The 144,179-nt window shown below is 36.4% G+C and overlaps 1 protein-coding gene and 2 long non-coding RNA genes across 7 annotated transcripts; 2 read left to right on the forward strand and 1 right to left on the reverse strand.

The window, feature by feature from the left end:
- Nucleotides 1-9,672: 9,672 nt before the first annotated feature.
- LOC103102690 (uncharacterized) lies at nucleotides 9,673-30,404 on the forward strand. 2 transcript variants are annotated; one of them, XR_469023.2, is made up of 3 exons: nucleotides 22,997-28,958; nucleotides 29,531-29,566; nucleotides 29,868-30,404. It is a non-coding gene; the product is annotated as an uncharacterized LOC103102690 (long non-coding RNA). The 2 variants fall into 2 exon arrangements; XR_008912859.1 differs by lacking the exons at nucleotides 22,997-28,958; nucleotides 29,531-29,566 and adding an exon at nucleotides 9,673-9,924.
- LOC103102917 (uncharacterized) lies at nucleotides 11,706-53,128 on the reverse strand. The gene is made up of 3 exons (XR_001623001.2): nucleotides 52,990-53,128; nucleotides 15,771-16,096; nucleotides 11,706-11,835 (listed from the first exon to the last, which is right to left on the reverse strand). It is a non-coding gene; the product is annotated as an uncharacterized LOC103102917 (long non-coding RNA).
- N4BP2 (NEDD4 binding protein 2) lies at nucleotides 52,750-117,620 on the forward strand. Of its 4 annotated transcripts, XM_056802553.1 has the most exons (19): nucleotides 52,750-53,044; nucleotides 59,891-60,050; nucleotides 60,222-60,316; nucleotides 70,983-71,313; nucleotides 73,981-75,178; nucleotides 84,465-84,589; nucleotides 86,801-86,889; nucleotides 88,408-88,484; nucleotides 89,667-89,822; nucleotides 94,003-96,383; nucleotides 97,292-97,377; nucleotides 97,990-98,035; nucleotides 99,149-99,345; nucleotides 103,915-104,033; nucleotides 105,298-105,436; nucleotides 107,608-107,796; nucleotides 110,516-110,684; nucleotides 112,712-112,835; nucleotides 114,070-117,620. In XM_056802553.1, exons 4-19 carry the CDS (start codon nucleotides 71,091-71,093, stop codon nucleotides 114,113-114,115), a joined length of 5,364 nt encoding a protein of 1,787 aa, XP_056658531.1. In that variant the 5' UTR covers nucleotides 52,750-53,044; nucleotides 59,891-60,050; nucleotides 60,222-60,316; nucleotides 70,983-71,090; the 3' UTR covers nucleotides 114,116-117,620. The 4 variants fall into 4 exon arrangements, with proteins under 4 accessions (XP_056658531.1, XP_007496604.1, XP_056658532.1 ...); XM_007496542.3 differs by lacking the exon at nucleotides 59,891-60,050; XM_056802554.1 differs by lacking the exon at nucleotides 59,891-60,050 and having other exon boundaries at nucleotides 60,226-60,316.
- Nucleotides 117,621-144,179: the final 26,559 nt, after the last annotated feature.

The following is a 144,179-nucleotide window of genomic DNA, read 5'->3' on the forward strand; positions in this document are numbered from 1 at the left end:
TCTGAAGGTTTATATACTTGTAAGAGAATTTTGTCTTCTGCTTGGTGTGAATCTTAAAATTTCTCAGACTTGTGAATGTTAAAAATTCTCAGACCCTACCTTAGAACATTTGCTTAAGACCATTCCCCATTTTAAAACAATCAAGGGACTTTGGTCAGGAATATAAGAACTCTAAAATTACTCCACCCATACTTTAGGGGACAATAAAGTTGTGAACTCCTTACTGAACAATGAAAAAGTACTTAACCCATACTTAAAGAAAGGCTAAAACCCTTAAGCTGGATCTATTTTTAGATCTAATACAAAAAGGGTGCTAAGTACCTATAAAGGTCAAATTAATCACTAAAAGGTCAGGCAACTTGCAAACTTGCAAGAGACAAGCTTAACAAAAGAGGTGTGAAGTTTTAATCTACCCAGAGAAGTTGAGAACTAAAGAAGGTGTGAATTAAGAATGGTCAGTTCTGTGAAAACATCTACTGTGATTGGTAGATGTGAAAACTTAGGGGAGGTGACATAGGAGAAAATTCTCTTTAAAAGGAGGTCAGAAAGGACTCTGAGGGTTCAGCTTACCAAAACTGAATTGGAGGGCTTGGTGGCTGAACTTAGTGGAGCTGAGGAGCTAAACTGGAGGGTCTCTCTGAACACTAGAATCTTGCTGGGGACAAATCTTGTGGTGAGTGGATTAAAGATTGACTGGTCTCTCTTAAGGCTTAAGCCTAAACTGGCCTAGGCTGGCCTAGCCCTTTTCTTATTATTTCCTCTTACTCTCTCTCTCCCTTTCATTAATTCCTTAATTTGTATTAATTAAAATCTCCATGAAAACCCAGCTGACTTGGGTATATTTGATATTTGGGAATTTTCCCATGGCGACCACTGTATTTTTAATTTGAAACCATATTTCCACAGTCACAGTTTAAGGCAACCACTCTTTTGTCTGTGACATTGGTTAGAGAAATAGCAACTTCTTATGTATAATTCTATCTACAAGGTTAGGGTTCTTATTAGATCTTTTTTATAACCTACAGAAATATTGTATAATTTCTACTGTTTTCATCCATAATTTGCTTTATCAATAAGTCTTGGTTATTTAGCGATAAATCATTGCAATTTCTGTGGTAATGACTTGTTACTGAATTAGCATCATAAATCCTTCCATTTCCATTTGACTCATTTGTTTGACATTTTATGGACCTACTGTTGCCTGAATTCATGTGGATGTTATCAATGGTTGATTCTACTTTTATTTTATTTCATATATATATCATATATATATAAACCCTTACCTTCTGTCTTGGAATCAATACTAGGTATTGGCTCCAAAGCAGAAGAGTGGTAAGGGCTAGGCAATGGGGGTTAAGTGACTTGCCCAGGGTCACACAGCTGGGAAGTGTCTGAGGCCAGATTTGAACCTAGGTCCTTCCATCTGTAGGCCTGACTCTCAATCCACTGAGCCTCCCAGCTGCCCCCTGGATTCCATTTTTAAATTTTGGCTGTTTCATAGATTCTATCTAGAGGTAAACCACTTTTGCTTACATTGGACAAAATCCTAAACCTCTATAAAATGATCAGGTTATATTAGGAGATTTCTTAAATTGCTTGTGGTTAGAACACTATATAGTTGATGTTTTGTTTGAACCAAGAAATAATAATAGCTCATAGTATACAGTATTTTATGTTTTGCCAAGTATGTTTCCTCATAACCCACCCCAAGTTAAGTAGTTCAAGTTTTATCCATCCCTATTTAACTTATGAGGAAACAGGTTCAGGAAGATTAAAGTAGTCTCTTTCCACTCATGGATAGAATAGATATAATTTTTAAAATGTCTAAATCAGCAACATCAAAAAAGTATTTTGGTCTTTGACAGAGTCAGGAGAGAATGATGTTTTCCTGTTTTGTCTGGGAAAAAAATTGATGATCTCAATTTTTCTATATACTCTAGTCCCAGGTAATCAAGGATTGGGAATCTCCATCATCTAAGGGATTTAGAAATTCATTCTGTCTTTCTTCATGCCATTTTCTCCAATCTCTTTTCTCAGTGCTATTAGACAATAGAAGACTCACTTGATTTTAGAAATCTGGACCTCCAACAATAACTTATTCACACATTTGTTACTTCCTGTTGAGCAGCAGGTATAACTGAAGCAAATCCTACATTTGCTAGTACTATTTGCTGCTTAATGTCAGCTATTATGCCCATAGGTATCTGTATAACACCAATGCAACCTTAGCTGTCTTTGTGTGCATTAGAAGTATCACTTCTAACTCTCTGACTCACCTCTGGAAAGGGAAAAAATTGTTTTTTTTTGTTTTTTAGGTATAAATAAAGGATTGGAAAATAGCCCTTTAAAAGAACTTCTTTTAACACTAGAATACAAATTTCCTTTGTTGGGAGAATTCCCAAGTCATTTGTTTTTCTCATTCTTGCCACCCTTTTTTTCTTTTTTGATTTACATCTGGGTTGGACCAGATGTTCCTCTGAAGTCACTTCTGAATGACTTTGGTGATTCTGTTACATTCTTTATTTGGTTCCTTTAGTTTTAATCATTACAAGTTGACATCAGAAGACTACTCACTCTACACATAACCACATTTCTTATTCATTTATCCTCTTTGATTATTCTTGACTCCTTTTCTTCAAAGGGAGATTCCTGCTGCTCTTAGCAGGACTCCTTCCACCCTTTTTTTCCTTGCCTGCTAATCCCCACCAGTCCTGATGCATGAACAACAATCAGAAAACATATGAGTCAATCACCTACAAGTTAGAAATATGTGAAGTCTTACACTTTCTAAGAAAGTCAAGTAAACTTAAGATTTTGCATTATTCTTCTCTTTGATGGATAGAACATTAAGAAAATAATGGTTGGAGTGGTCTTTAATCATCATCTAGTTTTGAAAACTAACAAACTAGTCAGTCATTTAGAAAGTAGCTTTTAACTAAATGTATTACTTACTTAATAAGGGAGTATCCAATGAAAGCCAGGTCCTTAGAAATACATTTACTACACGTACTTCTTGGTTCCAATCCACATAGAGGCTTGGTGAGTATGTTCATGAGCATGTGTAATATACTAATATACTAGCCTTTCCTTTCAAATTTAGAGCTTTCTCGGTATTCTGTGACCTTTTCCTATAATTTTTGTGAGTGGTAATAAGGAATTTCTGAACTGATTTTCAAAAAAAAGGTCTAAAGACATGATTAGAACTGAGTTGCATACAGAAACATTGAAATGCTAATACTTCCATATTTTTGGATTCTCTCTTCCTTTTGTAAGAATTTAAATTTAGGTTTTATGCTAAATATGAGAATTCTAAAGTAATATTGTGGTCATTGATTTAAAATATTACAGCTTAAGTGAAAATCACTTTTAGCAGCTTTATTTGCAAAGAGGTGGAAAGAGTGAAAGTAGTTAACCCAGTTAACAGTTACAGATTAACAGAGTTAATTAGTTAGTTAATTAATTAGTTAGTTAATCAAGTTAACAGACCAAGCCTATGGAGGCAGTCTCCCAGGCTCTTCACTCCAGTCAAGGTGAGTTTCTTCTTCAGGCAGATCAACCTATTGTTATATAGATCAGGCAATGCTAGAAATAACTTTCAGCCATGACAGAAGGTAAAATCATTGAATAGGCTTCTTCACAGGAACAAGGATATGCTCAGAGGAGACCAAGAAAGTCCAAGAACTCCATCCTCAAGCTTGCTTTCTCTGTTCTCCCCCGCCCAGCTCTCCTTGTGTTCCAAAGTCCAGCTGTCAGCTTCTCATCCAGCCCTCTCTCCAAAATTCCATTCCTAGATTCTACTTGATTCTCTGACTCTTCATTCCATGAACACTTCTGTATCCTTACTCTATCCCTTTCACATATTACCCAAATTTCCCCCCTTTCAACAGGAACCAATTGCAGTCTTTCAATTTGCTTAGTGTTATGGGGAATATTGACCCTGATGTTGACTGGTATCAATAGTTGTCAATAGTTGTTGATAGTTATGGATAGGCTATTGTAAAAAATAGACTCGAATACAGGACTACAATCCCCACGAGCCTTTGCTTCCCCAGAATGCCTTGTAATCTCACCTGGGCCGAGATCGAGAAGGTATTTAAGCTGATTCAAAGGCTTTTGAGTGGCTCTCTCTCTCTCTTGGCTCTTTTTGGACTTCTGTTTTGGAGCAGGCGGTCTCTTGCGTGATGTGAGGTTATTTTGTCTAGGCCTCTGGCCTAGGCACATGTTTCTTACTTGTATATTCTTTCATCTTTAACCTTTAATAAACCTCTAAAAAATATAATACTCCTTGCAGAGAGAAACTAATTTCTACCTGCCTCAGTCTCCCCATCTCCCCTAAATTTTAATCTTTACACTATTTACTTTAAGGAGATTCCGTTACTGGCAGTTGAAGGAATCAACTGGAGACTGGCTATAAAAAAACAACAACAACCCTATTTATTTAATTATAAGATGCAGGTAAAAGAAAGTTTTGAAATATGTTGATTATTATATTATATTTCCCTAAACTCCAAAAGCCCCAAATAAACTTTTGCAAGGAGTTTCTTCTGCCTGGGAAACCAGGCCTACTCTAAACTCCTTAATCTCTCTAAAATATATTGTTAACTATCTAATCTAATTTATTTATTAATTTCTTTTAATTAATTTCCATCTTCAAATAATCAATTCAGACTTCTCTCTCTCTGACTCTGTCTGTCTGTCTGTCTGTCTGTCTGTCTGTCTCTCATCTCCAAGCTCCAGCGTCTGGCAGGATCACAGATACTGCAGGTTTCACAGAAATGATGCTCTCTTCTGCCCCCTCCTGGTAAATTGGGGAATAGAGTTACATCCACTCTGTCTTTGAATCCTTCAGTCTTTCTCAAATACAAGATATTATTCCCAGCCCGCTATCTCCAAAATCCTCAAGGAATATCAGAGGAAAACCACCAATCATCCACCCTTTGAGCATCAGACCCAGAGTGACTAATAATTCCTAACTGCCCCTCCAAGGGCAAACTGGGAATTCACTTCCCATGATCTCTTGAGGATTCCACTGTCTGAATTAAAGGATTCCTGTACCACTCACAAACATCTTATCCAACCCCATTACTTATTCCTAATGAACAAATCACTTGTTACACTAGCACTGCCCAAGGAGGGGGCAGTGACCCTTGGAGGTGTGAGCTTACTCTAGTAAGTGACTCATGAACTCTCTTACTTAGTGTCAAGTAGGATTACTTTAAGTTCTTGATTTGTTTAGCTAAAAATAGACAAGGGGAGAGTTAATCCTATCTTCACACCTGAAATTAAATTGAATATAAGGTTAAAATAGTCATTTACCACTACATATTGATTTGTCTAATCTATTCCATTGATCCACTGCTCTATTTCTTAGCCAGTACCAGATTGTTTGTCACTTTCAATATCTGGTCCAACCAGGCCCCCTTCATTCATGTATTTTTTTTTCACATCAATTCTCTTAATATTCTTGGCCTTTTGTTCTCCCAGATGAATTTTGTTATTACTTTTTCTAGCTCTATGAAATAATTTTTGGGTAGTTTTATTTGTGTGGCACTAAATAAATAAATAAATTTAGGTAGAATTGTTGTTTTTATTATGTTGGTTTAGCCTACCCATTATTAATGTTTTCCCAATTGTTCAGCTCTGACTTTGTGTGAAAAGGCTTTTGTAGTTGTATTCATATAGTTCCTGGGTTTGTCTTAGATGCATCTTTCAAAACAAAAGAACAAATGCTAAATCAGACAAAAGACCAAGGCATTCATTCCTCTTTTAATTTTTTTTTTGTAGTGTTAGTAAAGGTATCAAATCAAGGAAAAAGATCTTCTGACAGAGAAATGAGAATGCCTGAGGTTCTGGTTGACATGTTCCTTTCTGAGCTACCCCAGTTCTAGCTCTACAACTGCTGCTAATCAAAGTGATGGCTGCCTACCATATGGTTAGCAGACCAGAAGAGTTATCGAATATTTATGAATGAATGTTCCATGGTTTCTCCAAGGCCCTTGTGTTAGACAACATCGTAATTCCTTTAAGCATAATTCCTTCTAGCCTCTTCCATGTGGGTAGTTGCATAAGTGGCACTCTGATTGTCCTTATTTCTTCATATATACATATATGTATGTATATGGTTATGGAAATATTGATATAAACAACATTTATATTGTATCATTAATTTATTCCAAAATATATCATGCTATGTGTTATATTAACACATAACATAATTATACATTAATGTGTTTATTGAATTGATTTTAATATATTATTAATTTATTATATATGAATATATAAACAGAGACTATCACAATGTCACTAATGTAGCTCCCCACTTGGAACAGGCTAGGCAGCAAATTTATACATATATATTCCTCATCTCTACAAAATCTTTTTAAGAATAATTTATAGTCACAACTAGGGCATCCTTGATGAAGCTATAAGAAGGGAATCTGCAGGATTTTGCTAATGATATTCAATAATATCATATCTTTATTGAAAGGTACATATCTGGGAAAGGAAATGGCAAACCACTCCAGTATCTTTGCCAAAAAAAAAGCCCAGATAGGGTCATGAGGGGTCAGATACAACTGAACAACAACAAAATTGAATACAGGAACCTGCTGTGTTTATTGTTTCTTGACTATAAATATTGTTTCAATAGAGCAAGCTGTCTCCTTAAAGCTACCCTCCAACAAAGTGTCTTTACTGCACATAGTGAAATCATAGAAGATTCCTTGAAAAATTCAATAACAGATTAGGCAATCCTCTGATTACAAGTATAAAGTAAGGCATAAAACAGAGATGTCTGCCTATCAAAGGTTTCCAGCACGGGGTCCAAATGGAAGAGAGATTCCATAGAAGTGTTAAGGTCATCCAAATATCCCTATTTGTGATGATATTGTGATTATTACAAGAAACTCTGAAACATTTTAGATCTATAATGATTGCTATAATCTTAAATGAGAAAAATAATCATTCAAATCATTCTACAGTAAAGGCCAAGTGGATAAAGAATGGTTATTGTTCTGTTTACGATATGCAGTTGATTGGACAACACAGAGTTGTTCTACCTATATATGTCTCTTGGACAGACACTATGGATAAACAATGAACCCAACTCAGGATTCAATGGGAAGATAATTATGTCCTGACTTACATTGTTTGCCCAGCACTTTAATATAATGCCAACCTCTTCTCTAAAACAAAAACTCAATGTCCTACAACTATAACATTCAAGGAGAACTGACATTTGCTCAGTATTCTTTCTATACGGTTTAGGTTCCTTTGAAACCAGGACAATACAGTTTACAGGCCCACTAAAAAAAAGAAACCTCTATACTTGAATGCCAATTTTTTTCCCAATGAGAGGCAGCACAATGCACAGGATAGAGATTTAGCATTGGAGCCAAGAAAACTGGGATTCATTTCCTGCTTTCGACACATGCTTCTCATGTGATATTTAGGAAGCCACTTAACCTGTTAGTGGCTCTAAGCAATTCTCTCTTTGTTACAGAAAGATTGCTAATCTATTCTGGGAGAGGGAGATTCCTCACCAGAGTTTCCTACCCAGGTGAAATTATGGGTCAGGATAAAAGAAAATGATGTTGGATGACTGTGAATCAGAAAATACTGCAAGCTCCTAAAATTGTAGGTCACCTAGAGGGCTACAGAACGATGCATGATAGAATAAATAAGCTGCAATGTGTTGCCAGTGATAAAATATGTACAAGAAACCATGCAAAAGATATAATCAAAGAGATATATGACAGGAAAAATGGGCAGGCCAGTTATGTACCATGAGCTAGGCATAACAGATGGACAACAGCTCACACACTGAAGTACATAATTTCACACTTAATAGTTTAGAAGAAAGAATATTGCTCACATCAAACTTTTTTTCCCACCAAAATCCTATTAACAGCATCTAGGAAATGCTATAGTAGACCAGGGTGCCTACCTATTTTATAGTGTTTGATCATCTCTGAAAAAAAAGTACAGTAGTGGGAGATTAGCCACAATCATTGTTGATTACTGTACTATTGAAACTTAATACTCCAGTGTAATTGGGGTTTCTTAATGAGAAAACAAAATATTCCCATTCCATTTTGTAATTGATTCTATTCTGTAGCACCCCTAGTATGTCATAAAATCACTTAAGCTGCATTTCTTTGTCTCTGAGTTAAATTCAGGTTAGGCTTGCCTTTCTGAGCTAAGTTGCCATATAAATCACCTTATTTCAAAGAAATATATTGTCTCTCCACTTCTTGCTGCCCTTGTACAATTAAGGGAGATTTGTTATCTCACTAACGAGCCTTACAAGGTGCAGGTAGGTGCCAGGAAGTCTGTTATCTCTGCAATGTTGGCTGTCCTTCAAGAAAGTCTGGACTCTTTTCCATGCAGGTAGATACCACCAATGAACTTTCCATAGCAACAAGATGGAAGGAGGAGCTGTTGCTGATTCTGCATTCCTGGTTTATATCCAGTTATATTGTTTCCCTTCATTTGTAATTCTTTAGACTTTGTAACCAATCATAGGTTTATGCTTTCTGTACTTTGTTTTCTTGTACTTCCCAAAACTGTTGAAGGCTAGTAAGCCCTACTTTATGGATATTTGACGAGTCAAGAGACCCCTTTTATCGGTAATTGCTAGCCTTACCAATAAATTGAATTTGAATGTGATTAGAACTTTATGCCTCTTTTCCTTAATGTCAATCACAACATGATCCAATATAATCTAACAAGAATTTGTTAAGTGCTACAATTTGTAAGACATTGAGAGAAGTTTAATAAATTAAAAAAAAAAAAGATAGAGATCAGGTAATGTTTCAAGGTACAGAGAGTCTTTACCAGAGGAAGGTATTAGAGATTAAGGAGGAATAGGTAAAGAAAAATTCCAGAGTGTGGCAGCATCTTGAGTTTAGGGAACTAATTTGAAGATTCCCCCTCCCCCCTCCAAAGTTGCATGTATCATAAAATCATAGGTCTTTTGATACTCAATATCTTCTTAACTCCCTCTATTGCATTTCCTTTCAGACTGGAGGGCTAAAAGGTAGAGCAATAAACTTATCTCATAGCCTTCCTTTAAAAGAGGATCAGAGCTTTCCAGGTAACTCTCCATTTTCAATAAGTGGCTCTGCTTGGTTTCTAATCCAGGACATCATGTTCCCTCACCAAACATCCCCTCTTTCCCCTTTGTTATTCACAATTGTTTGTACATAGAGGTCCTTCATATTTTTTTAAGTTCTCTTTGGGGTACAAACCTAGTAATGGTATTGCTAGGTCAAAGGGTATGTACTGTTTTATAGCCCTTTGGCAGAGGTTCAAATTGCTCTCCAACAATGCATTCCTGTCCCAGCTTTCCCATATTCCCACCAAAGTTTGTCATTTTCCTTTTCTATATTAATAGACAATCTGATAGGTGTGGGGTGGTAGGTATTTCAGAGTTGTTTTAATTTGCATTTCTCTAAATAATAGTGATTTGGAGCATTTTTTTGCCTAACTATGGAGAGCTTTAATTGTTTTATCTAAGAACTGTCTATTCATATCCTTTGTCCATTTATCAATTGGGGAATGATTTGTATTCTTATACATTCAACTCATTTCTCTCTATATTTGAGAAATGTAACAAGAGTTTGAGTGACAGCCTAGAACTCTCCAAGAGCTGGCTGGGTCAAAGTTCTAAGCTGTTGAAGGAGGAGGTTTCCAACAGTCAGTTGGAGCTGGAGGTGAAAACTAAAGCTGTGGATTTGAGACTCCCCTGGAAAAACCATCTATCAAGTAGCCTGCCTGTGAAGATCAATTAGAAGAGGTGGAGAGGACATCTCCAGTCATCCTGGTAAACAGATTGACTGGGGAAAAGAATCTCTACCTTGCCTGGATCATCTAAGGACACCATAACTTGGATTCCTGCTCCCTGACCCACCAAAGAACTCTTAAGTGAGAAATTGGTCTCCCTGTTAAGACTTAACTTTAGTAACCTTTGGTAATCTTTAGTTTAGCTTACAAAAGGATTAATCTTGGAAATTAACTATAGTGGGTTGGGGTAAATAGTCAGATGCAAACCTTTCCCCTTATCCTCCCCTATCTTGTCCCTTCTCTGTTAACAAACTCTTTTATTTACATGTGATTTTCCCTTTGTATAAACCCTTCCCCTTTCCTAAATTATTATAACAGAAATGATTTTTCCTGACTTAGCTTTTGTACATCCTTTTGCATTTGGCCAATTTTATTATGTAAAAAGTTCTATTCTTCAGTGAATTTTTGTACCCCTTTTTCCAAAGGGCCAATTTTGTCTTTCAAAAAGTTTTTTCTCTTCAGTACATTTTTGCAAATCTTTTTCCATTTGGCCAATTGTTTTTTAAAAAGTTTTCTTCTTTTGGTTTTTGGGCCTCTCTTGCCAATTGATCTTTTCTGTTTTTGAAGGTATTAATTTCTTCAGTATTTTTTGTGCCTCCTTTACCAAACTTTGGACTCTCTTTTCATGAATTTCCTGTATCACTAATTTATTTTCCCAATTTTTCTTCTATCTCTTTTATTTGATTTTTAAAATCCTTTCTGAGCCCACTATTAATTCTTTTCAGACTTGAGAGCAGTTCATATTTTCTTGGAGGCTTTCGATAATGCAATGTTGCCTTTTTTGTCTTCTTCTGAGTTTCAGTTTATGCTTTTAGCAAAATAAGTTTCTACATTGTTTCTTTTTTGTTGTTTACTCATTTTCCTGCCTTTTTCTTTTCTTTATTAAAAAAAAAAAACAACTTTTAAAAGTTGGGCTCTCAGAGCAGCTAGCTGGTTTGGTGGATTGAATGTTAGACCTAGACATGGAAACATTGGTCTCTGTAACTATGGTGAAGGGAGCACTGTTCCAAGCTTTAAGTTTTTTGTACAGCTACACTGGAGATCTATCTGCTTTTAATTTTTCCATTGTGGTATGATGTAAGGAGAGATGTGTTTAATACTCTCCTAGCCTATGCTCTGGATTGAACAATCCCAAGAATTCTTTTACCTCTTTGAACTGTGTCCAGGGTCCCCTGCTCCCCTGTGACTACAAGTGCTGGTATATGCTGGTGCTCCACTTCACTTTGTGACTATGCCCCAGGAGTACAATCTGATTCTGCATATGGACAATCAGCAAGAGTCTTGACCCGGAGTCAGCAAAGAGACACCTGTAATCTCCTTCGAAGCAGTTGTTCACCCCACCCCTACCATCTGTAGCTAAGAGTTTTGGAAGCCTTGGCTGCTGCTTTAGGCACACCTAAGTCTTTTTTCCTTGATGGTACCTGCCCTTGGGTACTGAACTCTACCTCTACTCTGGTGCTCTAAATCCCTTGTGTAGACTTTCTAACCTGTTTTGGGCTGAAAAATAACTTTACCTTGTCTTTTTATGGGTTATGCTTGCTGCTCCAGAATTTGTTTTGAGGTTCTATATCAAAGATTTTTGGAGGGTAAGTAGGTAGAAATCAGATGAGTCCCTGTACCTTCTCCATCATCTTGGCTCTTCCCACTGCTGAATTAGTACTATTTTGGTAAAAAAGTGACTAAATGTCTAGACCTTCAGATCCAAAGATTAAACCGCTCGACATCTATTCTAAGGAGGTCCTTGACAAAAAGAAAGTCTCCTAAAATAAAATATTTATACTTTTTTTGCAGTAGCAAAGAACTGGAAATAAAGTATATGCTTAATTAGGGATGGCTATACAAATTGGGACACATGAATATAATGGAATATTACTGTTTTATAAGAAGCATTTTGTTTAGCCATTTCCAATCAAAGAAGCCAAGGTCATCCACCGCATCTTGAATCACCATCAGTCATCTTGACTTTTTCCTTTCCAGTAGACTTTGATGACTCTGAAAGAGAGAGTGAAGCTGATCATTTTGTGCAACTCTGCCTCACTTAAATCCAATTTATGTATTCATCAATTTTACTACATTCTTACTTACCTTTTTACTTTTTTAACTTTTTTTTACCATTTTACTATCTTATTATTTTATTCCTACCTCAAAAGTCCTGTGATGAGAGCAATGAAGGCAATGTTTGGCATAAAGTGCTGAACCCATCATAGACTCATCCTCTCCAAGGTAAACATTTGCATTCAATAAAAGTAGAGGCCACCAAAGCAAGACAACCAACAGAAAACTTAGTGTCAACAGATTAGAGTACTTCTCAGTGGTGAACAGCTTGTTGCTGACTTGAAGGGAAAGTTGAGCCAACACACCATTGGCAATAGTGGAGTAGAACAGGAGGGGGCAGCTATCAGAGATTTGATGTATATCATTGCATTTATTCATCTGGCCCAGAATATTTACAAATATCAGGATTGGTGTGATGAAAATGATGGGGAGGTTTGGAAGCTAGTAAATGAAAAATGAGAACTCCACAGGGTTTACCAGCAGGATAGCTCCTCCATCTTTAAGAAGGCAGCATTTAACTCCATCAAAAGTAAAGTGCAAATAAAGCTTAGAGAGATTCAGAATTCTAGGCTCATTAAGAAGACAGATAAAAAATGCTATACATCTCTAGAGAGAGAGAGAGAGAGAACTGATATACTCAGTGTGCAGAATGAAGCATATATTTTTTTCTTTCTTGGAACATGATTAATGTAGAAATTTGTTATAGATGTCTATAAACATATACAATAGGTTTAATTTATTTTGCCTCCTTAATGCATAGGGGAAGGAGGAAGGAGAGTATTTTAAACAGAAAATAAAATATAATTGAATTTTTTAAAAAGGGGAAAAAAGTTTTCCCTTTCTTGTTCTAGGGGTACAAAGTCAAAATGAAAATGGCCTCTTGTACCTGTTGGCAGAATCTGACCAGAGGAGACAGTGTGTAGGAATAGATAGCTATAGATTTAGATATGTAGATATATAGTACATGAACAGAAGATGGACAGGGAATGAGCCCAGAATTAAGTAGGAAGAACAGAGGAGGATGGAGTACATTTTGGAACCTGTATTGAGTTTTCAATGATTCTAAGATACTCCTTTGATTTAAAGGAAAAAAAACAACAACCCTTTTAAACACAAAAGTCTAAATGATTATAGAAGTTTGCAAATTTTGGGACATGGTAAACTCCAAAAAATCAAACTTGAGCCTGACTCAAAGAACATTGGGAACAGTTGGTTGCAATAGATTTCCAATGATGATTAAGAAACAGTATGATGTCATAGGTACAGTCCTGCCCTTGGAATCAGAAAGATCTGGGTTTGAATAAAACATGATATACTTGGTGACCCCTAGGCAAAACATTTAACCTTGCTGGGTGGGGCTCAGTTACTTCATCTAGAAAATGATGGGGTTGGAATCAATGACATTTCAGATTTCTTCCAGTTTTAAATCTGTGATTTTATCCTATGATCATATGAACAAAAAGGAGAATTGCCCATTCATGGTGTCTTCTCTAAACAGTTCACTTTCTGGATTCAGAGAGGTAGCATCTTCCTTAATCTAAAATTCTTCTTAAAAGGAATTTAAACGTTGCAATTTAAAATAATAATATTTTTTATATTTCCCTGTAAAGAGGGTGATTGAAAACACAGGATCACTTAGGGATGCATGGCTGAGTTATGAGGTATATGAATCAACTGGCAAGAGAAATTAAAAAGACATCAGAAAACTCCAAAAAAAAAAATTCTGGATGAAAATATAGACTATCAAAGTCTTATGTGTAAAAATTCCAAGTAAGGAAAAATAAATCTATAACAGGTCCTTGAATCAGGGTCCAATTAAAATGATCTAAGCAATGATGCATTTACCCAGTTAGTAGCCAGGACTACAGAAAGTTTGCCACACTATGAAAGACAGAAAAGGGACCAGATTATAGGAGCCAAGTAGGAGCCAAGTTTGGGCATACTCATCTGTATTTTCAGAGTGAGTATGGACACAAGGAAGGTCTATGTCTTAACAAATGTTAAACATCGCAACCTGGAGGATTCACACTAGATTCAAGACCTTTGTATTGTCTTAGAAGAGCATCAATCCGTCCTGGATTGGCTTATCTTTGGCCCTATGCAAATGCTCTTTTGTGTATATCTTGTCCTGGAATCAGACAGAATCATTAAGCAAAGTCCCATAAATTTTTGTTTTAAACAATTAGTGGCATCATTTTTATAGTCTCGAGCTTTTAGGGCATGCATTGACATTATAGCAAATATATTTTAAACATATTACTGCTAAAACAAAAAAGTTAAAGAAAATCTTAATACTGGTGACATGTGTTCCAAATATAAAAAGGAGAGAAAAAATAAACTAAAATAGTATATTGTACATGCAAGAAAAATATAATAATAAAAGAGTTTTAAAAATTCAAAAATATAGCTTATAATCATTGACACACTGTGTCAGCTAAGAAAATATAGAATGCAAGGCTTTCTCACAAAAAATGAGATCCATTTCCTCTTCATACCTGGCCATGATCCACTGTGAATATGAGCAAATGAATGTTACAAGTTTTTTTTAAATAAAGAACATTATTACAAATATGTAGATACCAATATCCCCCAAATTCTCAATAGTCCAGTTAATTACAATACCCACTATCATACTTCACACAAGTTGCTGTATAGCATCTTTTTAAGCCTATGAACTGAAGGATATTTGTCACAATTTTTTACAATCATAGCGAATCTTTGGTAAACATATTTTTAAACAAAGTAAAACTTATTTTGGGTTTAGAACATCATTAAGAAATCTAGAGATCATTCTGGTAGAAGTAAAATGAGCAGAAGAGTATAAATGAAAGATGCTCCTCTTTTTTTTTTCCTTTTGGGAGGCTTCTAGGAGTACATGCCTTGGGATTAGCTGCCCAGCTTCCATTTGCATTTTTTTTTTAAATGTGGGAGGTGGAGGTTATAAATGTATTTCACTTCAGCTATTAAAATGGGCCCTACCTCATGTTAGGGGCAGGCAAAAATGACCAGAGATTGTTAAGAAAATTTCTAAAAATCATGTCTAAAGAACCCTTAAAATCAGTTTGAGATAATTAGCTCTTCAAATTTTCCAAAGGTGGTTATAGCAATTTTCTGATGGAGTCCATCTATCCTCTATGTGACAATTTACAAAGTCAAAAATAGAAAAGCTGTTTTTTATATAGTCCTACTCAATGTTTGTTCAGTATGGTTATAGGGGAAAAGCAACAGAATATAACAGTAGTTAAAACCTAGTACATTAAAATGATTCAGTGTAACAGAATAGTACAGAATGCAGTAATATATGAACTTAAAATCACAAAGTTAAGCCTTAAACAAAACAATCAGCAAAATGCAATAGAATACAGAAATTTTTTTTTTTATAAAACACAGAGTCTGAAATGCCCTAAAAATATAAACTTCAGTGACTTTAAAGTTCCTTGGCTTTTTTTTATCCATTTAGATGCCTATTGTCAGAAGGCAGGAGATTGGTAATGGGTAGGCAATGGGGGTTAAATGATCTGTCCAAGGCCACACCACCAGGAAGTGTCTCAGGCCAGATTTCAACCAAAGACCTGTCTCTAGGCCTGGCTCTCAATTCATTGAGCTGCTGAGTTTCCTCCCCATAGTAAAAGTGGATTTTAGGAATTTCAAATTAAGATAAAGAGTTGCAGGGAGCTGAATTTTTCCCCTGGATCACATGTGACATAAATAAAAGGATCAATGCAGTTAAAAGATATCCTCTTAAAGTAGCCATGCTTTTAGTGCCTGTTTGGAAAAGCCTCTATCTTCTTTCCCTTTCTTTCTCCCCTCCTGTTATCCCCTACCCCCAGTACACATGGAAGTTAATCGTAGCCTAAGGAAAAATTCATCACCTGTTTTTACCAGCCAGTGAAAGTGTGTCCTGGGCCTGGGACAATGAGTCAGAATTGCTGGGCCAGGCAGTTCATCTGGATCTGGATTTCAGGCAGCAGGACAGGTAGGCTGGGGCTGGGCCTGGGGTGATGAGCGGTCTTCTCTGAGGCTAGAGTTTGCTGGCAGGCAGGTAGTGACCAGGTGAGTAAGATCTGGGTTAAACAGGTCTGGATTGCAGGCAGGCAGAAGCAGGCAGAAGTCAAGCTGAGCCGAGCCGGGCCGGCGGGAAGGGCTCAAGAAAGTCCAAAGTGGATGGCTGCAGGCCAGAGCTGATCAAGTTGGTTTTCTAAAAAAAGCATTTTGGAGAAACGTGGCTTAAAAAAAACAAACAAACTAGGCACTAGCTATTAAAGGCTGAACTTAGTTACAGTAGACAAAAATCAGAAGATTGAGTGTATTTTGTTTTTTTGAAGTGGTTAGCCAACACTGTAACAGTTAAAATTAGTTTCTTTGCTAAAAGTATTACATTTTTATAAAGTTTTATTAAAGATTAAGAATTAAAGAAAATACAAAATAAGAAAGCACGTGCCTAGGCCCAGAGAGCCCATTCACAATCACTCACTCCACCTCTTGCATGGTAGAGCCACCTGAGCCCAGTCTTGGAAGCCAAGAGAGCGAGCAGTAGGCGGAATCCCTTTAAATAATAATTTGTGATCACACACTCAGGGAGATTCAGGGAGATTAGAGGGCAATTTGGGAATTCGCAAGGACTTCTGGGGATTGAATCTCCATTTTTACATCTGCAAAGTAGGGATAATAACTGCTCCAATATTTTGCACTATCAGTGCCTAGAATATAGTGTGTACTTAATAAATGCTTGTTGACTTGACTCAGTTGGCAGAGCAATTAGCAAGTGAGAAGTAGCAGGATTAATACAGAGGCAGCTAGGTAGCACAGTGGATAGAGAGCCAGGCCTAGAGTCAGGAGAACCTGGGTTCAAATCTGGCCTCAGACATTTTCTAGCTATGTGAATCTGAGCAAGTTATTTACCCCAACTGCCTAGCCCTTACCCCTCTTCTGCCTTAGAATCTACATTTTATCCTTTTATACTCTAAGATAGAATGTAAAGTTTTAAAATAACTGTATATAGAAGTTTTGAAAAGAAGCATGGTATAACTAAAAGCATGCTGACTATGGAGTCAGAGGGGATGGTTTCCAATCTTAGGAGTCTTACTTCGTATCTAAATGACCTTGGGAAAGTCACTGTACTTTTCAATGCCTCACATCTCTCATCTGTAAAATGAGGGTTGGACTAGCTAACCTCTTGGTTCCTTTCTAGCACTAAATCTATAATCCTGTTTTTCTCATTGTTTTGAAGCTTAAATTCTACTCTATTCTCTATGTGTTGGGAAATTGCTGTGGGGATCAGATTTATGAAGTTGACCTCAAAGTTCACTGTGATATCTGTCTGTGTATGTTAGTGTATTTTGTACATGTTTGCATGTTTATATATTTTCTTTTCAAATCTTCTTTTATAATTTTGTACTTACAAAATACCAAAAGAAGGAGCAAATCCGTACATACAGCAGAACACAAAAAGAGCACTGTGAACATGAAGCCATGGATATCACATTTCTGCTTTTTAAAAGTACAAAGTAAATGCTACATGTTATTTCCCAAATTGTCCCACTTGTTTATGCTTCCTCCAGAATTTCCTTTTATCATCTTCCACACATTAAAAAACTTTTCAATGGTCCTTTTAAAATTCTTATATCAATATTGCTAATTCCCTTGTTCCTAGTTAGAAGTTGAGAAAGGAAAGAATAACTTGTAACAAATAAGCACAGTCAAGCAAAAGAGATCTACAAAAGTGATAGTGTACAAAATTGTATAATTTCTTCTTTTTTTAAAACCCTTTTTTCATCTTCTGCACATTAAAAAGCATTTCAATGGTCCTTTTTTATTTTTACAACAATATTGGTAATTCCCCTCTTCCCAGTTAAAAGAAATTGAGAAAGGAAAGAATAACTTGTAACAAATAAGCAGTCAAGGAAAACAGATCTACACAAGTGATAGTGTACAAAATTGAGTATTTAAAAAAAAAAACCCTATCTTTTGTCTTAAAATTGATATTAAATATTTCTTCTAAGGTAGAGGAGTGATAAGGGCTAGGCCACTGGGGTTAAGTGACTTATCCAGGGTCACATACCTAGGAAATAGCTTATGTTAGATTTGTCAGGGCCTCTTGTTTCTAGGCTAAGCGTCCTCTCTCCTGAGCCACCTCACTGCCCCTAAATTACATATTTCTTTATATAGCATGTGCCCATCAACTTTTAGAAAACAGATAAGGGGTTCATCATTGTTTCTCTAGAGCGGTGATGGCAAATCTTTTAGAGACCAAGTGCCCAAACTGCAACAACCCTTACACCTCATGTGACCCTTAACCCAGATAGGGGAAGGAAGAAGCACTCTCATTGGGTTGCTGGGCAGAGGGATGGGTCAAATGAGAAATGTCCTCAGGTGGGTATGGAGAGGGGGAGGGGTGCAGCTTGGGCCCGCCTCACTCTGGATTTCAAATAATGAATTCTGGTGAACTTTGTGCTGCCACAATGGCAGACAGGTGTCCCACAGAGAGGTCTCTGTGTGCTGTCTGTGCATCCATGCCATAGGTTTGCCACCATAGCTCAAGAGGTATGATTAGTTATCCCATTCATCAGAATCCTTGAATTTTTCCAAGTTGGTTTTCATTACATTATTGTTCTTATATTGTTTTCCTAGTTCTACTTCATTCTACATGATCTCATATTACCCAGGAGTTTTATCAATCATCTCTTGTCATTTTTTATTGTATTAATTAGAATCTTGAACCCTTGGACTTCATCCTGCAGAAGTCCCTCAGTATTTCTCAGAATTCCTATCCTCTCTCTACCATGTTTGTGTGATCACGTTTGTATATAGTTCAGTATGAGCCACACCCTCTCTTTTTTCTGTGACCAGGCTGGGTTCAGGTAGTTCTTTTACTTTAGTTATTTTTAATAAAACTTTAAAAATATAATACTTAGTTGTTGAATATTAATTTAAAACTCATATTATGGCTTACCACAAAGAGATAAAATTCTCAATTTTTTTTTAATTTGGTCAATTTCAAATATTATTCCTTGGTTACAAAAATCATTTTCTGTTCCTCCCTTCCCTCCCACCTCCCCTCTCCTACCATAGCCACGGCGCAATTCCACCGGGTATTACATGTGTCCTGCATCAGAATCCATTTCCAGATTGTTGGTATTTGCACTAGAATGTTCATTTAGAGACTATATCCCCAATCATATCCCCCTTGACCCATGTAATCAAGCAGTTCTTTTTCTTTGGTGTTTTTACTCCCACAGTTTTTTCCTCTGAATGTGGATAGTGTTTTTTCTCCTATATCCCTCTGGGTTGTTCAGGACCACTGCATTGCCACTAATGTAGAAGTCCATTACATTTGATTGTACCACAGTGTTTCAGTCTCTGTGTACAATGTTCTCCTGGTTCTGCTCCTTTTGCTCTGAATCACTTCCTGGTGGTTGTTCCAGTCTCCATGGAATTCCTCCAGTTTATTATTCCTTTGAGCACAATAGTATTCCATCACCAATATATACCATAACTTGTTCAGCCATTCCCCAATTGAAGGGCATCCCCTCATTTTCCAATTTTTTTGCCACCACAAAGAGCGCAGCTATGAATATTTTTGTAAATGTCTTTTTCCTTATTATCTCTTTGGGGTACAAACCCAACAGTGACTATGGCTGGATCAAAGCACAGACAGTCTTTTAGCGCCCTTTGGGCATAGTTCCAAATTGTCCTCCAGAATGGTTGGATCAATTCACAACTCCACCAGCAATGCATTAATGTCCCAACTATGCCACATCCCCTCCAACATTCATTACTTTACATTGCTGTCATGTTAGCCAATCTGCTAGGTGTGAGGTGATAACTCAGAGTTGTTTTGATTTGCATCTTTCTGAGTATCAGAGATTTAGAACACTTCTTCATGTGCTTATTAATGGTTTTGATTTCCTTGACTAAAAATTGCCCATTCATGTCCCTTGCCCATTTATCAATTGGGAAATGGCTTGATTTTTTGTACAATTGATTTAGCTCTTTGTAAATTTGAGTAATTAGATCTTTGTCAGAGGTGTTTGTTATGAAGATTGTTTCCCAGTTTGTTATTTCCCTTCTGATTTGGTTACATTGGTTTTGTTTTACAAAACCTTTTTAATTTGATATAGTCAAAATAATTTATTTTACATTTTGTGACTCTTTCTAAGTCTTGCTTGGTTTTAAAATCTTTCCCTTCCCAATGGTCTGACATGTATACTATTCTGTGTTCACATAATTTACTTATAGTTTTTTTATGTTCAAGTCATTCACCCATTCTGAGTTTATCTTGGTGTAGGGTGTGAAGTGTTGATCCAAACCTAATCTCTTCCATACTGTCTTCCAATTTTCCCAGCAGTTTTTATCAAATAGTGGATTTTTGTCCCAAAAGCTGGGATCTTTGGGTTTGTCGTATACTGTCTTGCTGAGGTCATTTACCCCAAGTCTATTCCACTGATCCTCCTTTCTGTCTCTTAGCCAGTACCAAATTGTTTTGATGACCACTACTTTAAAATATAGTTTGAGATCTGGTACTGCAAGACCACATTCCTTTCTATTTTTTTTTTTCATTATTTCCCTGGATATCCTTGATCTTTTGTTCTTCCAAATGAACTTTGTTATGGTTTTTTTTTTTTAATTCAGTAAAAAAGTTTTTTGGAAGTTTGATGGGTATGGCACTAAATAAATAGATAAGTTTGGATAGGATGGTCATTTTTATTATGTTATCTCATCCTGCCCATGAGCAATTAATGTTTTTCCAATTGCGCAGATCTAGTTTTAGTTGTGTGGAAAGTGTTTTGTAGTTGTGTTCATATAGTTCCTGTGTTTGTCTCAGCAGATAGATTTCCAAGTATTTTATATTGTCTAGGGTGGTTGTTTTTTTTAACCCTTACCTTCCATCTTAGAGTCAATACTGTGTATTGGCTCCAAGGCAGAAGAGTGATAAGGGCTAGGCAATGGGGGTCAAGTGACTTGCCCAGGGTCACACAGCTGGGAAGTGTCTGAGGCCAGATTTGAACCTAGGACTTCCCGTCTCTAGACCTGGCTCTCAATCCACTGAGCTACCCAGTTGCCCCCTGTCTAGGGTGTTTTTGAATGGAATTTGTCTTTCTAATTCCTGCTACTAAGATGTGTTGGAGATAAATAGAAATGCTGATGACTTATGTGGGTTTATTTTGTATCTTGCAACTTTGCTAAAATTGTTGATTATTTCCACTAGCTTTTTAGTTGATTCTCTAGGATTCTTTAAGTAGATCATCATATCATCCACAAAGAGTGATAGCTTGGTCTCCTCATTGCCAATTTTAATACCTTCAATTTCTTTTTCTTCTCTAATTGCTACTGCTAGTATTTCTAGTACAATGTTAAATAATAAAGGTGATAATGGGCATCCTTGTTTCACTCTTGATCTTATTGGGAAAGCATCGATTTATCCCCATTGCAGATGATGTTGGCTGATGGTTTTAGATAGATACTGTTTATTATTTTTAGGAAAGACTGTTCTATTCCTATTCTTTCTAGTGTTTTCAATAGGAATGGGTGTTGTATTTCTTCAAAGGCTTTTTCTGCATCTATTGAGATAATCATGTGATTTTTGTTGGATTTCTTGTTGATATGGTCAATTATGTGGATGGTTTTTCCTGATATTGAACCATCCTTGCATTCCTGATATAAATCCCACCTGATCATAGTGAATAACACTTGTGATGACTTGCTGGAGTCTTTTTGCTAGTATCCTATTTAAGATTTTTGCATCTATGTTCATTTAGGAGATTGGTCTGTAGTTTTCTTTCTCCATTTTTGACCTGCCTGGCTTTGGAATCAGTACCATATTAGTGTCATAAAAGGAATTTGGTAGAACTCCCTCTTTGCTTATTATTTCAAATAGTTTTTATAGTATTGGGATTAGCTGTTCTTTGAATGTTTGATAGAATTCACTTGTGAATTCATCAGGCCCTGGGGATTTTTTCTTAGGGAGTTCTTTGATGGCCTGTTCAATTTCTTTTTCTGATATGGGATTATTTAAGAATTCTATTTCTTCTTCTGTTAATCTAGGTAATTTATATTTTTGTAAACATTCATCCATATCACCTATATTGTCATATTTATTACCATATAATTGGGCAAAATATTTTTAATGATTGCTTTAATTTCCTCTTCATTGCAAGTGAGTTCTCCTTTTCATCTATGATACTGTTAATTTGGTTTTCTTCTTTCCTTTTTATATTAGATTGACCAGTACTTTGTCTATTTTGTTTGTTTTTCAAAATACCAGCTTCTAGTCTTATTTATTAGTTCAATAGTTCTATCACTTTCAATTTTATTAATTTCTCCCTTTATTTTTAGGATCTCTAATTTGGTTTTCTTCTGGGGATTTTTAATTTTTTCACTTTCAAGTTTTTTGATTTGCATGTCCAAATCATTGACTTCTACCCTCCCTAATTTGTTAATATTTGAACTCAAGGATACAAATTTTCCCTGAGTAATGTTTTGGCTGCATCCCATAGAGTTTGAAAGGATGTCTCATCATTGTCATTTTCTTCAATGAGATTATTAATTGTTTCTATGATTTCTTCTCTAACTGATTTTGGAGAATCATATTGTTTAATTTCCAATTAATTTTTAATTTGGCTCTCCATGTACCCTTACTGATCATTATTTTTATTGCCTTATGATCTGAAAAGGTTGCATTTATAATTTCTGCTTTTCTGCATTTGTATGTTTTTATGACCTAGTATATGGTCAATCTTTGTGAATGTACCGTGTGCTGCTGAAAAGAAGGTGTATTCCTTTTTGTCCCTATTTATTTTATATATATATATATATATAGAATGATCTATTTCACACGAAAATATGCATGGGAAGGGGAGGGGAAGAATACTCTTATAAGAAGGAGAGGAAGAGAGTTCTAATAGGTAATACTTAAACCTTACTCTCAGTGAAATCATCTCTGAGAGGGAAGAGCATCTAGATCCATTGGGATATCTATTATCTATTAACTATATATCTATATATATATATATATCTATTATATATCTATCTATATATATATCATATATCTATTAACTATAATTTTTCTAAGATTTCATTCACCTCTTTTACTTCTTTCTCATTTATTTTTTGATTTGATTTATCTAAATTTGATAGTGGTAGTTTCAGGTCTCCCACTAGTATAGTTTTACTATCTATTTCCTCCTTCAATTCTAGTAGTTTTTCCATTAGAACTTTGGATGCTATACCATTTGATGCATACATGTTGATTAGTGATATTTACTCACTGTCTATACTCCCTTTTATCAGTATGTATTTACCTTCCCTATCCCTTTTAATCAGATCTATTTTTACTTTGGCTTTGTCAGATATCATGATTGCAACTCCTGCTTTCTTTCTATCACTTGAGGCCCAATAGGTCTTGTTCCAGCCTTTAATTCTGACATTGTGATTATCTACCCACCTCATGTGTGTTTTTTGTAGACAACATATGGTAGGATTTTGGATTCAAATCCACTCTCCTATTCATCTACGTTTTATGAGTGAGTTCATTCCATTCACGTTCAAAGTTATGATTGTCACTTGTGAATTCCCTAGCATTGTAATATCCTTTCCTTGTTCTTTCCTTTCTTCTTTTGCTATATCCTTTTAAACCAGTGGTTTACTTTTAATCAATCCCCCTAATCCCCTCCCTTGATATGCTTCCCTTTCTGGTCCCTCCCTTTTTGTTCCCTTCTTTTTTTTTAGTGTCTGTTATGTTCCCTCCCCTCTCTCCTTCCCTCCATTTTTTTGTACTCCCCACCCCCCTTAGTTTTCCCTTCTCACTTACCCTGTAGGATAAGATAGAATTCAATATCCCAATGGATCTAGATGCTCTTCCCTCTCAGAGATGATTTCACTGAGAGTAAGGTTTAAGTATTACCTATTAGAACTCTCTTCCTCTCCTTCTTATAAGAGTATTCTTCCCCTCCCCTTCCCATGCATATTTTTGTGTGAAATAGATCATTCTATCTATTTTATTTCTTCAAGTATCTTTGGTACCATCTTCAATCCCCCCCCACACTTTTTTTTTTTGGCATATCATCTTATAGCCCTTAATGCTCCAATCTTTTCCTATGAGTGATTCTTCTAATTGCTATAATAATGAATACAATTTTTGAGAGTTACAAATAACATTTTCCCTATATATTAATATATATAATTTGATGTAATTGTAGCCCTTAAAGAAGAGTTTGAATAAAACATTTTTTTCTCCTTTTCCCTCTCTTACTTACTTTTCCATGTTTCTCTTGATCTTTGTGTTTGGATGTCAAACTTTCCACTTAGTTCTGGTTTTTTCTTTACAAATACTTGGAAAATCTTCTGTTTTGTTGAATGCCCATACTTTCCCCTGGAAGCATATAGCCAGTTTTGATGGATAGGTGATACTTGGTTGAATACCCACTTCTCTTGCCTTTCTCAATATCATGTTCCGGGCCTTGTAGTCCTTTAGTGTGGAAACTGACAGGTCTTGTGTGATCCTGATTGGTGCTCCTTGGTATCTGAATTGTCTCTTTTTGGCTTCTGTAGAATTTTCTCCTTAGCTTGAAAGCTCTGGAATTTGGCAATTACATACATTCCTAGGAGTTGTCTTTTGAGGATTTAGTGTAGAGGGTGTTCTATGAACTCTTTGAATGTCTATTTTGCCCCCTTGTTCAAGAACACCAGGACAGTTTTCTTGGATGATTTCTTGTAGTATGATGTCAAGATTTCTGTTTATTTCTGGCTTTTCAGGTAGACCAATGATTCTCAAATTGTCTCTCCTTCCTCTGTTTTCCTGATCTGTCACCTTGTCAGTGAGATATTTTATGTTTTCTTCTATTTTGTCAGTCTTTTGATTTTGCTTTATTAATTCTTGCTGTTTTGCAAGATCATTGATTTCCAGTTGCTCAATTCTGGTCCTTAAGGCCTGGTTTTCTGCTTTAACCTTTTGATTTTCTGCTATAATTTTTTGGTTTTCTGCTGTAATGTTTTGATTTTCTTTTTAAACTATTTCCCACTTCTCATGCCAGAAGGCTTCCATCTTTTTGAAAAGCTCCAATTTAAATTCTTCCAGAGATTGTGTACAATTTCCATTTTTTAAAGAATGTTTTATCTTTGTTTGAATTTCCTCCTGTGTTTCCTCTGTAGCCTGGGTTTTTCCTCCATAAAAAAATTTGAGGGTTACTGCTTTTTTTTTTTTTTTTGCTTTTTATGGAGGGAGTTTGGGGGTCCTGTGAGCAATTAGCCATCATTGTGGGGGATTTCCCTTCCCTTTTTAGTCAGAAATCTGAGTGAGCTGGGCAGGTTCTCTGTGTATGGAGTTAAGGAGCAAGGATTTTGCCTGAGCCAAGCTCTTGAATCACCACAACTGTTTGCAGGTCTGTACTACTTTCCTGGGGGCACCCACAGTCTGTGTTCCCCCTCCCGCCAGGGTTTCCAGTGTAGCTGCTCTCAGGGGTAGGTCTTTGGTGGTCTTAGTCAGCTCCCAGGGACCTAGAGGTGCCCCTTGCTCACTCTAGAGGTGCCCCTCCCTCACTTGCTGATTCTGGCACACGATGGCTCTGAGCATCCAAGGTCTATGCTCTCCCGCCCACCTGAGTTTCAGTGTGTCTATTCTCAGGGGTAGGTCTTTGGTGGTCTTAGTCAGCTCCCAGGAACCTAGAGGTGACCCTTGCTTGCTCTAGAGGTGCCCCTCACTCACTCGCTGATTCTGGCATGCACTGGCTTTGACTCTGGCTCCAACTCTGACTCTGTAGGTGGGGTGGGGGAGGGTAGATCAGCTCTACTCCCTGGGTTGGAGTTTTTTCACCCTCTTATAGTGTGGAAATGCCCAAATCCCATGTTCCTTCAATGCTGTGCCCTACTGTATGGTCCCTCCATTCTTATGAAAATGGTTTTAATGGTCTTTTGAGGTATTCTATATTGGTGGGTGCTGGGGAGATAAGCGTCCCACATCTAGACTGCTGCCATGCTTACTTGGAAGTTTCTCAAATTTTTTAAAGATAGAATTCTCAAATATTTTTAAAGATAGCCTTGAAGTAAAGATAATAAGTTTACTCAGTCTCTGCCCATCATGAGGGTCAGGTGGCCAGGTCTCCCTGTGCTCCTGCCTGCCTACCTGCCTGTTTTCCTCCTATTTGCTTGAGCCAGTGCTCCACCCACTGTTACTACTGCTGTTGTAGCTGCTGCCTCTGTTTTTCTGCTTCCTGTCTCCCAGCCCTGCTGCTCCTACCACCCTCATGCAAACTAGTTCAGTGTGCTGCTCCATTGCCACCTCCCACTGCTATCTCTGAGTCTCTGTGCAGAGGGTGATGTATAAAAATCTTTCCACACCAATTTCTTTCCACACTCCACGTGGGTATTCTAGCCTGCCCTAGCCATTTTTCAGCGTGGAGAAGCAAAACTGCACTATTCTAGTTTTTTTAAGCAGGATTTCTTAAGATGAGCCTGGGTTCCTGGCTGAGAGAGAAACTTGCAACTCAAGATTTTTCACAGGAAGGAGAGTCCCCTGCTGTTTTTTTTTCCCCTTTCCATCTTATAACTCAACATAGCAGGGAGGGCAGTTAGTCTAAACCAGTAGATTTAAAGCCAGAATTTTGGGGAATAAGCCTGATTTTTTTCTCTTGACCCACTATAGTAAGCAAAGAAAGAGTGCATTTGATTGAAGGGAGCATGTGACACAGAATCACATGAGATCCTGGGTCAAGATTCAAGGGGGTTGTGGTCCCAACTGAAATCAGACTTCTTGCTGAAGCTCTTGGAAGTAACTGTGATTTCCACCTTTCTACAAGATTTCTGGCCCTCTGTGATATACCAGCTTGAGGAGAGAGAGACTTAAACAGGCTTCTGGCAGCTAGATAGAAGACCAAAGAAGAACCATCAGATCTCTTCTGGACTTGATTTGGACTTTGCCTCTGGGATATTGGCCTATTTCTGGACTCAGTTTGTGAGGTTCTGTTTGGGGGGAACTTAATTTATTTAGCTTAGATAATTTAGCCAATAGGATAGTATTAAGAGAAATTAGTTTTGGGGATAAGATTAACAGATTTTCCTCCTCCTTTGTTACCCTCATTCCTATCCCATTTCCGCAAGAATACTTAAAATATTTAGATGATTACTTCTTGTCTCTTCCCCTTAAACATCCCACTATAACAACACCAAGGAGTACTCTTTCTCTCATTTGCAAATACGCTATTGTTGTTCCTCACAGTTTTTGCCCTTAGTGAATAGAGAACAGAAGAATAGCTCCTAAAAGCCCTTCAGCAAAAAACCCTAAAAGAACAAAAAAAGTCTCTTTACCTTCTAGTCAGGGTCTTCTTTTGTTTAACTTTTACTTAAGGAGTAAACTTTTTACTTCTTAGTAAAGTATGCAGTACTTAATTAAGTAAATCATGGCTCACTTTATGAAAGAGCAGTGTATTACCCATCTGAAGCAGCTCAAAGTTTTGGAGTGTCTTTTATTACTACTGTTCCTGGGTGCACTGGTCCTTGAGTTTAGCTTGAATAATCCTGAGATTCAAAGGGGAGATTCATCTTCCTACACACCTTTGGCATTTGAGCCTGCCCAACCTCTACAATACATCCAGTTTGAGATTCCTCCATACTATATTCAATACGGAATTCTCCCTCACTATGACAAACTTCAGAACTCCAATAAAAGAAATGCAAATGGATGGTAAAGACTGGGGGAGAGGAAGAAACTTCCTGAGATTTGGAGGTGAATTTCAAACTTTTTAAGACTTGTTTTATTGCTTCCTAACCACTATCAGTTTCTTCCTCTCTATAATAGTAAACAAGTCTATTGAATTGGTGAAAAGGATTTTGACAGCACTGCCTGCATGTACATTTGTCATTGTTGTATTTAATGATTTTTTTAAGGTTTAACCTTTTTAACTTCATATATTATTAATCTAATCAATACTATTTTGTTACATGATTCTTCATTTTGTACCTTTTCTGAAGAACAAAATATCATTGTAAAAGCCCATGAACATCTTGCCCAAACATTTGTCATTATATCCATCAAAGATCACATGTTTCCTTAAAAGCCTTTTCTGCCTTTTTGCCTTTGTTAATTGTCACATAGATGATGATGAATGGACTTCATCAAAACTGGTTACAATTGCATACAATTTTTGGAGAATTTAATAAGCTAAGAATTTAAATTATAATTTTAAGGGGTCTTTAGAAATGATTTTTAGATAACTAGTAGCTTCTGAATGGATTCTTTACTATATATATGTGTATTTTAATACAACATTCATATATATAGTAAAGAATGTTGTAGTAAAGGTAGAAAACCAAATAGAAGTTCCTGCCAGAGGAAAAATTGTTTATATAAAGCAGAAAGTCAAAAAGAGCTTCTGCATAACCCTCCAGTTTAATCTACTTCCACTGAAAAATCTAGATTTCTTGGTGATGTTATAGATTCCAAATAAGTTTTCCTGAGCAATTCAGAGGTTTGTGTTTGGTTTTTTTTAGTATCTTCTGCCAAATTTTGAAATAATGGCAATAATAGACTTTGTTTAAAAATATCTTTGCCGGGGGCAGCTGGGTAGCTCAGTGTGTTGAGAGGCAGGCCTAGAGACGGGAGGTCCTAGGTTCAAATATGACCTCAGACACTTCCCAGTTGTGTGACCCTGGGCAAGTCACTTGATCCCCATTGCCTAGCCCTTACCACTCTTCTGCCTTGGAGCCAATACACAGTATTGACTCTAAGACAGAAGGTAAGGGTTTAAAAAAAAATATCTTTGCCAAGGTTGAAAGATTTGCTACATCTGTAAAAATTGTGACAAATATCCATCCGTTCATAGGTTTTTAAAAATGTCACACAGCAACTCATGTGAAATATGATAGTGGGTTTATGAGGAATTTGATACTTTCTTTAAATGTGCATTATTTACTCTACTACTGTATTACTGTTTTATTCTGAAAATCATTTGTATTCATACAGTGATTCATAGTCAAGTTTGAAAAGGAAATGGATCCCATTTTTGGATGAGAAACCTTTGTATTCTACTTTTCCTTGGCACTGACTGGATTGTAAGCTGTCACTGATTGTAAGCTATATATTTTTTATTTTTAAAACTTTTTTATTATTGTTTTTCCTTGTAAGTGCAATATAGTATTGGAGTTTTATTTTTTCTCTCCCTTTTGTATTTGAAGCACATTTCAACAGTATTGAGAAGATTTTTCTTTAACTTTTTGTATTTTGCAGTAATGTAAGTTTAAAATACATTTGTTCTAATATTAATGCATACCCCCCCCCCAAAAAAAAAGCTTTAGACTATAAAAATAATGCCATTGGTTGTTTTTAAAAAGTATGGGACTTTACTTAATGATTCTGTCTGATTCCAGAAAAGAAGGAATACAAAAAGTGCCACACAGTGCCAAGGAAGCATAGAGATAAACTGCATATAGTGCCTATTTAGCACAAAGTCAAAGAGACCAGATCCCAGTGGGATTGATGTAATTTTGAGCAAAGACAAGAGAACTTGAACTTGTTTGGGGTTCAAGGTTACAGCTATTTTGACATATGTCAGAGGCCAAACTCCCTCTAAGCCCTAACAAGTACCTCACTTTGGCTGCCATTCTAGCTCCTTTAATCTAGTCCCATTTCTGTCTTTCATAGTGTGGTAAGCTTTCGGTAGTCCTGTTTACTGATTGGGTAAGTGCAAAATTACATAAATCACTTTAATTGGGCCTTGATTCAAGCACCTTTTATAGGTTTGCTTTTCCTTTACTTAGATTTTTTAGACATAAGACTTTGATAATTTATATTTTATCCATAAGTTATTTTTCTCTTTTATTTGGAATTTTTGATGTTTTTGATTTTCTTTTGCCAATTGGTTCATATACTTCATAACTCAGCCATGCATCCCTGAGTGATCCCTGTGTTTGTTATTATTCTCCTCAGTGGGGGGTCTATGTTATTGTTTGAACTTTGATTTGAATTTGAACAATTTCAGGATAAGAAATGAAAGACTACCTCCCCAAATCCAGAAAGTGAACTGTTTGGAGAAGGCACCCTGAGGATGCCTTCAGAGACCACTGCTGCACCAGAAGACCCAGAGTGAACTTTGGGATATGGCAAATTTGAACTTTGGGAGGGTTGTTTTGCATGTATTCTCTTATGCCAAAGGGGACTGCTCTAAAATTGGCTTTTTTGTCAATGTAGCAATCATTGATTTTGTTCTCTTTTCCTTTTGTCCACAAATTATTGCCATTTATGAGTTAGTTATGTTTCCATGATCCTTTTTGGGGAGACTGGTCTCCCAATAGGACCACAGCAGGGAATGTATAAGAGGAATTTTGAAGCCTTGGACTTCATCCCCCAGAAGTCCTTCAGTATTTCCCAGAATTCCTCTCCTCTCTCCACCACATTGTGTGGTCATGTTTGTATTTAAGTTTGCTATAACTCCTCCCTTGCTCTCTTCTTTCATAAGGGAGCTGGGTGGTTTCATTCTTTTACTTTAGTTATTATTAATAAAACTTTTAAAATGTAATACTTAGTTATTTAATATTAATTTTTAAAAACCCACATTATGACTCATTAATATTTCATTACAGTTATAAACCAAAAATTTTTCAGTTATTTCCCAACTAATGGGCACCCAACCTCCCCTGCTACCGCTATCCAACCTATATTATAGTTCTTCCTCACCCCTTTCCTTATAATAAAATACTTTATTTATTTATTATTCAGAATTACAGAACTTTTTATAATTCAACTATCCTCTTTCTTAACCTTGCCCACAGTCAAGCCAAATTGTTCCCCTGCATCAAATGGGGTGTTCTCAACCCTTCTTTGTCTGTTTTGGTGAAGTGAGATTATTTTGTCCTAACTGTTCCCTCAGCTCTTCTTAAATGTTTGTTTTTACCTTCTTTTAGTTCCTTTAATATATTAGCTAATTTCATTTCTCTATTTTAGGTATTGGCACTTTATTGTTTCACTTTAATCTTGTCTGAAAAATTTCTATTAGCATCATCTTCCCAACTGAAAATGACTCTAAGCAGATTAAACTTGTTAATATATAATAACAATTTTGTCTAATATCTTGCAATGAAAGTACACTACCTTGTGACCTATGCAGGTATCTAATCCTGTTTAGAACTTCATCTCAAAAATGCTAAAAATTACTCAACAAAAACTTTTCCCTCAAGATGTGGCAAAATTGGGACATTAATGCATTGCTGGTATAGTGGTGAATTGATACAACCATTCTGGATGGCAAATTGGAACTATGCCCAAAGGGTGCTAAAAGACTGTCTGCCCTTTGATCCGGCCATACAACTGCTAGGTTTATACCCCAAACAGATAATAAGGAAAAAAGACTTGTACAAAAATATTTATAGCTACACTCTTTGTGGTGGCAAAAAACTGGAAAATGACGGGCTATCCTTCGATTGCGGGCACTAAAAGAAATAATGAAATGGAGGGATTCCATGTGAACTGGAAAAGACCTCCAGGAATTGATGCAGAGTGAAAGGAGCAGAACCAGGAGAATTTTGTACACAGAGAGAGATACATGTAGCACAATCAAATGTAATAGATTGTTGGGAAAAAAGACCCCTACCCCCTTATACTTGATTGTATTTTAGTGATAGTGATAGGTTTAAGATAATCAGTATTGTGATTCTAAAGTGATTAGTATAAATTTCATTATAATCTTAATGCAATCAGTAAAATTAATAATTTTTACAAGGATTTCAAAATGTAGCATACCAGGCATGTTATCAGCTGAGTAGTATGATTGATGTATTTATAGTGTATTACCAGAAACATAGTCAGACCTCTTGATGGTCATTGTATGCTAAGGGACAGGTGGAAGCCCTAGCAAAGGATGGGCAAATTCATGAGCTGGGTCTTGGCGGCCACGCTGCCTCAGGGCCATGATGCCTTAGCTCAGAGTACTTTCATTAGCATAGCTTGGTTCTATTAGGATGTTGCTTGGCTATTAGGAGGCACCAAGGAGTTGAGACTCCCCCCTTTTCTAGCGATGCTGTCGCCCCCAAAGCTTCCTATTAATGTTCAGACTCTCTTGTCTATAGGAGTATCAAGGGGTTGGTACTCCCCACCTATTCTTTTAATCCTTATTTCCTTGGAGTTTGCGTTACTCCCCATGTGTTTCAACTCTAGCCTTTGAGTCATTATTATTCTCCCATTTCCTTAGCCTCCTCTCTCCACCTCAGGTTATTACCCACAGATAAATATTATAGGTCTCCCATGGGGGGTTGCTATACTAACTAAAGCATAAATACTACTAACAGGATATCTAACCCCTCCCTAAGTTTGTACTTCCCTTTATCATAAGATACTGACTATCTGAATCTCATGTCCCAATATGTCACAAACATCACACATCCTTTACTGATTGGAAATAGTCATCTCTTCCCCCAGATCAGATGAGAGAGAGGTAACTGTCATTTGACTTGACTAAGTCATTAGTCTAATAACTAATATGGGCTTTCCAAAATGAACTAACCAATCAGCTTTGTAATTGGGCGACTTTCTAAATAAGGTCTACATGATGTCTTGTGATCTTGTACGAAAGTATTAATTTTGTTATAAAAACCAAATCTCAGCCTCTGGGTGTTGTCTCTTGCTGGTGTCCAACAATGTAATACATGCAAGAGAACGCTTTTATTGGAGGACTTGGCCCTCTTCCAATATAATCTAACTTTCTACCTTGACTTGGAGAAATTTGGCTTTTTGACTTTACCTAAATTATCTATATGAAATCTGTGGGTTTCTATTTCACAACAGTTGGTGACTCTGGTGGGACTAGAGTGACAGCCTTGTCACCTCTGAGGGGTCTCTCCTTCATACAGAAAAATATTGAACTCAAAAGAGTACCCACAGGATTTATTCTTCCTGTTTCTTTTTCTGTATGAGAGAGAGGCTGAGTTTCAGTGGGCAGATGATGGCTCCTCTAATGCAAGAATCCTGTTATCCAAGTAAGGTAAGAGGATTTGGAATTCTTCAAGGCTACAGATTTGGAGATATTTCCAGACCTATCTCTCATTTTTCTTCAATTATATTTTAAATTTGGTATAAGCCAGAAGTTTGTGAAAAAGAGGAACTAAACTTTTCTTCTTGTAGTTTGTGGAAATGGGGGGAAAAAGGTTTTTTTAAAATGAATTAAAATTAATAAGGCAGTTTTTTTTTTTTCTGTATGTCCTAGGCTAAGTAATATGTAAATTGGCAGAGAGAAAAGTAAGTGTTTCTGACTAGGTTATTTGTTTAAGGTGCTATGCTCTCTTAAAAACAGATTTTTTTTTTTTTAGTTTTTTAGCTCACTATGAGGGAATGCAGACTCCATGAATAAATAACATGAGGTTGTTTTTTTTTTATGGTTCAAGTTTAAAATTTTGTGTGTGGATCTATGTTTGGGCAAGAAGTTTTGGGGAAGAGGGCTAGATTCAGCAGAGGGCCCATGGCTAGGTCTATGCCTGGGGGAAATTCACATTGCATTGAAATTGTTCCTACTGTATTTTAACTTAAAATCTAAGAATTTTTGAATTTTTTTTTTGTTTAAGATTGTATTGTTATAAATATCAAAGGTTTTGGATTTTGTTTGAGAAAGATCTTCAAGAAAGAAATTTGCTAACTCCAAAATCCAGAGAATGAATTCTTACAGAAAGATACCGGAAAACCTACACTTCATCAAGAAGATCAAGAATGAACTTTGGATATGATTGAGTGAACTGAACATTGATTGAACATTTATTGTAAATGTACACATTTATGCCAAAAGGGACTGCCCCTAATTTGGCTTTCTGTCAATGCACCTAGCAAAACATTGGTTTTGCTTTCTTTTCTTTTCTATTTCCTCCCTCACTATTCTAATTCCTCTTAGAAAATTGAATATTGTGTATATCTATAGTTAGAAGTGCATTTAGGATTACAAATTGATTATGTTAAATGATTAATGGGGAGACTAGTCTCCCAATGATCATCAGGGGGGATTGTAAATCTTGAAATTTCTCAGACTTGTGAATGTTAAAAATTTCCCCATTGGGAAATTCTCAATTGGAACAATTCCCTACTGGGAATTTTGACTGTGAGAACTCGCCAGGATCAGAAATGGGAGGACCTCTACTCCACCTGTAATTAACACTGCTTTAGGGAAGAAAACTCCTTGCTAAACAATGAAAGTACTTAGACCCATACTTATAAAGAGGCAAGGAGCCATGCCTGTTTTTAGAATTGATACAATGGGATGCTAGGTACCTATAAAGGTCGGGCAACTTGTAAACTTGCCTGGAGCAAAGAGGTGAAAACTTACTCAGAGGTTTTCTCTTGAGGAGATTAGTCGACTCAGCTGTGTTTTCTCTGGTTCAGACTTACTCAGAGGTTTTCTCCTAAAGGGATTAGTGGACCCAGCAGTGTTTTTAGAATGGGTTGTTCTTTGGAAAACGTCTACAGTGATTGGTAGATGTAAGGACTTAGGGGAGGTGACATAGGAGAAAAATCCCTATATAAGAAAAAGCAGAATCTCTTGAGGGAATCCTTTTGGAGGATTTCTGATGAGGATCACTTGGGAAGAATCTCTTGAGAGAGGCTCTGGAGAAGGGAAGCTCTTGGAGGACAATCTCTAAGGAGATCTCACTGGAGCTCCTCTGAGGGGACTCTGTCCCTCTGGAGGCTCTGGAGAGAGGCCCTTTGAAATAGTCTCTGGCTGGATATCTCTTTGAGGAGGACTCTGGCTGGAACTCTCTCTGATGAAGTCAGCTGAGATGGAGCTGGCCTGGTGTCACTAGAATCCTTGCTTAGACAGACCTTGTGGTGAGTGATAAAAGACTGACTGATTCTCTCTCTCTTAAGACTCAGGTCTAGGCCATGCTGGCTTAAGGCCCTTCATACTTATACTTTTCTCTCTCTCTCTCTCTTTCTTTGATTACTCATTGTATTATTAATTAAATTCTCTATAAAACCCAATTGACTTGGGCATATTCATGATTGGGAATATATTCCCTGGCGACCACCTTATATTTGATTTAAAAACCAAGACACTGTAGTGAAACATATTTTCTGCGGTCAAATTTACTCATCCACTCTTATATCTATCATAATTTATACCCTCAACCATTTAAACTATTTTAACTCTTACAATTTATGACCCCAACTATTTTAATCTACTACAATTTATATCTACAACCATTTTACTTGTCACACTACTCACATATTTAGTTTAATGTAGTTTGTGTGTATGTGTGTGTGTGTGTGTGTGTGTGTGTGTGTGTGTGTGTTGTGGTGCATTGTGGGAGAACTGAAACTCCCAAGGAGACCAGAGTGCTGGTCTTGTGACCAAAGAAATTTTGCATGGGTTTCTCAGCTTTAACCCCTTGATTGGGTGTTCCTGAGAAGCCCTTGCCAAGATTGGCATGTGGAGTGCTCGAACCCGTAAGCAAACATGGTTTATTCAGGTGGCACATAGGGTCTAGGGCACACGAAGGGTTCATGTTTGTTCTTGACAAACTTTGTGACCCCTGAAGGGTGGGATGCCTCCCAATAGGGGCTCTAGACTTTTGAGGGGATCTATTCCAGAAGGCTCCCCCCTAGACAGATTTTTAAAAGCTTGTGATAATGGAGATCTGCATATTGAACAAGGAAAAGATAGGGACAAATCTATTAAGTATTGTTTTCTTTGATCTAAAGCCCTTAAGGACTTCTGGCCAAAATTTGGGACCCTAAATTTTATTTTTGTTATGATTAACATTTGTTATGATAATGTTATGATAGTTAGAAAACCCTCTTAGAAAAACACAAAAATTGGAAACAGCTTGAATATTTAAGAGATTGGAAATATCTGGTTGAGTAAGAAAGTAAGAAAAATTGAGCAGGAGGAAGAGGTGAAGAAAAATAATTTTGGATTTCAAACTGGGACTGTTTTTGCAAATCCCCTTAGCCCCTCCTTTCTATTCTGAAACTGGAAAGGGGAAGAGCAGTGTCCAAAATCAGGAACCCAGCAAATGCCTGACTGAGAGTCCAGTTTCTGGGAACATTGCCAAGATATGGGTGGAGAACAAAATTTTGCTTAGAATCAAGTAAAGAGTGCCGACTAGGAATCATTAATGAGACCCGCCACCCCCTCAGATTGGGGTGATAGAAACCACTAACAGAGTAGTGGCAGGCCCAGGAGGAGCCAGGACCTGCCCATTACAAGATCCAGGATGGGATTATAACACTGTTGTGGACAGAATAGTTCAGCTGATACCAGAATTAACCTAAATAAATGGGGAATTAATTTATTTTCAGAATGTTCAGAGAATTATAGCAAGTTTCAAGAGACCATACAGGAGAACGATGAATCACCTATGAAGTTTTATGATAGGCTGTGTAAAAGTGCCAAGAGTTTCTCTAGGCTAGATTCTATTAACCCAAGATGGCAGAGTAATCAATACGGCATTTGTAAACCATTCTCTCCCACACATAAAGGAGTATTTCCTGAAATACTGTCCAGGCTGGCATAAGAAGTCTTTAGGCAAATTGAAGGCTATTGCTTTGTATGTATTTGAAGGAAAAGATGAAGAGAAAGATAGAGAAGTTGCTTCAAAGGCCAGGACAAAGTTCCAAGGCAGTTTTAGCTCTGCTTCAAGAAAGACAGTGGCCTGCAATAGATCATATGCAGAAAGACTGTAGAGAAGGAAGGATTTAGTAGATGAGAACTTTAGGAACAGACATGTAGCCGCTTAGGTGGAAAACAATAACAGAAATTGACCACAGAATAAAGGTTGGAATCCATGAAATCAGAGTTGGAAACGCAAATATAGGGATTGGAATTTTTAGAATAGAGATACTGATCCCCAAAATAAAGAAACCTCTCCAGCATGACAGGGCAAGGTCGAGGCAGGTTCAGAGGCAAGCTGTGAGAGTCACAGGGCAGACTTTCCAGCTGCCAAGAATGATTTTGAAAATTGTTTCAGTTTTACCTATTCTGCCCATTCTAGTCTCTCCCCTTCTCCAAGTAGATTTGTATATTGAAAGTGTTAAGGTTACTTGTTTAATTGATACAGGAGCTCCACTCTATGTTCTTAAATACATTTCTAAGGATAAAAGAAATATAGTTAAGAAGATTAATGTGGTTGGAGTAGATGGTAAAAATCAACAAGTCTCCTTATGGTAACTTCTAGAAGTGAATATAGGTTCATTTACTATAATGTATTCCTTCCTATGGATACCCCAATAACCTACCAACTTTTTGTAGAGTCCGATAAGTGGGTATACAAAGAGGGGGTTGTCCTTTGTGATAGGGACCAGAGGAGAAGTAGGGAATGGAGGAATCAGGGTGAAGAATGACAGACACGGACAAGTCAGTGTTTGAATAGGGCAGGCAACCCCAATGATTTTCCCCTTGGGAGGAAAGTATGAGGATCAATGGAATACGAAGTAGAGGATAAGATTAAGGTAGAGAATGTAAGCCGATAGGGGCTGGAGCCTCAAGGAGGAAGAGGTTCAGAAAGAGAGAAAAAGAGAGAGAGTATTAGGAGCCGAGTGGAGCTCCAAGAAAGGGGAGAGGAAGTCCAAGAGGAAGTTCATGGGGCCGGCCTATTGCTTTTATTGCTGAGGGAGCAGGGAGGTGTTTCCAATCACGTAGCAATCACCTCACAGAGCATAGACAATTAAGATTGGGTGGCAAGGTAGAGGGAACACCTTCGGGCTGTGTAAATTGCAAACCGTGATTTCCCGGGGAATTGACTCTGAGCATGTTAATGAGTTTGTCCTAGACAAGGGCCACATGGCCAGGTCAAGATTACATTCACAAACATCAGAGTATAACCTTGTGTCTTAAGACGCAGTAATCGTACAATCATTTATATTTCATAGATGTGAATATGCTTGGAATGCTACACTTTTTGGGTCAAGATTTACTGTGTGAAACTAAACATTGTCATTCATTGTTTGTCTGATAGTAATCTTGTATTGAATGTACCTGATGAAAAATTGTTAACTCTTGTTTTTGTAAAATGTTCTAATTGAATACTGTCCTGTTTTTGTAAATGTTTTAAGTGAATACTGTACTAAGGATTTGCCTGATACCTCCTCTGAGAAGGATGATGATTTGCCTTATTTCCCTATTCCTGATTCCTTGCCTCAAGAGGTTTGGACGACTTCTGTTGGGTTGCCAAAATCAGCTATACCAGTCTCTATTGCAACTAGAGGAGGCAACCACCATCTGTGCCTCAGTACCTTCTATCTAAAGAAGCAATTGTGGGAATTGCTCCCATAATTGATTCATTGATTAAATAAGGGATTGTTATTCCATGTAGATCTGAGGTCAATGCTCCTATATTTCCAGTAAACAAAAACCTAAACTTAACACTGAAAGTAAGCCAATATATATTGATTTGTCCAGGATTTGAGAGCAATTAATAACTATGTGATTCCTCTACACCCTGTTGTGTCTAACCCCACAACTACTGTGTCCTTTATTCCTTGTGGTGCAACTTGCTTTTCTGTTTTTGATCTATGTGCAGCCTTCCATTCTATTCCTATTATCCCAGAATCTCAATACCTGTTTACATTTACCTGGCTTGATCATCCATACACCTTTACAAGGCTTTCAGGGATTTGGCAATTTGTCCAACTTTATTCCCCCAGATTCTACAAGATTTGCCTACCATCACTTTGGAAGACTCTACTTTGATTCAATGTATAAATGATTTGCTCCTAGCTTCACCAGATCGGGAAGCCTGTTGATGTCATCTGGTTTGAGAGCTTGCTCAAAAGGGACAAAAGATTTTGAAGAACAAGGTTCAGTGGTGTAAGTCACAAATAGAATATTTGGGTTTTATCTTGTCACCAGAGGAACTATTACATCAAAGAGAGTTCAGGCTTGCAGAACTTACCCATTTCTAAGACTAAGAAGCAAGTACGAGCTATATTAGGGGAAACAGGTTATTGTCGTGCCTAAATACTAGCCTATGGGGAAATTGTTAAGCCTCTCATTGAACTGACAAAGAATTTGGTCACTGAGCCTTTGGAGTTGACACCAGAACATCTTGTGGCTCTGATGGAGCTAGCAAAGGGACTCTATTGACCACACCCTTCCTCAGGCTTCCAGGAGAGGAGGGAGGTAGCATCTGGAGTTCTAACTCAAGCTTTTCTTTTTCTCCAAAGACCTGTAGCTTACTACTCAGCTCAGCTAGACCCTGTAGCAGCAGGAGCTCCTCCCTATCTGTGTACAGTGACTGAAACTGCTCAGCTAGTTCATAAAACATTAGACCTAGTGTTGTGATGTCCTTTGATGGTCCAGTGCTCCCATGAATTTGAGGCTCTAATGATAAAACATAGAACGCAAGCATTTTCAGATCAGAGAATTGCTAGATATGAAGTGACTCTATTAGCAAATGAGAATATAAAGAGATGCAATACCTTCAATCCTTCCACATTACTCCCAGACCTTCCTTTGTCAGGGGAACCTTTGCATAACTGTGAATCAGTTCCTGAACTATTACCATGTCAGGATTTGTTGGATATTCCTCTGGAAAATCCTGAGCTTGATGGCTCTTCCTTTGTTGAACAAGGCTGTCATTTTACTCAGGCAGCGGTGATTACAGACTGACTCTAACAAAAGCTGTTTCTTATCCAAAGGAAAGACTGTTAACATCTACTCAGATTCTTGCTATGCTGTGGGAATACTTCATATGGGAATGTTGTGGTTACAAAGGGACTTCCTCACTTCCACCAGAAAACAGGTAGCTGACTCTGACCAGATAAAGGACTTCTTAGAAGCTGTACCATTGCCCAGAGCCTTGGCCACCTTACATTGTTCAGCACACAAAAAGGAAAGTGTTCCTGTGTCCAGAGGAAACGAAAGAACTGATTTAGCTGCTAAGTCAGCAGCCAAGGATCACCATGATGCTGGCTACTCCAGAAGAGAAACCTGACTCTGTTCTCTCTAAGGGAAATTGGCCAGGAATCATCTATGAAGACAAGGAAGTAGACACTTGCATTAAGCAGTATGATGCTAAACAGATATCAGGGATCTGGGTAAGTAGTGAGGAAGGCAAACCATTTCTTCCAAAAAAATGTTAGCAGCAGGCCTGTGTTTGGTAGTACATGAAGGTGGTCACTATTGTGCATGAGAAATTGTGGATACAATAAGAAGGTGCTGGATAGCATCTGGAATCAAATTGGTAGCTTCTTGAATCACTGTGGGTTGTCCTGAATGTTTGGCTTTTAATCAACATGCTTTTAGAAAGGTTACATATGGTGGTCACCCTCTAGCCTGTCTCCCATTTGTAGCTTTAAAAATTGATTTTATAAATATGCAAGGTATGACAGGCCCATCACAGCTAGCGCTGCAGCCTCCGCTATCCCAGACAGTGGTATACAGTGTCACAGGCCCAGCACCACCTCCAGTACTGTATATAGGCATAGTGGTGATCTGGCCTGTGACATCAGCGGTGGGCCTCTACTATGAGATGCCACCACTGCCACTGGGTGTTTTATAAGACACTGCCTGTTTTTTTTTGGGTCAAATTAATATAAGACAGTGTCTTATTTTCAGGGAAACATGGTAGTACAATGGCTCTCATACTCCCCTAGAGGCACAACATAATATTATTGGGGCCATTATGTTGTCAGTTTGTTGATTTAAATTTACTTGTTCTTTATTTTAAATATTGTATTTGTTTCTGTTTTGTTTTTTTTACTTTAAAATAAGATATGGGCAGTGTGCATAGGGGTTTGTTCATAGTTTGTTTTTTTATAGTCCAGCCCTCCAATGGTCTAAGGGACAGTGAACAGGTCCCCTGTGTAAAAATTTTGGGGACCTCTCCTCTAAATGATCACACTAATGCAAATATTAATAATATGGAAATAGGTCTTGATCAGTGACACATGTAAAACTCACTAGAATTGTGTGTGGGCTATAGGAGTGGGATGAGAGGAGGGGAGAGAAAGAACATGAATCATGTAACCATGGAAAAATATTCTGAATTAATTAATTAAATAAAATAAAAAAACAAAAACCAAAAAACTTCCTCAGTTAAAAGTACCACCCAGTTAAGTCTATTTCCTTCCCATTCTTTTAAAAAATACATGCATATTTATGATTATATCTCGATATATCAAATATTTAGTATTTCTCTTGTGTACTATGTTTAAATAATTATCTGTCCCCACTAACAATGTCCAGTTATGCCTATTTTCCCAAAGCTCTTCTAACATTTTTTACTTTTCTTTTGTCATCTTTGCCAATTTGATGAGTGAGGTAGAACCAGAGTTGCTTTAATTTGTATTACTTTATTAGTATGTGAAATGAATATAAAATGTAACCCTCTCTCTACCTGCGCAGGTGTACTGAGACAGGATACCAGCAAGTCATGTGACTAAAGTGCCACTTGGGTACCTGGAGTCCTGACTTCTGGAAGGGACTGGCAGAAGTTGATGGGTGTATGGAGGTCAGGTCTTGGGATCCAGACAGAAGTTAAGGTTGGCCAATCAGATGCAGAAGGAGTGACATCACTGGCCTCACAAGAAAGGGTACAGAGAAGTAGCTTGGTCTCTCTTTTGCTAAGGACTCTCACTCTGGTGGGACATAAGACTTGTTCCCTTCCCTGGAGTGTGTAACACTCTGCTTCAGCTTCTGCTGGGAGCTGGAGTCAGGGAAGAGTGGAAGCAGGTTAGGGCAGTCTGGTTATCTTTCTCTCTTTCACTAATAAATGCTACAACTAAATTAATTTTTTATTTAAGGACCATATATAGTGGTCCTTAATTTCCACAGAGTTTATTAATATTTACTTGAATAAGAGAAGGCGGACAAATAGAAAAAAATCTATTCTAAACTAGCCATGTGATTGGTTCCCTCAACCACTTTCCTTTTATAGTGTGCCTGAGAGAATAGGTGTAATTAGAATCTGTTACCCTAAAAACTACAATTCCCAGCACCCCACTGCCCTCACATTACATGCTGACATTGGGTGGATAAAAATTTGATGTATTCCCTCCTCTTGCTCTCTTGTCTTCAGGCCTTTGGTGGAGTGGATTTCTTAAAACAGGCAAGGAGAACTTAGTCACATGTTCTTAATTTTGTTAAATAATTAGTTTTTTTTAACTTCTGTTTCCTTTTTATTCCTTCTACTTCAAGTGATTATTAATAAACTTCATAAATTATAATTCTTGGAGTAATGGAAATTAATTTAAATCCTGCAAACCCCCTCTTTTTAAAATTAATTAAGAATATTTTTCCATGGTTACATGATTCATATTCTTTCCCTCCCCTCTTCCCTCCCCATTCCTGAGCTGATGAGGACCCCCTCTTTTATTCCTTCTCCTTAACCCTGAATCAATAACCTGATCCCTTCTGGCTTAATACCTAGGTCATCCTCCCTCCCCACCATGACCCATGCTATATAGAGAACACTGACAGCTAGCAGTACAGGGATGCAGGTAGGACCCCAGTGCATGATCCTAGGAGGGGGTTCCCTTCACACATAAATAACGATAAATTAATATACAGTCTCCAAGGAATTTTAATCATTACATTAATGACTTGAAGCATATCTCCAATTCACAGATTTAAAAGGTAATTTCTTGCTAATCTCCATTGTTTGTAATATCATCTTTTATGTCTAAGGTATTATATCTATTTTGAGTATATATTGATATATGGTTAGGCATTAGGGATTAGTCTATGCCTAATTTCTATAAAACTGCTTTCCAATTTCCCCAGAAATTTCTTTCAGATAGTGAGTTCTTTTCTCAAGAGCTGAAATCTTTATATTTATTGAACACTATGCCATTGTGTTCTTTTGCTTCTGTGTATTGTACATGTATCTCATCGACATTTCTATTTTAAAATCAGCACTAAATCGTTTTTATGATTACTACTATGTAGTAGATATTGTATTTATCTTCCTTTCCATTTTTATTCATTACTAATTTGCCACTTTTAATTATTAATTCCCTTGAGATTGTCAACTTGAAATCTGGAGACCCCAAGTTTGCCCCAGTTCCCTTGAGAAATTACTGGAGGGAGGAGGTCTCAGACTCAAGGGTTTTAAACTGAAGAAGAGACCAAAGTAATTGATCATCCCAGCTGAGGTGGGGCTTGCAAATCTAATCAATGTTAACATACCCTTTTGTTCTGTTAGTTTCTCCCATTGTATTAGAGTCCTTTCAGCTCAGGCCTTGGCTAGATCTTTTATGTCCATTGTAAAGCATCAGCTTCTCTCTGATAATCCTATCTTGGACTTCTCATTTCCCTGTAGCCATTGTAAAGCCAATCCATACTTTTCCTATCCCCAGTTCCCCAGGAGGTATATAAATTCCCCAAGTTCTATGATGCTGGTGGCTGCTGAAGAGTGAACACTATCTCTTTCCTGATTAAAGACTTGGTTTTTCTGAGCACTTTACTAGTTCTATGTGTTTCCAGGTTAACAGGTTCTTAATCTTTTGTTTGCCTAAATACATTTCATTATTAGTTTTTCTTTAATCCTTTGGTGGTTTGATTAGTATGACATTAAATAAGTAAAATAATTTAGATAGTAGTATTATTTTTATTATATTTGCTTGTTCAATTGTCATGAGCAATAAATAATTCTTCAATTATTTAAGTCTATATTTCTGCAATGAATGTTTTATAGAAGAATTCATATAGTTGTTGGGTATACATAGTATATACATGATATAGATATACTATTATGTGATATACATTGTGTAATTGGAAATCTGTAACCCTAAAAACTGCATTTCCCAGGAGCTCACTGACTTCCTGTTGTTGTGTACTTCCTGTAGACAGGGGATATATTGAGTGGGGTTCCTGGTCTTGCTTTGCTTCCTGGTTTGTGACTGTGGTGGTAAGCAGTTTTTGAACAGGTAGATTAGCCATGGGCACATGGTTTTTTATTTTTTTACCTTTTTATTCCTTTATTTCTAATATTCATTAATACATCTTTTAAAATATAATATTTTAAATTATTGTATATTGATTTTAAATTTTATAATATAGACATTATATATATATATATATATATATACACAATTATACATATAAACCAATACATTTCTGTGGTTGTTTTGAATGGAATTTTTTTCTTAGTTTTTCTACTGGAATTTGCCTATAAAATATAGGAATGCTAATGATTTATGCATATTTTACAACTTAAACTGCTGAATTTGTTGTTTCAGTTAATTGTTTTGCCTGAATCTTTAGGATTTTCAAAGTAAATCACATATCATCTGCAAAAGGTGATAATATCATTACTCATTTTTTCTGCTATAGCTAGAATTTTGGGGACTATATTAAATAAGTATTGGTAATAATAGGTGCCCATGCTTTACCCTCAAACTTATTGGAAAGACCTCTAAATTTTCTTTATTATATATAATGTTCAGTCTTGGTTTTTGATAGCTATCACAATATATTTTTTTAAACCCTTACCTACTGTCTTAGAATCAATACTGTGTATTGGTTCTAAGGCAGAAGAGTGGTAAGGGCCAGGCAATGGGGGTCAAGTGACTTGCCCAGGGTCACACAGCTAGGAAGTGTCTGAGGCCATATTTGAACCCAGGACCTCCCATCTCTGGGCCTGACTCTCAATCCACTGAGCCACCCAGCTGCCCCCTAGCTATCACAATATTAAGGAAAGATTCATTTACTAATTTGTTTCTCTGCTTTCAAGAATTTATTTTATTTTATTTATTTATTTAAACCCTTACCTTGGAAGCAGCTGCCCCCTCTGCTTTCAAAAATTTTAAAAAGAACAGGGTTTGGGATTTTGTCAAAATCATCTTTGTCTTGATATATTGATGTGGTTTTAAATAAAACCTGCATTTGTAGTATAAACCCATTCTAATTATAGAATATAATCCTTTTAACATGCTGTTGTAGCTAATTTGCTATTTTACTAGAAAATTTGTGTCAATATTCATTAGATATATTAATCTAGAATTTCTTTGCTTTATCTCACCCTTCTTCAGCTATTAAGGCAATATCTGTATCACAGAAAGAGTTTTGACAGTTTCTTATTCTTTTTTCTTGTCTATTTATTATTCTTACTCCACATACTGATGTAGTATGGGAATTAATTGATCTCTGCATGTTGTAGTCAAGAGAAATGGCCAAAAGCAGAGAAAAATCTGAGATTTAAAGAAGACGGACCCAGGAGAGGCAGATGGAACATTCAGGAAGCCAGAGGGGGAAGGGAGAATTGAGAACTCCATGGAAAATTCAAAAAGCAGGAAAACTGTTGGCCAAAGCTGGTTCTGATCACTCTCTTACCAAAGACTCTGAAAAGAGCTAGGGAGGAGAGTAGCTCTTCTAATACCCCTTCTACCTGGCTGAGCTGAAGAAAGTTTTTGCCCATTGAAGACACCTGCTGATTTAAAACTAACTTTCCCTTAGGGGAAAGTCAAATCATTTCTCTCAAGAGACTTTGTGACCAAAGCTTTCAACAGTTGATAGGGAAAAAATATTAAGGACCTCCCATTTCTCCCCTCTACTCCTCTCTCTCCCTATCTTTCTTTTCTAAGAAATAAATTAGATACTTTAGTTTACAGAAGACTGTCTCTAAGTTTTGTAATAGGAGGGAGGATTTCAAAGTTAAAGAAGAAAGTTGGAAGGGGTTGACTCACCTTCTGGTCAGGTCAAGACTCCATTAAAGTTGTCTAGCCTTGGTGGAGGAAAGAGGAAGTTGCTACCCAGTAATCAGCCCCCAACAACAACTGGTTTCCTAGTCCTAGCATCTTTCAAGCAGCCCCTCTGTCTCTCCCACTATTTCAACATTTAGTAGAATGCACCTGTAAACCTATTCAGTCCTAGAATTTTTTTTCTTTTGGGAGTTCATTTATGCTTTGTTCAATTCCTTTTACATAATAGATTTCTACACATTCTATTTCTTATTTTGTTAATCTAAATATTCTATTTTCTCATTGTAATCAATTTTCTCTATATTATCAGTTTTATTAACATACATTTGGGTAAAAGCTTCTGATAATTTCCTTCTTTTCTCTTCTTGATGCAAATTTTCCTTTTCCATTTTTGACAGGAAAAACTAATGATCCCTCTCATTTATTTATTTTTAAACCCTTACCTTCTTAGAACTGGTATTAAGTATCAATTCCAAAGTGGAAGAGTGGTAAAGACTGGGCAATTAAGGTTAAATGACTTGTCCAGTGTCACACAGCTAGGAAATATCTGGGGCCAGATTCGAAGCCTCCAGGTTTGGCTTTCAGTATTTGCTGAGCTATCTACCTGCCCCTTCCTTTATTTTAAAATCAGATTTACTAACTAATTATATCATCTCTTTTATTAATTTTTTTTAAAAATCAGGTCCTAATTTTGCATGTAGATTTTTTTTGGTGTTTATTTTATTGTTTGCTTCTTTACTTTTTAGAAATACTACTTTATTCCTTAATTTTTTATTTTTTTTTTTATTTGTTAGTTTTTTTAGTTGTGTGTGTGTGCTCAACTTACTGGTTTGGTCTTTTTTTTTTTTTGGTTGAATACATTACTTGCTGGATTTAGGTTTTTGTACTGTATCAATACCCTAGTAACTCTTCCAGAGTTGCAAAAATCTCCTGAGAGTTTCTGTGATATGTTCCTTGTATATTCTACTTCTCTTTTATGTCTTAGGCACTTGGAAAGTAAAATTCCAAGGCAGCAGCACTACCAAAGTTTTCTAAACTGTCTATGATTTTGGATGGTTGGTCAAAATTTAGCAATTCGTTCTCTCCTTCCTTTCTCAAGTGGTAAATAATCTGATTGAAGGAAATAAAGTGAAAGATGGCATGCTTTGGTCTACAGTCATACTCCAACAGTTCCTTCTTTAGCTGTGAACAGCATTTTTTTAAAAATCATGAATCCCTTGGGGTTATCTTGGAAACTTGTTTTGCTGATAATAATATGGTCCTTCATAGGTGTTTAACATAAAGTATTTTAGTTACTGTATACAGTATTTTAGCTTTTGCTCATTTCATTTTGCATCAGTTTATTTAAGTCTCTTCAGGTTTTTCTGATCTCATTCTGTTTGGTCATTTCTTATGGCTCAATAGTATTCCATTACAATCTTATACCTCAACTCATTTAGCCATTTCCCAACTGATGGATACCGTCTGTTTCCAATTCTTTGCCACTACAAAAAGAGCTGCTAAAAATACTTTTGTACAAATGGATCCTTTTCCTCTGGTCAGAACTCAAAATTGCCACAACTATTTAAAAATGTCTTTAGCATTCTTGCTGTTATTACAACTCCTTTGAATGAAGTTTATTATCCTATACAAGTGTTAACTTGGAAAACTACCAAAGTAGTCAGAAAAACCAAGTCTTTAATCAGGAAAGAGATAAGCCCAATATTTGGCCCTTTACTCCGTGTCTGGTGCCAAAACTTTCACAGGGTCCACACCCTGGGAGTGACACCACGCTAGATGATGACTCCACAGGACAAAAGAACTTGGGGAACTTATATACCCTTTGGGAAACCAAGGTACAGGGAAATATACTTGATTGACATCGTCATGGTTACAAGGAAATGGGTGTGCTCAAACTAGCTGACAGACTACAAGCAAGCTTGGGAGAGACCCTGATGAGAGGCTGGAGTATCAGGGAGTGACCTAATTACAATAAACACTAAAAGGATAGTCCCTGCCCAGGTGTTGGTCTTCTAGGGAAGGATCTGATACAAAGGGGAAAAAACTTCTAATCCAAAAGGATATTTAGCATTTGCTTAGTCCCACCTAACTGAGAAGATCATTTATCTAAGGGTCTATTGTTCAGCCTGAGACTAGCTAAATCTGAAACTTCCCTCAGGAACAGAATTTGGAGTTTCCACTTACAAGCTAACCCTAAATTGGGGTTCATTAGATTTTATTAGGCTACAAGTTTGGGGGTTTCTAGAGTCCACGTAGACACAAGGTACTGTAATCACTTCTAAAAGTAAATGGATATAATTTCTGCAGTGAGATTATGAGCTTTTAAAAAAACTATGAGAAGCAAATCTAGACTCTTTACTCATTATTGGATATTAAAGACAAACAGAGAATGGGCAGCTAAGTGGTACATTGGATATAATACTGGGTTTGGAGTCTGGAAGACTCATGAGTTAAAATCTGTCCTGAAGACATTTAACTAATTGTGACCCTGGGCAAATCACTTAACCCTTTTTGCCTTATTTCCTCAACTGTAAAAATGAGCTGGAGAAGGAAATGGCAAACTATTCCAGTGTCTTTGCCAATAAAACCTCGAATGAATGAGGTCACTGAGTGGGACATAACTGACCGACAAAGAGAATGGATCTGGAAGCCTATTATGTGCAGGAGGCCAGCCTAGACACAGAATTCTTCATTACTTTATGGAAGTGTTGGGTCCCTGTAGAGCTCTCTTTTTGAGGTCCTTTAAGCCTAGGGAACTTCCAATATACACAATTCTCCACGTTTTAAAACTGCACAGACTTGTGGGTCCCTGTACATATAGGAAAAAATTACTAAAGATATTTGATTTTCCATATGGCATGTTATGAATCAACATATTTCTACTCTCTTTCCCACCATTTCCTTCCAGTTTTCATACTTACCCAAAAAGTTGGGCCAGACACCTTAGAAGTTCACTGCAGTGCTGGAATTTAGGCATTTCAAGTACTGCTGATTGTCAACTTAAAAAAAAACAAACAACTTCCAAAGCACTTATAATCAAGGGTCTTTATTCAGTCAGAAAAATTGCAATCTGGGTACCTCCACAACACTAAGCACCATGGTTCTTGGGTTCCTCAATTTGATACAGATCTAAGTATTTTGGAAGAGGGGGAGGGATAATATCAAAGGTTCCAGAGAGGCACAAGAGCCAAAGGCTAAGGAGAGTTGGAGTGTGTTTTCTCTTTAGGTTTAATTGTCCTCTTAAATTCAGTTCTCCAGGTAGGCAAGACCAATTCATAATCTAGAGTCATTATCTGTCTTTTGAGTTTCAAGCAGAGTTCCCTTCTAGGAGAGTCAATAAAGAGATCATCTGATTATCTGAAAATGACATCATCAAGATCAGGACAGCCCAGTTTTTATCCTCTTCAGGCTATTTTTATGGGTAGTCTTGCAAAGTTAGGAAAGTAAGCTCCCAGAGGTCGGAGACTCTTTTTCTTTCACTTTGTATTTGCATTTAGATTGAATATAAAACTGGCTTTAAGAGCCAGATATTAAGGATTTTCAAAGAAAAGATCACTTCTCAGTAGGTTTATATTTGAGTAGAGATACCAAATGAAGAGACTAAACTGATTGGGAATGCATTCCGGTCAAAAACATTTCGGAAGAGTTTACAAAGCTTCCAGGGCTGAACTAAGTAGCATGGATACAGATACAAAAGGGAATATAGTCCCAGCCCTCAAGAAGTAGACTTTTTAATTGGAGAGGACCACATATATAGGGAGTGGTGGACAAGGTGTGGTGCTTTGGTCTTCAAAGTCCCAGGACTTCTGTATTTTAACAGTAGGGTAGGCCATTTGACATACTCTTTCCAGACAATGGTAGTTTTGATTGATAAAAGTGATCTAAGTAGGAGGTAGAACTGGAATGGGTGACCTTAGGGCTCAATGGAAAATGGTGGTGGTAACTGGATGAAGAGGAGAATGCTTTTGTGACACCCAAGGCTGGATGGCTTAAGTCTTTTCTGGCAAGGTCTCTGAAGAGTAGGGGTTAGGGGCTTAACAAATAGACAAATGAATAAGAAACAAATTATTTTTAAAAAGCTTTTTATTATTTAAAAAAGATTTCATCTGAGAATGTTAGTGGCCATTTGATTTAAGGTTTTAATAAAAACCTTATTTTTATTAAAATTATTAAATTATAAATGTATATTAAATATATTTATATATAATAAAAATATAAAAAATAAAAATAAATTAAAAATTATATAAAAATTATATAAAAATTATTTTAAAAAAATTAAAAAAAGTTTCAATAGGTCTCCTGCCATTATTAACATCAAGTATTTTCTGCATTTAGATTAGCATTTAACCACAACAACTGGAAAAGATCAGAGTAAAGATAAGGTGTCTAAACAAACTCACTTCAGCTAGTTAAATCGGAATAACTTCATATTCTGTATCTTTGAAAAATATAAAAAATATAGTGAATAAGCATATTAAACAACTTATTTTTTTTCTAATGGAATGACTAAAATGCCAGTATCAAAAAAAGCACTTTTCCCTACTGAATTAATGAAGGAAGCATATTTTTATAATATACCTAAAAATCTTACCTTGTATGGTTAATGTTGACTATAGATTACTTTATTCTGAATTTGGTTTTGTCATTAAAATATTCCCAGTAGTAAAGATTTCCTTTTACTAACATAAATATTTTATTAACATTAACATAAACATGGGCAGTTAGGTAGGCAGCTTAGAGGCCAGCTGGGTCCAGAATCAGGAAGATCTGAATTCAAATCCTACCTCAGACACTTAATAGCCATGTGATATGAGCAAGTAATTAAAATTTTTTTTTTCAGTTTCCTCCTCTGTATTAATAATAATCACCAATCTCTTAGGTTGTTGTGATGATCAAATATGACAAAGCACTTAGCACAATGTTTGGCACATAGTAAGTACAATATACCTTGGTTTCCTTATCTGCAAAAGGAGCTAGAAAAGGAATGGCAAACTACTCTAGTATCTTCACCAAGAAAATCCCAAGGGGTCACAAAGAATAGGACACATCTAAAAAACTGAATAGTAGGTGCTATATAAATGTTAGCTATAGCTAGTAGTAGTAGTAGTAGTAGTAGTAGTAAGCAATGCTTCTTGTTTCTCTACTCTGTTCAGTAGGTTGTTTTCTAAAGCTGGTAAACATTATTATAGATTATTATGACTTGTTCAACACTTGTTTAGCATGTTTAACCTTTATTAAAATAGTCAAAAATTCATGTGCCAGATTTTATTTTTGTGGTACATGCTAGAATCCATATGAATAAAAATATCATAAATCTACTTAAAGACAGGACTTTAGCTTATAATTACTGTAATTTTTCTATTGTAAAGCCACATATATTCCTGTTTTCTTTTATTGGCTGTGCAGATAGAACTATTGTTATATTCTCAATACAAGATACTTATACCCTCAGAATCTTTTGTACTGTTTTATTTATAGTTTCTTCACTAGTTAAGAAAATATTAATTAAAATGCTTTTATTAACATTTGTCACTGGTATGTAAATCACTGTAGTAATATCTCAAGGATTCTGGTTATGCAGAAGAAAAAAAAAACAGCCTTGAAAATCTTTATTTTTCTTAACATGAGTGAAAAATACATCTGGCAATTTCCCCAACCAGAAATTTGCTCAAGTGATTTTTCGATTAGATAAACCATTACAATGTTTTCAAATCAACATCCTGGAGTTCTGGTTGGACTTAACCAAGACGATTGTTTTACACCTATATTTTCTCCACATTCGGTAGGAACCAAGTCTACAAACACTTGCAACCATGATAACCATGATAAACTGTCTTCTTGAGGGTCAAAGGGCAATTTTTTCAGAGGTTGCTTAATTTCTTTTCCCTCAAAATAATGGATAAAAATACTGGCAATGAATACTGTTTTGATATGAACGAAGAAAGAGAAAAAATACAGAAATACTGCATGAAAGGTATTATATTTGATGTTAAAAACTGGAGAAAATGAAACAAGATAGGAGCCGTGTTTAGAAAATGAAAAAGGAACTACAGGACATGTGATCTATGAAAGGAAGATTTGTAAGCACCTGTAGCTTATTACTTTAAAAGGGGGGGGGGAGAAGAGAGGGCTCAAGTTCAGTGCTTCTAGTCATACAAGACACTACATTTATCCAAGAATTCATTTCTAGCATCCAATGTTCTTGAGGTGACTTTGGATGCTCGATCTCGAGAGACTACCACTATTTCTAGCATCCAGTGTGTGCTTGAGGTGACACTATGAAGGCTATCCCCTAGCATGCTTAGGGATAGTTACCAATATAAAGACAAATGTTTCTAAATCAAGTCCACCTTCCTCCTCTTCCTTTCTTCGTCTTTGTGCGTTCCAGGGGACAAAACTCAGAAGGCACAAAACACGGAATCTCCGTAGAAAACCTACTAAAAAAACAACACACCCGCACACTCACTCACTCTCCGCCCCCCCAACCCTGAGCATGCTCAGTAGGCTTTGTCCATTAACAAACACTCGCACGCGCGCGCACACGCAGACACGCATGCTCAGTAGGTTATGTTAATTAACTAGTAGACTAGTAGATCTTATTACTTGGACCTAACAATTATCTCCGTAAATAGATCTAGTTAAAATCATTCATTTGCATCCTCTAATCCAACTTCGGTGTCCCGTTTTCATGCTCCAGGGGGTGGCGGTGGTAGTGGTTTGTGTATGGAAGTGGCATAGGGGGAGGAGAGAGACTCCAGAGGTCACTCCTCCTCTCCCCCAATAGCAAACCCACGAAAAGATTCTTTTCGACCATGGGGTTTTCCTGGGAGCGGGAGAATTGTCACAGTTTGACCTGGAGGATATTTTAGCAGAATTTCGGCCCCCTTCTCTCTCTACCTAGTTCCATAACTGCAAGTAAGGCAGGACAATACAATTGTAATTCAAAAAAGGGGGAGGACCTCAAGTTAGTGAAAAAACAAAAGGGCCTGAAACCCTCAAGCATTACTCTTTCTCCCCTTCAGAAGCTTTAAAAGATGTGAATTTTCCGTTAAGCGGCTTTTGGGAAGGGAAAACGAAGGGGAAATGGGCTGCCAAGCGGAAAAACCTAACCACGCGGGGGATCTTTCAATCAGCGGGGCTGAGGGTGGAGCCGAGTGCGCAGCCCGGGTGGGCGGGGGGTGTGGGGGAAACAGGGGTGTTCCTGGATGGGTCGAGTCCGCAGCCTCCCTCGCTTCCATCTACCCCGCCCCCACCTCCTCCATAGCCCGCCCCGGCCTCGTCTAAGGCTGCTCTTCCTTGGGCGGTCAGAGAGCGGCAGTGTCTCCCCGTGCAGCGCGCGCTCTCTCCTTCCCTCCCTCCTCGCTCGCTAGCTAGCTCGCGCCCCACTGCTCTCGCCTCCGGCCCCAGCGCGGTGGCTCCGGGGAAGGCGGCGGCGGCGGCGGCGGCAGCATCGGCAATATCGGCCCGGGCTACCCCTTTCTCCTGCCTACCTGACCGACCAGAGTCGCGGGTTCTCGATGCAGCTTCCGCCCGCCTGAGGACCAGGTAAAGGCAGCCGTTCGGCGTCGGAGGGTCTCAAGAAGAGAGGGCAGCCGGGGAATGCGGTGAGCACTAGCTCTGGGCCTCGTCCTTCCTCGGAGCTGGGCGGGCGGGGTGGGCGGCAGGGGGCGGGCCCTAGCGCCCCTCCGGGGATGGGCTGGACTGCGGCCGGTGGGCCCCGCTCCCCGCCCCCCCCAACCACCCTGGAAGGCGAGAGTATTTCACCCGAGGTAGAGTCGGCCCCGCCCCCAGACCTTGTCCCCCAACTAAGACTCGGCCCCTCTCCTCTCCCCTCCCTTCTCTTTTCTTCCCTTCCCTTCTCCAGTTCTGTTCCCCCTGCGGTCCGACGTGGCCAGCCAGCTTAGGCCCCCCCCCCCCCCTTTTCCCCAGTGGCGGGGGTGGGGTCTTGGCTGGGCTCCCCTTGGACCCTGGTCTCCTTGGTTCAACCACGGGAACATCCTAGGAAACCCCCCCTTTTCTTCAGCCTCCTTTCCCCACTCTACACACCTCCCACGGAGACTAGATTGTAAGCTTTTCTCCCACTATTGTTTTGGTATCTAGTGGGTTCCCCCGCTCCGTCACCCCCAACCCATACTCAAACTTTGTTCTTCACTAGCACATGATGCTTTTTAAAAAAAGGATCACTTCTTTATTTCACATCATCCGCCTGGACACTTTGGTTCGATAGAAGGAAAGTCACCTAGTTATTTATTTACTGTATTGTCTGCTGTTTCTTTTTTGGCTTGCTGCTTCTCTTAAACACACACACACACACAAAACAGGTAATAACGTCGTTGGTTACTTTAGACTTCAAAGTAAAGGTGAGATGATGAATGTTTTAAGGTCTCCTAGTATTGGAAGCGTGGGTAGATTGCATCACCCTGGGCTTGCTATGTCTCCATTGCAGGCATTATTCATTCTTGATATAGGACTGGCATATTTATTTGCCTACTCTGTATCCTTGAGCCAATCAAAAAGCTCAGTTGCATGGAGACTAGGTTTTTTTTTCCCCTCCACTCTGCCAGGGTGGGGAGTGGAACTGAGAAGCAAACTGCAGTGATCAACAGTTCCCTATGAAAACGATTTAATTACCTTTTCCTTTTTAATTCTCCTTAAGAGACTTTTTTCTGACATTTCTCTTTCTTTAGCTCTCCATCATTATCTTTTTTCAAGTATTCTTTGCATACTTTTTCCCTGTCCAACCTCATTCTCTCTCCTGGATTGACTTACTGTAAAGAAAGTTGACCCTAGCCTAGAGCTCTGGACTAGTGACTTAATCTCTCAGTGCCCTAGGCAATCTTGTGACCAAATTGCTGGGAATCTGCTTTGGTAGATAGGGTTTGTCCGGAGAAGGGATAGTTGTTAACTATAACCAGAAAGTCCCTGGTCTTAAGTCTTGTCCTTGCCCTGAGGAAGGTTCTTCTACCTTTGACACTTCCCAAACTGGACACCATCTGAAAACTTCTGGGGGAAATTTAAAAGAAATGGTAATGTGTCTTTGTGTTTGAAAATGTGCTTTGGTTTCATGTTCTTCCATTTAGTTCACGAATGTCCTAGGTTTTATTCTTTAGAGCAGTGGGAAAAACAGGTCTTTGTTTCTGAAAGAAGCTTGAAATCAATAAAGGAACAATTTTTTGGAAGGCAGTTCTACTCTTTCCTATTTCATTCTGGGATCAACTCATTGTTTGTTTATATATTTATCTGTCTGAGTTAGAGCCATATATATATATATATATACACACACACACACACCTATACACACCTAAACTCTGTAGATTGTTCATAGAGTTGCATGCCATCTGGGCAACAGATATTCTTTCTTCATCCACTTGTTTTTTTTTTCCATGTGTGAATGGTCTGGCCAAATTCATATGAATGCTTCTAGATATTTCCTAGCAGAGTCTGCAGTGTTCCAATTTGATGTGATGTCATCCAAAAACAGCATCTGGAGCATCTTGATATCTGTGGGAAATTCTCTTCAATTTAATATTATATCATTCTTGATTGATTGTATTTGTACTCTTTGCTAATTTCTTCCATCACTGTAGTGAACATCTTGGGGAAATGTATAACTCCCTGTTATGTGCCTTGCCTTAATTTTTTAAGATCAAAAGGTTGTAGAACAAGGTAATTTCTGTTTTATCTTTCAAAGAATTTTAATGGTTTTGATGTATGGATGAGAAATACTTTGTTTAAAGAAAGCTATATATATATATATTTTTTTTTTAAGAATTTTTTTTTGGAGGGCGTAATCAACGAAACAGGCTGGGTAGCTCAGTGGATTGAGAACCAGGCCTAGAGACAGAGATCCTAGGTTCAAATCTGGCCTCAGATACTTCCCAGCTGTGTGACCCTGAGCAAGTCACTTAACCCCCATTGCCTAGTAGCCCTTACCACTCTTATGCCTTGGAACCAATACACAGTTTTGACTCCAAGACGGAAGGTAAGGGTTTTAAAAAAACAAAACAAATCAAAATAAAAAAAACCAACAGGCATACTGAGATCTTATAGTCTCTACATTTTTCAATTGTGTGATGATCAATTAATCAATAAGTATTTACTAAGGGCTCCTTTATGTACAATAAAAAGCCAACCTTCCATCTTATAATCGATATTGTATGTTCGTTCCAAGACTGAAGAATAGTAAAGGCTAGGCCAGGTAATGGGGGGAAAGTGACTTGCCTAGGGTCACAGAGCCAGGAAGCGCCTGAGGTTTCCTTCTCTAGGCTTGGTTCTAAATCCACTGAGCCTGAGCCACCTAGCTGCTCCTGTTCCTTCTTCTCTTAAAGAAGGTATTCTTGATTGAGAGTTATCAGGCTTTCATGTTGTCTACATATTTTTGGCCTCTCTTCTGACCCATGTTTTCTAATATATTTCTCACTACACTTTTTTCCCCACTTAATACTGAACATATAGAGTGTTGAAGTGTATATTAATTTATTTTGAAGGGACTTGAGTTCTTCTCTTTTGTACGTAAGATGCAATTATTGCCCAAAAGCCTTTTTCATGCTTCATAAGCACCACAGTACCTGACAACTAGTCATTGGCTTTGGTTGTCTGATAAAACAAGCACTGCCAATTCCTTTGCTTGATGACCTATAAGTCACTTTTTTGCTTATATAAATATGGGACATCTTTGGTAGAAAAATAATTGAATTTAATTTACTGCCATGGGTAGCTAACTAATCTGCCTTTTCTCTGGTCCTTGCTTCACTTCCTAAATAGGAAACTTTGTGGTTACATAGCAGGCTTTTTGGTTCTTAAGCCACATCTTATAGATTAATTAGTTAACTGTCTGATACCAAAGCATGGTAAAACAAATTGTAAATGATATAGTGTTCCCATTATTTCAGGAATCAAGAATTACTCTCCCTATGTAAAAGCTTGTTTCTAACTGGTACAAATGTGTACTAGTTTTGCTGAGGAATTTTTAGTTTAGCCATATAGGAAACCCCAGTTGTCACTCAAAAGGAAGGAAGGAGATTTATTATACCTGCACCAGGGATCATTCCTCTAAGGGCTGGACCCCAAGGTAAGGGACTCTGGGTATTTTCTAGATTACATACTCAATCAGGGCTTTCTATGGGTTACATGGTACATACACAATAGCATCCAGGGGATACATATACAATCAGGGGTTTCTATGGGCTTCCATGGGTTACATGACACATACAAAAGAGTTTCCATGGGTTATGAACACAAATATGACGGGAAGGTATGAAGTGGAACAACAGTGCCTTATGAAGTGGAACAACTGCTTTGTTCTAGGAGGTGCAGGGAAAGGAAGGGCTATTGGTCACCCTGTTTGTAGCAAGCTTCTGGGTATGTTAGCCTCCAGTCCTTAGAGCTTAAGGGGCTCCCTAAAGAGATCTGACACTACAGTTTCCCCTAGCCTTAAACCTTACTTGACCCTACCACATCTCAAGTTATCATCCTGTATCTCTCCTCAGTTTGATAGGCAAACTCTTAGAAATAATTAATCTACATTTTGGTCTCTACTTTCTCTTCTCACATTGCAGTTTCTTGCTTTTGAGCATCCAAACTCATTACTCAACTTGAAACTGCTCTCCAAAGCTCCCTGTATTTTTAATTGCCAAATCCCAGTGCCCCTTTCTCAGTCTTCATCCTTCTTGACTTCTGTAGTATTTGACACAGACCATTTCCTCCTCTTTGTCACCTTACTATCTCTTGATTCTCCTAAATTTTTGGCCACTTTTTAGGTTCCTTTATTAGATTATCTTTGCCCCACCCATTAATTGCGGATGTATCCCAAAACTTTTTCCTGAACCTTCCTCTCTGTGTTCTCTGGGAACCTCATTCTCTCCCATGGTTCAGTTATCTTCCTGCAGATGACTCAGGTCTATATGTCAGTCTTTGGGTCTCTTCTTACCTGCTGTGTCTCAGCCTTATCTACTAAGTTCTAGATATGGTAAATCTTTTTCAGTTTGTAAGTTTGTAGCTTTCAAAGTTGTCCTTGCTTTGTCTTCTTTCTGACCTTTCATGGAAGACAATCATTTTCAAATCTACCTCTACAATGTCTTTTGCATCCATTCTCCTCTACTTAGTTATTTTACAATATTTTTATTTTACTTTTAGGAATCATTACTATCTCCTCAGTTTGGTATTATAAAGCCCTGTACTGTGTGTCTCCAGCCTATCTTTCTAGACTTATTATACATTATTCTCATTTACTCACTTTTCTATCCAATGAAAATGACTGCCTTGCTGTTTCTCACAGAAAATAGTCCATTCCTGTCCTTTTTATTTTGCCTTTATTATCCCATGTGCCTGGAAAGTCCTTTATCACCTGCCCCTTGGAATCCCTAGTTTTTTTCACCGGTAGTTCAAGAGCCACTTTCTATAGGGGGCCTTTCCTGACCTCTTGTGCCTCCTCCCTAGAAACTACCTTGTATTTAATTTGAATGTATTTTGTATGTATTCTTGTGTCTGTATAGTTTCCTTTAAACACAACAGAAGCTTCTTGAAGGCAAGAACCCATGTCATTTTTGTATATCATTTGTCATTTATATCTTGAGCTCTACACCTAGTATTGAGCCTGACACATGGTAAGTTCTTAGCAAATGCTTAGTGGTTGATGGAAAACATGAATGTTTTCACATAAATGGTTGGATTTATTACAGAGGCAGAGCATTGACTCCCATCTTTATGGAAAGATAAATTTAAGTCATGTGGGTCAATAGAATGGTTTTTTAACTGCATTTTTTTCTTTCGTTATTCCTTTTTCTTTGTAAAGATATTTCATTTTACCAATTACATGTAATAACAATTGCCCACCTACATTTTCTGAAGTTAAATGATGTCTCCTTTTCTTTCCCCCTTCCTCCAGCTGGTAAGCAGTTTGATCTGGGTTATACATGTATTGTCATGCAGAACCTATTTCCAAATTGTTCATTTTTGTAAGAAAATACTCCTATAAAACCAAAACCCCAAAAATAAAACCATAAATAAACTAAAGTAAAAAATCATATGTTTTGATCTGCATTCTGACTCCAACAGTTCTTTTTCTGGAGGTGAATAGCATTCTTTGTCATAAGTCCCTCCAAAGTGTCCTGGATCATTGTAGTGCTGAAAGTAAATAAGTCTTTTATTGATCATTCCACAATTCAATAGAGAATTTTCAAATTTCTCAAAAGTTACAAAAGCAGACATTAAGTCATAATATTTCTTAGTCATTTAGGGGGTGAGTCCTTTCCCGACTTATTTATTCATCTATTACCCTTTACCTTCCATTGTATGCAGAGGGTAGAGATCAAACCCATTCTGCTCTCCCGAAGTCCATAGAGCCCTATAGCCATCTTTCTGGTGTGCTAAAACTTTTTTAAACAAATATTGATATTTTTTTGATTTTTCAATATATTTCTTTCTTCCCTAATCCTCTCCCACCTACCTCTTCACAAACATTACAATAAAAAATAAATAGGGAGAGTTTGTTAATTGACTACTGAGTCTGTTTCCTATTTCCCATTTCTCCTTAAAAATTATATAAGTATCTTATTTATTGTAGATCAGTGAAAATTTCCAGTATTACATTGTTGTGTGTCTTTCCTTAGACCGTTATCCTCTCAGGGCAGTGGCTCTGTGTGGTGTTTTTTTTTTTAATTTTATTTTTTTATAAAAACCCTTACCTTCCATCTTAAAATCAATACTGTGTATTGGTTCCAAGGCAGAAGAGTGGTAAGGGCTAGGCATTGGGGATTAAGTGACTTGCCCAGGGTCACACAGCTGGGAAGTGTCTGAGGCCAGATTTGAACCTAGGACTTCCCATCTCTAGGCCTGGCTCTCAATCCACTGAGCTACCCAGCTGCCCCCTGGTGTTTTTTTTTTTTTTATAGTCTGTTATTATAACAAAACAAACAAACAAAAGAAATAGGGAGAAAAAATATTCAGAAAAAACCAACCAATATATTAAAAAGTCAGTGTTTGGTTACTCATGGTCTCCTACCGCTGCAAAGAAATAGGTGACGATATCTTCTCATATCTCTTCTTTTAGGGGCCAAACTTAGTCATTATGATTTTTCTGTATTCCATTTTAATCAGTTTTGTACATCTATTTACATTGTTGTAATTATATATATTTTTTCTCATTCTGTTTACTTTACATTAGTTCCTTTAAGGCTTTCCATGTTTTCCTATATTCATTTCTGGAACTTTTTTTCAGATTATCATAATGTTATTGCCATATTTTTATGTGATTTGGGGTAATGTGTTTAAAATGCTAGGCACCTAGATGAAAGTGCTGGGCAATGTGATGTTTATCTTGACTTTCTGTACCTATTCTCTTTTCCTCTTTTGTCTTTTTTTTTGTTTCCCTTCCCTTCTTTTTTTTTACAGCAATTCTATATTCATAACCCTGCATGTGTATGGAAGGATAAACAATATGAAACCTTGACAAATTTGTCTTAACTTTAAAGAAATTGGAACCTAACATAAATTGGGGTTGATATTAGTATTTCAGAATTACATTACAGAAGAATTCTTCATTTTAATAAAGGTATTAATAGAATTCTTTTAGTAATAAGGTGTGCTTAGTAAATTTAAAATGAGATTTGGTTTTTAAAAATTATGTTTACATAACTTTGGGTATATGTATTTTAATCTTTGAATAGTTTTGTTCAATGGTCACCATAAGTTCATGAAATTATGGTTTCTTATTTTTTCATAGCAAGAATTGACACTATGCTTCGTAAAACAATCAACTGTAGTGATTTCAAGCCTCAACCTTGGTTTCAGCAGGGTGATATCAGTTGTATACAAAGGGTAAGTGTTCTATTGTTATTTGTGGTTCCTTCATATTGACATTTAGGTATTTTTGTTTTAATTTAAAAAAATTTCAGTGATTCTGATTTCTTATTAGAAAGAGAATTTATTATTATCAGTCTTATTTTTGGAGTCATTCCTATAATATAACTTCTGATAACATGAAATGTGCTGGTCTGGGGATTCAGAGCCATCTTTTGGTCTTGGCCCTCTTGATTGACTGTGCCCATTAATTTTTTCACTTGGTCTCCCTTGGAGAAAGTAATAAATATTTATGGAGCATTTACTGTTTGCCAGGTGCTATTGAGGTAATAAAGAAGTCGAGGATACAAGTCATATCTTCAAGGAATTTACACTAGTTAGCTTTTGTAGAGACCTGAACGATCTGCTTACAAAGTTATTGTGGGTGCCAAGATGGGGTGGGAAAGATGATGAGTAGAGATGGGATCAGGAGGGCCATGACAGGTTGGTCACGAGTCAAGGCAAGTTTATTGATCACAGCTATTATTTTATAGAGAGACTGTTACAGGTTGAGGGATTAGGTAAGCTTTTCACATACACAATGGAAAGTAATGATTTACAAGTTTGGTACAAAGGATTTGGTTTACTTCCTGGAATCTAGACAGAGTTTTCTATAGGCTAACAAATCAATATGTCAATATGTAACCATCTAACCCAGGTTTCCAGAGAATGCTTGCTTCAGTAGGTTTTTTTTGTAAGAACATACAGTTACAGCCAGGTAGAGTGGTGAGGGTTTGAAGCCTCAGGTGAGGCATGGGCTACATGTCTGACTTTAGCTGAGCTATGTATGGCCTCAGTGTTTCTGAGGGTCTGTTTTCTCCACAGCTTTGCTGAATGGAGTTAGGCTTTGCCATCAATTGCTCCTATTTTTACTTAAACAAACGAAGCTGAATTAAGTAAACACTTGATGTCAAATTTTTTTACTATCTGAGGTGGTAATAGAGTATTGATGTTTGAGTCTGACTACCAGGGACTGGGAGTATATACTGGAAGAATTACAAGAAAAGGGGTTGTGGAAGGGTAATGATATGATCAGTTATAGATGCAAAGGATGGAGCTTTTTTTTTTTTTTAAGAACCCTTACCTTCTGTCTTGGAATCAATATTAGGTATTGGTTCCAAGGCAGAAGAGTGGTAAGGGCTAAGCAATAGGGGTTAAGTGACTTGCCCAGGTTCACACAGCTGAGAAGTGTCTGAGGCCAGATTTGAACCTAGGACCTCCCGTCTCTAGGCCTGATTCTCAGTCCATTGAACTACCCATTTCCCCCCTTTATGGAATAGTTGGGCTGGGGTTAAAACAAAGGGTGAGACCGCCACTTATTAACATAAAATTAACATAAAATTGGGTAGATTTTTTTTTTTTGAGAAGTGGCTTAGTTAAGATTAATCAGTCCTGGGGAGGCTTGCCACCTCCAGGAATTGTTCTGCTATATGAACTGTTCTTTTGGCTTGCCACCAAGTCATGAATTTTGTGACTTGGGAGTTTGTGGTGGTCATTTGTGTTCTCCATACTCCATTGTTCCTGAGACTCCTTTGCTGCATCTGTTCTGATGGACTGGGTATAGATTGAGGATTTTTCATTTCCTGTGTAAAATAAAAGCAAAATCTTACCTCCATTATTATAATTCTTTAAAATACTGATAGGTTTGGTTTGGGTGATTTTTCTTTCAAATGTAGTATAGTATAAATATAGTATGGTAATTCCTTTTTTTATAAATGATTACTAATTTTTTCTTTCAGTAATTTTCCAGTCTTTTCTGAGTTTCAACACACTGACAGTGCTTAAACTATTTGGCAATTCTTCCCATTTCATGCAGAAAAAGGGTTAATAATTTTGCTGGGAGTTAAATTTCTACTAACATGATCTTGACTAATAATGATTAATAATAATAATAATTATAATAATTATAACAGGAGCTGGAGGGGTGGGTTACAAAACTTCTCTGATGGTTTCTTATTCCCTTATAAATTTGCAAAGAAAATATCTATTCTTAAACTTCTACCTTACTACAAATCAATTTGCCTACTCTCTAAGTGTTTAGTCTATAAAGAATCATTTTTCTGCCTTTGTTAGTGATTTGGAAGAGAACCTACATTATCCTAATGCATAACATAATTTTTTTGTACCTTGTCATAACCAATTTACCTTATTTAGTTTACAGTACAAATCATATATCACTGCAAGTAAACATGATCAATTTTTAACAAATTGCTTTTAAACATATGTTTACATTTAAATACCTTTTCAGTTTTTTCAGAATCATGCTTGCATGAAGTACATGTTTTGGTAACACTCAATATATAACAGTTTTGTCAAAAATCCAATACTTGTGAGATGTTAATTGGAGATTAATCAGAGTCTCAATGGTCTAAAGTCATTGAAATAGTTTTTGAATCTACTTTGTTTAAATATTTGGAAATGTTTACATGTATAGTTTGTATTTGGTGTAAAGACATTCTAAATTTTTTACATAAAATTTTATAAACATGCATTTCTAATATTTCCCTATAGTTATTTAAGTAATTTATTCAGTTGCTATTGTTTATTTAAATTTTTCTCTTTTAGATATTCCACTTTTTTGAAACCCTAATATTTATTGATCAGCCAACAAAGCACTTAGTTTTGCTGCTCATCTGTTTCTTTAAGACAAAAAAAAGGGGGCAGCTGGGTAGCTCAGTGTATTGAGAGCCAGGCCTAGAGACGGGAGGTCCTAGGTTCAAATCTGGCCTCAGACACTTCCTAGCTGTGTGACCCTGGGCAAGTCACTTGACCCCCATTGCCTAGCCCTTACCACTCTTCTGCCTTGGAGCCAATACACAGTATTGACTCCAAGATGGAAGGTAAGGGTTTTAAAAAAAAAAAGACAAAAAAATTGCATCAGACTGACTATTAAATATATTCAATCAATTTTCAAATTCAGTTTAACAATCATTTTTAGTAAGTCTAATCATTCAAATCTATAATCATTGTGCATCATGAGTCCTAATAAGTAATTTTTTTACTAGACGTTTTGTACATTCTTAAATTTAGCTAAAATTTTATTTTCAACTGGTACTCAGTTATCACAATGAATGAAATTACATTGTACCATCAGTACATATTCAAATCATTAGAAAATTTTCAAAGTTATATATCTATATATCTATATCAATCTTTTTTTTTTTTAAACCCTTACCTTCCATCTTGGAGTCAATACTGTGTATTGGCTCCAAGGCAGAAGAGTGGTAAGGGCTAGGCATTGGGGGTCAAGTGACTTGCCCAGGGTCACACAGCTGGGAAGTGTCTGAGAACAGACTTGAACCTAGGACCTCCCGTCTCTAGGGCTAGCTCTCAATCCACTGAGCTACCCAGCTGCCCCCATATATCAATCTTTGATGTTAAATCTAGTTGAAAATTGGATCAAATTGTGGGATCAAACCCCGTCCCCCCCTTTTTTTGTTCTGATCTTTTCTTATTCCCTTCTTCAGGGGCCCATCCGAGAAAAGGGAGAAGAAAAAATGCTGAACATATATTTTTGCCTTTGTTCTCTGTTAATATTATGCAATTGTGGGATGAAATTATCCCTTTCGTTATCATTTCTAAACCTTTTCTCCCTTGTGGCCATCAAGGAAGGGAAGGAAGAAATGTTTGACAATTTTGTATATTTGTCCTTTTTGTATAATCATTTAAGTTATTTTAGAGTTTAGGAGAAACAAAAATTCACAGAAATGTTTTTTGGATTTTCCAAACAACCTCTGTCTGCCTTCTCCAGTCTTCCAGCACAAATGAAAAAGGGAGAGGGAGGGGGTTGTCTCTTATCTAAGGCTTGTTTTCCCAAAATTTAAAAGTGTGCACAAACTATAGACACAACACAGACAACATAAATTTACAAGACAAACATAAAACACAAGTCTTGTCCAGGGTGTTTTGTCACATTTCTGTATAATAGTTTCAATTAGAAATCTTATTTTTGATTTATTTCCCCAGAGTGTGACTCAGTGGGGTCTTAAAAGTTGTGGCTACATGAGCCATAAAGTCATAATAAGTCACATATCTGATATAAGCTACAAAAATGTCAGGATATTGTTGAACTAGCTCTTGCAAGGTCTTGAATTGCTGGAATAAAAAATCTGTGAAGCTATTTTATTAAATATCTTTGGAGTGTATAATATACATAATGGTTATCAACATAGGTTAAGGGGTTCATAGCGGAATAAAGTGGAAACTAACATGACTACTGCCATTAGCCCATTGGGTGGAAGAATAATTTGTAATTTGGGAATAAGTTTGAGCCTGTGAAAGTACTGATATTTTTCTATTAGAGAATCCATCTTTGAATGCTACATGGGTGGTGGGTGGGAACTTAATAATAATAATGGTTCTCTTTTTTCTGTGGCTTATTAACTTTGTTACTAATTGATAATATGGAGTAATGGACAGCAGTGGGGGTGTATTTTGTTGGTAACATTAGAAGCCCTGTTCTGATGGGTATTCACTGCCTAAAAATTATTTGCACTTTTTCTGGGACTATTAGGGAGATAGAGTGGTCAGAGCAGCAGCAAGATTGATTTGAACAGGCTTTTTACATTTCAGGAGCTAGTTAGTCAGAAAAAGGGTTAATTTTGTGAGAAGCTAAGTTTGACATTGCTAAATTATTTCTTTTCATGCTCTGACAGACCCTAGCTATATGGAGAAGTCTGAAAGTTTTTCTAAGTTTATTTCCTAATCAACATACAGTTTTCTTCTGAGAAATTGAGGGGTTTTTGAGACAGCAACAATAGAAAGAAGAAACTAAGCTTCAGAAAGAGCTTGATTTAACTAGGTGCAGGGCTTTTTGGGCTTCAGGTGTTATAGTTTTTAAATGTTCTATGGTATTACTAAATGGAACCTTTCAAAAAACTGGGCAGAACCAGTTTTTCTAGCTTGAGGAAAGGAATGTGGAGTAGCCAGCCACTGTGGGGTAGAGGGTGGTATGGAAAGGGTTTTGTCGGTTTGAATTGGCCGTTTCTGAGAGAGGAAAAAACTGCCTTGTCTTTGAATTTTAAGTTTCCTTGCTCAAGTTCAATATTCTGATCTCTCAGAGGAGCCTAGTCTAAAGTCAATGTTGGGTACAAAGAAGATGCTTTTGTAATCTTAGTTCTAACAGCTGGCATGGGAAGGAAGGATCATTAAGATGGGCTCTAAACAATAATTTATCAACCTCCATAGTGAAAGTTTATTAGCAGATACTGCTGAATAGTGATCTCTAATCTTATCTCCCACTTTTTGCCAAGCTTCCAGATTTACAAAATCTTCTGGAAATCTATTGCCCTCCTGCCCTAAAAATATACCCTCTGTCAAAGGGGGAAGGTCTCTCCTACCTGTGACTCCTGGATGTGCCATCTGAGAATCCACATTGGGCACCACCTGTAGAGACCTGAAAGATCTGCCTACAAAGTTATTGTGGGTGCCAAGATGGGGTGGGAAAGATGATGAGTAGAGATGGGATCAGGAGGGCCATGACAGGTTGGTCACGAGTCAAGGCAAGTTTATTGATCACAGCTATTATTTTATAGAGAGACTGTTACAGGTTGAGGGATTAGGTAAGCTTTTCACATACACAATGGAAAGTAATGATTTACAAGTTTGGTACAAAGGATTTGGTTTACTTCCTGGAATCTAGACAGAGTTTTCTATAGGCTAACAAATCAATATGTCAATATGTAACCATCTAACCCAGGTTTCCAGAGAATGCTTGCTTCAGTAGGTTTTTTTGTAAGAACATACAGTTACAGCCAGGTAGAGTGGTGAGGGTTTGAAGCCTCAGGTGAGGCATGGGCTACATGTCTGACTTTAGCTGAGCTATGTATGGCCTCAGTGTTTCTGAGGGTCTGTTTTCTCCACAGCTTTGCTGAATGGAGTTAGGCCTTGCCATCAAGCTATAATATAGCTGTGAAATAATAATAATGTAGTAAATGATCAATGCCAGATCAGTACTAAAGGTAATGAGTGCTATCCCTGTTTGAGGCAAAAAGAGAGATAAGTTATAATCAAGGTAGTTTCCAAAGGGAAGGCGTGAGATTTGAACTGACCTTTGAATGTAAAGGTATAGGAGAAGATCCTCCAGGAATAAAATTCAAAGCTAAGAAGGGAAAGCCAAGGCCAGGCCACATCATGAAGAGTGATAAACCAGGTTGAATTTAAAGATCCCTTTTAGCAGTTCATCCTGTGGTCCTCAACTGATTCATGGGCCCTGTGGGAGAAGACTGCATGCTTTACATCTCTATTATACCTGTGTAGATGCTCCAGTGGGGAAAGATGGGAAACAGCAAGTTTAAGACGACAAATGGATGTGGGTAGATGGAGGGAACACCACTGATGCTTGGTGGAAACCAGTCAACTTAGGGAAATATACCCTCTGGAGGCCTTGTCACTCAATCGAGTTTGTAGCTTATGTATGTCTAGATTGAAGTATTTATGTGATAGCTCCAAAGGACCTTTTCGAACTTCCGCCTTTTGTATTGGAAAAATCTCATCTCTTATGTTGGTCAGAAAGTAGAATAGTGATCTATTACCTTCTATTCCACATCTACAATTTTAGATTTTTGAGCAATATAATTGGTTGATGGGACAAAAGGAGAAAGAATTTTGTAGTGATCTGACTCAACTTAAGCCTTCTTATTTCCTGAATCCAAAGCCCATGTTCCTTTATTGTTCTTTCTCCATGATGGCAAACCTCTGACACATATACCAAAAAGAACATACAGAGCCCTGTCTATGGGCATGCCTGCAGTTACCCAGCAGAGTTTGGTAATAGAAAGCCTGAGAGACTTGGGGCGGAGCTGTTCCCTTCCCCCTTTCCATGTGCCTGACGATTTTCCTCACATCCCCCGCCCCTCTGCCCAGCAGCCCAATGGGAGCACTTCCTCCTTCCCTGTCTGGGGTGTGGGGGTTTAGGGGTGAATGAGATTGGGAGGGGTGCTACAGCACTCTGGAGGTCAGGTGGCACTTCTTCTCTAAAAAGTTTACCATCACAGTTCTATGCTATAATAGGTCAACACAATATTTGCATAGTCTTTCTAGAGCCTATAGAATTTGATAACCTTAAGCAAAGATTTCTGGAGCCTCTACCTTTAGGGAATTAAAGGAACAAGTTCTGCTTTGCAACAGAAGTGTAATTCTGTTTTCATTACTAAAGAAAAAATAGAAAAGCAAAATGTTACAAATGCAAACATTTTCTTTATTCTGAACCCTTCAATTTAGACCTATGTGCGAATAAAAATTAGCGCAAAATAAAGAACACTGCTGTAAAGTTCTTAATGGAAACAAAATTATATACTTGAAAGAAATTACTTCTAAATGTATTGGGAAGCAGGATAAGGAGGTAAATTGTAAGGATCAAACTGGCATTTAATTTATTATAATAACTTTTTTTGGGGGGAAGGGGAGATGGTTTCCTTGCTCAGCAGCAGCTAAGAGAGAGTCTTTTCAAGTGCTGAGGAAAACCAGAGCATAGATGCACCTGAAGCCTTCCTAATTAAACTTTTGTACCTGTTACTTTTGAATTTGAAGTGACATAGAGGAAGGACTGTGGGATATTGAATAAAGAACCTGGTTTGAATCCTAGTTTTCCCACTTAGCACCCATGTAAAGAGGTTAGGAAGGCTCTAGCCTGAGCTGACTACAGCTCAGACCCAATCTTTAGAGGAGATTGTTACATTTTTAGAGCAGGCATTTATAGCTCAGAAATCGGTAGTGTAGGTAGGCGGCTGAGTGGTTTAGTAGATTGAGATTACCAAGCCCAGAGACAGGAGATCCTACATTCAAATTCGGCCTCAGACACTTCCTAGTTGTATGAACCTGGACAAATCACTTAACCCCCATTGCCTATCCCACCAAAACAGCATTGATTCTAAGAGAAAAAATAGGGGTTAAAAACCAACAACAAACCAGTAGTCTACAAATCTGGACTTGGTTTATTGTTTTGATTGTCTAGACTTATGCAGATACATTTAAATATTTACCAGAATACTTCTGGGTTGGGCTCGGATAGCCTTTAAGGTTCCTAGTTCTAAAACTATGATTCTAGGCTTTAAAAAAAGTATTGCAAATTTAGATGTAGAATATTGAATTGTAGGTAGGATTTGGAGGGCAACTAGGTAAAAATTCATAGCAAGTGAAAAAACAGTTATTGACAGTTATGGTTAGTTTATGGTAAATATTATTTGGAACACTTGTTATTTTAGTGATACACAATCCATACCTAAATCAAAGAATAAGTGAAATGTGAATGTTTTTTCCTTGTTTTTTCTTTCCTCTGAAAGATTATCAGAGAAACATATTCAGACTTCACTTCTTCAACTTTACTGGAGAATCAAGGAAGATATTTTTTTTTCCTTGCATATTTTAACAGTTGAGGCAGTCATGAAAATTAAATATCTTATATTTGGACATTTTCACTTTTTTGAAATACTGGTTTTTGTCATTTCAGCCAACCTTTGAGGTAGGTAGGACATTATCTCTGTTTAACAGATGAGGAAACTTGAGGCAAGAAATGTTAAGTGATTGGCTTGGGTTAGAGAAGCTAATAGCTGAGTTGGGAGCTATAGACAGATATAGCTAGAGGTTTTTTTAAAATTAAATTGTGCTGTTTATTGATACTATCTAGAATATATACAAATGTTGAACTATAATAATATTCTTGGTCTTTTTATTTAGGTTGCTGAAAGCCTTATCTGATTTACTATTGTTTTTTAATTGAATTAGAGAGGAATTCATGTTGGAATTTTTACAGTCAAGACATAAATGACTTTCCCCAAATTGCACTTTATGGAACAATAAAGAATGAGCTTATATTCAGGGAAACATTATAATGTATTAGTTAAAATAATATCTGATTATATGAAGGCTGCACATACATATGTGTTATGCACATAGTTATAGGTACATATGTACTTCATGTTGTTATAATAATTGCTTCTAGATGAAGTTAGTTTAGAAAAGTTTGGGCAGAGAAGCTTTGTTCAAAAAAGGAAAGTTTGCTTTTAGAGTTAGTTATATTTTTTTCAACATATTTTCATCTGAATTGAATTATGTTATGGTAATGGACTATTATTATATAAGTAAATAAAGGAAGCTGCTTTAAAGAAAAAGAATCTTGTTTTTTTAAATCGCTGTCACTTGCATAATATTCTTCCTTTTAACAGAAAAGTTTAGTTAAGCAAGATACATTGACCAAAACTGATTAGTATATGTCTCTTTCTATAAGGAAGCTACTGCTTGAGGTTTAGTGTGTAACATAAATTTTTAGTATCTTGCTAATTTTACTTGCTTTTTCATCATATTCTTTTTACTTGAAGTTTTTGAAAAATTTTTAGTACAATTCTAGAACACTTGTGTGGCCATCACATACATTTTGGAATTGCTACCTTCATATGTATGCTAATTTTTTTCAATGGAAATCCTTAAAAAATTTTTTTTAACTCTTACCTTCTGTCTTAGAATCAATAATAGGTATTGGGGTGGGGAGGAGGGCAACTGGGTAGCTCAGTGGATTGAGCACCAGGCCCAGCGACGGGAGGTCCTGGGTTCAAATTTGGCCTCAGACACTTAGCCATGTGACCCTGGATAAGTCACTTAACCCCCATTGCCAAACCCTTACTGTCCTTCTGACTTAGAATTGTAGTTTTTTAAAAACCCTTTAAAAAACATTGATTCTAAGGTGGAAGGTAAGGGTTTTAAAAAAAATACAAGGTATTGGGTTTCAAAGCAGAAGAACAGTAAGTGATAGGTAATTGGGGTTGGGTTGAGTGACTTGTCAAGGGTTGCGGAGCTTGGAAGTATCTGAGAACAGATTTGAACCCAGCACATTTCACAACCTGTCTCTAGGCCTAGCTCTCTCCTTACTGAGCCTTAGTGCTTTATTTATCATCATTCCTGTGAGATTGAGTTCTGCTATTAGTTACTACACTCATACAAGTTCTGACATCTTTCAGTATTATTTTTCTTTATAGTAGTCATGTGAATTGATCTGGTTTTACTCTGTATCATTTTGATACAAGTTTCCTCAAATTTGAGAAATCTTCCTGTTTTTCATTTTGTATAACACTAGTGATACTCTGTTATATTCATATACTGTTTTTTCATTTATCTCATAATCAGTGGAAATCCACTTGATTTCCAGTTCTTTACTACAATAAAAATACTGGCATAAATGTTTTTGTATATATGGGTCTTTTCCTCCATAAGTTATGTCTGTTGTGGTGGTATCACTGGGTCTTAATATATACTTTTATTTTTATATATAATATATACTTAACTACTTAGTGATTTTTTTGAGGTTGGCATGATTTTCATTAGAAGTACATTGTTGTCTCTATCTTTCCATTCATTACCTCTCTACTAGTTGCTATTTTTTATTTTTGTCATCTTTTGGTACCTTCTAGCTATGCAATTTTCTTACTGTTAATGATTTAGAGCTTTCTTTCATATTGATAACTCACATTTCTTAAAAAATGCTAGGTCATATTTTTGAACATTTATCCATTGGAGAATATGATTCTTGCTTTAAAAGGTATCCCAATTTGCTTCTTACGGGTGTAAAAGTTAAATGAAAAACCTTGAAATAAAGTTATAGTCATCCAATCTGAGTAATTCTGCCTTTTCTTTTTTTTTCAATATGCCTTAGGCCCTGTTACTATTGGATTATGCAAGCTATTTGGCCCTGTTTCCTCTGAGATATGACTTAAATATCATTCAACTTGAATAAGAAAGGACCTGGTTTTTAGAAAGCAGAATGCCAAGGAAAAGGAAAAATGTTGGTGGAAGTCCTGCTAGGAAGTCTCTGAACACAGAGGATGTTGCATCCAATATTGCTCACCATGAGGAGCTGACAACTCTGCCTACACCGCCTCAGCCAAATGTTGACAAAGAGAAACTCTTAAACAGTTTGTCAGAGATGTTTTCTGACCTGGATCCTGATGTAGTTTATTTGATGCTTTCAGAATGTGATTTCAAAGGTGAGAGAAATGAGCTATTTTGAATTATTTGTATTTCATTCTTGTCCTTTTTCTAATAGAACTAGAAGTGAGTTTAGAAAAGGTTATCTGTTGACTATGATCTTAAAGGTTCTATTTTATGTCAGGATTATTTTCTGAAGGAAATTAGAATTTGGTCTGAGAAATTGCTATTGGAGACATTCTCTATGAAACAAATATTTGGGAAGTTTGAGAAGGGAGACACCTAATTAAGTTCATTTGTTTTTTTAATAATAGATGAGCACATTTTTGCAATTGGCCCTGTGATAAGTATTGCAAAGTATAGCTTTTCCTTCCAACCATGGTAACTAACTAGAAGGAGGAAGTTAAGGACAAAAGAGTTATTAGCATGCAAAATTCTGTAAGTGTTGATTTAACTTACTCAACTCAAGGAACCATTTACATGTAGACATATGTTGTTTTCCTAATTTAAAAGTCACATTAACACAAAATTCCATAAATTGAATAGTTATGTGAGGAGAGTACTCTATTTGAAACTAATGGGTACTTCAAATCACAGTTATCATGACAAGGACATAGAATTAAACAGAATTCAAACTGGAAAAACACACAGTCAATAAGCATTTATTAAGTGCCTACTGTATACAGAGCACTGTGTTTTTTATGTCCTATGGATATAAAGACAAATGAAACAGTTCCTACTCTCTAGAAGCTTATTTTTGATTTCGAGAGGAAGTGTGCATGCAGATAAGCACATGTTAAATAGATTAAAAAAGCAAATGTAAAGTGCATGTGACTCTGAGAAGGCACCAACAACTAAGAGTAGAGTAACAGGGAAGGCTTCCTGTTTAAGGGAGCATTTGAGCAGATCTCTAAAGGAAACAGGATTTTAAACCAAAGGGTGACGATGGGAGAGGGAGGGAGGGAGAAAAGAAAAGGGGGCGTAGGGGAGAGGGGGAGAGAGAGAGAGAGAGACAGACAGAGACAGAGAGAGAGACAGAGAGAATATTATGTGAAGAGGGTAGTAAGGCCAGTTTACCTGGGCTATATATAGAGTCTGGGAAAGGTAGGTTAGGACCACACTGTTAACAGCTTTCAAAAACAGTTGGAGTTTATTGAAAGGGACAGTGACACAATCAGATCTCAGCTTTAGGAAAATTATTTTTGTGTGGTGGATGGATTAGAGAGGACAGATAGTAAATACAGGGTGGCCCATTAGTAAGCTGTTTCAATAGTTCAGGTGAAGGGTGATAAGGGTCTCACTGAATGTGCTGGCTGCAGGAGAAGAAAGCAGGGGAGACATTATGGAGGCAGAAACAAGGTTCTTCCACTGATAGACTGTGTGGGATGAGGGATAATCACAATATCAAGAGAATGGCAATGTTGTAAACATGGTTACTGGAAAAATTCTGGTGGTAGATATATTTGGAAATAGATAATTTGGAAAGGGGATGGATTTATTTACAGGGAAAAGTTTTGAATGTATTAATTTTGAGATGCCTACATCTAATATGTAGTTGGAGATGCAGGACTAAAACTCAGGAGAGTCTAGAACTGGATCTACAAATCCAGCCATCTTTTTAGAGATAGATCTTCATTAAACCCATGGATGCTGAGGAGTCACCAAGTGATGAGAGAGAGAGAGAGAGACAGAGAGAGAGAGAGAGAGAGAGAGAGAGAGAGAGAGACAGATACATACAGAAAGAGACAGAGACAGAGAGAGACAGAAAGAGAGAGAGAAAAGAAGAGGGCCAAGGGCAGCATGTATGTGGTATCCCTAGGGAGGGAATACTCAATGTGCTAATCAACCCAAGAAGGAGCAGTCACAAAGGTAGGAGGAAAACCAAGAGTCCTGCAGAGAAGCTATCCGTGCCATATTCTCTAGATAGGTCAAGAAGGGTTGAGGTTTGGTAAAAGGCCTTTAGATCTGGCAGTTTAGAGATGATCAGTAACATTGAAAAAGACTGTTTCAGTTGAATGATGAGGTCAAAAGCCAGATTGAGCTCTTCCTGTATGCCAAGCATTGTGTTTAGGGATTATCCCTGCCCCCTCCAGTAGCTGATCTTCCAATAGAGGCAGACACCTTACAGTAGGGAGCTGAAAAGTGATGAGAATTGGGATGGGGCAGGAGAGATAGTGCCCTTGCAGGAGCTCAAGATGTGGAGGGAGAGGAGGAAGCATGGTGGTAAAATAGAGTGAGAACCACAGCTGGGAGAGGACAAAGCGGGCAGGCCCCTCTCCAAAGTAGCACTAGATTTGGAATCAGGAGGGTCATGGAATTAGAACTTGTTAGCTTTTTGATCACAAGCAAATTATTTAACTTTCTCTTTTTTTTTCCTCTCTGTAAAATGGTGTTAATAATGCTTTTGGTCGTTCTGCCTTACAGGGCTGTTGTTAAGATCAGATTTATGTAAATTGCTTTTTACAAACTCATCTAACAGTAAGCCAATGCAAAACTCACCATACTTTGAAATGTATTCGAAGAGAAGTAACGTGTAGCAAATAGAGGGCAGACTTGCAAACATTTATTGTCAAGTCAGATAACTTCTTTTCACAGCAGTTTCCTCATCTGTAAAATTATGGGGTTGAATTCACTGGCTACTAAGATTCCTTCCAGCTCTAACTCTGTCATCCTATATACATTTTTTGCCCTGTTCATAATGTTTTTATCCTTCTCTTCATGAACAGTTGAAAATGCTATGGATTGTCTCTTAGAACTGTCCACTGGTGCCAAAGGAATGCCAGCCTCTAAAAGCTTAATATTGGAGTCAGTTGCAACACCACTTGCTTTTGTTAATCAGCATCTTGCTGAAGGAAATGAAATGAATGAAAAACATCCTCATATAGAAGATGAAGATAGCTCTCAAGTAGCAGATACATTCTCTGATATGCGACTTACTGAAGACTTGGATTCTTTAATACAAAATGCATTTGAGAAATTGAATTATGCTTCAAATGACCAAGTGTCTACACAGTCACTTTTGCCTTTGGAACACAGTTTTGGTGGCACCGGTGACAGCAGAAGGAGTTTTCCTCTGCAAAAATCAGAAATGGACTCTGAAACATTTGAAAATTCTTCTGTATTAAATTCAGAACATCTAACTTTACATTCAGATTTGAGCAAGTCCAGAAATTGTAAAAAGGATGCTATATGGTCTTTAACTAATAATAATCCTATGGATGCCCAGCCTAATAGCTTTTTCACTCAACCAAATGATTCTCTAGTGTTATATGTTAACCCCAGTCAAACTCAAAATACACTTTCAGATGCTCAGAATTTTGGATGCCAGCCTTCTCAAACCTGTGTACGTTTGGATACAAATGAAATAAGGACTGCTGTCAATCCTCTTGTACAGATTTCAGACCCGACTGAAGATAGAATGGGCACATGTGGTGATCAGAATAGTGTTTCTGTCCCTAATTTGTTTACATCATCCAAAGGATTTGCATTCAAGCCACAAAATCATTCAGAACTACCAGCACAGGGAAGTGACTTCAGCTTTTGTCCTGGAATAACCCCATTGCCACCTCCTCCAGTGCTACCACAGACTTCCTGGAATCCAATGGCTTCTGCCTTTGAACCTTTCCAAGGGGTCCGTAGCTTCATTGCTCCAGTTGCAGCCAGTCCTCAGCCTATGATACCTGTTTTTGACTACTGTGAACCCGGAAGAGTCTGTGCTTCTCTGCCACCCCCAGTTCTTTTTAGTGCCTGGGATAGAAATGCTTCACTGCCGATGCCAGTGGCATGGAGAAATCAAGATGGAAATCCTTATCAAGTACAAGAGCCTCCTGCTTCTCATACTGTTCGAAGAAAAACCCCTTACATAGGCCAAACACTTGTGCTACTCAGAGGGCTTCCAGGATCTGGGAAATCCTTTTTGGCAAGGTATAATATTTCTATTACATATCTAGGATGACTAATAGCTTGAGTATTTATGGCACCTTTGTAATGGCTTTCTCTATATTATCTAATACTGAGCAAAATATTTTAATTGAATGATGAAATATAGCTTTTTTTCCCTGAAAATTTATTTTCTTAACACTATGCTTGTACCTAATGATGCTTTTTCCTCAGAATGCTTCTGCCAGATTTTTTCAAGTTTCTTTTGAAAGGCCAAGGAGAATGAGGAAGAAATGATTCCAAGTTATTGAGCCTACAGTTTATTTTAAATATCATTAGGAAAAATGGGGAAGTTAGTGGGTAGGACTATGAGTTCAGTTTTAGGCAAATAAATGCCTATTTTGCACCCAGCCCTGTGCTAAACTGTGTGGATATGAATAGAAAAAGAAACTCAGTCCCTATTGTCAAGGAGCTCACACTGGTTGAGGGAAACAAGTTAATAATTTAATGAATATAAAGTCAAGGCACACCACTGAACTGAAAAAAGGTTTTCTAGTCTTGTTGGAAGACCTCTAATGATGGAAAATTCACTGCTAATGAAAGCAGACCATTTCAATTTGGCATATGCTAGGAAGTTTTTTTCTTAACATTTTCTTTTCAATAACTTCTTATTGCTCATAGTTATGCCTGTTAGAATCTAACCCCTATTACACACAATAGTTCTGAAGATTCTGGAAGGAATTCATCATTTTATTTCCTCTCAGTCTTTTTTTCCATTTTTTTCCCACTGATTCTCACATTCTATGATCTTGATGTATTTTACTATCCTGCTTGTTTTCTTAATAGTTGCTCTCAATTACTAAAATGTGGTGCCTAGAATCAAACACAATACTCCATATGTAACTGGATTAGAGCAGAATGTTGGGGGACCCTCCCCTTACTGCATCTGGATATTCTTAACCTCTTTTAATGTAACCTGAGATTGAATGAGCTTTCTTAGCTGCCTTATCTCACTGACATCTCTCCAAACAAAGAACACCTCTCAACTCCCCAGAGCTCCCCATTTTTTTCCTTTATATTTATGGAGTTGAATGTCTTTTTTATTTTTAAACAATTACCTTCTGTCTTAGAATCAATACTGGGTATTGGTTCTAAGGCAGAAGAGTGGTAAGGGCTAGGCAATGGGAGTTAAGTGACTTGCCCAGGATCACACAGCTAGGAAATGTTTTAGGCCAAATTTGAACCCAGGACCTCCTATCTCTGGGCCTGACTCTCAATCCATTGAGTCACTCAGCTGCCCCCTGGAGTTGAATTTCTAAACACTTATGTAAGGCTTTTTTATTCCTATTAATGTTTATTTTTATTAGATCATACCTATTGAGGACTTTGTGGACCCTAAATCTATAATCCAGTACATTAGTTATCCCTCCTAGCTTTGTTTTATATTCCAATTTGATTAGCATGCCATCTTTGCCTTTATTAAAGTCATTGCTTAAAATATTAACGAGCATAGGAACAAACACATAGGGCTTTTTACATTAGAGACTTTCCCAGTCCAGTCATTCATGATTACTCTTTGGGTCTGATCATTTATTTAACCAGTCCTGAATCTACCTAGTTTTATCATTGTCAAGCCTACTTCTCTTTGTCTTCTTCACAAGGATAAGCATCTTTTTCAAATACTTCTAAAAACGTAGGTAAACAAAGCCGCATTCTGCAAAAAAAAAAAAAGGAATATCATGTTAGTGTAGTGTAATATTTTCACTTTAAAAAGTTTTATTAATACCTTTCATTTTTATATCACAGGCATTTTGGATATGCACCCTTCATTCCCACCCCTGTCATTAATTGCTTCCTTATTAAAAAGAAAAACATGACCTGTTTTTGCTGAAGCCATGTTGCAGTCAAACTCATGGTCTATCATCTGCCTTTCTTGTTTCTCTCTGTTTTAGTGTGTTTGCCTTTCTCCAATCTGGTGCTGTTTTCATTTTCTCCAGCTATTCACTGTAGAGTTCACTGATTGTAGGTTTGCAGTCACATCTTCCAGTTCTTTTAGTACATAAAGATATGCTTCATCTAGATCAGGTGACCCTTAATATTTCCTTATTTGTATTGGATATGTCAATAGTTTTTGTTCTGTCTTTGACATAAAAGCTAGGAAAAGAATAAGGATCGAGGAGCTCTAAATATCTGCTTGATTTTCAGTTATTTTTCCTATTCACCTCATGTGATGATTCCATTCTCCTTTTTTTTTTGCAATATAGGTGGTTGTTATTTTAAAGCTCATTTTATTGCTTTTGTTATTTTTCAGCAGCCTTAGTAATTTCTGAGCTTTAGCTTTCTTGACATTGTCCTTTCATTCTGTTCTTTGATACTTCCTGTTACCTGATGTTACAGTTAAAAGAGTGGTTGCCTTAAACTGTGACTGTGGAAATATGGTTTCAAATAAAAAATATAGTGGTCGCCATGGGAAAATTCCTAAATATTAAATATACCCAAGTCAACTGGGTTTTATGGAGATTTAATTAATACAAATAAAGGAATTAAGGAAAGGGAGAGAGAATAAGAGAGGAATAAGTATGAAGGGCCTTAAGGAGCCAACACAGCCTAGGCCTGAGCCTTAAGAGAGAGATGAGTCAGTCTTTAATAACTCACCACAAGATCCTTCCAAGCAAAACTCTAGTTTTCAGAGAGACCCTCCAGTTTAGCTCAGGAAGCTCCACTTCAGCTTCCAAGGCTGCATTCCCTTTCAGCCACCGAGACAGAGAGGGAGAGGGAGAGGGAGAGGGAGGAAGGGAGGGAGAGAGACAGACAGAGGAAGGGAGGGAGAGAGACAGACAGAGAGAGAGAGAGAGAGAGAGAGAGAGAGAGAGAGAGCCAGTAGCCTCCTCTGATTCCTGACCTCCAATTCAGCTTTGGCAAGCTGAATCTTTAGAGGCCTTTCTGACCTCCTTTTAAAGAGAATTTTCTCCTATATCACCTCCCCTATGTTTTCATATCTACCAATCACAGTAGATGTTTTCACAGGACTGACCATTCTTAATTCACACCTGAGTAGACTAAACTTTTGAGTAATTCACACATGAGTAGACTAAAACTTCACACCTCTTTGGTTAAGCTTGTCCCTTGCAAGTTTGCAAGTTGCCTTACCTTTTAGTGATTAATTTGACCTTCATAGGTACTTAGCACCTTTTTGTATTAGGCTGGCCTAGGCTTTTTCCTACTGTTCCCTCTTACTCTGTTTCTCTCCCCCGTCTGTGCTCCCTCCCTCCATTTTGGCAGGGAGGCCTCGGGGCCTCGGGGGCCAGGGCCCAGTGTGGAGGGCCGTTCACGCCGGAGGCTAGAGAGCAGCTGCTAAGGGGGGCCTTCTCTCACCCGGAGCGCATGTGGGGCACCTGGTGCTAAATCATTCGTAGTCGACCTGCTTCTGGGTCGGGGTTTCGTGCATATGCCTTAGGTGACTTGCCAGAGGTCACACAGCTAGTGCCTGAGTGCAGATTCGAATATAGGACCTCCCATCTGTAGATCTGGCTCTATATCCACTGCACTACCTGCTGTCCCTAGAATGTCATTCTTGAGAATTACCTATCTGCCTTGGACTGACTTCCCTTGAAGAGTTTTACATCATGGGAGTGCTACTTTGAAATATGTTTTCCTCTAGTATCTGGGGTACATTAATAATAGTCCAGGAGAATACATAAAGGTAATTAAAAATCAATATAGCATTCAATGCTGTTGGGTCATAATTTACATCACCTGCATTGAGCAAGAGTGTGAAACAAGAAGAGTGCCACACAAGATATTCAAGCTAGTTGAAAATCAGTTGTCTGAGCTAATGATTGCAGAGATTGGAGAGCAGAGAACTTAGATAGAATACAGTCATATTGTCTTTAGGAGCTAGGGAAAAGAGCAGTCATTAAAGAAATCAAAGAAGTGAAGGAGGTAGGATAATACCTAAGATAGAGTACCATCAGAACAGAGGCTAGCAGAGATTTTAAGAGGAAAGAACCATGCTCAGTGGTCCAAATATGGCACAGACAGGGAAGGAGAGAAAGATCTAGCTCAAAAATGCATGTTTGTTACGTGAATAATGGGTTGGAAGTCCATCACTTAGAGAATGGATTGTCATTACATGGAAACAGAAGAGGTATTAAAAATCTTTTATAGAAGTGTGGCAGGACAAGGAAGTAGAAAAATAGTGCAGTAATTAGCATGATTTTATAAAGATGAAGAAAACTTGTACATTTTTGAAGGTAAAAGTCAGCATAGGGGAAGATCTTGAGGGAAGATAAGAGAGAAAGGAGGGAATAATTAAGAGAAGAAATAAAAAAACAGAGGAAGGGAGATCAGAGAAGGGCGAAAGCTCTTACACTGAGACCACCTTTAAGAAAGATAAAGCGTATGTATAGCCCAGTGGAATTTCTTGTCAACTCTGGGAGGAGGAAGGGATGACGGGAGGAAGAAAACATGAATCATGTAACCATGGGAAAAAAATTTTTTTAAAAATAAAACCCTTGCCTTCCATCTTGGAATCAATACTGTGTATTGGTTCCAAGGCAGAAGAGTGGTAAGGGCTAGGCAATGGGAGTCAAGTGACTTGTCCAGGGTCACACAGCTGGGAAGTGTCTGAATCTAGATTTGAACCCAGGACCTTCTGTCTCTAGGCCAGTCTTTCAATCCACTGAACTACCCAGCTGCCTCCAGAAAAAAAATTTTAATGAAAAAAAGGTAAAGATTATACTCACATGCACAAAATTAAGTCAAATTATAATGACATCATGATAGTGACTTTAATACCCTCCCCCCCAAGATTTTATTTTCATAAGTAATTCATGAATTCATTCACTGAAAAAATATTTGTGATCTAGGTATATTATATAATCATATAAAGGGCAGTGACCTGGTGACATAGTGATTAGAGTGCCAGGCCTAAAGTCAGGAAGGCTCATCTTCCTGAATTCAAATCTGGGCACGGACACTTGCCCTTTTTGTCTCAGTTTCCTCATCTGTAAAATGAGCTGGAGAAGGAAATGGCAAACTACTCCAGTATCTTGCCAAGAAAACCCCAGGTTGGGTCATGAGGAGTAATACAACTGAATGGTTACAACAAAATATACTGTTAATCTACCACAAAACCTGTATGTGTCCTGTGATTTAAGCTCTTGGCTCCAGTAATAAAGATAGCATACTAGAAGAAGATTAGGAAGGATAGTTAAAAATGATGAAGGTAGGGGGCAATTCAGTGGATTGAGAGCCAGACCTAGGGACAGGAGATTCTGGGTTCAAGATCTCAGACACTTCCTAGCTGTGTGACCCTGGGCAAGTCACTTAATCCCCATTGCTTAGCCCTTACCACTCTTCTGCCTTAGGACCAATACACAGTTATTGACTCTAAGACAGAAGGTTAAGGGTTTTAAAAAAAGAAGATGAAGATAAAAAGATAGTGATAAATAAAAATACATTTGAATTGAACAAAAAGTAAAAGCTTTTCAGTAAATATGTATACTGTAGTTTTGTGTAGTTATTTTTCATTCTGTGTAATTTTTATTTTAAAAGAAATGTCATTCTAGGATTTGTGACTTAATTTGAGGTTAGACTATATTATAATCAATATGGAACATACAGGTTTCCTTAGCAATGTAGCAAAATTCTAACAACTAACTTTGTGGTCAAGCATATTTCCAGTAAGAGAAGCCTCTTTTACTTTTAATTTTCATTATAAAATTAAAAATGTGTGTTACAGAGAAAAAAAAGTAGCCCCTAAACTGGGGTAATAATTCTACTACCTCTGAACCTTCTTAGAAGAATCTTGGGATTCTCTGTGGATTTGACTCTTAAAAAAAAAAATTGACATGTCTTTGAGGCAGAGAAATCCTGCCTTTCCTCCTCTGATTTGAAATCATTCAGTTAATAGAGAGCTAGTTGTTAAGAAAGATTAGTTCCCTTCCTTATATAAGTATCTAGGTATCTCTTCCACGTCTTGGGCTAGGGGTGCAGTACCCTCTTCCTGCAATCTGGAAAATCTGCATATAATTTTTTGGCCCTTCATACCAGAGAAGTCTGAATTATTTCTTTTTTTTTTTATGGGGTGTTTACAGTTCGTTATTGTAAATTTGGGGCTAAGTATGCATTTCTGAGTTTCTAAATGTTTTCTGTGTAGTCTGTGGCTTACACAAAACTCCCCCAAAATTATTATTTTTTTTTATGTTGATGCATGATATGATGTGGAAGGGATACCTTTATTTAGAAGCAACTTCTTTAACAAAAAGGAAATTCAGAATTTAAGCCCTATTCATAATATTAAGTTTTCCTTGGATGCCAAAATGAACCTTCCTCTTTCCCACTTTCACTGCACCCCAATTTCTATTTCCCAATGTCCTTTTCTCAATACTTCTCAGTATTTTCTGTAATATCCCTTGGCTTTTACTTACTCTTCTCATTTTTGGACTGTGGGACAATCATTTTTTCTCCTGGTTCATTTTTACTTTACATGCCCTAAATTTAGATATCCCAGTCACCTTATCTTTTTATACTCCTTTGGTAATTTCATGACTTCATTGACAACCTTCTATATACTAAAGCCTAATCTCTGCCCTAACCTTCTGCCTAACATTTCTATCTTTCCAGTAGCCTGCACCTGGAACTCATCATGTTCATAACAACATCTCCATGCCTTCTCCAAGAAAACTTATCCCCTTTCAAACTTCCCTGTTAATTATTTAAAACATTTTTTTAGTTCCAAATTCTTCTCTCCTGTCCCTCCCCCACTCACTGAGGAGGCAAGCAATAGATCAGTTATGCAAGTGAAATCATGCAGAACATTTCTGTATTAGCTGTATTGCCCACTAAAAATTTAGCAAGAAAATAATTTGATTTCTACTCATTAATTCTCTCACTGGAGATGGAAGGCATTTTTTCATCATGAATCTTTTGGCATTTTCTTGTATCGTTGTATTGAAAAGAGCAGTTAATGCAATCCAAGTTGATCCTCATTACAATACTGCTGTGACTGCAATGATCTCCTGGTTCTGCTCTTCCACTTTTCAGTTCAGAGAGGACTTCCCATGTTTTTATGAAACCCACCTGCTTGTCATTTCTTCTTGCACAGTAGCACTTCATCACAACCACATGCTGCTGCTTGTTCAGCCATTCCCCAGTTGGTGAGAATCTCCTCAATTTCTAATTCTTTGACACTACAGAAAGAGCTGCTTTTGGTGTTTTCGTACATATAGGTTCTTTTCCTTTTTCTTTACTCTTCCCTATTTCTTTTGGTCCAATTATTCAGGCTTGCTTCTTCCCTCTCACTTGCACCTCTGTTGTAAGTTCTAAAGACTTGTCAATTCTGTCTCCAAAAAGGAAAGAATACTGTCTTTGTAGTCAGAAACCTTGAGTTCAAATTCTGTCTCTGATGCTTATTGCTTGTGTGACTTGGGTAAGTCACTTAAGCTCCTTGGGCTGCAGTTTCCATGACTGTAAAATGAAGGATTTAGATTAGATAGCCTTTGAAGTCTCTACCACCTTTAGGTTTAAAAGTCTGTGTTCTGCCACAAAGCCTTTGGAGCCTGTCCTGAAAGGATCCTTTATTTCCTCAGTTATTATAGTAATTTGTTTGCAGTGGCTTCTCCTTTTACTACTTCAACATGTTCTGTTGTCTTCTTACTTGTATTCATGTTTTATTTTCTCTCTATTTAGATTGTGATGTCTTTTATGTCAAGGACTAGATTCTTATTTAAACATTTTTTAAAACATAATTTCAATGCCTAGCACAGTAACTCAGTAGGCACAAATCCTGTAATTTGAATTTTTGCTGCCAAGTTAAAGTTTGTGGTTTGTCTTAATTAAGTTAGAGCTTAATCAATTCTCTCTCTCCCCCCTTTCCCCCATTTCAGGGATTAAGGTGTTTTTTTTTTGGTATTTTTTTGGAATTTAATTTATATTTAATTTTTAATTAGTTGAAATAATTTAATTAAATATGGAACATTTGCTTCAGTATTTTAGAAGAGTGTTAATATCACATACTGAAAATTTAATATAATACATAGTTTGATATAACACTCGTATGATTAAAAGATATTTTTGGTGATTGTTCTTTAATGTAGTGATGTAGAAAATGGACTTCAGATTCCTGATTTCTAAATGGAGAGTATTTTGTTTTCTGTGTCACTCTTAAATTTCTGTATATCTATCTAATGGGTTTCATAGACTATTTATGAGTTGTGGCCCATACTGTTTAGTACCCAATCTCCTCTTGTTGAGCCTTTCCACATTTAGCCACCCCAGGGTCTGTACTAATAAATCTTTGAAATTTGACAAGAATATCAGAAAGGGCAGAAGCAGAGCCTGGAGAGGATTGAAGGATGACTACCCAAAATGGAGGCCCCAGGAGGAACTCACGAATGGGAGAAGTGGGGGTGGTGATGGCAGTTAGAGGGGAAGGCATATATGTATAAAATAGAATCTTGTCAAGGAACAAAGATAACATCTATATCATACTTTCCTTTTTGCATGCATCACTGTGAACTTTTCTTAAAAGTTTAAATATTGTAACTGAAACAGATTACTGAACTTTTACATAGTAGATTTTTACTACCTCAAATGTTTGCCATGTTTTTTTGTTCTTGTGTGCATGTAGTTTGCTCAGTAGACTTACCCAGTGACTTATTTGTCCTGCATTGGTTCTAAATATACAGCGTATTCTGAAAATCTTAGTTTGAATCTGCTAAGGATTAAAACTACATCAAGACCTTTGGAGGGAGAATTCTGTATTTTTATTTTTAAAATTGTGTTAATATGTTAACATCTTTATATTATCACATGATTTGTCAATATTTTTGGAAGAGCTTTTGAATTTATGAAACTGTTCTAGATCCCTCCCCAGTTTTGAGCATCTTAATTTAATTTTGTGCCACCGTGATTTCTGTTTAACATATGACTGCCTTAAATTCTCTTGTCTTCTTTTTCAATTGGTTTCAGAGATCCAATAAGTATCATTGGTCTAGAAGTGGAAATATCTATGACTGATAATGTTCCTATGTACTTAATAAATTACAGAGGCTTTCTTGCTAAATCTTAAATTTCAAATCTGTAGAACTTTACTCTGAAAGTTTCTGAGTATGTTTTTGAGGTATAAGTTAAACAAAGAAGAAAAGATTAGTTTCTCTGGCATTCATATACTTCCTTTTCTTTTAAAAATGTGATCCTTGGAGAACATTGCACTGTCCCCATCAAATAACATTCTCTGTATTTTATATATTATAGTCTTTTAGAAGGATATAAAATTAAGAAATCAATTAAAAATAATTCCATTAATTGAATTTAATTTTAATTATAGGAAATTACTAGAGGAGAATCCGAATGGAATTATACTTAGTTCAGATGATTTTTTTTACAAAAATGGACAGTATCAATTTGATGGAAATTTATTGGGTGAAGCACATGAGTGGAACCAGAGACGAGGTAAGAATTGGACCTTAAATGCCTGGTCATCTTAATGTTAATTTAAAGGAAAGAGCGACTGTCATTTCTATATTGAAGTATCTGACTCTTATGAGGGGAATCCATGCATATACTTTTATCAGGTTGCATAGGGCAAGAGGTGTGTAGGCAGATGTAGCGTTAGTTGTTTTGTTCTGTAGGAGGATTTGCTCCCTGCAAATACATTTCTTATTTGTCCCAAAGAGGGCACCTGTGGCTCAGTGTTTTAAGAGCCTTAGGCCTGGACTCAGGAAGACTTGAATTCAAATCCACTGTCAGGCATTTCCTAACCTTGGGCAAATCACTTAACCTCTGTATGCCTAGGAGGCAGCTTTGACTTAGTGGATAGAGTTGGCCTGGAGTCAGGAAGACCTGAATTCTTAGCTATGTCACCCTGAGCAAGTCACTTAACCTCTGATTATCTGACAAAAGGATCTTGAAAATCTCCTGGAGAAGGAAATGGCAAACTACTTTAGTATCTTTGCCAAGGAAACTCCGTGGATTGCTAAGGTCGATAGGGTCCCATAGAGTCAGACATGACTAAACAACAACAGTATATTTCTGGTATTTTCCAGGTGGGCCGCACTTGATATCCCCCAGTTGGTGGATCAGAATCATTAGTGGAATATCATCTAACCCTATCTTTCTTTATAGGGAGATTTTTAACATTAGCCAAAGCTAAGGTAACTTTTGTTAGAATAGGTTATTTGTTAAGCTCAAATTTCCTAGCCATAGTAATTCATTAAAGAATTCATGATGTACACTTTTCTCTTCTACATGGGGAAATTGTTATTTTTTTGATGATATTGCAAAATAAATTTAGAAGCCTAGTTTGCCTTTGAGGTAAGACCTCTGTAGAGGGAGTGCTTTCCTTTGTATTCTTTAATATCTCTTGAAAGTTAAAAAAAAAAAGACAACAAAAATATATATATACAACAACAAAATTTAAATATAAGGCAAACTTAAACCTCCTAATTACTTAATGTGGACTTAGATTATATCTGGGTTTTCAGGGGCAGCTTGGTAGCACAGTAGAAAAGAGAGCCAGGCCTGGGTTGGGAGGTCCTAGGTTCAAACCTGGCATCAGACATTTCCTAGCTGTGTGACCCTGGGCAAGTCACTTAACCTCAGTTGCCTCGCCTTTCCACTCTTCTGTCTTAGAATCAATTCTCAGCACTCTTTTTTTTTTACTTGAGCTGATATTTAGTTATAAGGGGCTCAGGGTCATGTGGGAGGCAGAGGTCTGGTGACAGTAACTCCCTTTGGGCCTTTCTGATCTGTCAGCCAAGATCACAAAGATGGGACTGCCAGGAAATGGGATTAGAGGGGGAGTGAGGTGAGGGTGGGGAGATGGATGTAGTTCTGTCTTGATCAATCCTGCAAGGGGACAATGGAAACTATAGGCCCGCCATTGCAAATGGCTTAGACCTCTTTTATTCTGTGAGACAGAACTCCATCTCTGACTGCCTTATGTAAGGTAACTCGTCAAGAGCCAGTGCCACAATGGCCAGGAGCACCCAGAGCTTCCACATCCCAACCGGCTCTTTTTGCTGTCAGAGATCTTGTTGGGGTGCCACCTTCCTCACACTTTGACTAGGAGAGCTCTTCTTCCTACATGATCTCCCGCACATTGGTCTGATCTCCCAGCTCATCCTGAAACTGGAGCGGGCCTTTCCATGGGAAAGCAATCAATTATTGTCACCTCCTCTTCCTCAGTATCGATTCTAAAACAGAAAATAAGAGTTTAAATAAAGTTGTATCAGAGTTTTTAAAAAGACATGTTCTGTGATATTCTAAACATAGGTTGATATGTTTTCTAAAAGTTGCACATTCAACATTTGTGGTATATGTAGATCTCAAAATGCTTGTTTAGTTTCAAATCAAGAACTTAAAACTTTTCTTGTTCTTTTGAAGGGTATTTTGGTATTTTATCAAAATTTTATATTAAAGATTATAAATTTGATTATTTAACAAAATGTTTTTATGATTTTATTTTCATCAGTTTGTAGTGTAAACTGTTCTTCATTAAACTTTTTTTGTACTCACAAATTTTAGTGTTTTTTTGAGTGGATCAGTTAATCATTTCCTGATATTTCCAATATTTCAATTTTACTTTTAAAAAGTTCAAAATAATACTGAATGTCCGCTTACTAAAAAGTCATTTTCTTTTTCATAACAATATATATCTTTCAGCTAAAGAAGCACTAGAGAAGAAGGTTTCTCCTGTAATAATAGATAATACAAACCTACAGGCATGGGAGATGAAGCCGTATATAATTTTGGTTAGTATCATAATTTATTAAAGGCCTATAATAGCAAGACTCAGATTATTGGGAGCTGCTTTTGAATCTTCTCCCTCGTCCCCTCACATTAGAGGTCCTTAACCTAGACTCATTTGATGAGTGGAAGGAACCCTGTGCTTGGAGTCAGAAGACTTAGTTGTTAGTCTGTGACTTTGGCCAAGTCATTGAACATTTCTGAGCATTAGTGTTAAAAGGAGACAAATAAAACTCATGGAGTTGTAAGAATTAGATGAGAAAAGTATAGAATGCTTTGTATCATAAATTGCTTTCAGATATTTTTTGCTTATTTCCTTTCCCACTATTCAAAACTCTGGTGGCATGCCCTACTTTTGCTAATTTAAATATATTTTTCAACTTTCTGAAGTCTGAGGAAAGAATTTTGCTTAGAGTCCTTTAACTTTAGTTAAGGCTTGACCTATAGGTATGGACAACAGTGACACTCCGGGAGCTGACACATAAGACTTTATGCAAGCTCCTTTTGGAGGAGTGTTCACTCTGGAAGCATCATCTCTTCTTCTCTCTTCTTTGAATCCTTGTAAGTCTTCACTTGCTCCATGGTGCCTTCTCTCTTCTAGAGAGAAAATCCAGAGCCCTTCTAAATGATTCCCCTCCTATTGGCTCAGATGATTGTGTCATTTCCAAGTGCATCCTTTTGGTTTCTTCTTCTTTTTTTTTTTAAACCCTTACTTTCTGTCTTAGTAACAACTCTTAAGATAGAAGGGCAAGGGCTAGGCAAATGGGGTTTAGTGACTTGCCCAGGATCACACAGCTAGGAAGCATCTGAAGGCAGATTTGAACCCAGGTTCTTCTGACTCCAGGCCTGGCGCTCTATCCACCGAACCACCTAGCTGCCCCTGTTCTATTTAGTTTCTTTTTAATTTGAACTTTCTTTAGGTTCAGACATTGACCTTTTTTTAAAAAAAACTAAATTTCCTTAACAGTTTTTTGTTGTGTTCTCTTCCCATCTACTGTACTTGTATTGGTTCCCTGACTTATCCCAGCTTTGCTTATATGCCTGCTGTAGGGTGGCCACTTGAGACACTTGGCCCTGGGTATGGCCATTGCAGGGATATTATTTTTCTCTATCCCTTGTTTGGTTTCAAAGTGTTTGAATGTGTCAGGATGTGGAATTGAATGGAAAAAGAGCTTACTGACTATTTGGGAATAGAGTTGAATAGAGTATAGTATTCTGTGCTTTGGGACAATTTGGAAAAAGGCCTTGTACATTTTACAGGAAAATTCCTTTCTGCAAAAATGTGGTTTAAAACAATTTTTATAAATTTTAAAACTTTTTTTCTGGACTCAAGTCTAGATTATTTTGAGAGTTTATTGCCCAAGAATATTTTATTTCTGAAGCATGGATTTTAAAATAACTACTAAGTTTTACAGTGTATGCATATCATAGAATTTTAGATTTAGAAGCTATTTTAAAGGTCATATTATTTGCACTGAATTGTAATCTTGTGGAAATAAACATGTATATTTGCTTTTATTTAGTCACAAAAATATAAATATAAAATTCACTTCCGGGAACCAGACACATGGTGGAAATTTAAACCAAAGGAGCTTGCAAGGTAAAAACTGATCTTGTGTCTTCCTGTTACAAAATTCCCTTTTGATTTTTTCCTTAGAAATGAGGGATTCCAATGTGACCTTTTGCTAGTCATAAAAAAAGGTCATTTTAAATTGTGTTTGTTATGTTTCTAGTTTTGTATGATGCATTTGTATTGTTGTCTGTATTGTTTTTTAAGTTAGTTAATGGTATAAAGAATAGCCAATGTCTCATACAAGCAGTTTTGTTACCCAAGAATATAAAAAATTTAATATCTATAACCTTGAGCTATTTATCTTGCCAGTAGTGTTTCCCCTGGGTGCCTACCTTGTGGGAGGAGATATGAATTTCTCCTGGGAAAGTAGTTAGGGTAGTGAAAGTGATATTTGCTTGGTAACAATGTATCTTTCCCTTTTTAGCCTCTCTGGGACTTGTATCTTTTCACTTTATGTTCTCTGCTTTTTTGCCTATTTATTTTCCCTTTCAAGGCTTCCTTTGATGCTCTTAAAAAAAATACCCCAATTCCATGTGAAAACAGTTTCTAACATTTAAAAAAGAATTTTGAATCTGAAATTCTCTCCCTCTCTGTTCCCCTCCTTCCCACTGAGATGGTAAGCAATCGGATACATTTTACATGTGCAGTCATGTAAAATATTTGATGTTTATTTTAATTAGAATTACCTTAATTGAGAAGGTATAGAGTATGAATTGCCAACAATATTCAAAATATTGACAACATATCATTATTTGGAGTTTAGTTATAATATACATGCTAAATGAAACCAGGTATTCTAGTTGGTGATGGTAAGATACCTTAACAAGAATGTTTTTAAAATGGATTTTATCTATAATTCATCCATCCCTAAAAAACTTTGACAAAATTTAAATGTAAAGTTTGTGAAAGCATTTGGAGATGATACTGGTTAATAAAGGTGTTCTTTGCATACTCTAAGTTTATAGCTGTTTTATATATTTGAAGAAACCATGTTGAACAAGTAAGAAAGCCTGTTAGAACTTAAGAAATCCTGGGTAAAGAAAAAAATGAGTGAAAATTAAGTAGAACAGTATTACAGTGGATAATATGGTTTTAGTCTTTCAAGAATTAGAACAAAAGTTGCCTTCCTTCATAATACTTGATTCAGAACTTTTGTTTTATTCTTTTGCATTCCCACCTCTCCTGTCTTTCCTACTCTGACATTTTTAGGCGCAACATTCATGGGGTAACCAAAGAGAAAATAGTAAGAATGTTGGAACACTACGAACGTTATGTTTCTGTGACACACATCCTCGATTCTTCAGTTCCAGATAAAGCAGAAATTACTGAGTTAAGTGAACCTTCCCAAGAAGATGAAAATATTAGGTAGGTTTTTCACACACATACCCCCCACCTCCACCCCCCAGTCCTCTTTGGGAGATTTATAGAGTTTTTTTTTTCTTTGAGAATCTCTCAGAATAACAGTAGGTATTTATTGTCTGATTTATATGGAATGTTTACTCTGAATAAAAGGTTGGAATGTTTTAAATCATCATTTCTAGAATAAGTGCTTGCCTTAATGGACAGGACAAATGGAACAAGGATAGGATTGAGAGCATTAATATAGTCTATTTTTTAATTTATCCAATTCCTGTTTGTCCTAGTCTGTATCCAAAATAGTAGTCATTGCTCTTTAGAAGTTTATAATTTAGGCAGACCAACACTTGGTAAGACATAAACTTATATAAAGTACAAATGGTCACTTGACTAAATCAGTGAATTAAATAAAGGAATATATGAATAAAACTAAGGATCTACTTCCAGAGTTAGTGATAGCTATGTGTTTAGAAAGGATAGAAGTTGGAAATTTCAACTAGATTCTCATAACACAAGTATTTTATAATACAAAGAAAAATTTTATGAAAGGGAAGATTGTATGTGAAATTATGAACTTCCGTAATGCCCAATTTAATTCTCTCCTCTCTCCCTCCTATGTATTGCCTTTTTTTCATAAGAGCAGGAGAAAGGCAAAATTCAAATATAATATGGTAGTTCCATCAGGGTCCTGCTTATCTGCCTCCCCTTCTTAACTTCCTTTTGCTATCTTCTGATTATTTTAATGATTGATTGATGCTTTTTAAAGCATTATCATCACTCTTCTCCCACTCCTGGCTCTGATTATCCTTCTTGTTTTTCATGAGAGGACTGACTCCCTTATCTTATTCTATACTTAAAACCCACAGACCCTGTATCTTCACACATCTCCAGTCTTAGAAACAAACACATATCTTTGATCCCATATTCCTCCAGGAACACATCATATGAATCTGTTCCTTCCCCTCACAACAATCTTGAATCTCTCTATCAACCAGCTATTGTCTTTCTGCCTGGAGTGTACTTCCTACTCATCTCTGCCTCTTAGAATCTCTGGCATCTTTCAAAGCTCAGCTCAAGTGTTTCCTTAATGAAGTCTTCCTGATCCCACCATTCTCCATTTTGTATCATCTATCCATCAAGTTCCTCCGAATGAATAAAAGCTTTTTAGGGCCAGGTATTATTTAATATTTTTCCTTTATATCTTTGGTGCCTAGCAAGATCCCTGCCACATAGTAAATGCCTAATAAATGTTCAAACATGCACCTGTTTCCCTAATCCTTTAAAAATCACCACTTAATGCTATATATAATCTATCAGAGAAGATCTTTCCTATTTTCAGTGCTGAACACCTGGAGAGAACTGACTGCTCTTGTTGCTACTTCCTCACAACCCACTCAGTTCTCAGCTCCATCACTCTACTTAAATTTGTTCTGTCTGATTTACCAATATCATTTGGACTTCTAGGTCTGTTTTTCCTTCTTAATCTGTTTACAGTTTATGATACCAATTGCCACATCATCTCCCTGCAGAGTGTCTCATCACATTGCCTTTTTCTTGTTTTCTATTCCTTCCTAATTGGATCATTGCTTTGCTTCAGTGATTGGTTCTTTATCAGCCTTTTGCCCCCTATGTACGGCTCTTTATACTATCTGTCCTTAGCTCACTTTTCTCTCTGCATTCTCTTTTTTAAGTGATCTGATTTCTTCTAGTGACTTCAATAATACAGATGACTCCAGGGCCAAGTTGAGAAATGTTTTATAAAAGTCTTAAAAAGTACGATATGTGTTAGGGAGCTGTATTTCCAACATTGTGGAAACTCCTTCTAATGACATAATTGAAATCCATCTCAATTTTATATATATATGTATAAAATTATGTATACATGTATATATATTTATTTGTTACATTTAAATACCTTCTTCTCTTCTCCCCCCACTCCCTATAAGAGAAAGCCTCATTTGACAAAAAGATATACGTATATTGTAAAAATTAAAATTAAATCTCAATAATAGAAATATTATATTTTAGGAGCTTTATTAATGAGCATTAGAAATCAAGGAATAAAGAGGATACAAAATAAAAACCACATGCCCACGGCTGATTAGCCATTTCAAAATCCCTACTCACCACCCTCATGCTCCCTAACAGGGACAAAAAGAGGGCGGGACCCTCCACGTCCCTGCCTAATATCCCCTGTCTATAGGAAGTACATAATGACAGGAAGTCAGTGGGCTCCTGGGAAATGTAGTTCTTTTTTAGGGTAACAGATTTTCAATTATATATATATACACACAATATATAAAAACAACATCTTTCCATCTATCAGTTCTTTCTCTAGAGGTGGATGTATAAGAGTCATTCTTCGGTGTTTCTATTATCATACATACTGTTCTCTTGGATCTGCTTGTTTCATTCTTCATATAGTTATATTTTTAAACAAATGTAGAATAGAAGTGACCATAGAAAAGTCATTTTTCATTAAATATAATTTTAAAATTTTTGAACAAATGAAACGAATGTGGCTAGAATAAGAGAAATTGTGAAGTGGAAAATTTTTTCTTTGATTATTTATGAAATCTAAAATTTGTAAGAGATTAAAATAGTATAATAATCGATATTACTCTCTAAAACAAATCATTTGAACAGCTAGCACTTATAATAATAAAATTTATTTCATGAGTTTTTGATTTATAAAGTACTTTGCAAATTATCTCATTTGATCCTCACAGCAGCCCTGGGAGGTAGATAATGCTATTCTCATTTTACAGATGAGCAAACTAGAGGGAAACAGGTTAAGTAACTTGACCAGGGTTACACATCCAGTAAGTGTCTGAGTGTGAATTTAAACTCAGGTCTTCTTTACTCCAGGTCCTGTATTGTATTCATTGTGCCACCTAACTATCTAATTCTCTAATAGATAAGTGGTCAATGCATGTGAACAAATAGTTTTCCTAAATCTAGAGCTGGAACTGCCCTTTGAGAGCTGGAAGTACTTTTTGAGAACCATTTAGGATAATCAAGGAAACCTTCATGAAGAATGTACCAATATAATACATCTATGAGGTATATCCATCCAAATAAATTTCATTTTCAGTATAGTGGTCATTCTTTATCTATGTGGTTGTTCCCTTATAGAGAGTAAGTTCTTTGCAGTGATAATGGATCTCATTTAGAGGGTTCTGGGACTTGCTGTAATCAGCATAATGTTACCCACAAAAAGAAGCATCTGGAGGACTCGCCATATGCAGGGAATCTGTTTTCCATTTAAATTCTGTGCTGATCATTTTCTACCAAATGAAAGATGGCAAATATGACAAGTAGCTTAAGGAAGCATTTATCTTTCCATTTTATACTTTATTTTATAATTAGCAATCATCAAATAATTACATTATTCATCTTTCAAACTCTTGCATCTTTTCAAATGGTATGATTTTAAATTTATATAACAGACACCATGTTTGATAAGAGCCTTTAAAATTCTACTAAATCAAATAGGTTTTCAAGTCAGGCATGGATGACAGTATCTTGTGTTCTCTAGACTTTTAGATTTTGTGACAAAAATGTTGAAATATCATTTTTTAAAAATCTCACCTGATCCTTCTTAAACCCTTAAGTTTGCTTAATGTGTGTACATGATTATTCTCATAAAATACCAATTCCTTGGCCAACATTTAAAGCTGTCCACAGTCTGGATCTTACCTACTTTTTCCATGCCTGTGTCACATCATTCTTTCATATAGAAAGTTTCAGGTTAGCTTTAAACCTTTTCTTGTTTTTATGAATTTACATGTTGTCCAACATGTCTGGAATATTCTTCATCCATATTTTGATTTGTCACAACTTATATTATAAGGCATGGCTAAAGTGCTGCCACATCCCTTATGAAGGCTTCCTTGATTACCCTCAGTTGTTAATGTTAATGTTTCTTGTATTTAGTCATTTTTTCCTTGTTTTATCTCCTAAGGTAGAATATAATTAAACACTTCGGGACAGAGTATTATTTCTTCTCTTATCTCCCTTTCCCCTTCCTTTCCCCCTTTTTTTCAAATATATTGTGCCTAGCATTAAGCCTTGTGCAAAGTGATGAGCTATGGGGACACAACACATCCTTTAATAAGTACTTATTTGATTTAATTGAATGAAAAATTCCTTTTTAAGGAGTAAAATGCTTATATTTATTGTTTTTCAGCCCAAAAGACTTGGATGATTATACTTGCGCAAAAGAAAATGATCTTTCCTCTTCTTTGAAGCATCTTGAATTAAGTGAAGAAAAACTGAAGTTGAAGACTAGTATTTCTTCATTTCAAGAAAATATGAAATGTTTTCCTACAGTAGATTTAGAAAAAGGAAAACAAGAAGTTAGTGAAATTGAACCTTATTTTCAGAAAACTGCCATTCAGGAATCTGGAGAGCATGAATTAGCAGATTCTGAAAATAAAGAAGTATTAGATGAAAATAAGGCAGAGGAAGAAAATGTAGATGTCCCTACAGAAAGGCAAAGTATTAAAACTGGTAAATCCAGATCTGAAGAAAATATCATTGTAAATGCTTCTTTTAATGAAGGAAACCATGACACCAACAGACTTCCAAAGACCGTCAAAGTCCAAAGTGAAAACTATGTACATAGTGAAATATCTGCTGACCCAGAAATAGTAAATGAAAAACAAGTCAGGACACACAACAATTCAATTTCCAAGAAATCCTCCTCAAAGCATGAATTACTAAACTTTTTTGGTGACTGGCCAGTTGAGAAAACAATGGGTCAGAGAATCAAGAGGAATAAAAAAACTGAAAAAAATCCATCCATACAATGTGACAGAAAGCGTAATACTCTTGAATCATGCATGGAAACGGACAGTACTATGCATGTAGACACAGCTTGTGTCCAGCAACAAGAACCATCAGAAAAAAGTGGAGATCTCAAGAATGCACACTATAATGAGGCTCTAGAAACCTTGAGCAGTTGCACTGAGCATAATGCATATCAAGATGGTGGGAAGAATATGTCAGAAGTACTTGATATGAGAGATTGGCCTTTATCAGATTCCTTAACTCCGAGAGAACAGAAAACAAGAATGCCAAAAACAGATTTCAGTGAAGCTCATTTAGAGTCTGACTGTGGTCCGAGTATGAATGAAGCATCTTTAAAAATAGCAGATGTGCTCTATGGTGTCTTTGCAAGTCATGAAGACCAGAGAAATCTAGATAACTCAACTCATGAAAAACCTGAGATTTTATTCTCAGAGAATGAGAAAAATCCTGAACCCCAATTATCTCTTACCTTTACCTGCAGTGATTCCACTCTTTCCCGAGTAATGGAGCCAAAAGTTGAACCTGAATTTTCAGAAGGGAAGCCTGAAGAATTATCTTTTCTAGATATAAATAAATGTTCACAAACTGAACCACAAGATTTTGCTCTTTTGTGGAAAATAGAAAAAAAGAAAATCAGCATTTCTGATTCGATCAGAGTATTAACAGGAAAATTAGATGGGTTTAAGCCAAAAGATTTTAATACGAATATTAGATCAGATATTCAAGAAATAATTCCATATAGGGTAATGTATGATAAAAGTACTTATGTAGAAGAAAGTGAACTTACTAATGCTGATGAGTCTGAAAACCTAAATACTCTTTGTAAGATTTTTGGTTCTTTTTCATCTGAAGCATTGAAAGACTTGTATGAGAGGTGCAACAAAGACATTATTTGGGCAACAAGTCTTTTGTTGGATTCTGAAACAAAGTTATGTGAAGAGAATGAGGAGAAAAGTTTACCAGAATCAGATGATAACACACAAATTGAGCAATTTGATGTAAGTGCATATTTGAAGGAGATTATTAGCCATGGAGAGGCTTCCAGTTCCGGTATACCAAAAAATGGCCATGGAAGTTGCATGGATCATGTTGATACACAGCTTAGCTGTGATGAAGAAAGTAAAAGCACTGGAAAAGCAGACATAAAAGATATAAATACTGAAAAATCAGAATTAGTAACAAGTATTTTATCCAGTATTGTTAGAGAAGTAAGACACACCAATGAATTGCCTTCTAGCAGCAGTCAGACAAAACTTTGTGATTCTGATAACATTGAACAGTCATTTTCAGATATTTCAAAAAATGCCTTAAATGATATAAACCTGAAAAATCTGAATGAAATAGATGAGGAATCTTTAGCTACAGAGTTTGGTTCATGTTCTCCACAGGTTTTGCCTGATATTTTCAAAACCACATCTGATATATTAAATGAAGAAACTGGCATTATTGAATCTTTTGAAGGAAAGAAAAATGAAAATCTTATAAAAACTGATAAGAAATTTCAAGTGCTTACAGAGGGATTTGTTAAGGAGGATAAGCCGGAAATGGAAAACGTACGTGCCAAATCACCAGCCAATTTGGCAGGAGGAGTAATTGAGGAAAGTAAAGTACCTTACTGTGAAGTAGACAGAGCTGAGGTTTTGAATTCTACAACAACTAAACCTAAACCTATGAATATAGACTGTCTGGAGTTGGCATTACCTCCAGAATTGGCCTTTCAGCTTAGTGAATTATTTGGGCCTGTTGGCATTGATTCAGGTAAGAAAGAAATTCCAAGTGTATGTGTCCTTTTTGACCATTTGTCAAAATGTTTTCTTTAGAGTATTTTTTCTTCAGCCTTCTTGTTAAACTATGAAGACATTTTAAGACAATTCTTGTTTTAGAGATGAAAAGGTTACTTACATTAATTCTAATGGGTCTTCATAATTTTAAAAATGACTTGTGTACTTGTGGAGAATTTTTAAAAATACACTTTGGTAGAATTATTAAATTGTTGGAGAAGCACTATAGACTAGTGGATAAACAGCAGAATCAGAAATAACTGGATTCAACTCCCGCTTCTGGCACATACTAACTTTGTGATCTTAGGCAAGGTAATTTAAACTGTCAGTGTCCTTATCAGTTTTCCAACATTAAATTTCAGAGATGACCAATTGTCATTGGCAGAAGGAGTACTCTCTTTTTCTCCCTATATCAATGAAATTTCTAACTCTTACAGTAGCATTAATATATATTTGCAATTTGTGTCAGTTGTAGATAATTCTTTTTCCGATGTTTATTTACATTTGACTTAATCTGGGACAGAACTTTTTTTGATGCTTGAGATATTAAAACTATTGGGTTAGGTGGAATTAATTTTGAAGGGTACTCTGTTACGGGTCAACAGCAAAGGATGAAATTGGATACTTAAGATTTCTGATAAAACTTTAAAATTAGAAAGTAGGCAGTAAATGAGGAAATAAGGGCAATTTTATAAATGTTAACAAAAATGTTGTAAATCTTTTAGCACATAGGAAAGCCAGCAGCTACTAGTAATACCATAAATAGCTTTATGGTTTACACCATGCTTATGATTCACAGGTAGCAGTCACTGACTCATTAGTGGTTCGCCATGTTTTTTTTTCTGGGAAAATAATTAGTATATTTTCTTTTTTTCCCCCCAAAAGGGTCTCTAACAGTTGAGGATTGTGTGGTTCATATAGATCTGAATCTGGCTAAAGTGATTCATGAGAAATGGAAAGAATCTATTATGGTTGGTAGGCCTCTTTCTTATGAAAAGTTAATTTTGTATTTATTTTGACTCTTTAGTTTCTATGCATTTTTATAAAATGATACATTCTAAATTAAGTATGAAAGCACACATGAATCTAGCCTACTGATTTTTCAAAGATGAATCAGCATTTTACTGGGTAAGTCTTTTAGGGATTTTTTTTCCTCTTGTAAAAATATATTGGATGATAAATACCTTTAGAGATGAATTTGATTTAATAGTTTAGCTCCACAACTCATTATGATTTGTTTTTGTTTTGTTTTTTTCTTTAAAAAAAAAGGGGGGAGCAGTGTGTTACTCTTTGCATTAAAATCCACAAAGGCAATTTAGTGAATTTTAAAATATAACACTTAAACATTCAACAGAATAGTTTTGTAAATGGAAAGTATTTTGGAATTATTCTTAGTTTTAAGATCATTTAATAATTATATAGTTATTTTTATAGATGTTAAAAAATGTCTTTTCCCATTTTGTAAAGTTTCTTCTTAAATGAACACACTTGTTTATTCAGGGTTTAATTAGAGATTTTGTGGGAAAAGACCTACTATATTTATTTTCATTAATGTTTTTCTTTCATCACCAAATTTTCTTTAGGAACGACAAAGACAAGATGAAGTATCACGTATTCTGCATGCCAAAGGTAAACTAATTTAATCTGAATAGTCCTTAAATTGTGATTCTCTTAAGAATAAAGAAAGATTGAAGCATTATCTTATTTCAAATAATATTTCACTTTCATAATATTAGGAATTAAAAAAATTAAAGTCAAACAAAATATTTCTTAAAGAATTTAAAACGTACTATCTTGAATAATGGTGAAACACCATTTCCATATTATTAGAGAAGCACTTAAGCACTCTCCTGTTATTAAAATTCTAATTTTAACTCCCCTGTTATTGGTGTTATCTCCCTAATCAAATTATAGCATATTTACTTAGCCATGTACATATTGAAACCTTTCCATTTCCTCTCCTTTCCCTCTTCCATATAGCGTAAGTCAAGAATTCAGTTATTTTTGTCTTTGGCTCCAATGCTAGGACAGTGTTTGCACATTGTAAACAGGCCTTAAATAAATGTTTGTTTTAAATTGAACTGAAGACTTGAGCCCTCTTCTTATATTCTTGTAGGGGAGAATGAGGAATGAATGCAAATAAATATATACAACATAACATGGAATATGAAGAGGTATAAAGTTTTATGAAATTTCAAAAGAAAGTAGTGATAACTTCTCACTGAGAAGGATCTTAGGAAGAAGAGGTGGGTTTTGAATGGGAGAGTGTAGGGCAGTATTCTGTTAAGATGAATTTTCAGAGGGGTATTCATATTTATTCCTTTTACTGAAAATTTATATTCAAATAAATAGGGCATTATAGTAGATTGGGTAACTTAGTAGAAGCATGTTAATTATTACTTTATTTGTAATAACAGGATTATTAGAATTTTACATAAATGCCAATTCTGCATTTCCTTCTAAAGTAGATAGATATTTTTGTGGCTATTTTATTACATTCATGGACCACATTCTTTTTTTTTTTTTAAATATATTTTATTTGATCATTTCCAAGCATTATTCGTTAAAGACATAGATCATTTTCTTTTCCTCCCCCCCACCCCCCATAGCCGACGCGTAAGTCATGGACCACATTCTTAAAAATTAAACTGAAGTTGCCCTTTGTCAGTTATACTGTGACTTCCTCTCTCTAAATTATACTTACATTTTGAGAAAAATTAAATTATTTTGTTGCTTTTGAAGATACTTCCATTGTTGGCCATTCAAATCCTGATACTCCTGAACAAAAATCATCTCAAAGAACAGGCAAAAAAATGCTGAAGTGTCAAAACCCATCTGAAATGCAACCCTTCATGGATCATTGGAATACTCAGACTAAGAAAGTTTCACTCAGAGAAATAATGTCCGAAGAGATTGCCTTACAGGAAAAACATGAAATGGTATGAATGTCAGTCAGAATATGTTTTAAGCTGTTATCTCAAATTATATAAATCTTTTTGATAGGTATGTGATATGAAGATAAATGGTTTTTACAGCAATTATTATTTTCTTAAACCCAATACCACATATTGTTTCCTAGGCAAAAGACTGGTAAGGATTAGGCAATTGGGGTTAAATGACTTGTCTAGGGTCAAAGAACTAGGTCAGTGATGGCAAACCTTTTAGAGATGGAGTGCCTGGGCCCTGACCCCACCCCACCCCCAGAGACCATGTGCCATGCCCCTCCCCACACCAAGTGTCCAGTGTGCCCCATCCACCCCTTACCCCACACAGTGGAGGGAGGAAGCTTTCCCTTTAAGCTACTGGGTGGAGGGGCGGGTGAAGTAAGGAATGTCCTCAGTGAATGTAGAGAGGGGGAGGGAAGTGACTCAAATATTTCGCTCCCCTCCAGCTCTGCCACCTTTGAGCCGCCAACTTATCTCCTGTGTGATCCCACTGGCTGCTGGTTAGAGGGGCAGGCAGGGATGGGAAAAAAATGTCATCAGACATGGTGGAGAAGGGGAGGGGAGCAGCTCTGCCCTAGGTCCTCTTCCTTTCTAGTAATGAACTCTAAGGTTGGGATGGGGAGGGCAGCATGCCCACAAAGAATGCTCTGTGTGCCACCTTTGGCAACCATGCCATAGTTTCACCATCAGTGAGCTAGGAAATATTTACTGCCAGATTTGAATCTAGGACCTTCTGTCTCCAGGTCTGGTTCCCTATCCACTCAGTCACCTACCTGTTCCTTTTATAGTAATTGTTAACAATTATTTTGTTTTATAATTTGTAGTCTTCTAGAACCTGGTATGTTGATTTATGATAAGTAAGTTTTTTTGTTGTCATCCACTGTCGAAGCTGGGTTTTTGACAGTGCTTTTTGAAGATAATTTTTATGGCATTTCAGATACTCAATTTTTTTAAACCCTTTGTGAAGTTATTTCACTATTTTCACAGTAATTTTACAATGTAATACAATACGAAACAAGCTGCACTTCATTCATAGTTTTCTCTAAAGAAGCATGAGAATGTGTAAGAGGAGTCAATCTAAGAATTAAATTCTTAGAATATGATTTTTGTTATTGTTATGTTTCTTATGAAGAAAACACAAATCCTAACTTGCAATTTCCTTTTTCAAAGTCTGAAAGTTAAAAAAAAATCAAATTCAACATATAGTTAGTAAATGACCACTGTGTACAGGGCATTGAGTTTTTGGGAGTTGAAACAAAAGTTAGAAGATTCTCTAAATAAAAGAGAATTCTCCAAATCGGGAATAAGGAGAATGGTTTATGAGCAGTGCTTTTCCCCACTGCTTTTCTTCTGTTAGCCATTGTTATTTGAATTAGAAAATGATAAAAATTTCAAATAACATAAACATTCATCCTTCTTTATATTATGTCCTTTAATATTAAATAGTATTTCCTGAAGTAGCCCCTTTAACTCATGCATAGGCAGTTGAGACATTCATGAATTTTTATTGAAGGGATAAAGAATGCCAAAAACTTAAGCCCAAAATTGTGTGATCTTTTTGTAAAAGGAGGAAAGTTGCTTTTGTTAAAATTTTTATCTTTGTCATTGAGTAGTTTGTTCCTAGGATTTGGAAATAGAAACTTATCTGCCTTAGTTTAAAAAAGCAGACACAGGGCCAAGGTTGTTCTGTGGAGAGAGGATTAGATCTTATGGAGCCATTCATAGGACTGATGTTAAAATTCTGCCTTTGATGCTAAGTGTTTTTGTGACCTTGAACAAGTCATTTAACCTGCTTGCACTTCAGTTTCCTAATTGGAAGATTAAAGATTTGATCTTGAAGTGTCTGTCCAATTAAAAATTTATACTCTTGTGTAGTCTTTTTCTGAGATTCACTTACCACTTTGCTTCATGTTGCCCAAAGCTTACTCCTCCAAAGGAACACTTTCTTGTGTTATAAACAGCAACAAAAGTTATTTTAATTATATGTGAAAAGCATTGTTTAAAGGAAGTCATTGAATCAGGTGATTAATGAAATGATGAATCTTAAATTCATCATTGAGATCAGAAACTTGATGACTTAAGGTGGTCATGTTTTCCAAACCACTAATGTTATTTTACCATTAGATTCACTTTATAACGGCATTATAATCTATATTACCCAATACTGAAGGTGAAAACTGGCTCCTTCTCTCCCAAAGCTGCCCTTTTCTTCCACTCATTGTCAGTTCCACAAATGTTTATAAAACTCCTGTGTAGAAGGCACAATGTTAGTAGTTGGGAGAGGTAGAAAAATGAGTAAAACAAATCTTATCCTTGATAAGTTTATGATATAGAAGAAAACAACATTATCCAAATACCACTGAGTAAGAGGCAAAGTTTGATTTGTCCATTGCAGGTACAAAACACTGTGAAAATACCTGAGGAGGAAAATGCCACTGATGTCTGAAATGATCAAATATGTAAATTATTTTTTCTGGAATGTATATTTAGACAAGCTTTGGATTGGGGATGGGTGGAAGAAAGCTCAGAGAAAACCCAGTGTCCTTTGGTTTTTATTGATTTGCGTTGAGTATCATTTTCCTATCAGTCCACTTGATGATAAAGAATGAAGGATACATCTGACTATTATGAGGATGCTTGCTGGAGTTTAGGGTAGTAGGAGACAGAGGCATGTCATGTGGTCCTCAACTGGCCCTTTGCATTTTCCAGACTAGGGCTCTTTGTAGTTGTAGCAGTTATCCTTTCTCTTTAGGAAATCCTCAGGGAATAATTTTTCCTTCTGTGGTACAAGAAAAATTGAATTAAATAGCTACCATGTTGCAGAGCACTGACTGGTTGCTGCTAAAATCATACAGAGATTTACCTTTAATATATAACATGTAGAAAGTTGATTTTTTTTTTAACCCTTACCTTCTGTCTTGGAATCATGCCTGTGTATTAATTCCAAGGCAGAAGAGTGGTCAGGGCAAGGTAGTGGGGGTTTAAGTGACTTATCCAGGGTCGTACGGCTAGGAAGTGTGTGAGGTCAGATTTGAAGCCAGGCCCCTCTGGTCTATAGGCCTGGCTCTCAATCCACTGAGCCACCTAGCTGCCTCCTGCTGTTTTTTAAAATATAATTTGTTATCTAAATCTCTTGTCAGAAGTAGAGAGGAGAATGAGCATTTTCTTCTCCCCACTTTAAAAAAAAAGTTTTTTTATTCTGAAAAATAAAAAGCCAAAAAGCCCATTTCCATATACATAGTGTATTTGCATTTCATATTAGCTTATTAAAAAACACCCACATATATGCATATCTATATAAAACTCCTGTTATTTCAAACCTGTTGTGTTTATCTGTGCTTCCTTATTGTTCTCTTCTATGCATTAAAAAAATGTTCAAATTAGGCCTTTTTTGGTATCAATGTTGCCAAACCTCTCATCCTCTAAACCCTACCCTCAATTAAAAATGAAAAAAAAAAGAAAGGGAAAAATACATGTAACAGATAAGCAAAATGAATCCACACAGTGTCCATGTCAACAAATCTAGGTCTCTTTTTGTACTTTGAATAAGTAATTAGTAATCACTGATTTGGGACACCATCACAAGATACTTTTTTGTGAACATTGTTTAATTTGTGGATACAGACAGTGAAATGAGAATGGGTCCCATGTCCTTTTTTTTTCTTAAAAGCCTTTCATTTTATATTAGAATCGATACCAAGTATCAGTTCTAAGACAAAAAAGTGTGATAAAGACTAGGCAATTGTAGTTAAGTGACTTGTCCAGAATCACACAGCTAGGAAGTATCAGAGGTCGGATTTGAACCCAGGACCCCTGTTTCCAGGGTTGGCTCTCTACTCAGTAAGCCACTTAACTTCCTCATATACTTTGATTAACAAGGGTAAGAAAATTGATTTGTAAAATGAGAGACTAGATGGCCACCTTAAGATCCTAGAAATCCTGTTTACCCTCAAGTCAGTGGTCCAAATGTGACTTCTAATAATTTTTATATTTTTGCTTTGAAAATAAAATCTGTTTTGTAAAAATAGTTACAAACTAAAAGAGCTAAAAACAAGAGGTGGGGGGCAGCTGCATAGTTCAGTGGATTGAGAACCAGGCCTAGAGGTGGGAGGTCCCTGGGTTCAAATCTGGCCTCTGACACTTTCCAGCTGTGTGACCCTGGGTAAGTCACTTAACCCTCATTGCATAGCCCTGACTGCTCTTCTGCCTTGGAGCCAATTTACAGTATTGATTCTAAGATGGAAGGTAAGAGTTTAAAGACAAGAGGTGGGAGGAATGGAGTGATTCCTCACCATGAATTCCATACAATGTGGATATCATGAATCAGAACACCACTCCCCCTCCCATTAAAAATTAAACCTCATTTGCTTGATTTGTATATTTTACTCATTTAGAAGAAACAACAAAGATTATACAAGAATAACCATATTCTCATGTTAGTAATTATAGCCAGTAACCAGTAGGAAAAATTGTATTACTATATATAATGGCCTGCTTCGCAAATAGTTGTGCTTTTAGATCAGTGCAATTAGCAGCATGGTTAATTTTCTGTTTTTGGTTTAGAAACAGGTACCACTTGTGTTTGAAAAAAATTGTGCTGCAAAGCTGAAGGAGAAACAACTCTTGAAGATGTTCCCAACCATTAACCAAAACTTTCTGATGGATATCTTCAAGGATAACAAGTGAGAGTGTAACCATATATAAAATATATGTACTTTAAAAGCTTTATCTGTTAATATAATCTCAAGATTAAAATGGAAATTGAAACATACATTTTAATGTAGGGGATTCTCTAACTTCGTTCTTACTGATTTGAAGAAATACTCTAAAACCTTATTTTGAAGTATAAACTATTTTTTATATGGTATATTAATTAAAAAACTAGGCATTAATAATCCCAGGAATAACCATTGGTTTGATCCCAACATTATTTTAGAAACATGACCTCGCCTCATTAAAGGTACCCGTGTACTCAGTGGTTTGAGCATTTGTACCCGTGAAATTCAGTTCCTCAATGGTGGTAAATGTCTGTTCTGTGCAGGATACTAGGAGGTGTCAGAGATACAAAGGGGGAAGTCCAGCACAGTCTCTGCTTGTGTTCTGCATGGAAACAAATGAGTACAAGGTGGCGTCTGATTACAAAGTACTCTGGGACAGTTTGAGAAAGGAGAGCACCCTTTCACCTGGAGGATTCCACTGAAAAACTTCAGAGGAATGTAGCACTTAGTAGAGCCCTGAAGGAAGAGAGAAACCTTGACAAGTGTAAATGTTGGAGTGCATTTCAGGCCTGGGGGATGACCATACAGAGCCTTTGACACACTGTGTTTGGCAAACAGCCGCCGGAGAGGCAAGAAGTGAGCTAATCTGAGCAGGAGAACCACTCTTCCATCACTAACACCTCACCCCACACCACACTCTTGGAGGAAGTGTAGGAGAAAGGATATGGCCACATGTATTCCCTGCAGGGGGATTGTCCTTTAAGCGTGCTCTGATTCTCACTGTTTTTGTGGGAGAGTCTGTCCCTTTTTGTAGAAAATGCTTTGTAGCAACTGTTCTTGTAATGCCCTATGCTCTTTGCTAAAGAGCAGTCTATTCACAGATTCTTTCAGGGAAGCCTACTGGTAGGGACTCTTTAGCCACAGGGTTAGCAAGATAGTCACTCACAGGGTTACCCCTACAACTGTCAGTGACAGTAGAGGTTGGGGTGATTAGCCCAAAGGGGTATAACAAAGAACAGAAAAAGAAACAACAAAAAAATAGCTTTGTGTCACCTTCTGCAACTCTTTTACTGTTGGCTTTGTTTGTTTATACGCATGTGTTTATGATTATACTTAGTGCTTATGCTGTGTTCTGTTGGTTATATTTTGCTGAAAGAGAATTTATTTTAATGCTTATTATAAGTGGAATTTTTCACCCATTGACAGTATTTACATTTTACCTCCACAGCTACTGTTTAGAACAGACAGTACAATTTCTGAATTGTGTCCTTGAAGCAGATCCTGTAAAAACTGTTGTAGCCCAAGAATTTGTTCATCAAAATGAAACTGCTTCTTCTTACAATACACAGAAGTCTAAAGAGAAGAAGGTATAGTATGAGCTGCCTTGGAAATGATGGCAAAATCATTAAATTTTTTCTTTCCTGCTGAGGTGAATTTGTGATGTCATCTATGGGGAATTCTCCACAAATGCAGATTGGAACTTAAACCAATGCCCTTCCCAGAAGTCTGACCTAATTTTAGTATAAATTTTACAGAGGTCAATTTTCCTGAGGTAGTGGAAGCACTTTTTGAACATGGACACAGCTATAGATACAGATTACTTGGAGGTTGGAGATCTTTATGGCAAGAAGAATAAATTATAAAAAGGCAGAATAGGCAAAATAGTTCATGATTTTGTGATGTCTTTTTTAAAAAATGAATTTGAAATTAATTTCGTTCTGATAATGACACAGAAGTGGTAGAGGCCATTTCTGGCATGGGGCATGACCAATACCACGTATTGCATTTATCATACTGTGCTTAGCAAACATCTCTCAGAGATGTAATGGGTTTAGTTTGGTTGAGTAGCAGAACTGCTCATTCATTACCAACACCATCCCCTGCAATAAACAAACTTTATAAAGAACCTTAAGAGGACATTTAGGTCCTGCAGTTCAAGAATTGGGATGCCATGGCAAATGTAATTTTTTTTTTTGCAAATGTAATTTTTTAATTAAACTCTTAATTTTAAAATTTTTCTGTTACTAAATTTTTTTGCATTGCTTAAATTTCCCCCTTCTTTCCCAAAGAGCCATCCCATGTAACAAAGCATATTTTTTTAATTTAATTTTTTTAACTGAAAAACTTTAATTAATTAAGAATATTTTTCCATTGTTCCATGATTCATATTCTTTCCCTCCTCTCCCTTCCCCCCATAGCTAACAAGCTATTCCATTGGGTCTTACATGTATCATTGATCAAGACCTATTTCCATATTATTAATATTTGCACTAGGGTGATCACTTAGAGTCTACATCCCCAATCGGATCCCCCTCGACCCATGTGATCAAGCAATTATTTTTCTTCTGTGTTTCTACTCCCACAGTTCTTTCTCTGAATGTGGATAGTGTTCTTTTTCATAAGTCCTTCAGAATTTTCTTGGATCATTGCATTGTATAGTAGAGAAGTCCATTACATTCAATTGTACCACAGTGTATTAGTCTCTATGTACAATGTTCTCCTGGTTCTGCTCCTTTCACTCTGCATCACTTCCTGGAGGTCAGTCAAGTTCACATGGAATCCCTCCACTTTATTATTCCTTTTAGCACAATAGTATTCCATCACCAACATATACCACAATTTGTTCAGCCATTCCCCAATTGAAGGGCATCCCCTCATTTTCCAATTTTTGGCCACCACAAAGAGCGCAGCTATGAATATTCTTGTACAAGTCTTTTTCCTTATTATCTCTAACAAAGCATATTTTTAAGAAGAAAAAAGATCAGCCAAATCAATACATTAACAAAAAAACTAAAAATAAGTACAATGTTTTACTCCTGTGGAAGGTAATTCTTCTTTGAGGTCATGCTTATTCTTTCTAATTTTGCAACATTCACTTTTGATGTTTTGTGGTGGTTCTTTCTGTTTACATTGTTGGTAGTTATTGTGTCTATTATTTTTTGGTTTTGCTTGCTTTACTTTGCATTGATTCATTTAAGTCTTTTTAGGTTTCTCTGTAATTTGTCTTTTCTTTCAACTTACAGGAATGTTGTAGTACACTCAGGTACAACAATTTGTTTAGCCATTTCCTAATCAGTTTATATCTATTTTGTTTCCAGTTCTTTACTTATCACTAAAAGTGCTGCTAAAAATAATTTGGTATAGGGATTTGCTTTTATTTTATCAGTGGTTTCTATAATCCTCACTGAGAATCTTTCTAGACCTACTTTCTTGCCCTTAAAATTCTAGCAAGCATAACTAAAACCTTTATTTGATTAGGTATCTTGCCTTTAGCATGAATAATTTTTTTGAGAACTTTACAGGATCTTTTGATGTGATAATATATTCCCTAAACTAAGATTAAAGGGAAGTTAGTGGCCCTCATTTTCAAATTTATAATGTAAATGCTGCTCTGGCACTAGAGATAACCCAACTCAAAAAACCAACCTATGAACAGGAAGGTGAAAAGAGCCAAGAGACACATTTAGTTTTAACTGGAAGCTATGTAGAGTCAAACTGTGATTTCTATTTGTTTACTTACTGCTTGACTATTTTTCAGACAAAGAAATCCAAAGAGACAGAAGATATACCAAGTGATCCATCTTTCCAGGATTTTGAGTACCCCAAGTATGATGACTACAGGGCAGAGGCTGTCCTTCACCAGCAAAAGAGATTGGAATGTTATAGCAAGGCTAAAGAAGCTTATCGAATGGGGAAAAAAAATGTTGCCACATTTTATGCACAGCAGGTAAAATGGACAACTACTTTTTTTTTTTTACTGTCACCATTTTCTAAAATATCTATTCCTTAAGCAAAATTTTTTACATTTTATATTACTAGTTTTGGTGTTAGAGTTCTACTTCAGATTTCTTTGGTTCCAAATGTGGGACAAGGAGAGGGAAATTCACTAGGGATAGATACAAAGTCTTTTATGTTGTTGCAAGAAGTCATTTTTATATGTATATAATGGAATAACTTGGTTGGACTGGAGTTTGTAAAAAAAAAAAATCTCTATTTTAAGATACTACATGCTCAATATAATGATTATAACTGGCATTATATAGTGATTTAAGGTATACCAGGCTCTTTGCAATTATCTGATTTGATCCTCACAATCCTCAAAGGTTTGGTGCTTTTATTATTCTTGTTTTATAGATGAGATTGATGCAGATAGAAGTTAAGTGAATTGTCCAGGGTCACATAGTGATTCTGAAAGTAAATTTAAGTTTTCCTGACTCTAGCTCCAGCACTCTGTTAGTGTCATGTGGCAACTAGCAGTGCTAATAGGAAATGGAGGTTCCACTGTGCTCTTTTTTTCCCCTTCATTTTCTTTTTTTCTTTTTTTTTAATTTGGGAAATTTTATTTAATTAATTTAGAATATTCTTCCATGGTTACAAGATTCATGTTTTTTCCCTCCCCTCCGTCAACACCCCCCCCCCCCCCCCCCCCGGTAGGCAACATGCAATTCCATTGGGTTTACATGTGTCATTGATCAAGACCTATTTCCATATTATTGATATAGGGTGATTGCTTAGAGTCTACATCCACAATCATATTCCTATCAACCCATGTGGTCAAGCAGTTGTTTTTCTTCTGTGTTTCTACTCCCACAGTTCTTCTGAATGTGGATAGCGTTCTTTCTCTTAAGTTCCTCAGAATTGTCCTGGGTCATTGTATTGCTGCTTGTATTCTCTTGGTTCTGCTCCTCTCACTCTGCATCACTTCCTGGAGGTCGTTCCAGTTCACATGGAATTCCTCCAGTTCATTATTCCTTTGAGCACAATATCTATTGTACTCTTTCCCCATCATCTGTCATTTCTTTAATAAGAACATTGATAAGCTGGAGAGTGTCCAGAGGAGGGCAAATAGAGTGCTGAATTCTTAAAGTTCTTTTCTTGTACCAAGTTTTTCACAGCATTAAATTTCTCTTTCTATTTTTGTTTTGTTTTCTTATCCATTTACATTCTTGTATATAGTGTTTTTTTCCTGGGATACTTTGCTTGCAATAGTACATGTTAGTCTTCTCATAAGCCTTTACTATTCTTCAAATTGGTCATTTTTACAGCTCAGTAATAATTCATTATATGTATCACAATTTGCTTTAGCCATTCCCCAGTTAATGGATATCATCTTTACTACTACACAAAATGCTATTTTTAGTACAGTATTATTTTACTTATGGGACCTTGTTTTATCACTACTAATATGAAATCTTAAATACATCAATATATGTGAATATTTTGGTCATTCTCTTAGCTTAATTCCAAATTGCTTTCCAAAATGGTTTATCAGTCCATAATTTCACTGATAGTGTATTACTCTCCTTCCCACAGCCCACCATTGACTGTTACCACCTTTAGTCATCCTCGACAAGTTGTTAGCTATAAAGTAAAGCCTCAGAATTGTTTTGATTGAATTTCTTTTATTTGTGATTTGGAGCAGCCTTTCATGTGGTTGTTGAGAGCTTGAAATTCTGATGTTTAATGTTTATTCACATCCTTTGAACTCTAGTTTTCTATATAATCTTAGATATTAAACCCATCAGAGACATGGTATAATGTGTAGAAAGCTTTCTGGGCTTTAGGGCCAGAAAGATTGTTTTGTTTTTGGTGATTACCTCTATCCATTTTTAGGTTAAGAATTCTCTCCCTGGCCATAGACGTGAAAGTTTCCATATTTGATTCTCGACAAGTTTTTTAATGATATGATAATTCAAGTTAGATATCCATTTTGAGCTAATTGTGGCATATGGTGTAAGATGTCTAAACATAATTTCCAGAAAACTGCTTTCTAGTTTTCATAGCTGTTCTTGTCAAAAATTCCCTAAATAATTTGTTCTCCTGTTTACCAAGCAATGTAACATTAGGGAATATTAGTGCCAAAATCAAGGCAGATAACTACTTATCTTCAACTCTTGAAGAAGATTAGCATCTCTTTTTAAAAAAAGCATTCCTTGTTGCAGCCACCACTGTTTATTTTGGCATCACTTTTCTAATTATGATAGAGATAGGCAAGGCAACAAGTACAAGAAACTTTAGGAAGATTGGCATCTGTGTTCCTGTTTCTTGGGATTTCACCAGTGGCCTCTATATTAATACTTCTCTAAAGGGAAGGTCTAAATGTCTCTTAATTTTTAGGTCAGAAGTATTTAGCTTCATGGGGGCAGAGGCATAGGTTTGGGTTGTACCTGGTTGGTCTCATTCTATTTAATACTTTATTTAGTAACCATACACTAGAAAAAACCTCATTTATTTCAATGAGTTTTATTAGCTCATTAAAATGAAGTTAAAAAGTATATCTGTATATACATAGAGGCCTATATAGTATTTTAAATTTTAACTTCATTTTTCTTGCTCCTGTTTAGGCAGCCTTTTCTTTTGGGTCCTGTTAATTTTCATTATTTATTACTAAGCAGAAAAAAGTCCTTAGGATCAACTGGTGATTTTTTTTCTTTAAATAATTAAAGGGTAGTCTCCATGAGGAGAAGATGCGAGAAGCCAACCATCTTGCTGCTGTGGAAATATTTGAGAAAGTTAATGCTTCCTTGCTACCACAGAATGTTTTGGACCTTCATGGACTGCATGTAGATGAAGCCATAAATCATTTAATAACTGTTTTGCAACGAAAAACTGAAGGTAAGTATTTAGTATTAGGTTTTAAAAAAAAATTGATTTTGATCATCTTTGCATTTTTATAGAGGTAGAAAAGGGTCTGCATTTATATGCTGATGATGATCCTATAATGGTATATAAACAGTTTGGAGTATGCTTCATATTTAATGACTCCCTCTTGAAAAATATTCTTCTTTAGTATGTATGAAAATACTTCCCTTTTTCTTTCTGCCTCCCATTTATTGCACTTCCTTTGTATTTTAGTTTAGTAGTTCATAATGTCAGGCCACTTACAAAGAGAACTCTATGATTTGAAAAGAATTTTCCAAAGTCTTGTGTATCTTTACTGTAGTAGAAATGAAAAGGACATGGACACAATTACTGAAAATTACAGAATTGTGACAAGGCTTTTTTGGGAGAACTCAAAAGTTCTTGAGGCATAGCTCCAAAACAAGCTGGACATTTCCTCTTCCCTGCTTATCTATCTTTGACTTAAGTAAATGAAGCAACCTGTTAGGCCTTTCTTTTCCTGGGGATTCAGGTAAGGTGTCAGATAACTATTGCACTCTGCTCTGGCTCTTGAGTTTCTATCTGGAGGTAGAAACTTCCCAGCCCACAAATGCCCCAAAGAGTCAAGTGGTATATATTAAGTCCAATGATGAGCCTCTCATCATGGCTCACTCTGCTAGGCTTCATCCTGGGTATGAGGTGTGGGGCATTGATCCTCGGTGCATCAGGTTGTGATGTTGCTTCCTCTCCCCTTCTGTTCCTTACTCTTAGTTTGAGCCAGGCTCTCTTTCCCATAGACTCTCAGGGAGTTCTCAAGACTAGTTCCCTTGATCACTCCTTTTGTCTTCTGATGAATCCTTAGAGGCTCAACGTATTCTCTAAGTCATCCGAAGTTCAGAACAAGATTTGTTCATTCCAAATGCTTCATCCATCCTATCTTCTTGGTTCCTACACCTATTCCCTATTCCACAGTTTTTCCATGAGTGGTATATATTTTATATAATAGGCCATCATGATGTGATCAAACTTAAGAAATATAATCCTGCTACTTCAATATTCACATTCATTAAATAATCTTTTCCCTCCAACCCCATTTCTGCCTCTAAAAAGGGAACATTTCTTCTCTTTTCATTATGAGTTTGTAATTTTAAAGTCTTAAATGGTTTTTTAACTTCTGTTATATGTAGAATTACTCAATCTTGCTATTTTTATGATTTAAAAAATATTTTATTTTTCCAATTACATGTAATGATTTCCAGTATATGTTTTCCAAAATTATATTTGTCAAAATGACATTTGTCATTTTCTTCTTTTATCATCTTTGCCAATCTGTTAGATGTGAGGTGGAGTCTTTAAGTTCTAATTTATATTTCTCATTATTAGTGATATGAAAAAATGTTAATATGATTTATTGATGCTCCAGATTTCCTCCTTTGAAAACTGTTGCTCATATCCATTTGTCATTTGGGAAATAGAAATTCCTGTAATTCAAAATAGGTTTTTTTAGAGGATAGTGATATCACTAAGATAAATGTGTTATGGGAGTGGGGAGAGGAAGGCAATATGAATACATCTCTAGTATAAAGATAGGGATAGGGGCCCGGACTTGTGATTTCATTGATATAGAGAACCCCAAGGTGGTACAATAGAGTGATGGAAGAACTGAAGTCAAATCCAGAGTCGGACACTAGCTGTATGATTTTGGGGAAGTCACTTAACCTTTGCCTGTGTTTCCTCATCTTTAAAATACTACTACTAATAATAAAACTACTTCCCAGGGTTATTGTGAGTATCAAATGAGATCTGGAATTTACCTCTTCATTGTTTAGTCCTTTTTTCTTGGAGTGAGTTTCTGTGAAGATTCACTGTACATGGAATTTGGATAAAATATGCCTTTTAATGCATTTAAAATTTTTGTTTGGGATATTATATAGCGCAATCATTGTGGAAACAATTTTAGATATGTAAGTGTGCATTTGTTGTATATCAAAACCATCTCTCCTGTACGTGAATTTTAACAGTTGTAATTCCTTTTGTAACAGAGTATAAGCAGAATGGTGGTAAACCATATCTCTCTGTGATTACGGGAAGAGGAAACCATAGCCAGGGAGGAGTTGCTCGAATCAAACCAGCAGTCATTAAATACCTCACAAGCCACAACTTCAGGTAAACTTAGATTTCTGTTATAGATAATGAAACTTTTATATATAATCAGGTAAACAAGAATGTTTGTTTAAAACAGGTTCTTCAATAGTAAATGGAAATGAATTATACCAATCTCATGGCTAGTTTCATGCCACAAATCATGTGCATAAATAAGGATAGGAGTTTATGTGTTTTTATGTTTCATTGCAATTCCATTTCTAGCCCTACTAAGAATTTTAGAAAGAAGTCATATATTGTGCCTCATACTAATCTTTTGAAAGCTCACATTATTAAAGTTTTTACTAGAGAAATGTTTTCTAAAATGAAAAATTAAGATGACATGTCATAATATAGATTTACTGTTTGATTTTTCAGTATTTTGAAGGTCATGCATGATTTAGTGACTGAAATAGTAAGATGAAAATATCTATTTGAAGATAAATTTGCAGATTAGTCAGCACATTAATCAGTGTGATCTAATTGTCATGGTTACTTCTTTGTAATAAAAATGCCATGTTTGTACTAAAAAATATAGAAACATTCATTCTAAGGGTAAGAAGTAATATTTCAGAGTTAATTTGGGGGAAAAAAGTCAATTCACAAATACATGGTATCAATAATTAGAAATCTCTTTTACTGACTACTGCTATTATTTACTTTTCTGTTGAATAAAGTTCATGTTCAGCAGGATCTGAAGACTTCATTTATTAGGTTTCTCTTCTGGCATTGACTTTTAATCAGGGTTTTCTTCTGAGGACTGACTTGCTTTTTATGTGCAGTCAGTCTAGCTACAGATAGTAGTGGTCTTATTCTTAAGAAAGTGAGTGTCTGTTTCTTCCTTACTGAATTTAGAGGTATAATTCAGTCCTGCGAGTCAAGAAAATAAGACTTAATTAGGAATTATTCAAATCTCGGTGCTACTCCTGTTCCTCAGTTATATCAAATTTGACATTAAATTAGAGGGAGTAATAGCAAACGATCAGAATTAGTGATCTGAGATTATAGAATTTAAGAACTTGAAAAGGACCTTAAAGATCATCTAATTCTTTACAGTTTAAATATGAAGAAAATATACAGTGAGTTTGTGACAGAGCATGGAGTAGATTGAATTTCTTGATACCTTATTTAGGGTTTTTTTCCATTATACCATGGTCATACTCTTAATAGAAATTATACTTTGAGTTGGAGTTGCTAAGGATATATTTTTAAGCCTATTAAAAGCTATGTTTTGAATTTATTCCTTCTTGTTTTACAGGTTCTCTGAAATTAAACCAGGGTGCTTGAAAGTTATGCTGAAGTAAAACAGCATAGATGTGACTGATTTTTTTGTTGTAGTTGTTAAAACTTGTACTGAAACATTTACAGCAATTCAAGTTGACTTTACTGTTATAGAAATGTTTCCTTGGAATAATTTCCACTTTTACAGCTAAATAATTTGTGATGTTTTTCAGAACTTGAAAGAATCTTACTTTTTTACTAAGACTAATGCCAAATATGTTGCCTATCAAAGATTTTAAAAAATACAGCATCCTTATTGATTACAGAATTTTAAAGAAAGCTATAATTACCATCTAACAGTTTGATGTTCCCCAATTCTTCCTTCAGATAGGAAATAAACGTTTTGTATTGCTATTTTAACATTTACATAATACCTATAGACTTTCAGGTAGTATGGGAAATACTGGAAGATACAGTTCCTGCCCATGAAAGTCTTGTTTAAAAAAAAAGCAAACCTATTTGAATATGACACACAAGTCAAACATTCTATTTGTCATCATTGTGTCCTGCCATATACCAAAAGGGATAAAAGGGACTACTGGGATTTTTCCCCCCCCTGACTTGTGAGATCTCTCTTTCTTGCCTTTTTCCTGTGTGTGCCATGAATGAAGAGAGAGTGGTTAGATAGACACGTAGATAGGTTAGACGTTATGTCTCGGTTATGTCCCCTCCCCATGAGTCTTATTCATACTCTCCTCTGCACCTTTTCTAATAAGGCAAGAATGTTTAAAGAAATGTTTAGACAGAACATGTTATTGGGATATATTCTTTGTTACTTAAATAAAACTGGCCTGTTAAATAGTATTAAGTATCTTCATTTATAGTTAATATGGGTAATGTCAAAATTGTAGTAGGTTGAAATCCTGTTATCCAGTATAAATTTAGAAAAAACATTAACTCTCAACGACTTAAAAGCAAACCTTATAGTTAAAGTTTTAGCCATATTAAACATAATTCTCAATATTTTCTCAAAGGAAAATTCCATAGATTTGCTCTGCTCAATGGACTAGCTGTACATACATACTTTTGTTTCTTTATAATTATTTTCCATTATGCTACTTGACAGTTTTGAGCTGAGAGAATTTAAAGGTAATTTTCCTTTTGGGATTTCTTCCCCATCTTAACATCTTTTAAAAAATTATTATAATATAATAAATAGGTTTGTTATTGTTTTAAAAATATAGATACACTTATATTTTTGGGGAAAGAGAATTTGACTCTAAAAGGTAGGACATTTTCCATGTTTATTTAGCAAATTAATTTTTTAGCTTGAAATATTAGATCAGTAATTCAGGAATCAGCTTTCAGGTACTACTTTAAGAAATTCCCAAAATTTATAATTATATCTACAAAAAGAAGATACATTTTAATAAAAACAGATCCCAGGAACATCTCAAAGTATTTTTTTAGAAAAAAAAATACAGGTACTATGAATGCATGCTTTTTAAAAGGAAACCCTTATTTGTGAAGTATTTTCAGGAAAAAAAAATCCGAATTTGTGTACAATATCAGAAACATTTTTAGTAGTTGCCGCTAAAGTATTTTTCACATGATTACATTTTAAACAGTTTTATAATTTGTTAAAGTCTAAGGAGATATTGCTAATTTAGCTTATGGTCTTTGTTCTTTGTAAAAATCTGTATGTATAAAAATAAAACCTAGCTTTTTCCACATTACTGCAAAAGTGTGATTGTTAACGAAAGCAACAAAATATGTAGGTTAATAAGAAAGTTTAAGAGGTGTCTTAAATTGCTTAATTAAGACATATTAATAGAGCCAACTGAGTACTGGAGCATATACAATTTTCTACTCAGTTCCTCTTTTTTTATATTAGGAGACCCAATGATAAAATAACTTAGTTGGTCACTTGAATTGGAATTATTTCACTATGCCTTCACCATGCTTAGGGGTGTAGACAAAATGATTTAAAGACCATGTAATATATTGAAGTAAAAACCAAATTGTTGGTATCTTGGGTTGTAAATCAGCAGCTTGAATCAAATACCTTATTTTTGGAAAAGATAATGGTTTTTATTTTCATGATTATTAAAAATGCACCATGAAATTTTTAATCATTGGTGGTTTATCCATAAAAAAAAAGTTCTGATTCCAAACTTCTCCTGCCTCCCCAATTCGCTCCCTGGCACACTTCTGAACAACCTCTTTTTCTTACAGTTGGTGTGTGCTTAGGAAACATAAATTAATTAACTTGAGCAAAACATAATCAGGAAAGGAAAGCATTACTTCCCCTCCAAGTCATAATTTGCATGCCAAAGAGAATCAGTTTGGGGAACATCTACTTTTTGTGTGTGTTGGTTTATCTGTGCCACAATTCACTGAGTATCTTAAAAACTTCATTTTATGTTTGGTTACATTATGAAGATTTCATCATTGATTATGTACCTTGAGTAAAATTGTAGAAATTATTTTTTAAAAGTAGAAATAATTGGCAGGATATTTTAGGGTATTTACTTTGCTGTTTTTTCCCCAAATGAGAAATGATAGCATGTTTTATCAGGATTTTCCACCATTGCATGTTTGCCTACCTATCAATTGTTTTTAAAGCTTTTCCTTGCTGTTAAGTTCATTGCTCAGGTTGGTAGAATTATAATTTAAAAAAAAATACAGTTTGTATAGATTGTGTAAGCATGCATCATAAAGAGTGTAAAACATTCTGAAGGCATAGTTTGTTATTTCTTTCTGATAGTTTTTTTTGAATTCAAGTCTTTTCTATGGTTGGCAAAAGGACACTTGCCACAAGCAATGGTAGCAAATTTTTGAGATGGTGGAAACTGGAAACCTTTGAAACTCAGGAAATTGCTCCGACAATGTTCTGCATGATCTATACTTATGAAAGTGACCACAAAAATATGGTATGCTGTTTCCTATGTGCTTTTCATTGAATATGGTTCTTGTGCATTAACCATCTATTTTGCTTTGTGATGGGGGTGAAATTTATTAACTATTGTACAGTAGCATAATTTTTGTTCATCTTTATTTACATGGTGAAAAAATAGAACTAAATGTTGGTATGGTAAAAAGTGTCATAAAAGCTCTAATAAGAGTCCACATAGTCTATGTTAATGGTGCTTATATATCCTTTAAATGTAATTCAGGTTCACAGAGTATTAACCAGAATTAATGAAGAACAAGACGAGAACCACATCAGTATCTTGAAGCCTTTTTATGCCTTCATGTTGATGCCAAGTTTTGTTTTTAAATCTTCTAAACATGAACTTTGGGTTCTGTGTCAAGTAATGAGCCTGATATTGATGAGTAATTGAAATAACTGTGAAAATCCTCATTGAAATACAACATTGCAGCTAAGGTTATAACGATCAGTTCATGGAAAACATATTTAATTTTTCAGACAGTATATCAGAAACTGTATTATAGAGAAAAGTGTAATTTTGTTGTTAACTATGTAATTTTTTTATTGAAAGACTTTTATAATTTTGCTTTTAAAATTTCTATTGAAAAGAATTTGCAAATTGTACATCTAGTTTAATAAAGTACTTTAAGCACAAACCTATGTGTGATAGTTTTTTCTTGGCCAGAGTAATTGTCTTGTTTAGTACTTAAGAGTCCAATCAGTAAGTATTCATTAAGCAGATGCTTTGTGCTAGGCATCACACCATGCACTTTGTATTTGCAAAGTGTGAAGATTGGATTAGCTATCTCCTGATTGTAACAGTGAAGATACATAGCTCTTCCTTTATTGGGAAGATTGAATTGTAATCCACAATCTATTTTTAGATTTTAATCTACAAAAAGGTGATAACTCAGTATTTTAAGTAGATCTACCCATTTTAACTATAAAAACAGTGTTAAGTACCTACAAAAGGTGAACTAGCCAAAAAAGGTGTTAAGTAACAAAAAAGGTCTAATCTAACGAAGAAGGTGTGAACTAAAGAGTGGGAAGTCCTAGAGAAAAGCATCTGCTGTGATTGGAAGATGTGAAATTTAGGGGAGGTGACACAAGAGAAAAAGATCTTTAAAAAGAGGATCAGAGGCCAGAAAAAGATAATTTTTTTTCGATATTTTGATTTGAGAGTTGGATGGAGGATCTCTGATTCGGAGTGGGACGGGAGGATCAGTCTCTTGATATTCGATTCGATTCGAGTTTTGAGTTGGATGAAGGATTCTCTGATCCAGATGTATTGGAAGTAAAGGCCCATGGTCTTGAGATTCTCTTCCCCTGGCTGGGGCTTAAAATTTTTAACTGGTATCAGAAACCATCTATCTCTTTCTTTCTCTCTCCCCTTTTCTCTCTTCCTTACTATCTTCCCTCTATTGTAAATAAACCACCATAAATTCCATTTACTTTAGTAATTCATTTTGGGATTTATAAATTAAATCCCTGGTGACCACCTAATATATTCAGAGTCCAACCACAATTAAATTTAACAAAAGAAAGAAACAATCCCTACTTACAAGAAGCTTAGGCTAATGGGGGGACATCAAGAAGTTATTTAAATGTATCCAGCATAAATATAGAATGAATAAATGTAAATACAGAGTTAAAAGTAAGGTAATTTAGGAGAAGGGAAGGCACTAGTGGTTGGGAGGGATAAGTAAAGATTTCAAGGAGAAGGTGACACTTGAGCTGCTTCTTACAGGAAGCACTGCACCCTGTGAGGTGGTGCTAAAAAGGCAGAGCAGTCCAGGCATGTTGGATGGCCAATGCATGTTTGAGGAATTCAATAGGAGTACAATTCAAGAGGAGGCCAGGTTGTCTGGATCACAGCCTGGTGGAGGAAGAGTAATTCATGACCTGAGGCTGGAGAGTGAGCTTGGAGTCAGATTGTGGAGGGCCTTAAAAGCTAAACAAGAATTTCTATTTTATCTAAAAGTCAATAAGAAGTTAAATGTAGTTGATAAAATAGGGGAGTCTCATGGTCAGATCTGTTACTTGTCTCCATATAGGTCCTTCCTCCGCCAATGTAGATTGCCATTCTTCCACCTCTTTTTTTTTTTTAAACCCTTTCCTTCCACCATAGAATCAATACTCTGTACTGGTTCCAAGGCAGAAGAGCAGTAAGAGCTAGGCAATGGAGGTTAAGTGACTTGCCCAGGGTCACACAGCTAACGAAGTATCTGAGGTCAGATTTGAACACAGGACTTCCCATCTCTAGGCCTGGCTCCCAATCCACTGAGCCACTAAGCTGCCCCACTTCCACCTCTTTAGAAGATGAACTTATTGAGTTTCTGTAGTCACAAATTACCTTCTGGGTTACCAATCAGATTTGACTACACTGGTGCTTGAACCATTAAAACAGTTCTAATTTGACACCTTGAACCTGATGGAGTTTTGCACTCAGTAGAATAGCATTTGAGAATCCAGACTCATTCCCAATCTAATCAGGCATTGAAATAGCTCTTTAGAGGAGGAAATTATGGTTATGAGTACAATTCAATTTAACATCTTCAGTGTGGTGCAATATGCTGAGAGATACAAAGCTGAAAATGAAATAGAGTCTTTTTCCTTTTAGGAGTTTACATTTTGCTTAGGAAATAAAGAGTGGAACTAGGTAAGTAAATATAAAGTAGACACAAATCATTGCAAAAAGGGGTGTAGTTGACTAAAAATTTGGGTAGTTCAGAAAAACCCCAGGTAGAAGTTGGCCCCTGAGCTGAGATTAAAGAAAGGTATTGCAAGTATGAAATGAGGAAGTGGAGCATTTCATTCATAAGGGATTTTATGTAGATAGAAAAGTAGATGGAATGGAAAAAAGGTCTCCCAAATGAGCAAGGCACTAGGCAGGTATGTGGTATGTAGGGCTTGCATTCCTTTTTTGATAGAATATCCTAAGGTTCCTTGCTACCACACCAAACCGAGGTCCCTAAGGCAGGCAGGAAAAGTGAAGTCTTGTTGCCTTAGGTCAAGTCCTGAACTGAAAGAATTACAACAGAAAAAGAAGGTCTAGTTCTTTTCCAGCTTCCTGCCAAAAGGTGCCTTCATTTAGTCTGTGCTCATATAGCTACCCACAGTAAGGAGGCTTTTAGACAACGTGGATTAGTTTTCATCTATCTTCTATTTCTTTTTTTTAATTATTTAGTCAATTTAGAACATTATTCCTTGGTTACAATAATCACATTATTTCCCTCCCTCCCCTCCACCCACTGTTCCTGCAGCTGACACGCAGTTTCACTGGGTATTACTTGTGTCTTTGATCAGAACCTATTTCCATGTTATTGATGTTTGTATTCGGATGTTCTTTTAGAGTCTACCTCCCCAACCATATCCCCTTGACCCATGTAATCAAGCAGTTGTTTTTCTTCTGTGTTTCTACTCCCACAGCTCTTCCTCTGAATGTGGACAGTGTTCTTTCTCATAGATCCCTCCAGGTTGTTCAGGATCACTGCATTGCCATTAATGGAGAAGTCCATTACATTTGATTGTACCACAGTGTATCTATCGGTCTCTGTGTACAATGTTCTGGTTCTGCTCCTTTTGCTCTGCATCCATTCCTGGAGGTCATTCCAGTTCCCATGGAATTCCTCCACTTTATTATTCCTTTGAGCACAATAGTATTCCATCACCAACATATACCACAAGTTGTTCAGCCATTCCCCAATTGAAGGGCATCCCCTCATTTTCCAATTTTTTGCCACCACAAAGAGCGCTTGCTTGCTTATATTTCTTAACTCTGTTGGGTTTGTGCCAGTTAGTGGGTTGGAGATGATGGTATACATTGTAGTAACTGAAAGAACTTTTATGGCTCTAAAACTCTATGACAACCTAGAGTTACTCAGTCTTCTGACATGGTCATGACTATCTAAAGTGTTTGAACACTTGAGCCATGATAGGTGTTTCACTTATAAAACAATTCATTTTTTTCTCCCTAAGGATATGACATTCTGATAAACAATGAAAATCCTTCATTTAAAAACGACTTGCTTAAATTGAAAGGTTTCATAAAAAAGAAAGATGAAAAGTTTCCTAAGGGATTTTTTAGTGTTTAAACTATTATACCTCAGTTGTATGAATAAACTAACCAAAGACTCCCACCAAAAAGACATTTTAAATAGTATACACCTCATTAATTGGCTAATTAATTTTTTAAATTCTAAACTTGCACAAAAAAGCATTTTCTATATATTAAGTAGAACAGAAAAAGGACTATGCATGAATCTGAATTTGTATTACATACAGCTTGCTTTTCTTTTAGGTTTATGCTAAATTCAACCTAGGGCAAATATGTGGCTCAGTGGATAGAGTGCCAGGCCTGGAGTCAGGAAGATTCATCTTATTGAATTTAAATTTGACTATAGACAATTACTAGCTGTGTAATCCTGGGCAAGCCACTTAGTCCTTATTTGCCTCAATTCCTCCTATGTAAAATGAGGTGGAGAAGGAAATGGCAACCCACTCTAGTCTCTTTGTGAAGAAAGCCCCAGCTGGGATCCCAGGGAAGACAAGACTGAAAAAAAACAGTTTTACAAGTAAAGAAACCGAGGCAGAGGACAAGTGATTTGCTCAGGGTCTTCCAGTTACCTAGTGTCTGAGAATAAATTCAAACTCAGATCTTCCTGATTCCTGGCCCAGTGGTCTATCCACTGGCCACTCTGCTGACTTCCCAGTCTGCAGAGGGTGAAGAAAAGGAAGAGAGAAGCATTGGCTTGTAATCCAAACTAAACAATGCTACTGAGGTTCCAGCTGAATGAGCTCTGGATCTGACTTGAATGCAGGTTTCCCCAATTTTGATGTTATCCATTATACCAGTGTGCCACTTTGTGGTGGCTGAAACGAATAGTTCTAATAAAAAGTTTGCTTTAGGTAGTTAAAGACAGGGGTAAAGTTTGACATTTGAGGATGTCAAATAGTTTATTCATTTTTAAGAACCACTTCTGTTCACTGACCATTTGTTTCCTGCATTTGGTTGTGAGGTTTTTATGCCTTAACACATGGTCAATTTTTGTGCAGTTGCCCTGTACTGCTGAGGAAAAGGTACATTCCTTTCTATTCCCATTCAATTTTCTCTATCAACAGTTTTATAAAATTTTCTAAAATTCTATTCATCTCCTTAACTTCTTTCTCCTTTATTTTTTTGGTTAGATTTATATTTGGAGAAGGGAAAATTATGTCCCTCACTAGTATAGTTTTATTGGCTGTTTCCTTTAACTCATTTAGAATTTATATTACACAGTATTGATATGTATACTGTAATGTCAGGATTGGATTGGGAACAGGGAGAATGGAAGGAGAGAGGGAAATGGGGAGAGAGGGTGAAGAGCTTCTTCACCTCTCTCTAGAAGGGAGGTAGCCAAGTCTTGTCCCCTTTACATATGGAGTATATCTCCTCAAGAATGGTACTGGGAGACTTCCGGTCAAGATGGCGGCTTAGAGAAAGCTAAAGTTCAGATCTCCAGAAACCCTTCCCTACCAATCTCAAACTATATGCTCCTAGGGCGCTGAAATTCAAAACAATCAACAGCATAGACCCTGGGAATCCTCCTCCTGGACCTGGACCTGGATCAAAAGGTACGGGCCCCCTCAAAAGCCAGAACCCGAGATCACTCGGACCTAAGGGGTAGGCAGAAGGAAGGTCCTAGGACCCATCCCCCCCAACCCGGAGCTCCAAGTCCAAGGCTACAGAGGGAAACTTAGAGCCGAGATTGTAACCCCCTGGCTGGATCCTTCCATCTGAGTCCCAGTGAAAGTCACTGCCCTCGGAGCTCCGGGAAGCCATGGCCCCTCCACCCTCAGAGAGCAGGGTTGTCTGAAACAACAGTAACCCTCAGGGCCGGCAAGACACCCTCACGGCCAGCTATTCTGAAGACAACTTCCGGAAAGCAACCCAACCCAGTCGAGGGGGCACCCAGACAGCAGGGAAACAGAGAGAGAGATGGGGGAGAGTGTAACCCCCTGGCCGAATCCTTCCATTCCAGTTCCAGTGAAAGTCACTGCCTTAAGGCATACTCAGTTCAACCCAGGGGAAAGCTCATAGAACGGACAATCTGCCCAGGACTAAAACCTCTGAACACCAGACAGAGATAAGAAAAGCTAATCCTCCCCATTCAGAGATGGCAAACTCCACAGAAGCACAGAAGCTCCCAAATACCAAGAAAAATAAGAAGAAAGGGGCGACTTTGGTCACATTCTATGGAGCAAAAATACAAAAGACAGAGGAGATAGAAGACAAAATACAAGAAAATGCTCCGAAACCTTCCAAAGGAAATGGAAACTCTCCACAAACCCATGAAGAATTTGAATCAGAAATGACCAAAAAGATGGAAGCCTTCTGGGAGGAAAAGTGGGAAATAATGCAAAAGAAATTCACACATCTACAAAACTGGTGTGACCAAACTGAAAAGGAAAACCAGGCTTTAAAGGTCAGAATCAGGCAACTGGAAGACAACGATCCTGTAAAAGAGCAAGAATTAATAAAGCAAAGCCAAAATACCAAGAAATTAGAAGAGAACATAAAATATCTCACCAACAAGGTGACAGATCTGGAAAATAGAGGGAGAAGAGATAATTTAAGAATAATTGGACTTCCAGAAAAACCAGAAATAAACACCAAACTTGACATCGTGATACAAGATATAATCAAAGAAAATTGCCCAGAGATTCTAGAACAAGGGGGTAATACAGCCACTGACAGAGCTCACAGAACACCTTCTACACTAAACCCCCAAAAGACAACTCCCAGGAATGTAATTGCCAAATTCCAAAGCTCTCAAACAAAAGAAAAAATCCTACAGGAAGCCAGAAAAAGACAATTTATTTTTTTTTTAAATATTATTTTATTTGGTCGTTTTCATACATTATTCACTGGAAACAAAGATTGTTTTCTTTTCCTCCCCTCCCCCCCCCCCCCCCGCCTTTCCCTCTCCCATAGCCGACGCATGATTCCACTGGTTGTCACATGTGTTCTTGACTCAAACCCATTTCCCTGTTGTTGGAGTTTGCATTATAGTGTTCGTTTAGAGTCTCTCCTCAGTCTTATCTCCTCCAACCCTGTAGTCAAGCAGTTGCTTTTCAGCGGTGTTTTTACTCCCACAGTTTATCCTCTGCTTGTGGGTAGTATTTTTTTTTTTAGATCCCTGCAGATTGTTCAGGGATTGCATTGATACTAATGGAGAAGTCCATCACCTTCGATTGTACCACAATGTGTCAGTCTCTGTGTACAATGTTTTCCTGGTTCTGCTCCTCTCGCTCTGCATTACTTCCTGGAGGTTGTTCCAGTCTCCATGGAACTTCTCCACTTTATTATTCCTTTTAGCACAATAGTATTCCATCACCAACATATACCACAATTTGTTCAGCCATTCCCCAATTGAAGGGCATCCCCTCATTTTCCAATTTTTGGCCACCACAAAGAGCGCAGCTATGAATATTTTTGTACAAGTCTTTTTGTCCATTATCTCTTTGGGGTACAAGCCCAGCAGTGCTATGGCTGGATCAAAGGGCAGACAGTCTTTTATCGCCCTTTGGACATAGTTCCAAATTGCCCTCCAGAATGGTTGGATCAATTCACAACTCCACCAGCAATGAATCAATGTCCCCACTTTGCCACATCCCCTCCAGCATTCATTACTTTGCATAGCTGTCATGTTAGCCAATCTGCTAGGTGTGAGATGATACCTCAGAGTTGTTTTGATTTGCATCTCTCTGATTATAAGAGATGTAGAGCACTTTTTCATGTGCTTATTAATAGTTTTGATTTCTTTGGCTGAGAATTGCCTGTTCATGTCCCTTGCCCATTTGTCAATTGGAGAATGGCTTGATTTTTTGTACAATTGATTTAGTTCTTTATAAATTTTAGTAATTAAACCCTTGTCAGAGGTTTTTATGAAGATTGTTTCCCAATTTGTTGCTACCCTTCTGATTTTGGTTACATTGGTTTTGTTTGTACAAAAACTTTTTAATTTGATGTAATCCAGATTATTTATTTTGCATTTTGTAACTCTTTCTAATTCTTGCTTGGTTTTGAAGTATTTCCCTTCCCAAAGGTCTGACATGTATACTATTCTGTGTTCGCCTAATTTTCTTATAGTTTCCTTCTTTATGTTCAAGTCATTCATCCATTTTGAATTTATCTTGGTGTAGGGTGTGAGGTGTTGATCTAAGCCTAATCTTTCCCACACTGTCCTCCAATTTTCCCAACAGTTTTTATGAAATAGTGGATTTTTGTCCCAAAAGCTGGGATCTTTGGGTTTGTCATATACTGTCTTGCTGAGGTTGCTTGCCCCCAGTCTATTCCACTGATCCTCCTTTCTGTCTCTTAGCCAGTACCAAATTGTTTTGATGACCGCTGCTTTATAATATAGTCTGAGATCTGGGACTGCAAGACCCCCTTCCTTTGTGTTTTTTTTCATTAATTCCCTGGATATCCTTGATCTTTTGTTCTTCCAAATGAACTTTGTTATGGTTTTTTCTAAATCAGTAAAAAAAAATTTTGGAAGTTCCATGGGTATGGCACTAAATAGATAGATGAGTTTGGGTAGGATGGTCATTTTTATTATATTGGCTCGTCCTACCCATGAGCAGTTAATGTTCTTCCAATTGTTCAAGTCTAGTTTTAGTTGTGTGGAAAGTGTTTTGTAGTTGTGTTCATATAGATCCTGTGTTTGTCTCGGGAGATAGATTCCTAAGTATTTTATTTTGTCTTGGGTAATTTTGAATGGGATTTCTCTTTCTAGTTCTTGCTGCTGAGCTGTGTTGGAATTATATAGAAATGCTGATGACTTATGTGGGTTTATTTTGTATCCTGCAACTTTGCTAAAGTTGTTGATTATTTCAATTAGCTTTTTGGTTGGAAAAAGACAATTTAAATATAAAGGAATGCCAATCAGTGTCACACAAGACCTTGCAAGTTCTACTCTGAATGATCGTAAGGCATGGAACACGATCTTCAGAAAGGCAAGAGAGCTGGGTCTTCAACCAAGAATCAGCTATCCAGCAAAACTGACTATATACTTCCAAGGGAAAGTATGGGCATTCAACAAAATAGAAGATTTCCAACTTTTTGCAAAGAAAAGACCAGAGCTCTGTGCAAAGTTTGATACCGAAAAACAAAGAGGAAGGAATACCTGAAAAGGTAAATATTAAGGAAAGGGGAAAGGAGAAAAATGTTATCTTCTTCTTTTATTCAAACTCTCTTCTATAAGGACTACATTTATATCAATCTATGTATACTAACATGTGGGGAAAATGTAATGTATAAATAGGGGGTAAAGAAAGACCAAATACAATAATCTTTCTCACACAAAGATTCACATGGGAAGGGGAGGGGAAGTAAACTATAAGAAGGAGAGGAAGAGAGGGTTTTTTACTTAAACCTTAATCTCAGGGAAATCAACTCAGAGAGGGAAAAACATCCAGATCCATTGGGATCTTGAATTCTATCTTACCCAACAAGGGTAGGGAGAAGGGAAAACCAAGGGGGGGAGGGGGAGAGGGAAAACAAAAAGGGAGGGAAAGAGAGGGGGGAGGGGGAGGGAACAAAAAGGGAGGGACTAAAAAGGGAAACATCAAGGGAGGGGCCAAGGGGGACTGATTCAAAGTAAATCACTGGACTAAAAGGTAGAGCCAAAGAAGAAAAGGTTAGAATTAGGGAAGGATATCAAAATGCCAGGGAGTCCACAAATGACAATCATAACTTTGAATGTGAATGGGATGAACTCACCCATAAAACATAGACGAATAGCAGAATGGATTAGAATCCAAAACCCTACCATATGTTGTCTTCAAGAAACACACATGAGGCGGGTTGACACCCACAAGGTCAGAATTAAAGGATGGAGTAAGACCTTCTGGGCCTCAACTGACAGAAAGAAGGCAGGAGTGGTAATCATGATATCTGATAAAGCCAAAGCAAAAATAGACCTGATCAAAAGGGACAGAGAAGGTAATTATATTTTGTTAAAAGGGACTTTAGACAAGGAGGAAATATCATTAATCAACATGTATGCACTAAATAATATAGCACCCAAATTTCTAATGGAGAAACTAGGAGAATTGAAGGAAGAAATAGACAGTAAAACCATATTAGTGGGAGACTTAAACCAACTATTATCAAATTTAGATAAATCAAATAAAAAAATAAATAAGAAAGAGGTAAAAGAAGTGAATGAAATCTTAGAAAAATTAGAATTAACAGACATATGGAGAAAAATAAATAGGGATAAAAAGGAATACACCTTCTTCTCAGCACCACATGGCACATTCACAAAAATTGACTGTACATTAGGTCACAGAAACATAGCACAAAAATGCAGAAAAGCAGACAGACATATGGAGAAAAATAAATAGGGATAAAAAGGAATACACCTTCTTCTCAGCACCACAGGGCACATTCACAAAAATTGACCATACATTAGGTCACAGAAACATAGCACACAAATGCAGAAAAGCAGAAATAATGAATGCAGCCTTCTCAGATCACAAGGCAATAAAAACAATGATTAGTAATGGTACATGGAAAACCAAATCAAAAACCAATTAGAAATTAAACAATATGATACTCCAAAATCATTTAAAGAAGAAATAATAGAAACAATTAATAATTTCATCGAGGAAAATGACAATGGCGAGACATCCTTTCAAACCTTTTGGGATGCAGCCAAAGCAGTAATCAGAGGTAAATTCATATCCCTGAATGCTTATATTAACAAACTAGGGAGAGCAGAGATCAATCAATTGGAAATGCAAATGAAAAAACTCGAAAGCGATCAAATTAAAACCCCCCAGCAGAAAACCAAACTAGAAATCCTAAAAATTAAGGGAGAAATTAATAAAATCAAAAATGATAGAACTATTGATTTAATAAATAAGACAAGAAGCTGGTACTTTGAAAAAACAAACAAAACAGACAAAGTATTGGCCAATCTAATTAAAAAAAGGAAGGAAGAAAAGCAAATTAACAGCATCAAAGATGAAAAGGGGGACAGCACCTCCGATGAAGAGGAAATTAAGGCAATCATTAAAAATTACTTTGCCCAATTATATGGCAATAAATACGCCAATATCGAGGAATATATACAAAAATACAAACTGCGTAGACTAACAGAAGAGGAAATAGAATTCTTAAATAATCCCATATCAGAAAATGAAATCCAACAAGCCATCAAAGAACTTCCTAAGAAAAAATCCCCAGGGCCTGATGGATTCACCAGTGAATTCTATCAAACATTCAGAGAACAGTTAATCCCAATACTATACACACTATTTGACATAATAAGCAAAGAGGGAGTTCTACCAAACTCCTTTTACGACACAAACATGGTACTGATTCCAAAACCAGGCAGGTCAAAAACAGAAAACTATAGACCAATCTCCCTAATGAATATAGATGCAAAAATCTTAAATAGGATACTAGCAAAAAGACTCCAGCAGGTGATCAGAAGGATCATCCACCATGATCAAGTAGGATTTATACCAGGGATGCAGGGCTCGTTCAATATTAGGAAAACCATCCACATAATTGACCACATCAACAAGCAAACCAACAAGAACCACATGATTATCTCAATAGACGCAGAAAAAGCATTTGATAAAATACAACACCCATTCCTATTAAAAACACTAGAAAGCATAGGAATAGAAGGGTCGTTCCTAAAAATAATAAACAGTATATATCTAAAACCATCAGCTAATATCATCTGCAATGGGGATAAACTAGACGCATTCCCAATAAGATCAGGAGTGAAACAAGGATGCCCATTATCACCTCTATTATTTGACATTGTACTAGAAACACTAGCAGTAGCAATTAGAGAAGAAAAAGAAATTGAAGGCATCAAAATAGGCAAGTAGGAGACCAAGATATCACTCTTTGCAGATGACATGATGGTCTACTTAAAGAATCCTAGAGATTCAACCAAAAAGCTAATTGAAATAATCAACAACTTTAGCAAAGTTGCAGGATACAAAATAAACCCACATAAGTCATCAGCTTTTCTATATATCTCCAACACAGCTCAGCAACAAGAACTAGAAAGAGAAATCCCATTCAAAATCACCTTAGACAAAATAAAATACCTAGGAATCTACCTCCCGAGACAAACACAGGAACTACATGAACACAACTACAAAACACTCTCCACACAACTAAAACTAGACTTGAGCAATTGGAAAAACATTAACTACTCATGGATAGGACGAGCCAATATAATAAAAATGACCATCCTACCCAAACTTATTTATCTATTTAGTGCCATACCCATTGAACTACCAAAATACTTCTTCACTGATTTAGAAAAAACCATAACAAAATTCATTTGGGACAACAAAGATCAAGGATATCCAGGGAAATAATGAAAAAAAAAACACATATGATGGGGGCCTTGCAGTCCCTGACCTGAAACTATATTACAAAGCAGCAGTCATCAAAACAATTTGGTACTGGCTAAGAAACAGAAAGGAATATCAGTGGAATAGACTGAGGGAAAGTGACCTCAGCAAGACAGTATATGATAAACCCAAAGATCCCAGCTTTTGGGACAAAAATCCACTATTCGATAAAAACTGCTGGGAAAATTGGAAGACAGTATGGGAGAGACTAGGAATAGATCAACAACACCTCACACCCTACACCAAGATAAATTCAAAATGGGTGAGTGACTTAAACATAAAGAAGGAAACCATAAGTAAATTGGGTAAACACAGAATAGTATACATGTCAGACCTTTGGGAGGGGAAAGGCTTTAAAACCAAGCAAGACATAGAAAGAATCACAAAATGTAAAATAAATAATTTCGACTACATCAAATTAAAAAGCTTTTGCACAAACAAAACCAATGTAACTAAAAGCAGAAGGGAAACAACAAACTGGGAAAAAATCTTCAGAGAAATCTCTGACAAAGGTTTAATTACTCAAATTTATAAAGAGCTAAATCAATTGTACAAAAAATCAAGCCATTCTCCAATTGATAAATGGGCAAAGGACATAGATAGGCAGTTCTCAGATAAAGAAATCAAAACTATTAATAAGCACATGAAGAAGTGTTCTAAATCTCTTATAATCAGAGAGATGCAAATAAAAACAACTCTGAGGTATCACCTCACACCAAGCAGATTGGCTAACATGATAGCAAAGGAAAGTAATGAATGCTGGAGGGGATGTGGCAAAGTAGGGACATTAATTCATTGCTGGTGGAGTTGTGAACTGATCCAACCATTCTGGAGGGCAATTTGGAACTATGCCCAAAGGGCGACAAAAGAATATCTACCCTTTGATCCAGCCATAGCACTCCTGGGTCTGTACCCCAAAGAGATAATGGACAAAAAGACTTGTACAAAAATATTCATAGCTGTGCTCTTTGTGGTGGCCAAAAATTGCAAAACGAGGGGATGCCCATCAATTGGGGAATGGCTGAGGAAATTGTGGTATATGTTGGTGATGGAATACTATTGTGCTAAAAGGAATAATAAAGTGGAGGAGTTCCATGGAGACTGTAACAACCTCCAGGAAGTGATGTAGCGCGAGAGGAGCAGAACCAGGAGAACATTGTACACAGAAACTGATACACTGTGGTACAATCGAATGTAATGGACTTCTCCATTAGTAGTAATGCAGTGATCCTGAACAATCTGCAGGGATCTAGGAGAAAAAAACACCATTCATAAGCAGAGGATAAACTGTGGGAATAGAAACACCGAGGAAAAGCAACTGCCTCAATAAAGCGGTTGAGGGGACATGACAGAGGAGAGACTCTAAATGAACACTCTAATGCAAAGATTATCAACATAGCAATGGGTTCAAATCAAGAAAACATGTACTGCGCAGTGTATTTATGTGTCGGCTATGGGGGTGGGGGTGAGGAAAAGAAAATGATCTATGTCTTTAATGAATAATGCTTCGAAATGATCAAATAAAATAAAAAAAAAGAATGGTACTGTGTGACAAGGAAATCACTTTAAAAGACTGATGTATATTAATTTAAGGTCGCCAAGGAATTCAGCTATGTAATTCCTAAATGAAAACTTAAGTCAGCAGTCAATCTTTTATGGAGTTTAATTACAATAGGAGGAAGTAATTAGAGATAGAGAGAGAGAAAAGGGAGAGAAGGGAATAGGGCTTAAATACCCCTTCTGTTTAGGCTGGGCCAAAAGGCCCAAGCCCTTAGATAGCTGGGGCAAAGAAAAGAGATCAGTACCTATTACTCACGTGACCAAAATGGAGAAACAGTCTCAGAGGCCCCCACCTTCAGCTTCCTTCAGAGCAAGCTTCTCAGAACACACACCAACCACACTGACCAATTTCTCCAAAACCCCCTCCAGTCTTCAGCCCCCCTATCCTTAAGGAAACCATCCAAGTTCCCTCCCCTCAGTCCTCACATCTACCAATCACCTGTCCATCAATTTCCCTGTGCCAATGGAGGCTCTAGCTTAACCCAGGACCGCCCAGAGGTCTCTGGCTTTGCACATGTCTGTTGAAGGTCATATTTTCAAATAATTAAATCTTTGATCCTTTGCTACAGCCCTTTCTAAATCCTGTTAACCTGAGTAGGGTAGAGATTGGAATAATTAAATTTTGATCTAGGATGCAGCCCTTACTCAATCCTGTTAGGACTGAATAGGGTGGAGATTGATTCCAAGTATCTCCATTGTATCAATTCTAAAATCAATCATGACTCAAAGAAATTCCTGTTCTATGCTTAAGCATAGGTCAAAGTCCTTTCCATTGTTCAGCAAAAGGTTTCTGTCCTAAAGTAATCTTAAGAAGGGAAGAGGAGGATCCTCCCATGCCAATGGGGTTCACATTCCAATAGCCAAGACCCACTATCAATAGGAAATTTTTCAAGTATGAAATTTCCCAATGGTGAAATTTCCAACATTTATAAGTCTAAGAAATTTTGAGGTTTACAATTGGGAGGTAAAGGACAAGAACTGGAAGGGAAAGCCCTAATAGGATGGCCCATGCCCCTCCCCCCCTTATAACTATAAAAGATAATTTTAGCTTTGTGACTTGAAATCTAAATAATTGGTCGCCAGGAAAAATTCCCAAATAATAAAATAGCCAAATCAGCTGGGAATTATGGTGATTTTAATTAATATAGAGAGAAGGAATTTGGCAAAGGAGAGAGAGAGAGAGAGAGAGAGAAAGAATTAATTTAAACTGCTCTGGCTCAGGCTGAGCCAGGAAGTAGTTAAAGGCCTTGGCCAAAGTGGCCTCCCTGAGCCTAAGGGAAAGGGAGTCAGTCTTATCACTCACCACTCCAGGAAGCTGTCTGAGTGGAATCCTCCAGGCTGAGTTCCAGTCCTGACTGAACTGAATTCCGAATCCAATTGTACTCCAAACTGAATTCAGTTGCCTGAACGGACTTTTTTAGCCTCCTTTTAAAGAAATTTTCTCTTATGTCACCTTCCCTAAAATTTCACATCTATGAATTACAGTATGAGCTTTCTCTAGGACTGCCCATTCCTTAGTTCTCACCTTCTTTGATTTGATTTTCTCCAGGACTATCCACTCTTTAGTTTTCACCTTCTCTGGTTAGATTATATCTTCTGAGGTACTTCAAACTTCTTTGTTAAGCTTACCTTTTGTAACTTACTTGACCTTTTTATGATTAATTTAACTTTTATAGGTACTTAACACCCTTTTGTATTAGATCTAAAAATAGACTTGGCTTAAGTTTTAACTTCACTATAAGGTATGAGTTAAGTATCTTCATTGTTCAATCAGTTTACAACTTTATCTTCCCCTAAAATATGTCTAGTTAGGGTAGAGTAATTTCCAAGTTTACATAACCCAATTTCTTCTCGAGAAGCTATATGAAACCTTCTGCCTCTCTTTTCCTCAAGAATACCAACTGCTAGTTCTCTTCCAAACCCTGGGATTATACCCCCACCAAGGAGAGATGTTATTCCTTGGGTTAGGCAATTTGGATCACTGGGATCCAGAAGTTAACCCTCTATTTGGAGAGAGGTATGACCTCCCCAAACCTTCAGTCCCCTTTACTACTATTAGTAACTGACCCAGACCTACCTCTAGATTAACTGATAAATTTATTAGGGTTTAACAAGGGAGGAGTGGGAAGGGTATCAATTAGGTAGGAGGGTGAACAGGATGCCCTAACACTTGTTCCATCTGGCAAGTCAGCCCACTAAGGTTTTGGGGTTCAAGGCTGGGAAAGCCTTGACCCCTCTTCCTGCCAGCTATTTGTGGCCCCCTACTCCTAGCTAGCTTGCTTGAATATAGGAGTCCAGGGACAGACTAGGGAGAATTGGAGGAAAAAATCTTTGACAGGAGATTTCTCTGTAGATGGCTTCCTTTCAAAGTTCAGTCCAACAATCTCACCTGATGGTTCTGTGTTGTTGTTGTTGTGAACCAGGGGGAGAGGTGTCCAGGGGTTCACAGGGAAAGCTGTTGAGCCTCAGAGAGATCTAAGCTTCTTCCCAGTTTAGATCTGTCCCCTTCCTCTGACTCCCAGCTGAAGACGTGGGGGAGTGAACAATTGGAGCTCTCCCAGCTTCTGTCCTCTGACTGGAATCTTGAGGTTTTATTTTTTTTTTCCTTCTTACATCTCCCCTGTTCTTTCTCTGTGCAGCTGATTTCTGTCAAAGATTTCTCCTTACTTGTTTTGGATAAACTCTCTTAAAATATGTTTAATAGTGGTATTACTTTATTGACTAGACATGCTTTCCTTCCTTATTTCTTTTAATTAGGTCTATGTTTGTCTTTTTTCTGTCTGAGATCATGATTGATACTCCTACTTTTTTATCTACACTGAAGCATTATAGATTCTGCTCCAGGCTCTTGAACCTTTCCTCTGGATATGTCTCTTTGCTTTGAGTGTTTCATGTGAACAACATAAGACTTACATTAACTGGTGCAGTGAATTGAGCAGAACCAGGACATGATAATGGTAATTTTTTTAAAGGAAAAACTATGAATTACCTAGTTATTATCAGAAATATAGTGATCCAAGACAGTTCCAGATAATCCTAGTGAAAAATGACATCCTCATCTAGAGACAGAACTGATGGGGTCTGAATGCAGACAAAAACATACTATATTTCTCATTCCTTATTTTGTTTGAGATCTCTTCCCCAAAGTGACTAATATGGAAAAATGTTTTACATGTTTGTACATGGAAAAGCAATATCAGATAACTTATTGTTTTAGAGAGGGAGGAGGGGGAAGAGAGTTAGGGAAGGTTGAGAAGGAGGGAAGGAATTTGTAACTCAAAGTTTTTAAGTGAATGTTTAAAATTATTTACATGTAATAGAAAAATAAAATATTTTTAAAAACAGGGTTCTGGTTTTAATTCATTCTGCTCTCTGTCTCTCTCCTACCCTATCCCTTCTCATTAATGTTTTGCTTCTGACCATTGCCTCCCCCAGTATGCATTCCCAACTATGAGCCAACCCCCTCTTGTCTCCCTCCTCTCCTACTTCCCTGTAGGCTAAGATAGATTTATTTACCCAGTTAAATGTGTATGTTATTCCCTCCTTGAGCCAATTTTGATGAGAGTAAGGTTCAAGCATTGCCTGCCCCACCTTCATTTACCCCCTCTAATATCAAAGCTCTTTTGTTCCTCTTTTATAAAGTGAGATAATTTGCTCCATTCCACCTCTCCCTCTTCTCTCAGTGTATCCCTCTTTTTTGTCCCTTATTTTTTTGGATATCATCCCACCATAGTCAACTCACACCTGAGCCTTCTGCTTACATATACCTTCTCTCTGAATTAATAATGATAAAGTTCTTAAGAATAATACATGTCATTTTCCCAAATAGGAATGTAAACAGTTTAATCTTATTAAATCCCTAGTGATTTCTCTTTCCTGTTTCCCTTTTTATGCTTCTCTTGAGTCTTCTATTTGAAAGTCACATTTTCTATTCATCTCTTCTTGTCTTTTTCATCAGGAATGTTTGAAATTCCTCTATTTCACTGAATATGTATTTTTCCCCTTGAAGGAATTTACTTAATTTTGCTTGGAAGGTTATTTTTGGTTATAATCCTTGTTCCTTTGCCTTCCAGAATATCATTCCAACTCCTCTGATCTTTTAATTTGAAGCTGCTAAATTTTGTGTTATCCTGTCTATGTCTCCATGATATTTAAATTATTTCTGGCTGCCTGTAATATTTTACTCGACCTGGGAGCTCTGGGATTTAGCTATAATATTCCCAGGAGTTTTATTTTGTTTCCTCATTGTCATTCTTTTCAATGAAATCATTCATTGTTTCTATGATTTGTTCTTTAACCAACCAGTTTTGGAGAATCAGATTATTTAATTTCCAATTAATTTTTGATTTGCCTCTCCATATACCCTGTGAAGGAGAATTCTTTACTCAAATGTCTATCTTGAGTTAACACTAACTTAAGTACCCATACTTAGTATCTCAATAGACTGAAGATAGGATTAACTCCTCCTTATCTACTTTTGAATTGAATCAACAAAAGATTAACTACCCTACTTAGTACTAGGTGAGAAGCTAGCAAGGTACTTAGATAATTCACACCCTTAGAAGTTCAATCAAGCCAGGAAACAGCACTTTTTTTGATGAGAACTTAACCTTCAGAAGGTGAGAAGTCGATCCTACAGACACTTCCCCTTGGGCAGTGCTAGACAATTTGGAATTTGTGATTGGCTTCTGTGAAATGGGGAAGGGACAAGAAAGCACCATAAAAAGCAAGCCCTGTACTCCTTCAGGGCAGATTGTCATTGAGAAGATAGTCTGAAGAGATTGTCTTCTGGAGATAGTCTTAGATAGTCTTTGAGAGAGCTTCACTAGAGACTACGGCTTGGATCATGGACTCAGAGCTTGGCTTCTACTTAGACTCTGACTCTTGGATTAATTTGTTGAGTGACTAAAATGCTGACACCTTTCTTAGCTTCTGGAGAGACTAGTTTCCATATTGGAGGAGACCACCTGGTTACTACTAGCCTTCCTGGTTGAAAGCTAATAAATCTCTGCCTGGATTAAGCAGACCCAGAGCAAAACATTTAGGTTGATAAGATAGATAACTTCTCTATCCCCCTTACATTTATCTTCTTTATTGTTTCCTCTCTATTTGTAGATATTTGTAAATAAATTTCTGACTCAGATATAATAACTACTGGCAACCACATAATTTCATATTATCATCATCCAACCATTAAATTTAACCTTTACAACCCTTACTAAATTATAATTTTGATTGCACTATGATCTGAAAAAGTTACAGTTATCATTTCTGCTTTTCTGCATTTGTTTGTAATGTTTTTATGCTCTAGTCCATGGTCAGTTTTTGTGAACGTACCATGTGCTGATGAAGAGAAGGTGTATTCTTTTTTATCCCTATTTAATTTTCTCCATTTATTAACTCTAATTTTTTGTCATGAATTGGATTTTATTTTATTTTTTTGAATTAATTTATTTAGTCAATTTAGAACATTATTGCTTGGCTACAAGAATCACATTATTTCACTCCCTCCCCTCCCCGGATCCTTCCCGCAGCCGATGCACAATTTCATTGGCTATTGCATGTGACCTTGATCAGAACCTATTTCCATGTAATTGGTGTTTGCATTAGGATGTTCATTTAGAGTCTACATCCCTAGCCATATCCCCTTGAGCCATGTATTTAAGCAGTTCTTTTTCTTTTTTTTTTCTTTTTTTTTTAAACCTTTACCTTCCGTCTTGGAGTCAATACTGTGTATTGGCTCCAAGGCAGAAGAGTGGTAAGGGCTAGGCAATGGGGGTCAAGTGACTTGCCCAGGGTCACATAGCTAGGAAGTGTCTGAGGTCAGATTTGAACCTAGGACCTCCCATCTCTAGGCCTGGCTCTCAATCCACTGAGCTACCCAGCTGCCCCCTTAAGCAGTTGTTTTTCTTTTATATTTCTACTCCCAGTTTTTCCTCTGAATATGGATAATGTTTTTTTCTCATAGATTCCTCCAAGTAGTTCAGGATCACTATGTTGCCACTAATGGAGAAGTCCATTACATTCGATTGTACCACAGTGTATCAGTCTCTGTGTACAATGTTCTCCTAGTTTTGCTCCTTTCGTTCTGCATCAGTTACTGGAGGTCGTTCCAGTTCAAATGGAATTCTTCCACTTTATTATTCCTTTGAGCACAATAGTATTCTATCACCAACATGTACCACAATGTGTTCAGCCATTCCCCAATTGAAGGGCATCCCCTCATTTTCCAATTTTTGGCCACCACAAAGAGCACAACAACAAAAAATGAATATTTTTGTACATGTCATTTTTCTTATTATCTCTTTGGGGGTACAAACCCAGCAGTGCTATGGCTGGATCAAAGGGCAGACAGTCTTTTATTGCCCTTTGGGCATAATTCCAAATTACCCTCCAGAATGGATGGATCAGTTCACAATTCCACCAGCAATGAATTAATGTCCCAACTTTGCCACATCCCCTCCAGCATTCATTACTTTCCACTGCTGTCATGTTAGCCAATCTGCTAGGTATGAGGTGATACCTCAGAGTTGTTTTGATTTGCATAGAACACTTTTTCATATGCTTATTAATAGTTTTGATTTCTTTAACTGAAAATTGCCTATTCATGTCCCTTGCCCATTTATCATTTGGAGGATGGCTTTTTTTTTGTACAATTGGACTTTTACAAATGGATTTTTTGAACAATTGATTTAGCTCTTTTTAAATTTGAGTAATTAGACCTTTGTCAGAGGTTTTTGTTATGAAGATTGTTTCCCAATTTGTTGCTTCCCTTCTAATTTTGGTTACATTGGTTTTGTTTGTACAAAACCTTTTTAATTTGATGTAATCAAAATTATTGATTTTACATTTTGTGATTTTTTTTTCTAGCTCTTGCTTGGTTTTAAAGTTTTTCCTTTCCCAAAGATCTGACATAGTATTCTGTACTCACCTAATTTGCTTATAGTTTTACTTTTTTATATTCAGTTCATTCACCCATTCTGAGTTTATCTTGGTGTAGGGTGTGAGATGTTGATCCAAACCTAATCTCTCCCATACTGTCTTCCAATTTTCCCAGCAGATTTTGATCAAATAGTGGGTTTTGGTCCCAAAAGCTGGGATCTTTGGGCTTAGCATAGACTGTCTTGCTGAGGTCACTTATCCCAAGTCTGTTCCACTGATCCTCCTTTCTGTCTCTTAGGCAGTACCAAATAGTTTTGATGACCACTGCTTTATAGTATAGTTTGAGATCTAGAACTGCAAGTCGTCCTTCCTTCGCATTTTTTTCATGATTTCCTTGAATATCCTTGATCTTTTGTTCTTCCAAATGAACTTTGTTATGTTTTTTTCTAATTCAGTAAAAAAGTTTTTTGGTAGTTCAATATGTATGGCACTAAGCAAGTAAATTAATTTGGGTAGGATTGTCATTTTTATTATGTTAGCTCATCCTACTCATGAGCAATCAACATTTTCCCAATTGTTTAGATCTAGTTTTAATTGTGTGGAGAGTGTTTTGTAGTTATGTTCATATAGTTCTTGTGTTTGTCTCAGCAGGTAGATTCCTAAGTATTTTATATTGTCTAGGGTGATTTTAAATGGAATTTCTCTTTCTAATTCTTGCTGCTGAGAGGTGTTGGAGATATATAGAAATGCTAATGACTTATGTGGGTTTATTTTGTATCCTGTAACTTTTCTAAATTTGTTGATTATTTCCACTAGCTTTTTGGTTGATTCTCTGGGCTTCTTTAAGAAGACTGTCATATCATCTGCCAAGAGTGATAACTTGGTCTCCTCATTGCCTTTTTTAATACCTTCAATTTCTTTTTCTTCTCTAATTGCTACAGCTAGTGTTTCTAGTATAATGTTAAATAATAGAGGTGATAATGGGCATCCTTGTTTCACTCCTAATCTTATTAGGAAGGCTTCTAGTTTGTCTCCATTGCAGATGATGTTGGCTGATGGTTTTAGATATATACTGTTAATTATTTTTAGGAAAGGCCCTTCTATTCCTATGCTTTCTAATGTTTTCAATAGGAATGAGTGTTGTATTTTGTCAAAGGCTTTTTCTACATTTTGAGATAATCATGTGATTTTTGTCAGTTTGCTTGTTAATATGGTCAATTATGTGTATGGTTTTCCCAATATTGAACCATCCTTGCATTCCTGATATGAATCCTACCTGGTCATAGTTAATAACCCTCATGATGGAGTCTTTTTGCTAGTATCCCCTATTTAAGATTTTTGTATCTGTATTCATTAAGGAGATTGGTCTATAGTTTTCTTTTTCTGTTTTTGACCTGCCTGGCTTTGGGATCAGTACCATATTTGTGTTGTAAAAGGAATTTGGTAGAATTCCTTCTTTGCTTATTCTGTCAAATACTTTGTATAATATTGGGATTAGTTGTTCTTTGAATGTTTGATAGAATTCATTTGTGAATCCATCTGGACCTGGGGATTTTTTCTTAGGGCATCCTTTGATGGCTTGTTCAATTTCTTTTTCTGATATGGGATTATTTAAGCATTCTATTTCTTCTTCCGTTTGTCTAGGCAATTTATATTTTTGTAAGTATTCATCTATATCACCTAGATTGCCATATTTATTGCCATATAATTGGGCATAATAGTTTTTAATGATTGTCTTAATTTCCTCTTCATTACAGGTGAGGTCTCCCTTTTCCTCTTGGATACTATCAATTTGATTTTCTTCTTTCCTTTTTTAAATTAGATTGACCAGTACTTTGTCTATTTTATTTGTTTTTTCAAAGTACCAGCTTCTAGTCTTATTTATTAAATCAATAGTTGTTTGACTTTCAATTTTATTAATTTCTCCTTTGATTTTTAGAATCTCTAATTTAGTCTTCATTTGAGGAATTTTTTTGTTTGTAAATAAATCTCTATTTCACTGCAATTTTTAAAAAAATCATTAAAAACTGGTCCATAGTGTAAATAGATTAAGTTAATATTCTAAGTTGGCAGAACTTATAGTAAATACTTAAAAATGATAGTTTTTTTAAGGCAAACAGCATCTTTTCAAACAGTAATACTCTGTGTATACATATATATTTAAAGTAACATTGTATTAAATTTAAATTTTATGTTAAAGAAATGAACTCAATCAGGTGTATTTACATTTGCACATAACATTTCCCCCTCCTCCTCTATCCCATCCCAGTTTATGTTAAGAAATCAGACAAGTGCATTATTCTGACATGAACTTCTGAATATTTAATTAACAAACTACATGAATTACTTTTTGAATAAATTTCCTTCCCAAGAATTGGAGGCATATAAAATACTGTCTCTACAAAAATGACCTCCAGTCAGCTCATTTAAAAACTGCCCGTCCAACTATATCCCCAACGTTATTTTCCCAGTATTTAGCCAAAAGAAATATATTACAGGATTTACAAATGGTTTAAACTAAAAATTAAAACTAATACGAACATTTGTTTTATGAGCAGATATCTTCACAGCAAACAAAGTTACGGTATCAAGAAAATCCACTTTGGGGAGTGTAATAACCCACGTAATAAATCATATACTTAGATATTGAATTAGAAATATAATATTCAAATAACTAATCTCAGTAAAGTAACCTATCCAAAAATTAGGGGAAAAAACCTATGCTTTGAGTGTTGACAGAATTACAATTTCACTATCATGGATTCTCTACTTTGTTTTCCAAACTTCTCCCCAAAAAACTCCTAATTTTGGATACTAGACAACTTTCTCCACATACTGTAGTTATTATAATTATAACATTAATTATTATAGTTTATCTAAAGGAAACAAGTCCTAAGCACATTATTAATACTTAAGCATACTCTCTCAGCATGGTAGCACATCCATTGCCAAATTTTGGTTTAGCCTCTAGAGGTGACCTGTCTGCTATTATAAAAGGCCATGGTCCTTTGGGATGTGTTGGCAGAATGGGTACCACAATTGTGAGAGGATCTATTGCACACATTATAGAACATTCCTGAAATCTATAGCAAAATTACAAGTAATTGGTGTTCTGAGGATTAATCGAACTTTTCCTGTATACAAAGTCAAAAAACTTTAAAATGACAATTCAAGTTTAGAAAAGATATATAAAATATAAGAAACCATTGTAATATCATTATCTCAAGATCAAGAGTTATCTGAATCACTGACACATCAAAGGAAATATACACCATGGAAGTACTAAAATCTTCAAATTCACTTTTTTGGGGGAGGAGAAATTGTCAGTAGTTCAAAACCTCTATCATTTCCTCTATTGGCTAACATTTCTATATGTGTAGAGGTAGTAAGATCTGCCATATTAACTAACTGTCCATGATTACAATCTAAGAGGCATCATTCCTTACATAATGCATTCTTAAAATGCCTGTTACTTAGTGCCTAGGAAGTCTATACTGGGGAACAAAAGAAAGACAAAAGTGTTCCCCTTCATACAGTAACAAGGTTAAAAGATTATCAATATTTTCTAGACATCTATGTCTCTCATCTATATCTCTTGCATAATAAAGAAGGAAAACTATAGCTACTAATGTAGGGAGAGACAAGACCTTTACTGAACTGCAACCTCATGATTTAAAGCTCAGAAGATCAAAAAAAAATGATGAGTATTTTATGCAATCCACAAATTTTCTGTGGGTCTCAAACACTCATTAGCATCTCAAAGAAGGCTAACATTAATCATTAATCCTAGAATGTTGCAAGAACTAAAATGCCAACACTATAAAATACCAAAAATAATAACAGTAGTTCCAATGAGTTAAATAAATATTCTGCTCAATTCTCCTCTTCTGGCTCTGTGAGGCACAACCTGCCAGGCAATAGTGTGGCAAGAAGAAAACTATCTCTTCCCATCCCTCGATTCCATGTTTGAACCAGTCTTATTGCCTGGGTTGTGAGAGCTGGTGAGAGAAAAGTTGATTCGGTTTTGTATAAGAGGTGGAGAAGGGATGGTTTGATTCCCCTATCATCACAAACCTGAAATGGTCCATGAGATTCTGTTAGGTATCTGACTTGAAGTGAAGAATTGATCTCAATAACTTTAACTCTTCAAAGCATGTAGTTTCTGTGCACACTTTGCTAAAGAAGGGCAATGACGTGAATTTTTTTTTAAGTAATCAAGAAGTGAATATACAGTACTTACAACTGCTTACTCTGAATCATCCTCTGGTAAATTTCACTACAACTAAGACAACTTCCTCTCTTCTATATTTGATCTTCTGAGCTTTAAATCATGAGGTTGCAGTTCAGTAAATGTCTTGTCTCTCCCTACATTAGTAGCTATAGTTTTCCTTCTTTATTATGCAAGAGATATATCATTAGCCTTGTGCAACTGACATGCAAAAATCATCTGAGGATTTTTAATTTGTTCTCTTTCTAGTTTTTTAATTTGCATGCCCAATTCATTGACCTCTGCCGTATCTAATTTGTTAATATATGAACTCAAGGATATGAATTTCCCCAAGTACTGCTTTGTCTGCATCCCATAGATTTTGAAAGGATGTCTCATCATTGTCATTTTCTTTAATGAAGTTATTAATTGTTTCTATGATTCATTCTTTAACTGATTTTGGAGAATCGTATTGTTTAATTTCCAATTAATTTTTGATTTGCCTCTCCATTTACCCTTGCTAATTATTATTTTCATTGAATTGTGATCTGAGAAGGTTGCATTTGTTATTTCTGCTCTTTTGCACTTGTTTTCAATGTTTTTATGCCCTAATACATGGTCAATCTTTGTGAATGTACCATGTGCTGCTTAAAAGAGAGTGTATTCCTTTTTGTCCCTATTTATTTTTTTCATATATCTACTAACTCTAATTTTTCTAAGATTGCATTCACGTCTCTTCTTTTTTATTTCTTTTTTGGTTGATTTATCTAGATCTGATAGAGGAAAGTTGAGGTCTCCCACTGGTATAGTTTTACTATCTATTTCCTCCTTAAGTTCCAATAGTTTCTTCTTTCAAAATCTGGATGCTATACCATTTGGTGCATACATGTTGAGTATTGATATTTCTTATTTTGATATTCCTTATCTCTTTTAATCAGATCTGTTCTTACTTTGGCTTTGTCAGATATGTTTGTAACTCCAAAAGTTTTATTTTGGAATTTCTTTAAGGAGGCAATTTGTGGATTTTTTCAATTTCTATTTTACCCTCTAGGATATCAGGGCAGTTTTCCTTAATTTTTTGAAATATAATGTCTAGGTTATTTTTTTGATCATGGATTTTAGGTAGTCCAATAATTCTTAAGTATGCTTCCTGAATCTATTTTCCAAATCACCCATTTCCCCAATAATATATTTCATATATTCTTCTATTTTTTATTTAAAAAATTTGCTTAATTGTTTCATGATGTCTCATGGAATCATTAGCTTCCACTTACCCAATTCTAATTTTAAAGGAATTATTTTATTTAGTGGGCTTCTTTTCCATTTGGCCAACCTACTTTTTAAAGCAGTTAATTTTATTCACTGAATTTTTGTAATTTGTTTTATCTTTTACTATTTGGCCAATTCTTCTTTTTAAAGGGTAATTTTCTTCAGGATTTTTTGTTACTTCCTTTACCTAGCTATTGATTTTTTTCATAACTTTATTGTATCACTCTCATTTCTTTCTCCAATTTTTCCTCTACCTCTCTTTTTAAAATTTTAAAAATCCTTTTTGAGCTCTTCCATGACTTCTCTTTAGGTCTGAGATCAATTCACATTTTTATTTTAGGCTTTGCATGTAACTATTTTGACATAGTTGTCCACTTCTGAATTTGTTTTCATTTTCCCTGTCATCATAGTAACTTAAATATGATCAAGCTTTTTTCCTTGTTGCTTATTAATTTTCCCAGCCTATTTCTTGACCTTTACCTTTATATTAAAGTTAGCCTCTGATCCTGGGGTAGAAAAGGCACTGCCTCAAGCTTCAGATTTTTTCCTGCTGATGTTTTAGAGTTATCTCTGGGCATCTGTAAGTTTTCAGTTCTGAGATGGTATGATCTAAGGAGAGATGCTGTCATTGATCTCCTGGCCAGTATTCTGGTCTTAGAGCAACCACAAGCACACTTTTCTGCTCTGTAACTGTGACACTGGTCCTTCTCCTGTCCTTGGGAGCTCTAGTGTACTAGCACTTCTCCTTGCCTTGGGATTATTCCTGTATGGGTAATGCAATAGAATCCTCTATCCCATGTCAGCCAAGAGTCCCTTATAATCTTCTGGCCAGTTGTTCTACCTCCTTACTGTCTGTGGGCTGAGAACT

This window comes from Monodelphis domestica, chromosome 6 (assembly GCF_027887165.1).
Source record: "Monodelphis domestica isolate mMonDom1 chromosome 6, mMonDom1.pri, whole genome shotgun sequence".
NCBI classification, from domain to species: domain Eukaryota; kingdom Metazoa; phylum Chordata; class Mammalia; order Didelphimorphia; family Didelphidae; genus Monodelphis; species Monodelphis domestica.

Excerpts from the sequence above, each read along its gene's own strand:
- N4BP2 (XM_056802553.1), top strand. The coding sequence starts at position 71,091 with ATGCCAAGGAAAAGGAAAAATGTTGGTGGAAGTCCTGCTAGGAAGTCT. Across the intron at positions 84,590-86,800 it reads TGAGTGGAACCAGAGACGAG|CTAAAGAAGCACTAGAGAAG; the intron begins GTAAGAATTGGA and ends TATATCTTTCAG. Across the intron at positions 105,437-107,607 it reads AGAAGTCTAAAGAGAAGAAG|ACAAAGAAATCCAAAGAGAC; the intron begins GTATAGTATGAG and ends ACTATTTTTCAG.